The sequence below is a fragment of the Equus caballus genome, chromosome 6, assembly GCF_041296265.1.
Source record: "Equus caballus isolate H_3958 breed thoroughbred chromosome 6, TB-T2T, whole genome shotgun sequence".
Taxonomy (NCBI): Eukaryota; Metazoa; Chordata; class Mammalia; order Perissodactyla; family Equidae; genus Equus; species Equus caballus.
In genome coordinates this window covers 61,652,161-61,796,339 of record NC_091689.1, presented here as the reverse complement: position 1 = coordinate 61,796,339, position 144,179 = coordinate 61,652,161, and the positions used below count along the sequence as shown (strand labels likewise).

General features: G+C 36.7%; 1 protein-coding gene across 1 annotated transcript; it reads right to left on the bottom strand.

Moving 5' to 3' along the window:
• Positions 1 to 50,406: 50,406 nt before the first annotated feature.
• On the bottom strand, positions 50,407 to 124,601 carry ETNK1 (ethanolamine kinase 1). Its single transcript, XM_023643241.2, has 8 exons — positions 123,243 to 124,601; positions 98,454 to 98,713; positions 84,094 to 84,234; positions 75,834 to 75,976; positions 66,748 to 66,831; positions 64,839 to 64,999; positions 56,493 to 56,566; positions 50,407 to 56,169 (listed from the first exon to the last, which is right to left on the bottom strand). The coding sequence occupies exons 1-8, from the start codon at positions 123,396 to 123,398 to the stop codon at positions 56,097 to 56,099; spliced, it is 1,092 nt and encodes a 363-aa protein (XP_023499009.2). The 5' UTR covers positions 123,399 to 124,601; the 3' UTR covers positions 50,407 to 56,096.
• Positions 124,602 to 144,179: the final 19,578 nt, after the last annotated feature.

The window sequence follows — 144,179 nt, the reverse complement described above, 5'->3', positions numbered from 1 at the left end:
AATCATTTCCTCTCCTCTCTCCTCCCCACAAAAAATAAAACTGAAGCAAGTAAAGTTCCAGAATATACCATGTAATAATGATGGAAGCATTGCTAACTGAAGTTGAGATGCACACAGAGAAAATAATCTGAGAAAATGGAACAGCAAATACTCTCAAAATAGGATATTTTTCAAAATTTTTGTATATTTGCTTTTCTATTTGGGCCTGAGGTTACCATTTCCAGAAACTTCTACTGGTAATGCCATAACAGTTGTGAAGTGGAAAAAAAGCGGAAAGAGAGTAACATTTCAAGTTTGACTTTTTTTCTTACTGAGTCCATGGATTGTGGGAGAAAAGTAAAAGTCAGGAGGAGAAAAATATAACTTCAACTAGAGGACATAGCTTTGAACAAGCTCAGAAAAAAATTATGTGCTTTTTGTTGGGGTGTTTCGTTTTGTTTTGTTTCTATAAGCCCACTGTGCTGTGAGCTCTGTGGTGCAAGGACTGTTCTTGGGTCCCCATATCCTAGCAAGTGTAGTACTAAGAATATAGCAGGCACTCAATAAATATTGCTAAAGACATGATAAAATTAACTAATTAATGAGCTATTAAAAGTGCTGTGATTACCGTTATTTTTAAATCAGATTTCAGTAAAGGTTAGATACGAAAGAGTGTTCTGGGCCAAAGCTTTTCAAACATTAATGTTTGTACAAATTACATAACTTGTTACAGATTACATCACTTACATATCTTGTCAAGATGCAGGGTCAGTAGTCTAGGGTGGGGCTGCATTTCCAACAAGTTCCTAGGTGATGCTAATGCTGCTGGTTCATGGACCACATTTTGAGAATCAAGATTCTGGGCCGTCTAATGCTTGGCGCCAATAAGGAAGTTCCAGAGTAGGGTGTCGATGAGGAGAAGTATTGGGGCAGATGACTAGCAAGGAAAGAGAAAGGCTTAGGCTAATCAGGCATGACAATGGTGGGAAGGCAGATGGCCACCTAAGGAGTATGTTCACTGTCTCTTTTGTTGTTTGCTTTGCGAAATGGAAGTTTTTATCTGTTATTTAAAATATATATATATATTTCAAGAATCAGCAAGCAAGTGGGAGACAGGAACAGTGGCTGTCTCCTCATCCTTGAAATCATATTATGGCCATCCATACGGCTATATGAGGCTGGCTGAGAAGGGCTGTGAAAGCCCAGTGTCTCCCCTTACGGCACCTACTCAAGGGCCTCATTTCCTAAAGGAGATACTTTCACTACAACCACAGGAGGCCGCTTCACCAAGAGCTTTGAAGTGTGAAAGAGGGTGTTCCGGCATCACTGGGCTCTCCAGCAGGTTTCACCTACTAGCTGCCCCTCCCCCTCTCTCCCTCTATCTATCGCTCCTTAACTCGAATCCCTCCCCCGCTGCTCTAAGGCTTGCAAATGCTGAGGATGCCAAGATGATTCGCAACACAGCTGCCCCCTTCCCCTAGGCAGCCATCATTCTCTATCATGGCTGTCACACTAATGGAGGCTATGATGTACTCAAGGAGAGTGTCCCTTTGCTGAAAATACTATTTAAGAGCCAGAGTGACTCAATCTATTCACCCGGGTTACTGGCCACAAGGTTACGTGAATCTCTCGTTTTAACCCCTGAAGTTATCATTTGAGCTCAAGTTTGTACAAACACAGAAAACTTGAAGAGAACAGAACTCAAGGTATGGGGAAAAACCATGCTATTCCCCACTTCTGACTCTTCACCAGAGATGAGATGTGTGATAGTTTCCTGTCTCCCCTATTATTACAGAGACTGTCCTGGAGCTGGTGCCACAGGTGTTGTCCCTGTCCCCATCATGCAGAGGAGGAAACTCAGGCCCAGAAAGGCTGTGTCGTGTCCACGATCACCAGCTGGAGGCAGCCTAGTGTCTTCAGATCACAGCCTGTTGAGAAGCCAGGTAGGGCCCCAGGAAGCCCTGGGACAGGAGGTCAGAGCATGTCTCTCAGACCCCAAGACCAGGGACAGGAGTCACTCGCCAAGGGAGGGATGCACACATCTCACAATGGGGAAAGCGAGTCCCGGGCTTCTGCCTTGCTCCTCGCAGTGCCTAGGAAGCTGGACACCGCTGGGCTGCCACCCTCAGGACAACCATGTCACACACCCCTGGGGGAGGGGAGGGCGTAATTCACATAGAATACAATGTGAAAGGCTCCCCCTGGAGGTGTGTGCATCTGCAGCCCTGGAAGGGACTCAGAGCAGAGGACCCACAGGAGAGGACCAGTGGAGGTGGCGTGCATGAGGCCCAAGGAAGGTAAAGGAATTCCAGCTCTCAGGAAGTGCTCTCCCGAATGTTTCTCTTTAATTCTCTATAGATATATGTACAAAAAGAATGATAATTAAAATGGATATATTGCCTCAGGAAAATATGGCTGCCATTCATTCACTAATCACTAGAGAATTAATGAGATTATTTCCCTGCTTTGTAAAAGAAACTCAGATTATTGTCTCTTGTGTAAACTACTGAGTATTAATCTTTAATATCATGCTTTACCATAAAGACTATGCATAATAGTAATTGTATCAGTTTATATTGTTGGGTATCTTATTTTATTACAATAATAATCTATAGGTTTTGTAGTAGTATGCTCCCAAACCTGAATTCTACAAGTGAAAAGAAAAAAAAATAGTAAAATTATTAACAAGAAATGCATGGCAAGATAGATGAGCCACCTAGAATATAAAGAGAAAAAATTAAATGCATAGTTGAGTTTCAGGAGAAACAAAAAAACCCAATCATGACTGACACTGGTAATCTTAACAAAAAATAAGAAATGTTAAATGTATGCTTAGTGCCATTGTGCTTGATCTCACTTAATCCTGGCAACAAGCCTATAAAATTGGTGCAATTACTGTCCCCATTCTATCCCTAAACAAAGCAAAACACAAAGGGCATCAGTAACTCGCGAACACCAGACAACTGGTAAGGGGCGGAACCAGAATCGAGTCTGGGCAGGCTGGCTGCCAAGCCCAAGCTTTTGCCAATGAGATGTACATCCTCCCTATGACCACGAAGCAACATTTGTCCCTCTGCACCTGACACTGGGCTGAGTGTTTTACATACATTATCTAAGGTGTTAGCATCCATGGCCATATCAATTCTACTTCAGCCAGTCTGAAAAAAGAAACAACATCAAGAGGCCTAGAAAATGAGAGTCCAAAGAGGAAGAATTTCTTCAAGTTTATTCAGGAAAGTCCAGAGAAGGCAGCACTCCGGCCAAATGGTATGAGCAGCCCAAATAACTTGGCCGTATGGAGGGATGTCATCCAACCGATCCCTCTTTCTCTGAAGCTATAATTACCAAACCTTCTGGTTATAATTTCATTTCTTGGGGGTTTTTTTCCCCCTATAGGAAAAAAATGGAGGAACTATTGGCATCACTTCATAGCTTTCTCAGAGTAAATTAATGAATTGGCATTCTGGTTTATACATCAGTGTTTTGTGAGTTGGGATAAATCAAGTCCGTCTGTTTGATTAAACTGCCAAAGCTGAGCTGTTTGATCTGTAAACATAGTGATCACACCAAAATATTGCCATCCTGAGACCCTGTTGGTAATGCAGCTGACCTCCTGGCCTTTCAAGATGCCATACCTATTTTGGGTCTAACTAAATGTGTGTGCTCATTTTTTTCATGCATTGTTTCTTCAGGCTCACACAATTTTCTTTTTGGTGAGGAAGATTGGCCCTGAGGTAACATCTGTTGCCAATCTTCCTCTTTTTGCTTGAGGAAGATTGTCCCAGAGCTAACATCTGTGCCAATTTTCTTCTATTTTGTACAAGAGATGCTGCCTCAGCATGGCTTGACTAGTGGTGTGTAGGTCTGTGCCTGGGATCTGAACCTGCAAACCCCAGGATGCTGAAGCAGAGCTTGTGAACTTAACCACTATGCAACCTGGCCAGCCCCACCACACAATTTTTAAAACAAAAGAAACATATATCTTGACTGTGGAATAGTTTCCATAAATTCTAAAGTATACAACTCAACAAAAAGATGGAAGAAGTAGAAGAGGAAGAAAAATAACCATTGATCAACCACCAGTGGTAGTACTATCTGGGGAGAATGACATTAAGCAAAAATTATTCCTGTTCCCAATAGAAGAAGTTGAATAGAAATATAAACCAAAGTCACACAAAATCAAAGCTAAATAAAAGCCTTAGAGAAAGTCAGAGATCTTTGGTCTATTCCTAATTTCCAGAAAATGTTTTTACAAACGGTAGGCAACTGAGCATCTGAGATCTAATTGTATCACGTCTAACAAACTGGTTTGATGTTCTCCTTTTAGAAGAGCAGATGGAGTCGTCTAAAGACTATGAGAAACCCCCGAAGAAAGATGTGACAGTCTGGGGGACAGACTTAAACTAATGTTTAAAAAATAAACGCTTTCATGAATTAGCAAGGATTTTGCAATCCAGATCTAAATGAGATTTTCATCATTCTTTAAACAATGCCAAAGTAATTTTCTGGTTTTAAAGAAGTAAAAAGGACAAGAATTTAAGAAGTTAAATAAAAAGCAATTGATGAGAAAGAGTTCAGCGTGAATACAACATCAAGGAAAGTAGCTTTGGATAGACTTCTCTTAAAAAGTTTCTTTAAAATACAGGGCAATGCAAAGAATAACGTAATAAACACTTATGTCTCTACTTGTTGTTAGTGCCATCGAGTTGATTCTCACTCCTAGTGACACTGTGCCCAGCAGAGCAGAACCCCGCCCCGTCTTTTTGCGCCATCCTCTCACCTTCCAGCCCTCTCTCTATTAGACCATGCTTGGCTACTATTCATAGGGTTTTCATGGCCAATTTTTCGGAAGTGGGTGGCCAGGTCCTCTTCCTAGTCTGTCTAGTCTGGAAGCTGAAACCTGTCCACCATGGGTGACCCTGCTGGTATTTGAAATACTGGTGGCACAGCTTTCAGCATCACAGCAACATGCAGCCATCACAGTGTGACAACCGACAGACAGGTGGTCTGTGTCCCTGATCAGGAAACCAACTGGGGCCACAGTGATGAGAGTGCCAAATCTTAACCACTAGACCATCAGGGCTGACTATATATATACTACACAGTTTTAATAAATGCTTATATTTTGTCATGTTTGCCTCAAGTCACTTTTGAGAGAAATAAAACCTTGCATACATAGATGAAGGTCCCCATACTCCCTTTCCCAGTCCCATTCTCCTCCCTTTCTTCCCAAAAGCAAACATTATTATGAGTTTTGATGTGTACTACAACTGCTGTATATGTATGTAGTATAAAAACAGATAGTACTATATATACACAGTACAGTCTTGTACCGCATAACAACGTTTCAGTCAGTGACGGACCACATTAACCACAACGGTCCCATAAGATTAGTACCATATAGCCTACGTATGTAGCAGGCTCTACCATCTAGCTCTGTGTAAGTACACTCTATGATGTTCATACAATGACAAAATCACCTAACAATGCATTTCTCAGAATGGATCCCTGTCATCAAGAGACACATTACTGTATATATATGAAGTATGTGTAGTGTTAAAATACGGATCGGAAAAACATCAAACTTGTACATCTCATGTAACTCATATATCTCATGTATCTTTTAAAATATATCCTTAAAATTGCTTTTAATCTGAGAAACTTTATAAGATAAATTTCAGAGTTAGTTAACGTGGCTAAGAACCAGTGGCCATTTCTTCTCGGAAAATAATAAGAATAGAAAAAGAATTTAGAGCAAGGACTTTACTGTAGTGAATTCTGAAAGCTATTTCATAAATTATGAGAAGATATGGAGAATAGGAAAGGATTTCAAAGGTGGTGATGTGGTAAAAATGCTACCAAGAAGCTCACATTTTATAAATTTAAAATTAGAAATGAAACAAGTCCAAAATAAATTTCGAAGGCGAACCCCCGGTACTGCCAAAGATTGTGGTGGTTCCTGAAACTCTCTTCCACACATGCTGAACTACTCTCTGGGAGGAACTTAACACAGCTTCAGAAATTACACTAACTCTTCAAATCTCCAGGGTACTGTTTACAAAGTTATTATCTGATGTACTAAATTTTCTTAGCACATCAATTATTCTCCCAACATCATCTATTCCCTGGGATTAAGTTATGGTCTCTATAAACCACACAGTTTTTTGGTTACTTAAGAGTTCACGTGACTCCCAAAAGTGTTCAACTATTCACAGAAGTAATTTAGGCCACCTAGAAAATCTAACTAAACAAGTGAAATTCACTCTGATGCCACTGTGTCCATATACTTAAAGACAAGAATGGAAAAGGTCAATCTGATATATGCAAACCTATTAAAGATAGAATCTATTGACTGTACAGTCAATCCAAGTGGCCATTATGATTGGCAAGTAAAGCCAATTAAATAAAGAATGGTTCACTTATTGGTTTTATGTAGTCAGAGCTTTCGTACATTATAAATGCTCCATAAGGCTGGCTCTCGGCCAGAATTCCTGGGATCATTAACAGTCCCTTGGTAATTTTATCAAAGAGAAAGGTATTGATCCTGGTGTTCCAGCCAAATTCTAACAATATTATAGTCTACCCTCCCCAAACTCTCTCAGATTAAGTGATATGTTCTGAGAGTTCAACCATCGCCAGCTTTTAATGTGCTTCTCCCAAACCCAAGCCTCTCTCAAATAGCCAAAATAAACTCTCTCTGGCCCAACGGAGTAACACAGAAGCCTTGATGGGTTCACAGAAGCCTCTTCTCTCACCACACACTCCACAAAAAAGGTACCTATTCTAGTATTCTAATCCTTTTTAAGCAAGAGATGTGCTTTCAGTCATTCCATTGACAGGATCAACTGAACAGGACATGGACAGATATCTATTTACAGCTATCTAATTTCTCTACAGACCATCCTAGGAAAGACAGAAAGAAGATGAAGTGTGAGGAACAAAGTTATGAGCTTCAACTCCTGCTGGAAGAAGAGAACAAAAATAATTAGCCTTGTTGTCATTCCCCTTGGAAATAAACACTACCTTTACTGGTTCAGCAGTGGAGATTGGAAAACACCAAACAATTACATTATTTTAGCCAATTCAGAAATATGATCACTACTTTTTCCCTAAGAACTCTTAGAGGAGATCACCTTTAAAGCAGTGTAAACTACCATGGAGTGAAGTAGCCAGCCAGGTACGGTAAATGAGTGTGGTGGCCTCCCAGGCCACAGGATAACTTGGAATGAGAAATCACGGAGTAGGCGATTTTCTACATCATCATCAGGCTTACAATTTTGTCAATAGGAAACTGAATAATAGGATATTTATTTGGTTGATTTCATTTGAAAAATCAGTTGATTCAGTGAGAAAAAAAATGAATTACTATGCTTTGGCATCCCATAGGTTTTAATAGGCATTACATAGGCATTAACAGGTTGCCAGAGTTTTAGTTTTCACATGCTTGCTTTATATCATGTGTGTATAGCTCAAGCTACCTACGAACCCTAGGGAGAGATTTCTTTGGTAATAAGGGTTAGAGGAATTATTATAGTGGAAAATAATAAAAATGACCATAGCTTAGAAAGCATGAATGCCATTTCTATGCATTTAAACCACAGCATAGTTGGCTGTCAAACGTAAATACATCTAGTTAACACATCAGCATATACTGAGGGTCTAAAAAAATCATCTTTTCTCTTTTTAAGCAGTACTGACACTCATTAGCACCTTTGAATATAATTTCACGCAATTTAATTTTTTTATTTATAAAACTGTTTCCAGGTGTGATTATTATTCATCCATCACGAGATACATTTTTAAAAATAAAAACTGACAGCATTCATTTCCAAAACTCATGTGTGCTGGTAGAACACTCTAATTATACAATAAAGTAATTTTGTTAATGTAATTTCTTTTTTTGCTGGTATTAGGTTACACTCCCTAAAGATGTTTGCAAAGTTAAAAAAAAAAAATTAAACTACAAAGTCCAGGTATTTCCCATTAACACTATTCACTATTGCCTTATGGATTATATATGCAACTCAAGGTGATGTCTGGTAATTCTTTCTCAAGTTCCTTTTCTTAATCTGCATAACCAGAAACCCCAAGGACAGGGAGAAATAGCATCATTGCTATAATTGTGGGCTTATTGTTACCGAAGCAAACTGTGACAACAGCTTATGAAAGAATTACCTCAAGAGGAGGAGAAAATTCAGGAAAATTTCGCACTGACCTTATCTACTTGTGATTTCAGGCAACAAACCCCTGGTACTAAACAACTCCAGAAAGGTATTCCAGTTTAAGCAGAGATGCAGTGGCGATCATTCATTCATTTAATATTTATTGAGCACCTACTTGATGACAGGAATGTACTAAGTGCTGGGGATCCAAGGATGAAAAGGACGGGTCTCTGTTCTAGTCTGGTGGGAGGGACAGATACACGAGGGCTTTGCCCGTGGTGATCAAGATTGAGTGTGGCAGACGAATTTTTCCTGAGAACGATGGTTGTTCAGGAGAAACATCAATCAGGCCGGCTCTGTAGGAAGATCTCATGTTAAAGAACAACAGAGAACAAAAGATTCTGGCCTCGGGGCCCCTCCTCCGACTGAGCCTCAGAGTCCGCCAGCAGAGACCCTGTGGTCTCCAGCTTAGAAGGTCCCCCACGCTTATGAGTGCCCACAGGCAATGTGTCCTATAGGACACTCCCTGACAATGGGGCCCCGCGGGACTCTGTGCCTGCTGCATTGTTTATTTTTCCTTTCTCGTAATTAAACCTTCTCCTAATCCTACAAGGTAATAATATTTGCAAATGGAGAACACCTGGCTCTCCAACATGATGAATTTTCTAGGCTTCTGGGGAAAGAGTTGTTCAAGCCAAAAGAAATCTAACATGCCCCGAGAAAGTAACCTGAGCCCTTCCCAGTATGAATACACAGGCGCAGGGGTTAAATGTATTTCCAGCACAGAGAAACCATGAATAGGGTGCCTCTGCGTATGTGTGTGTGTGTGTGTGTGTGTGTGTGTGTGTGTGTGTGTAACCACAGAATTCTAAGCCTGTAGGGTGTGCTTTATATCTATATCATATGTTATCCAGATACCAGTTGTATATTATAAGCTGCATATGCAATACCATATGGACACGATAAAATATCACATGTGTTGTCAGGATAATTTTACATTTAGTGCATGATTAAAATGCCTTCTATTATATACCTATCTTTTCTGTGTGTACATGGATTTGCCTAACAAATTGCTTTCATTATCAAATTCAGATATAAATCAAAGCTAAAGTCTCTTTACTTAAATTTAATAAAAAGCAATATGGAAACGTGAATACAGTTTGTTTTTCCTCCTAGATTTTTCTGCCATGCAGCATTTAACACTGGTGCAGCTGTCAATACCCATTCATCTGCTATCGGACAGCTTTTTCCTTTCACTCACTGTGACATTTTTAAAGTGGCAAAAAAAAAAAAAGCTTAAAACAGCATATTTGTCACTTTTTTCTTTCTAGTGACCTTTTAAGCACTAGGGAAAATTACTCTATATGTACTAAACCCTTTAATCATTACACATACCTTCACAATAGTGCTTTATATAGGGGTATCACTTAAATTTAAGAAATTTACATGGTACGTGCTGCTGTTCATTTAATTATTCAAAAATTTAAACATGAAACCTTGTAGCTCTTAGCTATGGCAACCATGTGATGCAACTGTAATTTATATTAAGAATCATATTTTACAAGTAAAATTTCAGAAATAACTTGTATCCACCCTCAGTTTCCAGCTTTTAAGTTCTGATAAATAACAACATGAAATACTTTTTTTCAGTAAGTAAAAAATATATGTGGATGGTGAGATGTCACAGGGAAGGTTTTGAGGAGGAAAATGTAAGATTGAGTCTCAACCCTATTTTGGATCAGCTGTGTGACCTTGAGGGAGTCACTGTGTATCTCTGATTTGCTTCTGGTATTTCATCATGTGCAGAATAAGATGCTGATAACCACTTCTTTTCATCACAGTGGGACTGAGGACCAAACTAGCAAATATGTGTGAATATGCTCTGAAATCTATAAAAAATGAAGAGTAATATGACTTATAGTTCAAAAACAAATATTTTCTGTTTTCCAAAAGTGATGGAGAAATTTAGAATTCTTATAACACACCAGAAAGAACTCAAATGTTTAAAACCAGCTAAAATATCAACATCAGCAATACATTATTTAAAGTCAGTGTCTTTTGTAAAAATAGAAACAGAAATCCTGCTGCACCTGCTATAGAATGACATTAAAAATTACACAGGGTAAGAATTCTGGATTGCCCATTTATCTCATTTTTATTCCTATCACTTTCACTATAACTGATGTATCTTTGGAAGTGACCTGGTCTTTTTTCTCCTACCTTCTCTAGTTAGTTGCATTCTTAGAAAAATCTGTGTGTGTTTAAACGGTACAGATATAGATAAAATGGTGTTTCATTCTACGCTTGGAAAATTGTAAACAGCATTTTTCACCCATTTGAATGTCTATTGGGAACACTTGAGGTTGTACAGAACACAGGACAATTCTTTGTGTGAGCCTGTCCTATACAATATAAAGTCTTGAGCACTCCTGCCTCCCCATGTGCTATGGTGACACCTAAGTCATTGTGGGATCTAAATCATTGGGACAATTAAAAATCTTGTCAACAACATTCCCCAGGGGATGGTATCACTGACTCCATTGAGAACTAGTGTGCTTAAGGAATGTTCCAGAGAAAACACCACAGCCTCCTCTTTCTCAGCATCTTTGGTGATCATTTGAACCCAGAAACAACAAACTGACTTCCTGAAAAGGAATTTTGATCTTGCTCATTGAGAAATCTTCTTAGGTTGACTTAAACTGTAGAAGACACACTAATGGCCAATCAGAAAGTATGAAAAGCAAAAAGACAGTATCATATCCTTTCTTAAGTTTTTAGAAACAGTCTCATCTCTATCTGAGTGTTGGTGTGACCTTAGGCAACTCAAGAACGTTATCAGGCCCTGCTAGTCCAGGGGTAGAGTGAGGGGCAAGATATGGAGGACGGCCATATCTTTGCTTTATGGCTGCTCTTGCCCACTGGTTTGTTGAATCCAGTGGTGTGCTGGAGCCGGCTCTCATTGGCTTTTGAGAGCCAATATAAAGATTCTGGAATTTGTGGGCTGATTGACAATACATTGGATGCTTGAAATTTGCCATGGTGGTAGTGTTCAAACCACAGAAATTGGAAGACACTGCAGATCAAGCCTCTCCCCACTGCCCAAGGCAGTCGTTAATTTACCAGTGCCCCTCTAGTTGAAGTTCTCCTCTGTCTTGTAGGAAAGGGAAACGTTGTCATCAGGGAGGCACTCTGCAAAAGGCCATAATCCTCAATGTCCTGTCTGGCCTCACAAGCTGCTCATTATAACTTTAATGGTTGGTGATAATGCTAACATTGTCACTTGTGGACACCTCAACGCTGTTTCTCTCAAGCATCTATGCAAGTGTCTCATGGACGAGCAGCCTCTGTTCTGTGCACTGATATAGGAGCTAAAACAACTCACCCTAAACAGACACCTCTGAGAAATCCTAGCACTTCTTTCCATCAAGGAGTACATTCCAGGCCTCCCCAACCTTCTTACAGGACTTAAGATTTATTTAAAGCTTCACCTTGGGTATAAAAACAGACTCATTCATTCTTCACTCGATCTGCTGTTCCTGCAAGACCGAGCTTGGGGAAAAGCCACAATGGCTTCAAAAGGAACTTGAAACTGACAAATCCCTGAGCTTCAGTTTCTAGGCCAAAAAGAGTTAAGAGTTTTGTCAGCTTCGAGTCACTAGAGGCTTCACAAGTCAGTCAAATCTGCCGACTCAACACATTTTGCTTTAAATAGGAAAGATGCCAACCGAAGTTAAATGACAAAAGAGATTTCCAGGGAGTACTAAAACGAAGGAGAAGGGATATGTAGTAATAGCAATGATTCCTACTTCAAACAACCCGACAGCACTTTCTCTAGCTAGTCTGTCTCCTTTCTCCGTCGGCCGTGTCTTCTGAGTGAAGTATGGTTTCGGCCATTTTACAAGTGGTAAAATTAAAATGGTCCGATAAATAAGCCAGTTCTAGGACATCTGGAGAAATCTGAACTAAAATTCTGGTCTTCTGATATCTCCCTCTCAATCATTCTGACTCTAGATACATGTTTCCCACTTGGTAACGTGAAGATAACATAACTCAATTATCCCTTGAAGTAATATAAGCTCAGGCTTTTTTTTTTTTTTTTAAGTATGGGACACATTCTGTTTTGTTCCTTTTTTTTAAAGACTGGAACCTAAGCTAACGTCTGTTGTTAATCTTCTTCTTTTTTCTTCTACTTCTCCCCAAAGCCCCCCAGTACATAGTTGGATATTCTAGTTGTGAGTCCCTCTGGTTGTGCCATGTGGGACACCACCTCAGCATGGCTTGATGAGCAATGCCATGTCCACACCCAAGATCCGAACTGGCGAAACCCTGGGCCACCAAAATGGGGAGCGCGAACTTAACCACTAGGCCATGGGGCCAGCCCCTAAGCTTAGGCTTTTATGCACATGAATCTCTTTTTGAATAGTTGAGAATAGTCAAACATTCATTTAGTTCAACTGAATTCTAGCATCTTTTAAAAAAATCAATATAAGCTACAATAACACCATATGCTATTTGCTCCTTATATCTTTATTCTCTTCTTCCTTTTTTTAAAGCAACATTACTGAGAGATAATGAGCATACAATAAACATAGTAAGTGTATGATTTGATGTTTTGATATACGTATAAACCCATGAAACCACTACCACATTCAAGATGGTAATTATTCCATCTCCTTCAATATTCCTCAGGCCTTTTGTAATTCCTCACGCCTACCATCCCACCTGCACCCATCCCCTGGCAACACCTGATCTGCTCTATCAATATAGATAAGTTTCCATTTTCAAAGTTCCATAAAAATACACTCATACAATTACGTACTCAATGTCGGGCCTCTTCCACTCCACACGATAATTTTGAGCTATATCCGTGTTGTTGCATATATCAGTAGTTCCTTGCATTTTATTACTGATTGGCATTCCATTGTATCCATATGCCACAATTTGTTGACCCATTCACTTATTGAAGGACATTTGGCTATTTCCCACTTTGTGGCTATTTACAAATGAAGCTGCTATGAACATTCATGTAAATGTCTTTGTATGGACATACAATTTCTTTTCTCTTAGTAACCTACCTTACCTTAGTGTAGAGTGGAATGGCTGGATGATGTGTAGGTGTGTGTTTAACTTTTTAAGAAACCTACAAACTTTTCCAAAGTCACTGTTCCATTCTATTTTCCCAAAAGCATGCTTTGAGAGTTGCAATTCCTCCACATCCTGGCCAACACTTACTATGTCAACCTTTTTAATTTTAGCTATTCTACTAGGTGTGTAGTGGTATCTTATTGCAGCTTTAATTTGTATTTCCCTAATGAATAGTGATATTGAAGATCGGTTCATGTGTTTATTTGCCATCTATGTAGCTTCTTTTGTGAAGTCTGTTTAAATCTGTTGCCCATTTTTAACTACGTTGTTTTCGTATTATTGAGTTTTAAGAGTTCTTTATATGTTGTGGATACAGTCCTTTAGTAGATACATGATTTGCAAATATTTTCTCCCAGTCTATGGCTTGTCTTTTCATTTCCTTAACAGTGTCCTTCTGACAGGAGAAGTTTTTAATTTTGATGAGGTCTAATTTATCGATATTTTACTTTATAGATCATATTTTTGGTGTCATATCTAAGAAATAATTGCCTAACCTAAAGTCACAAAGATTTTTACTTATATTTTCTTCTAGGTGTTTTATAGTTTTATATTTTACATTTAGGTCTATGATCCATTTTGAGATTTTGAGTTAATTTTTGCATATGGTGGAAGGTTTGGATTGAAGTTTGTTTTGGTTTGCATATAGATATCCAATTATTCCAGCACTATTTATTGAAAAGGCTATCCTTTCTCCACTGAATTCTCTCCACACCTTTGTCAAAAATCAGTTGTACATATATATGTGGGTCTGTATCTGGACTTTTCTGTTTCATTGATCTATTTGTCTATCTTTATGTTATTACCATAGTTTATTGATTACTGTAGCTTCATAGTAAGTTTCAAAATCAGGTGGCATTAGCTTTCTAATTTTGTTCCTCTTTTGCAAAGTCATTTTGACTATTCTAGGTGCTTTGCATTTCCATGTGAATTTTAGAATCACCTTGTCAATATCACACACACACAAAGCCTGCTAGGATTTTGATTGGGTTTGTATTGAATATGTAGATAAATCTGGAGAGAATTGACAATTGTATTTCTATGTATGTGCAACAAACATTCAAAAATTAAAAATAACGTCAATTACAATAGAATCAAAAATATGAAATACTTAAAAATAAATCTGATAAAAGATGTGAAAGACATGTTCACTGAGAACTACAAAATACTGCTGAGAGAATTACAGAAAACCTAAATAACTGGAGCACTGTACCTTGTTCAGAGGTCAGAAGACTCAGTCCTGGAACGATTTCTTCTTCCATTTAATAATAGAAGCCACTGCGGTTTAGCTTCTTTCGGAGGTAGTTGTGGCATTTGACTATGTTCTTCCTAAAGGAATCTGAGCAGAGGAAATATGTGTGACCCCTGGGTCATATCTTTTTCACTTTCTCTTTTTCCCTTCCCATGGGCTGGTGAGGATGAGAATAGCTCTCTAGGGCAGTGTCAGGGACTGTATTTGTAAGGATTGAAGACTGAGGGATGCATAATAATTATAGGTAGTAAATTTTCCATGTACATTTTGACACTTTGAAAAGTTGGATAAATAATAAAGTTACATAATATGCTATATCAGAGATAAAATTTATAAATTGTCATATATGTCAGTCTTAAAAATTAAAGGATAAAAATTTTTTTTTACCATTTTCCCTTTGTGCATTTAATTTAATTTCTTTTCTTTTTCCTCTAACTTTGAAGAGGAACTATGGGGTTTTTCTTTTCCCTCCAAAGTATCTACTTTTTCCAATCCACTCCCATCATGTAGGTACTTTACTTGTCAACAGCAGCAAGAATTACCCAGAAGACTCTTTCAAAGGAATTAAAAGTTATGAATAGCCCTAGTTGCTGAAAGTAGTAGAAATAATGCTTTAAGTAATATTCACACTTGATTGTTCTAATCAAATCTTCAAGCAAGAAGAAAGGAAAAGAATTATGACCTGGAATACATTTCTTATTATTTTAATCAGATACATGGATAGATAGATAGAACCTTTTAATCTGATATATATATGAAGATGCTTCCCAAAATATAGTCAAAGTGCAGTCCAATAAGTCTTGGTGGAAATTTTTCAATGATTCATCATGAAGCACTTCTTATGATGCTTGAGCAAGCCTGTCAAGCGACCTGAATACTTCCTGGTGACAGGAGATTCAAGTGGTCACAGTTCATTCAATATTCTACTTATTTGTTAAGCACCTACTCTATATCAGGCAGCCTCTTCAATTTTTGAACAGCTATAATTGTTTAAAAGTTCTAACTCCTATTGAGATGAAATCCTCCTGTAATAGCTTCAACACAACTCTGTTGCAGAAACACGTTGTACGAGGGTAGGGGATATAGACACAACTGCCTTCAGGGAGCTCACAGTGCCATGAGGTTAGGGACAAGGGCTCTGGCAATGGAATTAACAAACACCAATACACAGATGTGCAAAGTGCTGTGAGAAACTAGAGGAAGAATCCACTAACCTTGCTGAGGGAGTGATCAGAGAAGGCTTCAGAGAGAACATAGTATTAGAGAGTGTTCCGAAAAATGAATAGGAATCAAAGAGAAAGAACCTTGAAGGTACAAGGAAGAGTATGGCTATAATCATGGAAACATAAAAGAGCATGACATATTTAGGAAACTTCCAGTAGCTAACTACGTCCCAAATAAAAGGTTATGGAGTAGAAGAGGCAAGTTAGGAAGAGACTTGCACATCATGCTAAGGAGTTCGGACTTTCTTCTCCAAGCAATGAAGGATCAGTAAAGAATGTTAAGAGAGAGAGGGCCATGTTTAGCTTGGAACAATGACTCTGACTGAAGTATAGAGAATGAATCAGGAACAATGACTCTGACTGAAGTATAGAGAATGAATCAGAGAAAGGAGAAAACATAAGAAAAAATAGAGAGGAGACCTGTAAACGGTTTACAAGTTTCTTTCCTATCTTTTTCCTACCCTCTCTCAGTTCCTTCCTCCTGAAGTAGGAAATATGTGTAAACCAAGGGAGTAGAAGCGAGGATACAGAGGAATCAACAGATTTGAGAGATAAGGAGATAGGATCATCAACTGTACTTAATGACCAATTCAATATGGGGATTGAGAGAGAGAGCTCTGCTTCGGCCCCCTGGAGCACCACAAAATTTTTCCCTATGTCAACTCTTCAGTCACTTGAGAATAATGATCACATTCTTTCCCTCACTGCCCAAACAAACCAATGCTCATCTCTTCAATCTAAGAACGATAAAATGCCATTCCCCAGTCCGACTGTCCTCCAGTGTTTAATTAGGTAAAGAGGGTGCCTGATCGAAAATTTCTCAACTCAACAATGTACTCAAAACTCAGCCAGCAGAGAAATGCCTTCCTCTTCAGCCTATAGGTGTTTATACCAGCCAAAACATCTCCCTCACTGTTCAGTTGTCAAGAAAATATATTAATGCTTTGCAATCAAGAACAAAAATAAAATCACTCAGAAATAAAAGTTTAACATTTCATATTTTTGGCACTTAAAATATTCGTCTATTTGTGCTATCCTAACATGAGCATATGACTTGCAAAGTGAGGTAGCCACAAATCAGGCGACTGTAACACCCCTCCTCACAGACATTTGTCAGGAAAAATCATTAGTATACTGGCTAACAGAACAGTAATAAAGCAGTGCGTCTCATCTCATCTGGTCCTTATTCAACAACAGCAAAGAGTTCCAAAGCAAAAAAGACAAAAACAATTAGAATTATCATTATCCTGTACTCAACCCTACTGATGAAGCACATTTCTTGATGCTGGCAAAACTCCTGGGCCTCATCTTTATTTTTTAACCTATTGATCCTTTTCCATCAGTGACAGACTTGTTCTGCCACAAGAGATGGGTTTCCAAATTGGCCTGAGGGAGGCACATGGGTTAGAAACAATATTGTCATTGGTCTAGTTTTGGCAGGATTGGTGGAAAATCAGACAACTGTTATGTTTTGGAGTTGTGGGCTAATAGTGCCCTCTGTTTTCCATTTTTGCTCGCATCAACAGAATCACCAGATGGCCAAGAAGCCACTGGAATAGAAGCAATGTTCCCATACAGTGGAAAAAGATGAACCCTGTAAACACTCTATCTATCTAGTGGCTTAAAATAGCAACCTACATGGTTAAAGGTGAAGAAAAAAAAAGAATACATAACAGAAACTCTCAAAGCCTTACTCCTTTCACCAGCATACCTGGTCTCTTTGGAGCAATAAATTCATTGCAGATTCCAGCACTCTCAGAATATCTCACCCATCCTCTCAAATGCCAAACCTTGTAGCCCAGTGGATCACAATCACCTGCAAGAAAACTCGCCAGAGATTCTGAGTCAGTGAGTCCACAAAGGAGCCTAGAAATCTGTAATTTTAAAAAATGTTTCCAGATAATTCTAATAGTCACAGTGGGGAACCATTTAGAGGAGTCTGAGGTCTCCCTGTGAGGGCGCTGGACAGGGAAGTAATCAGTTGGATAGTTTTTCAGCGTACATCCATCTTCTGCTCCCACCCCAAGGTTTCTTCTGTGCCTCCAAGTGGATAGAGGGTATAGTACCCAGGATGAGTACGATCCCCAAACACTCTTTGGAATGAAGAATCAGGGAACTCCCTGGAGGAAAAAAACCCAACAACTTCCTCTCTGAAACTGTGAACTTTTAGAACTAGTAGGATTCAATTATGAAACCACTATCTTCCTCACCATCACCCTCAATTTTGGTTTATTCTGATGAGACTAGGTCATCTTCTGCTGCTGGAAGAAATTCTGTGAAGATGGAACTGGTTTTTCCATGCATTCTCAGATAATAAAGTCATTTTGTCTGAAAAAGAGTCTCATTTGATAATTAAAAGTCAAGTGGAAACTACAGAGTTTAAAGTTAAAATTTCCCTCTTCTGCCATTTGAACTGCACTCCCAGTTTGGGCCTACACATTCAATCTTTTCTCCATTTCCTTTCTTGCTTCTCCCCCTCCTCCACCTCACTCAATCAGCTTCCTCTCCCCTACTCAAGATTGAAGATGGGACTGGTGTCAGGAGAAGGAAGGGAGAAGAGGTAAGGATACTGAGAGGAAGGTCTTGCCTGGCCAAAATTGATGCAATCTGAGAGAGTTCCCTCCGGCTAGCTGACGTATACATCTAACTCTGACTCATGAGATGCACTAAGGGTTCTTTGAAGCACTCCTGCCCCCACTGAGACCTTGCCCCTGCAGAACCAGGGGAATTTATTTCCTCTGGCTCATGGCTCACAATTCCTTCATCCAGGTCCTGACTTCCACCACACACCTGCACCCTTTCTCTCATGAGCCATCCTTGCACTCCTTACCCCAAGTACTTGGGCGGGACCTAAGGCAATTCAAGGCCAGCTTTCTATTGCACATGTGGCCCACATTTGATCCATGGAAGAGACTCGTGTGTCATTCCCTGTCTCACCATCAAAGCAGAAAGTTCTAGTAGAGTATCTTGCTTTTAGGGCTTTAAACGTGTGTCAGACACCAGTCAGCTGTGTCCTCCAAAGAGCAGGGAGCCATATTGGGATCTCCAATGTATCCCTTGGAGCCCATTTTGCTTCACTTGAGGCTAAGAAGAAGCTCCTCTACTCCATCCCTGTGAGGGAAGGGGATGGGCAGCACACTAAAAGCTCCCTCTAAAAAATCCTCTCTTATATCTCCAACCAACCAACTCCTCTCAATCTCTCCAACTTCCTTCATAGATCGGAGACGGATGGGCTGCAAAAGCAGTTGAGAGCTGCCATCTCCTCAAAATGTGTTTAAGTGATCTTGCACCCCCCTTGGCATGCACTGCTTCTATTGTCTTGAGGTCTTGGATGAAACAGAGATTTAGAGAGTCGCCTTTTACAGTTGGTGGCTCGAATCCTAGTCCTTTAGACTGCCAAACTGAGAAGGGCAATGGATTTCCATTAGAGGATCTGAACATGCCCTGCATTCAGTTGGCTCTTTGACATTTGAAGTCTGGGCAGACTGGCAGTTCCCATTTGCCAAGGAGCAATTACTTCTGTAGTAATTAGGTCTGAAATCATGTTGCCTCTTTGCATCAAAAGCAGTTATCTGCACAAGATAACATTCAACCAGGGCAGACACAGAAGAGTAAATAAACAACCAATGTTTCTTCAACCAGATGCAGCGCTGAATTTCATAGCAGATAAAGATTCTGAGAGTATTAAATATTGCAAGGTTATAATCATAAGAATACCAAAGAGATTTATTAATTAAAGCCAAAATCTGGAAACAAAAACTGAAGTGATTATTATTTATATTATAATAGGAAAGAAACAGGGGGACAAAGGGGGAAAAAAGAAAGAATCTTAAGTGGGAAACTAGAAAGCAAAATTTAGATATATCAAGGATTCTAAAGATCACCTAGTTTGAGCCCTTTGTTTTACATAAAATAATAATAGTAATAGGCAACTCTAGCGAGTATTTACTATGTTTTAAGCACTTTCTGTAAGTTATTTCATTTAATCACCACATATGAAAGGCTGTGGTAGACTTCTGTTCTTCGTTTCACTTATTCCTTCTCTCCACACACTAGGGTGGGCAGAGTATGTTTCTCCACCCCATTGATGTTGGGCTTGGCCATGTGACTTGCTTTGACTAAAGGGTTGATAGCACATGTAACACAAGGAGAGGAATTAAGTGTGTTTGTGCAATTTTACTTGTCATCTTGCATTCTTGAAATTGCTGCTAGTGCGAAGAGAATGGAGAAACATTTGGAGCAGACCTAGACTCAATCTGAAGCCTAGAGCCAAGGCCAATCGTCCTGAAGCAAATATGGCCCAACAAACTTGCAGATCGTTACCTAGGAAAATGAAGGCTTGGGTAAGCAGAGTTCTGGGCAGATTTGTATGTGGCATTATTTTGGCAACTGCTGACTGATATGGAGGCTAGACAAAGACGAAGACTTTCTGCTCATCACCAGGACTGAAAGAAAGTTCAAAATAGTCACATTCCCAGTTTTTCCCATATTGCCTATTTGTCTCAGTTTAGATACTTTGACTCTAACCTCTGGTATTGCTGGAAGTTAAGGATTTTATTTGGAAAAGAGTTCTACGAGGAACTCACAGAATTTATAAATTACTAAAAGAACTGAAAATATGCCCTCTTCCCCCCACCTTGGTTTTTTTGATGTTTGCTCTGTGTGAGATGTAAAGACAACCGAACAAACGTCTACAGCTTGACTCAAGCAACACATCAGCTTTAGGATGAGCAGGAATAAAGGAGACGGGCAAAAGTTTTTCATGCCAAAGGGACCATCAACTGCCAGGACCAGAAGTAAAAAATCTTCAGCATTAAGTGATGGGCATTTCTTGAGAGCTCATGCAATATTAGGCTGACAGCAAAGATGGCAGTAGGGAGCGAGTGCTGGGGCTGGGGCTACAAATAAAAGCATGAGAGAGATCTTCCCCTTTGGAAATGTTATCCTCATTAAAAAGAAGCTCTCAGAGGTTCAAATTCATTGCTTCAAACCACCAAACACTCACAACTGCATGGAAAGTAAATAATTTGCTTAAAAAGTAAATTTCAAATTTCTTAACAAACTAAAACATCTACCCCACCAAATACAACTTATAGCAAATATCAACAGAATGGGGAAAAATTTAAAGCATTAACTTTAAAATTAGAAACAAGATTAAAAAAGGCTGATATCACCACTTCTATTCACGTTATACAGGATGTCTGAATCAGTAAAGTAAGAAAGAAAAAAGAAGTCAAAAGCATGAGAAATGGAAAGGAAAAATCAATAACCATCATTATTTACAGAATGTAAGGTTGTATATATAGAAAACTCAAAAGATTATATAAACAAAGTATTAGAACAATTAAAAGATTTTAACAAGGCAGCTGGATATAAGATTATTAGTTTTAAAATCAATATTAAAAAGTCAATTGCACTTTTAGATACTAGGAACCAACATTTAGAATATACAACTTTTAGAAATATCACTTAAAAAACAAAAATTAAAAAAAGTGTGTGAATAAATTTAACAGAAGCTTTACCAGCTCTCTAGGAAGAAAAATATAATACTTTACTGGAAGGCATGAAAGATGATTTAAATAAACGAGAGATATACCATGGGTTATATGAACATATATGTATTATAACCATGTCAGTAATCCCTGTGTTCTACATATTCAATTTAATTCCGATCACAGTCCAATAAGATTTTATGGGACATTAAAAGCTAATTTTTACAAACCAAATGGAGATTAATGGATGGATAGAGAGATGGATAGTTATGTGACAAAGCAATATAGTAAGATGTTAATTGTAGAATCAAGTAGTGGGTTCACAGGCGTTTGTTTACTATAAAATTCTTTGAATTTTTTTTCATTTTTGAAACTTTTCATAATAAAATATTGAGATGAAATTATATGGAAAGGTCAAGGGCTAAGAAGAGGCCAGACACTCCTGAAAAGGAAGATTAGGTGATTTACCACAAAGCAAAAGTTTGAATAAAAGTTATGATAATTGAAAGAGTGTGGTATTGGTGTGAGACTAGAAAAATGAATCAACGGAATATAACAGAGAGCAGGCATTTATGGAAACACGATTTACGTCAGACCTGACATTATAGATCCTGGGGAAAGAATGGACCATTCAATAAATGGTACTAGGAAAACTGGTTATGCATGTCGAAAATAATAAAAATATTAAAGAAAAAACTTTAAAACTTTTATGGAAAAAAGTAAGAGAATGTCTTATAAATAACTTTACAAAGGGGAAAGTTTTTTTTTAAATGACAAAAAAGCATAACCCATGAAGAGAAAGACTAATAAATTTTGTCACATTAAAATTAAAAACTGCTGGGGCCAGCCTGGTGGTGCAGTGGTTAAGTTTGTGCACTCCGCTTCAGTGGCCCGGGGTTCTCAGGTTCCGATCCAGGAGTGGATCTACACACCACTCATCAAGCCATGCCGTGGCAGCATCCCACATACAAAATAGAGGAAGACTGGCACAGATACTAGCTCAGCGACAATCTTCCTCAGGCAAAAAGAGGACGATTGGCAAGGGATGTTAGCTCAGGGCTAGTCTTCCTCACCCAAAAAGCACAAAAAAACTGCCATTCAACAAAAGATAGCATTAAGAGAGTAAAAGATTACCCCATAATCAGAAGTGGTTATTTTCAACTCATATAACTGAGAAAAGATTACGACATTTTATAAAGAACTTTTATAAATCTTTAAGAAAAAGATAACTTTATAGGAAAAATGGACAAAATACACAAACAGGCATCTCACAGATGCAGCACAAATAAACCATCCACATATTGAAACATGTCCAAAGCACTATTATAGAAGAAATACGAATTAAAATGACAATGAATTTTTTTAATTGGGTAATATGTATATGAATGTTCATTTTACTAATATTTTTTAAACTGGATACGTATATACTATTTTATATGTGATATAATTTATCACATATGTCTATTAAACATATATTTCTTAATTAACAAAAATTTTAAGTGCAGAAGAACACTGAAAAGCCTAATAGGGAAGTAAAAATCTAAAAAGCTCATCTAGGTGGAAAAAGATAAGCAAACTCAGAAATCTGAACATTTAGTGCCCCTCAGCTTTAAAGGAAATAAACCAAACCAAAGGTGGTACTGGCTTATAATGTACTTTAGTAAATTTGCTAAACCTTCCATAAAGTATGATCTAGAAGCTTAAAAACCACATGAGACTTCATGAAGTCACATTTATTACCCTCCTCAAAATTTATGAGTTGTGTTTAACTATACCTTTCTGTCCTAAGAAAAAGAGCAAGGGAGTGGGAATTATAACCAAATATCTCTTTTCTTCCTTTCTTCCTTCCTCCCTCCCTTCCTTGCTTCCTTCCTTTCTCCCTCTCTTTGTCCCTCCCTCTCTGCCTCCCTCCCCTCTTTCCTTTCACTTCCTTCCCTCCTTTCTTCCATCCTTTCTCTCTCCTCCTATATTAGTTTTTTATTACTGCATAACAAGTTCAAAAAAATATATAGCAGCTTAAAACAAAACAAATTTATTATTTCACAGTTTCTGTGGGTCAGGAGTCCAGTCATAGATGAAGTGGGTCCTCGACTGAGTCTCTCCAGGCTGAAAGCAAGGTGTGGCCAAGGCTGTGAGCTTACCTGTGACTCAGGGTCCTCTTCCAAGATCGTTCAGGTGGTTGGCCAAATTCAACTCCTTGTGGGTGTAGGACTGAGGTCCCAGTATTCTTGCTGGGTCTGAGCTGGGGGTCACCCTCAGCTCCTAGAGGCTGCCCTCAGGTCCTTGCTACATGGTGCTCCTATGATGTGCAAGTTACTTCTTCAAAGCCAGCAAGAGACTCTCATGCTTTAAATCTCTCTAACTCCACTTAGGGGGTTACCTGATTAGGTCAGGCCCTCCTAGGATAATCTCTCTTTGATTAACACAAATTCAACTAACTAGGGACTTTAATTACAGCCCAAACCCACAAATTATTTAAGATGTCTGAAATATAGAGTGACAGGTGGCACTGAGTGGGAGAAAGCTAAAGAAATAAAGGCTAAGTCACATAGGACTTTGTAAGCCATATATGGAATGTGGCTGTTGTCCTAGCAACAGTTAGAAACCATTGAAGGAGTGAAGGATTTTAAGAACAAAAATGTTAGAATGGAATGGTCACATTTGCATTTTAGAAGGATGTCTCTAGGGGGCAATACGAAAGCTAAAGAGGGAAATTCACTTAAGGGAGTGTTTGTGGGATGAAAGGGGAAGACGTGGCAAAAATAAGCCTAGAAACTACACCCAAAATACTATGGGATGCTCTCAGAAACTCTTTAATTTGAAAAACAATTACTCAGCATCTATTCTATGCCCAAGAACAATGCTTATAACCAGAAAAAAAGTCATGCCTCTCCTCCCCTAGTCTAATACAAACACACACACTAGGCTTTTGATAAAATAGCTGAGAGAGAGGAAAAGTCAAAATGCAAATGAGAATCAAAACTGCATGGTACAGGCACAGGAACAGACACACAGATCATGGAACAGAATTGAGAGCCCAGAAATAAACCCACACATCTATGGACAGCTAATTTTTGACGAAGTAGCCAAGAACATATAACGGAGAAAGGAAAATTTCTTCAATAAATGATGTTGGGAAAACTGAACAGCCACATTCAAAAGAATGAAAACAGAACATTATCTCACACCATACACAAAAATTAACTAAAAATGCAATAAAGACTTGAATGTAAGACCTACAACCATAAAACTCCTAGAAGAAGACATAGGGAGTAGGCTCTTCAATATCAGTCTCAGCAATATCTTTTTGAATGTGTCTCCTCAGCCAATGGAAATAAAAGAAAAAATAAACAATTGAGACTACATCAGACTGAAAAGCTGCTACAAGGCAAAAGAAGGAGAAAATATTTGTGAATCATATATCTGATAAGGGGTTTAATTTCCAAAATGTGTGAAGAACTCATATAATTCAGCAACAGAAAAAACAATAAATCAAGCAAAAAATGGGCAGAGGGGCACTAGCCCAATGGCCCAGCAGTTAAGTTCACTTGCTCCACTTCGGGAGCCCAGGGTTCACCAGTTCAGATCCTGGGTGTGGACCTGCACACTGCTTGTCAAACCATGCTGTGGCTGGAGGCCCACACACAAAACGGAGGAAGATGGGGAGGGATGTTAGCTCAGGGCGGTCTTCCTCAGCAAAAAAGGAGGAGGATTGGCAGTGGATGTTAGCTCAGGGCTAATTGTCCTCAAAAAAAAAAAAAAAAGGGCAGAGGATCTGAACAGACTTTTTTTCAAAGAAAACGTACAGTGGCCAACAGGCACATGAAAAGATGTTCAACATCACTAATTATTAGGGAAATGCAAATCAGAACTACAATGAAGTATCACCTCACACACGTCAGAATAGATGTTGTGAAAAAGACAGGAAATAACAAGCGTTGGAGAGGACGTGGAGAAAAGGGAGCTCTCATACACTGCTGGTGGGAATGTAAATTGCTGCAGCCACTATAGAAAACAGTATGAAGATTCCTCAAAAACTTAAAAATAGAAATACTGTATGATCCAGCTATTCTACTTCTGGGTGTTTATCCAAAGAACATGAAAACTCTAATTGGAAAAGATACGTGCACCCCTATGCTCACTGCAGCATTATTCACAATAGCCAAGACTTGGAAACAACCTAAGTGCCCATCAACGGATGAATGGATAAAGAAGTTGTGGTGTATATATATACACAATGGAATACTACTCAGCCATAAAAAGATGAAATCTTGCCATTTGAGACAATATGGATGAACATATCTTGAAGGTATTATGCTAAGCAAAATAAGTCAGAGGGAGAAAGACAATTATTGGATGACTTCACTCATACATGGACGATAAACACATAGAACAGATGGTGGTTATCAGAGAGGGACAGGGTTGGGGGGAAGGAGAAAGGGGTAAAGGGACATATGTGTATGGTGACAGATGGCACCTAGACTTTTGGTGGTGAACACGGTGCAGTCTATACAGAAGCTGAAATATAATGATGTGTACCTAAAATTTATATAATGTTATAAACCAATGTCACCATAATTTTTTTAAAAAAATATGAAGGTGAAAGATTTCTTCTGGGACACAAAAGATAGAGTTTCAAAGGAAGAACTTCCTTTTCTGACAATAAGTGAGGACAAGGGGAATCCACATGCATGCTCTTCCATAGAGTATTTCTGTCTTCTTCTGTAAAGGGGATGCTTAGCCATGTGTGTATGAATAAGTGCACACGCTCTGTTTCAGTATTGCTCAGGATGAAGGACCAAGCTTGTTTTTAAAATTACCATTCACATACTTATGTTTTTGCAAAATATAATGAAAATAAACCACTAGAATAAAGAAATTTTTAAAAACAAAAAAATGCAAAAGAGAATAAAATTTAGGGGAGAAGTTTAGCACACTGCAATCCATACCACATTGTCCTCTGTTGTTGCCACGCCACATGGGTAAAATTCTATTCTTAAATGCCCTTAGGGGCTGGTCCAGTGGCGCAGCGGTTAAATTCGCACGTTCCGCTTCTCCAAGGCCCTGGGTTCGCCGGTTCGGATCCCAGGTGCGGACATGGCACCGCTTCGCAAAAGCCATGCTGTGGTAGACGTCCCACGTATAAAGTAGAAGAAGATGGACATGGATGTTAGCTCAGGGCAAGTCTTCCTCAGCAAAAAGAGGAAGATTGGCAGTAGTTAGCTCAGGGCTAATCTTCCTCAAAAAAAAAAAATCCTTAAAGTTAAAGGGATATAGGAAACTTGGTCAGTTACAAAAGTCTTTGTGTCCACAGGATAAATCATTCAGGATAAGAAAGAACATGCTTAGCGGTGAGATTGAGTGGAAGTTTTCCCATGGATCCTCTGTTATTTTACGTAATACACCAAGCCTCGAAGAGGTCAAAAGAGAAGAGTGACCAGCGCACCGCTGGGTTTGCCAGAAAAGTTCTCCTGACGAAGCAAAGCGAGAATATGGCTCTGCAGAGAGAAGGGGTGAATCCCAGTGATAAATTTATCTCCAATGCAACATCTGATTACTTCTCATTTGATTTGTCAAATGGTTTATTTTGTGATTGGAGCATCCTGTGCGTATAATAAATTGCTAACTTCATCTCCTGACCAACTTGTAAATCTTCGTCCTTTGCAGGGATTAACTACTTGCTAAATTCATTTAGCAAAATTAAAACTAAGTTTCAGAATGCTTCCCTCCAAATCCCAAGAAACTATGAAGATTAACTTTTGGCAGATCCTTCCCAGACTGAACACCAGGGGGCGACATCAATGGAAGTGACTAACAGGAGCTACCTAAGGTCTGGGGGAGGAGCGGACCGACATTTCCCCCATGTGATACACAAGCCGTCAACCTAAGAAAATACATGCCCTGAGGCTCTCCATCCTAATGGAACATTTCCAATTAATATTTAGAATATCTGTAGGAATTCTGTTTTGCACTAGTGCCAGAGGTCTCTACAAGTCTATCAGACCTCCTCAGCACTCTAAACCAGAATTTATTAACGCAGCCTTTTTTAATCATTCTAGAAGCATCCGTAGCAGCGGCAGAATGAAACGTCAAATCCAGACTGAATTAGTCATAGCTTGTCTGTAATGCTGTTCTGAAACAAGGTCATTAGCTAACGCTTTTATGGCCTGACCCCTGCTCCGTTGGAGTTGTATCATCTACATACTCATCGCAGAGAAGCACAGTCCTCTTCCGTCTTCCTTCTCCCTTGTCAGTTTACAGCCTGTGGTGCTGTCTTGGGGCCTTAGAGGCATTTGATCCAAATATCCACATTCGCACAAAGTGTTCCAGCACCTTCCCAGTACAATCCTTGACATTTTCTCTTCCCTCCCCAAGAGGCGCACACCGTGAACCTGCTCTGTCTTGCATGTGAAATGGCAGCTGGGCTCCCTAATGGTTCCCTCAGATCCTCTACCTCCTTTATTCCTCAAAACAAACTCTTTGCCTGAGTTCATAGCAGGTCTGATGACGCCCTAAATAAAGTGCCATCGAGACTTCACATCCCACCGAAGGGTACAGGTTCGACCCAGATGGAGGTATAAAACGGCGTGTGCCCTATCAAAGTATTCCCAGATTCCCTTAATTACACTTTCTGGAACTGTTCCCTTTGCACCCTCTAAACCAGTGGTGAGCGAGCTTTTCTTTTTCCTTTGGGGGCTGCTAGCTTATAATACAATCATTTAACTGGGGATCACTCAGGTTATGCTAATTCTGTTCATTTTATAAGCATCTGGTAAAGCTGGCACTACTGCCCCTGCATGGTTGCCGTGCGCTGTGGGAAGCAATTTATGTGCTTTATTTTCACCGATCTTTACAATTCTGTAAGATATGTTCAATTATCAATATCCACTTAAACATGAGGAGACCAAAGCACCAGGAGGGTATATAATGTGTCTGAAGTCACATAGCTAGTGAGTGGCCAGGCCAGGAGTCGGATCCTGGTCTGTCCGGCCCCAGAGCTGGGATGCATTCACTGATGACTTCCTTCTCCTTCACCACGGGCAAAACTCCTAAGTAGGTCCTAGAGTCATGTGGATGTGTGAGTCCCATGGATACAGAAGACAGTATTTCTGCCCCACTTCCACCAGGAGCTTAAATTCCAAGAAAAACATGTTAAAAGCTATTATACAGTTAAGAGCGGAGTGGTGGTCCAGCATGGAGGATGAAATAGCTAACTCAGTCTAGAGGCCTGAAGAAAGCTTCCCCAGGGGAGTGGCATTCAAGCTGTAAACGTGATGAAGAATATTCAAGCAGAAGAACAGGCAATGCACTAAGGCACAGTGTTAAAAGAGGGCACGTCCCAGGAAAGGCAAGAAGCTTGACGTGACAGCAAAAGAGCCTGGGACAGTGGAGGGAGGAAGAGGAGAGTGACAGGAGACTAAAGAGGTTAAGTTGGGCCTTAATTGCAATGCCATAAAGTCCGGATATTATTTTCCAGGTAAGGGAGCCAATTGCTTTTCGCAAGAGATTGCATTATTAATGTTGACTTTTGAGCTTTTTATTTATAAGGAATATTAGCCAAGAGGAAGTGTGGATAATAGAGAGCAGTAGAGAGAAAGGCCAGAAGCAAAGGCACCTGTTTGGAGGCCAGGTCAGTAGTGAAAGTGAGACGCGGAGAAGGCCTGAGCCAGCCCAGTGGCAGTACAGTGGGAAGGAAAGGCCAGAACAGGATGCATTTAAAACTTGTCCTCACTGCTTACCACCATCTTTTATACCACATATTTACTTAATGACCTGTTTAGTTTCTGTCTCCCACTAAATTGTAAGTTCCATGAGAACAGGGGATTGTGCTGAAACCCTAGTGCCTAGGATACTGCGCCACAGAACCTATGTGAGTACATTTAGAATAAATGAAGTAAACCAAAAGGAATTTAGGGACTGATCGGATTTAATAGATGAGAATGTTAGATGACGAAAATTTCCAGCTTGGGAAACTGGATGGTGACAGTGATCAAGAATTCATAAGACAGTTTTAAAGTGTCTACACAATTCCAGATTGATATATGTTGAAGGCTCTTAAACTTTGGGACAGGAGGACCAGAGAATAGCTGAAACTGGCTTGAGAGATATTCTAGAGTATAGAGTTGGAAATGGTGCTGAAGCTATGGAAATGGATAAACCCAGGAGAGCCTATGACAAGGAGAAAGGAGAGGAGTAGGGAAACCATAAGCAACCACAAAATTTAAGAGATAGGAGAAGCCAGCAAAAGAACAAAGAAGAAATAATGACAAAACTAAGAGGAGAACTGGGAGAGAAGGGTGTTCTTGGAAACACCAGAGGAGAGTCTGGAAAAGCAGAGTCTGGCACATTTGGGGATGACCAGTCGCACCATTCGCCATATCCGGGTAAAACAGAAAGAAGACAGAAGATAGGCCACGTGTACTTGGAAACTCGGTAATTGTTAGAATCGTTAGAGAGAACACTTTGGAGCATGGAGGCAAGGACTGAATGAAACTTACAGAGGAGGTGGGAATTGGGCTACGAGTAGCTCACCGACCCCTTTGTGCCAGTTAGCGAAAGGCACCTCTTCTGGGCAGAGGCAAACTTGCACCCGGGCCCACAGACTGGCAGGCAGAGTGCTACCCCGCCTCAAGCTGAGTATCTCTGTGCAGGGCAAAGCCTGCCCTACACCCAGAGGTAGCCCTTTGCTGGGAATTAGGCAAGGAATTATTTTAGGATAGTGAGACCAGAATGCAAGGACCAATGGAGAAGTCAGTCTAAGATAAAGAAGAAAAGATAGCCAATGGAGCACAGTGCAGGAGATTGAAAGAACACACTTTATAGAGTTTGAGGAGCGTGGTAAAGGTTTGAAACAGAGGAACATAAAACTTATCAGAGGCAAGAAAAATGATGATCTGATCTGCAGTGATGCTTCACCTGAGGTTGGATCCTGGTGCCGCCAGTTGTACAGGTGTGTGATTTTCCAGCAGTGTTCAGAAGCTCAGCAAGAGGAACAAAGAAAGGAAGTACTTAGCTGCTTCTTAAATTTTTCTGGAAAATTACAAAATGCCTTAATATCCTTTTTAAAAATTGACAGCTATCACAAAAAATCAAGACTCTAGGACACTACAGAAAAAATAACTTAGTTCCCTCAACGAATAAATTACAAGTTGAAAAAGAGAGAAAGAAAGCAGGAATCTGAAGAGTAAAAAACATGAAGAGAAAAATCGACCAATTACGCTGCGTGAACTTTATTTGGATACCGATTCCAACAGACAAATTTTAAGATAATTCTTTTAATTGACATTAAGGGGCAATTGGAAATTTGAACATTAAGTGGATTGTGTAATATTAAGGAACTGTTAAAATTTTTAGGCGTAGTATTGGCTTTGTGGTTATGTTTAAGAATCCTCATGCATGAAAGATATATACAGACATATTTACAGATGAACTTGCCACAGAACTGGAGCTTGCTTCAGAATAAGATGGGAAGCAGGGAAGTGGATGGGGGTGAAGGTAAAATAAGATTGGCCGGGAATTGATGACTCTGCAGCTGGATAATAGGTGCACAGGTATTCATTACACTATTCTGTGACTTTCATATAGCTTTCAATTTTTCTATAATAAATTTTATTCAGTTGAGGGACAAAACAAAATTCTACTCAGTGAATAATGGAAAGATTGCATTACTTCTAATGATGGCCAATTAAGGGGACACGATGAGAGATGAAAAAGAGGAAAGAATTTTAAAAGGAAGATACATAAGTCAGAAGAAGGCAGAAAAATTAAAATGACTGAAACGCAGAGAAATCAAAGCATAAATACAAACAGAAAGAGAGGAAGCAACCAGAGCAAAAGAGACTTGTGAAATAATGTTACCACCTTGTGGTCTTTTTGGATATTGCCCCTAAATACTCAAACCACGATGTTTTTTCACACCTGTAGGCATTTGCGGACACAGCGTGCTACAGTTGCACCACGTGTAGCTGAGTTAAAGGCCATACCTAAGCTTCTGTCTGAAGGTTTCTTATTTGTGACTTAAACTTTCGTGATTCTCCTAACATTTTCAGACTGTACCTCCACTCACTGTCACAAGGTCCCTACATTTCCTAAGCTTTATTTTCCTAAATTTTCCATTCAGGGTTAGCTCTTAATTTGGTATTTCAGGTCTTTATGAACAAATCCTTATTCGACTTATCTAACCCCTTAATGGTTTATTTTTAAAAAAAAAAAAAAAAAACCACAGTTTTATTGAGGTATAATTGATGTAAAGAGAACTGGACATATTTAATATACAAATCTGATGAGTTTGGAGATATGCATACACCCATGAAACCATCACTACAATCAAGGTAATAAACATATTCATTGCCTCGAGTTATCATATTGTCTCTTCACCGTTCTATCTCCAGCCTGACTAATCTTAATTTCTAACTCCTCCATCTCCTTGAGCGTTCTCACCTTTCTCTAACCTTTTCCAGCTCCATAGAAGTTATTCTTCTTGCAGTATGTGACAAAGTAGCATAAAGTATTCACACAGTGTGGGATTGGCACCATAAGACAAAGGAAAGGATTGAGAATGTGGAACCAAAGGGATTCTGTAGCTAAAATGGCCCGACTATTCAGCCAGATGACCCAGGCAAGAACATTCCATCTCTCTGATACTCAACAGCCCAAATAGCCCAAATGCTATTACTATCACCCAGCATTATCTTTCAAACTCACCCTCCTCTCTGTCCACATCCCTTGTGGGTGAGTTCTTGCTGCCCTCTCCGGCATGGACTAATGCACTAAACTTCTAGCTAGACTCCTTGCTTCTAGTCAGTAGCCCCTCTGCTTGACCCTCCACACTGCATCATTAATCCTCAAAAATGCAGATCTAAGCATGTGACACTCTGCTTCATACCTTCCACGACTTCTCACCACCCACAAGAATCCTAAATGCTGACAACCAACTTCTTCATCACGCAATTCCTGCTGCTTTCTAGTCTCATTCATTGCTGTCGCCCCAACTTTCACACTCTGCCACCAGCCATACCAGGCTACTCGCTGTTCCCAACAAGGCCGTGGTAGCTTCACACTTCCTTGCCTTGCCACAGATTTTTATCCTTGTCTGAAAACCCATTTTTATGCCTGGTTAACTTCTAATCTTGGTTTGTCTCAACTCAGACACTGAGTTAACACTCAGACCTAACACTCATGGCAGGCCTCAGTTCCCGACTGAGTGTTCCCATAGCACTTTCACATATTACACTTAACTCGCTGTATTGGAATGGCATGTTTACTGGTCCCTCTAAACCCCTGCCTCCACTCCCTTAAACTTAAATGGAAGGTAACTGGAACTGTGCTATATTTATTTAAGCATTCCCAAATTAGCATAGTGCCCAGCAAAGCATGGGTATGCAGTAAAGATTGGCTGCCTTCTACCCTACAGCTATTTGTGGGGATCTGATATCCACTCTATAGAGTGGGTGGCCAGAACTTTAATGAAGAAAAGGCGATATCATTTGGGGCTTATTGGATTGAGTGTTTTTAAATGAAAATTAGCCAGTGTTAGCAAGGATTCTCTTTTAAACTTTAGGTAGGAGTAAAAATTTGTTCAAGTCTTTTGGAAGTAAATACAACAAAATATATTTAAAAAAACACACATCACTCGTGGCCGTGTGGTTAAGTTCATGTGCTCCACTTCAGCGGCCCAGGGTTTTGCTGCTTGAGATCTAGCCCATGGTGAGGCAGCATCCCACATAGCACAACTAGAAGGACTCACAACTAAAAATATACAACTACATACCGGGGGGGGCTTCGGGGAGAAAAAGGAAAAAAAAATCTTTAAAAAATAAAAAAATAATTGTAGTCCATTTTATAGTGTGTGTGTGCGTTCATTTCTATCATGAATTAGCAATAGACTTACGTGTTTATGTACTCATACGCAAATATAAGATAATGCATAATGAAAGTTTGGAAAATATATATACTCAAATGAAAAATATGTTTATAAATAATTTAATTGTTGGCCTCTGTATATGTACTGATTTTTCTCTAGTAAACAGGTATTCCCCTTATAATAACACGGGGAAAAAATAAAGGTTATTTTTTTTAAGAGAAAAGGAAGAAGAAAGGAAAGGAGGCCGAGTCCCTGAGGCCATGAAGAAAGGAGACCATAGGAAGCTGTCCTGAATTTAAAAGAGCATCTTAATCTTAATAACAGAAAGAACTATGGGATTTTACCGAAGGTTAAGCCAATTGGTCACAGGTGCCATAGTGTCAAGTCTCAGATCAATACGTACTTGAGGTCAGTGTCAGGGAATGGAAATGATTTGCGGAGGAGGGAACTAGGAGGAAGAGCTGATATCCGTCAATATTATGGGTCAGACTATTCACATAACCCTTCTTCTTTTGGTTGTCCCAGCCCCGTCGCCTCCACTATGCCTCCATCCTTACCTCAGGGACTTGGAGAATACCAGAAACTTCCTTTATTCACAGAGATCAGGAAGGATATCTGTGGAAGTAGTGCAAGAAGAATATATAGGCCATATGCCTGCCCAGGATATCTGGATCTGCTTCGCTAGACTTGGGCTTCCCTCCCCTAAACAGAGCTCAGTGCACAGACTGATTCTTTCGAAGGACTTGGAAATTTATTTAAGTTTAGGTTTCATCAAAGGTTTCACACTAGTTGATTTACAAAGAAAACCAATAAAGAAAATCTCTGGTCAAATTAGAATGTATATCACGTATTCATTTTGAAAACTCTTTTGTTCTGACAAAAAATAAAGCGCTGAAACCATAACAAATGAAAGAGGAAGTTGAAAGTTATGCTGGTTAATTTTAGGTGTCAACTTGACCAGGCCAAGGGATACCCACAGAGCTGGTTAAACGTTATTTCTGGGTGCGTCTGTGAGCATGTTTCCAGAACAGATTAGCATTTGAATTGGTGGACGGAGTAAAGCAGATGGCCCTCCCCCATGTGGGTGAGCATCATCCAATCTGCTGAGGGCCTGAATAGAACAAAAAGGCAGAAGAGGGGAAAATTTGCTCTCGGCCTGTTTGAGCTGGGCCATCATTTTCCCACCCTCAGTGCTCCCGGTTCTCAGGCCTTCAGATCCAGACTGGAATCCACACCATTGGCTCTCCAGCTCTCAGGCCTTTGAACTACGCCTCCGGCTTTCCTGGGTCTCCAGCTTGCAGACAGCAGGTCGTGTGACTTCTCAGCCTCCATAATCAAGTGAGCCAATACTTTATTTTATATATATTATATATTTATATAGATCCTATTGTTCTGTTTCGCTGGAGAACTCTGACTAAAACAAAGGTGAAGAAGTGGCGATAGCAAGCGCACACTAATTTTTCAAGAACTTTGGCTATGAAGTTGAATAGAGAAGTGTGCAGGTAAAGGGGGGTATTTACTTATTTTCTTTGTTTTAATGGAAGAAAAGACTTTAGTATTCTCATGTCTTATGAGGAAAGCAATTAATGGGGAAATATTGAACATAAAGGAGAGGACGCAGAGGGAGGCGTTAGTATTGAATGGATAGAGGGCATCAGAGCATCTCTACTTCTGAGGTTGCAGAAAATGATGAGGATGCATACTATTTGCAGTTTTGTTTTTTTTTTAAAGATGGGCACCTGAGCTAACATCTGTTGCCAATCTTTTTTTTTTCTTCTTCTCCTCCCCAAGCCCCCCAGTACATAGTTGTATATTTTAGTTGTGGGTCCTTCTGGTTGTGGCATGTGGGACGCCACCTCAGTGCAGCTTGATGAGTGGTGCTATGTCCACACCCAGGATCCGAACCAGTGAAACCCTGGGCTGCCGAAGCAGAGCGCGAGAACTGAACCACTCGGCCACAGGGCCAGCACCTATTTGCAGTTTTGAGGCTGTAATGTGATGGGACTTTCTGATTCGCTGTGAAATTAGTGGCAAGATCAACTGCTGGAGGGGGGTCTCCAGGGGTGAAATAGCAGTTTTAGAAGCATGACGTATTTTTGGAAGAGCCACAGTAAATAATGTCTTCTTGGGAAAGATATATTGTCACAGGTGGTGTTCTCTGTGAAGCAGACACTGAGACAGAGTTGGGAGCACAAAGGATAATTGGAGGCTAACACCTGTGAAAGAAGACTTACGCCATAGCAGAAGCTCAGTGTTGTTCTCTGATTGGTTGGACATTCAGAGGCAGCAGATCCAACTTTGTAGGTAGGAATTCATGCTATTAAATCCACACGTAGCCTCCACCACTGCTAATGTGGCCACTTCATTCATGTGCCCATCATGCTAGCCCTGAGGTGGCTACTGATAAAGACTGACTAACGTCAGTGGCCAAGCCGTTTTGTCTATTTGTTTACAGCTCTTTGCTGGTGGATTCTTTCCGGGGCAGGTTAATGTATGATAGAAAGGTCTTTACACTTTTGCCCACTCCCATATTTCCATCCATATGTCTCCATCTCAGACCTTGTCACTGATCCTCCAATCTTTTTTCCTTTCGTCTCTGACCACCTTGTTACTTCTTATTTATCCTAAATAGTGTAACCTCCTTCTACCCAAAGTGGATAGCCTAGTGTACCACCTAAAACTCTGTCCACTAGGAATATTTTCCTTCTCCATTGTTTTTCAAGACCACCCTGAGTGAAGCAGTAATTCCACTGCCATCCACATCCAGTCTGCCTCTGTCTATAGACCAAGCTAAGGCTTTTTCTCCTTCCTTCAGCTGGTCATACAGGACTTCCCCTATGACCATAGTTGTGAGTTGGGTGATGGTGTAAATACGATGGATGACTTAGGGGGTGGGTTATCTGCTCATTCAGTCTGCTCATATATTTTGATCCAGCTCATGTTTGGTCCCACATGTACTATTTCCAACTTACAATTAAGTGGATTACTACTGGGCCCACCTGATTATAACCTGGTATGACCATAAGGATCCAGATCATGATGGTCAGTTTAATGTGGTTACTTGGGGTCCCATGTTCAAGGGTTCCAACTCTACTGGGACCTAGTAGCATACCAACAGCTATTTTTCAAAAGGCAATTCATTCTCTGCTGCAGATGGAAAGACTTTATTCCAAAAACTCAAGGGGCCAGTTTTTGATCCTTCCACTGGGAGAAACTCCACATTCCATCTTTTTCTACCAATACTATAAAGTCTACCAAACCACATAGCCTAAGTGGCAGAGCTACTTACACCAAATACTCCGTTGTGGCAATCTTATCAGCCCTAAGCCCCACTTAAAACTGGCAGTCTTCCATATCACCCACTACATGTGTTGAAGCAGTATTCCTAGGTGTGGAATGTGGAGCCTCTAGAATTCAAAGAGACCTACTAGGCATTGTGATTCCTTCTTTGTAGTTAGAGACACACAATAAAACATTTTGTCTTTTACTTTGGAGGGGATATCCTAGCATACTCCTGACCACTCGACCCCTAGAAACTTTACTTAAATGGCAGGTCCATGAATCTTCTTAGGGATTATCATATATGTGTTTTACCAAGGCCTCCAGCATGCTAGGTAGCTCAAGTTCATCTTGCCTCATCAATTGGGTGTCATTGATGTAGTAAATCAATATGATGTTCTGTGGGATGTCCAGATGGTCTAGATCTACTTGGGCTATATTATGGCAGAGGATGAGAAAATTAACAAAGTCCTGGAATAAAATTAAAAATGCATATTGTTGTTCTGTCCATGTGGATGAATACTGTCTCTGATCCTGCTTTGTGCCTCATGACTCGGATAGGAAAGAATATATTTGTCCAACCAATGGCTGCAAACCCTGTACCTAAGCAATGTTAATCTGCCCCAATGAGGATACCACGTTAGCATGGTAGCTGTAATCAGGGCCACTACTCAGTGAAGATTGTGGTAGTCTACAGTCATTCTGAAAATCCATCCTCTTTCTGCAACGGTGAAACTGGAAAATTAGAGATATGAGAGGGTTCACCATTTCTGCATCCTTTAGATCTTTAAGAGTGGAACTAACTTCCACCATCCTCCTCAGGATGCAATACTGGTTTTGATTATTTGTTGGCTGGGGTAGGGCAGTGTCACAGTTTTCCACATGGCCTTCCTCACTATGATCATTCTTACCTCATAGGCCAAGGACCCAATATGTAAGTTACTCCAATTTCCAAAACTATCAATTCCAACTTTTCACAGGGGACTGGGAAAATGACCATCAAGAAGGTTTATGCACGCAATGGGCCCAATATAGCCAGGTTTAGACAAGGACTCCATTTAAAGCCTGATCTCCCTATGCCAGAACTCTAACGCGGCCGGGCGGGGGGGGGGGGGGGGGGGGGTGGGGTGGGGGGGGGGGGGGTGGGGGGGGCACGATGATGCTTCTGTCTCCAGTTATTAATGCCAACTTGGACCCTATGTCCAATGGACCTCAAAATTTCCCAGTAGTCCTCTTTCTCCATTGTATAGTCTCAATGGCTGCAGGACCCTTCAGATAAAGACTAGAGAATCATTAGACTTTTACTTACTATGGTGTTGCAGTTACTGAGCCCCTGAGGATCTGGCCGACTCTTTTGTAAATGGATTTCAGATTCGAAAATTGCTCATGTCTAACAATTGGGCAGGAGATTTATTAGCAAGACTGCCTTCAGCCTTCTGCACATCTATTTTTGCTCTTATTTACATATAGTAAGCTCATTTCCTTTGCCCCATAGGATACTGATTTCTATTAACCATCTCCACCAAGGCCAATCTTTAGGTGTGTATGGCTCTGAGCAAATGTTTTATTGTAGATTCCTGTCTCTATTAATAATTGATTTAAAGTGTATCACAAAATTCATAGGCCAATGTGAAGTATAATGATTTATCAATGAAGATTTAGAATGATGGGTAGAGAAGAGGAAATTATATATTGTTTTTCTGTCCAATCAGTGCACAAGCACATGAAGATCCTTTGTAGAGTCCAGAAACCATCTCTTAGTGTTTAGGTCCAGGGACTATCTCTCAATGTTCTTTATTCTCAAATGCACCATTGCTGACTAATTTCATATTTCCCACTGTAAGGAAAGGGCAGCAACACTGCTATTAATCACAATGGCGTGGCTCTTCAGAGCGTTTGCTTTGAGACAGAGAAGATCTTCTTGCCGCTGCCTGCAGTTCCCTTATACCATTTATTTAATGCTGGTTACATCATTACTTACGATCCTGCATCGTCCCTTGTAGTTCCATGACTACTAGCTTCCAGTGACTCTCTCAAAGTTGTTCCTGTGCTTTATTGATGATAACCACAAATGCAAGTCTTACCCAGAGTATGTAGGAAAATGTGAACAATAATTTGTTAAAGTTAAAATTTATCATTTGGAGTTTTATAGCAAAAATGTAGAATATCTTCCAGCCATGTCTTCTCTTGAACTCTTTAGGCCATAATACTGCATTCCAAGAATGTGGTCCCTTTTTATGTCAACCACACCACACTCTTCCATACACTACCACCACCAGGAAGACCAGATAAGGAACCCGTGGATGGAGTAAGGAGAATAGTATTATTAAAGGAATGTCCATCTTTCACCTGGCATAGCTTAAGTGTGATCCATGTCAATCAAAGGTAAAAGAGTACATCAATCAGAAGGACCCACTGGCATCACAGAGCAATGCTCTTGAAAGCCCTCAAAGGAGATAGGTGCAGTCACTCAGGGAGATCTGCTTGAGCCTAAGGAGGGAGTGAAGTGACTACTCTGAGTACCAGCAGAAGGAGGGCATGCAAAGTAAAGGATGCCTAAACCTGTGCTGGGTGTTGTAGAACAGAACCAGTACCATGGTCAAAACACATATAGGTGAAAGTCAATGCATGGGCTTACATGTGGTTCAGTCCCAAGAGTCAGCAGTAGATCATTGGTAACCCAAAACCCTGAAGTCATTCTGGTCCTACATGAGCAAGAGTCATTCCAAAACCAGCACGTCAGCACTATTCAGTCGTCTTGAATGATCCATTAATGTACCAGAGACGGCTGACACCAGCTCATGAGAGCCAACTGTTAGCATCTCTTCCCAGTTCAGTGGTACCATGTCAGTAGCTTGAAATTGGCCATGATGAGAGCATTTACACCATGGATATTAGCAAACACCTCAGGGCTTTTTTGTGAGAGCTGGCTGTTACACATTTATCAGTACACCACTGACATGACCCCATGAAAGAAATACCGTGTCAGCAGGAACGATTCACTCTCCTGACTGGCCTCCTATAACTGAGGCCTGACCACAGGGCTCCAGGACAACCCCATAAGCACGAGTTCCTGAGCTCATTGGGGCATCCGGTTGATGCCACATGCAGGCTAGAGGACTAAAGAGCTCCCAAAGGGGAAAAATAGGAATTGGAGCCCCGAGGGTCCTGGTCTAGTCTTGGGGTATCCTGGCTGGATGGCAGTCCCAGCCCCAGCTGGTCCTAGGCACTAGAGGAAGCCAAAAAAAATTACCAGGAAGGTACTCCAAAGCATGGGCCCCATGGTAGTAGCTCTACTTGCTCACATCTAATGGTGATAATGATCTCCGTAATTCTCAACTGGTCGGGCTCCCTTGGCTGCTATCCCATGCTTGTTGGTTGCTTTGGTAATCATGACTACCTGGTTCAGCAGCATCATCTGGCCTCTACATGTCATAGCACTATCATCATCCTTGCTATCACTGAGACAAGTTCTGTGATAGCTTCTCCTACTATCAACCTTGCCTTCCAGAGGAAAGCCATCACTAAACTTCCTGGTGATACTGGTGCCCCCTTCACCTGCTCATTCCTGATGGCTTTGGTGAATGGCGTGTCCTGCAAGCATTCTGTGAAACACGATCCTCTGATGAGTCTTCTGACCTCATATATCCAATTTCAGCATGTCCACTTTCCTGACCTTTAGTGCCTTTCTCTGTCTCCCATGGCAATTCAGGCATTTCAACCTCACGCATGTGGGCCAACTTCTAGGAACAACCCTAGTAGGAAGTTTGCATCGCCCCCTGGGGCCCTTACTAGGATGTGAAATTGCACATCCTAAGAGGGTGCCCCAAAGTCAATAAACTCATTGTAAGCTACCAAAGAGACTAGCTCTGTTTATTACTTAGTTTTTAATCATCTGTTCATTGACCTCAAACTTTCATTATCCAACTGCAGGGCTCAATGCAATTTACTAACAACAATCCAATTCTGCTATCTTCATATTTATCATTTCTCCTGTTATTTCAAACTCCTGATTGATCACACTGGCCAATGCATTTCTACCTACCAGCACACCATCGTAGTTCACCATCAGTGAAAGTATTATCAATTAGTTTGCATTTAGTGCCAGGGGGCTGTCTATGCACCACCTACTAGGTGGGGTGAGTGAACCAGCTGCAAACTCCTACCTTACTGCTGATGTTTTGGATTACTCCTGTCACCAATTGTTGCAGGTTGGGTTTTCTGGGAAACGGGTGCCAAGATAAGAGTTTGAAATGTAAAAGGCTTATTGTGGAATAGCACCTGTGAAAGAAAAGGGCAAGAAGAGGATTTGTCAGGGGGAAATTTCAGACCATGAGGCAGACCTGATAAAATCTCTGCCTAGATCAATGGGGAGCTCCAAGATAAAGACTCCCCACTAGGGAAGACTCCCCACATAGGGAAGAAATGGCCGGTCTTTGTACCATTGGCTGGGGACTGCCCTGAAGAGTGTGATCTCAGTTTGAATGATGAGGCAGAGCCGGAAGGAGCTAATAGCTGGAGGCTGTCAGCTAATCATACTCCATACAAAGTCCTTTTTTGAGGGGAGATCTGAGTAGTACATTTCCAAATCTGCCATAGCTATACAAATATTGGTAATTTCAAATACTTACCTTGTTAGGATAAAATAAATATGAGCATGGTTTGTACATTAAGGTCAACCACCATAAAAATAAAAATAGAATGCAAAACTTTTAACCCAGTCATAGTAAATTTTATATATACAATAGAAACTAGGGAGTAAAAAGAAACAGGACAATAAGTACATAATATGAAATATTAAGATAGAAGTAAATTTTAATATAACTGTACTAAAAGAAAATGTTTTAACTCACCAACTGAAAGACAGTCTCAGACTGAATTTGAAAATGTACAATATGTTATCTTCAAGAGCCACTCAGAGTAAAAAGACACAGAAAGGTTGAACATAAACAATGGAAAAAGATATGCCAGGCAAATATGAACCAAAATAAAACTAGGTAACCAGTAGTAGCAGGTTTCATGTCTGACAAAATATATATATATTCCTTTGAGATAGATGATAGATAGAGAGAGATATAATAGAAACATTATTCACTGATAAAAGGGACATTAAAACAATCCAGAGGGCAACCTGGCATTACTTGGTCAAAATAAACACATGCATACTTCATGACCCAGCAATTCTTCTCCTTGGATATATCCAGTGAAACTAACATTCACAGGGGCCAGCCCGGTGGCATAGTGGTTAAGTTTGTGTACTCCACTTTGGTGGCCCAGGGTTCACGGGTTCAGATCCCAGGCACAGACCTACACACTGCTTGTCAAGCCACCCTGCGGCGCCATCCCACATGTAAAACAGAGGAAGATTGGCACAGATGTTAGCTCAGGGACAATCTTCCTCAAGCAAAAAGAGGAAGATTGGCAAGGGATGTGAGCTCAGGGACAATCTTTCTCACATACACACACAAAATTATTACTCATGTCCGTTTGTAGATACATAATGAGCAAATTCATCATTCTATCATTGTTAGTGGTGGCAGAGTTGGAAGCAACCTGGGTGCTCATCACCGGGAGGAAGGAGAGGTGAAATGTGTTGGACATGCACTATGAAGAATTATGCAGCTCAGAGCAACAGTATCTTAGATGTACATATTCACATAGCTACACAAATTAATCTTAAAAATATAGTACTGGCGAGACAAGTGAGCATAAGAATGAAATCAATAAAATATCAGTTATGTGAACTGAAAATAAATGGCCACAAACCTTACACATATTGTAAAACTATATTCAAATAAAAAGGTATACAATAAAACGGTTGCTTATGAGCAGGGGAGTATGAGTAAGGATGTGGATAAAAAAGGGAATGAATTAACAAATGAATGAGCAAACTAACTAGAGGTGCTTTGCTACGACAACACTTCTTTAATAGATGAGTGTGATTAACTCCACCCTCTGCTCCGGAAATCAACTGCTGCTGAAGGCCCAGGCTACAGTGGAAACTCTGGAAGCGTAGGAGCATCAACTAGCAAAATCGTGTCACTCAGCAGTGCCAGTCTCAAGAGCAGGAGTGCATGAGGCACCCAGCTGGATATACCCAAGCCTAAGTGTTGGCTGGACAGTGGTGGGAGAAAAACAGAAGTGGTCAGTAATGGGGGATGCTCGGCAGGAAGGCCTGACATAACAAACCAGAGTGCAGGCCAGATAACAACGATAGGCCAGAAGAGGGATGTTTGGACAGAAAAGGAAGAGTTCCAAGTTCTGAAGGTTTTACTGAGGTAAAAGAAAAGGTATGGTGGAAGGAAGAAAATGAAAAAAACTGGATGAACTGGAAAGTGGAGCCAAAAACCGGTGTAATAAAGTTCTACATTTCTGTGGTGATTTTTCAGATGATAAATTAGACACAGACTATGACCATACAGACAGGATGTTGACATGAAATGGCAATGAGGAACACTCAAATTTGAAGAGGCCAAAGAACTTCTGGCCTGAGTTGCTGGAAGGGATATTCACAGATACAGCTAAGTTTTCTGTGGTGATGGCAGCAGTGGGCATGAGAGAGAGGACTGTGACTCAGATACTGAAGCCTTTCATGAGTAAGGAGGTGTTTCCAGAATAAAAAATGACAGTAAGAAGGACAACTTGGGTGTGACATAGCCATGTTTCATGAACTTCACATAGGGCAAGCGTTTGTTGGAAAGAAATAGCAGTGGGAGGCTAAGAAAATATCCACAGCGCTCTGAGCCCTAGACACGTGGATTTGGGGACTGTGACTAAGTGGCATCCTCAGGAGAAAGGCTGCTCTCAGTTAAGGTAAGGAAGAAAGTAAAGTACCTTGTAAACGGTTAATATTTATATATTCTCTTCCCTTAAAATCCACTCCCAACACACACACACACACAGCCTATGTACTTACAACAGAAAAATTCTAAGACAGTCTACATTCCTACCATCTGTATTAGTTAGCTTAGGCTGCCATAACAAAATACCACAGACTGGGTGGCTTCAACAATAGAAATTTACTTTCTCACAGTTCCAGAGGTTAGAAGTCCATGATCAAGATGCCAGTTGATAGGTCTCTGAAGAGAGCTCTCTTCCTGGATTGTAAATGCTGTGTGCTCACATGCCCTTGCCTCAGTGCACGTGTGCTTCAAGAAAGGACACTAATCCTATCGGATCAGGGCACCACCTTGATTCATTCATTTAACCTTAATTATTTCCTTAAGGCTCCATCTCCAAATATAGCCACACTGGGGGTTAGGACTATAAAATAAGAATGAGGGGGGAAGACATTCAGTCTGTAACATCATGCAAAAGCTAAGCGAAAATGGCCCCTATTCAGGAAGAACCTACATAATATTTCAGAGATAAAAGACTGGAAGAAGTCAAACTCAAAAGTCTGAGACCTCCAAAGACACATGAACAGGGTCTTTTCAGTAAGCAACACTTTACTTCTAGTTTCTGGCTGTCTCCAAAGAGCTATTCTGAGTTGACAAGGAAAAAGAACAGAAACTAAACTCCATTCAACCTTTACAAAGACTGGTACTATTAGCAACCCCACCTTAGCTTTCATTTCTTACTGCAAAAAATAAATGAGATGACGTTGTCAACACAGCATCAGGTAACACAAGACAAAGAAAAGCAACTCCGCTCCTCTAACCAAGTAAGGAAACTCACTTGCAAACGTGGTCAAGGGGTTACATTTTCTTTCTTGTTGATTTTTCCTTTTAGAATATTTCAAAGCTGGAACTCAGAAATCTTTTTTAGTAAATGGCTTTAGGTTCTTGCTAGGGATGTCACCAAGACAGCCTTTTACAAGGCACCTACACAGCCTTCTGCTTCCATGTGAAAAAAAAAAACTGCAAGAAGCACAATAAAATTTTAAATTCTTACCAAGTGTTACAAAACTGAGAAAAAAGAGAACAGTTTGAGTTAGAGTCTTAAAATGTAGTGAGAAGATTAAAATGGCAATCCTTTATCAATTACCAAATATATAGTTTTTAAAAGAGACTAAATAATTTTCAACTATTAAGATTCACAATATAGTTGAGAAAATCAACTAGGAAATTGCAGTACAAAGTAGGACATCTGACTCACAATGTTGTGAGTTAAAATAATACAGTGAAAATACCCACTATGTCAAAGGGTAGTATTAAGCTGATTCTTTTGTGATATTCTGGTTGAGTTAAGGGAGCAGCGGAAATAACCCAACGCAACTGCCAAATCTTTACAAAAAAACAGATTGTTTCCTGCATAATGAATGACAGCCACTTTCAAAAGTAAAGTTCTCGTATAAATCAATGCTTGGCTTGGGTTTTATTGACATCTAGACAATATTATGAGAAACACAACTACAGATTTTGACTGGAACTCATCTAGAGAGAAAAGATCTTTTACTGCTTGTGTCAATGTTATGGACCTAGATTTTTAAAAACATACACTGGGTGGGGCTTGAAAAGCTGCTGGGATGCTAGATTCTAAGAACACTGAATTCTGGTCCTCTAGAAAATGAATGGCAGTTAACAAACTACCTACACACTTCTCTACATTTCGGCTCAACTAAATAAATTAAAATCAAGCCAGGCAGAAGTACATGGTAAAAAATAAAAAGAATTTCTAACTTCCAAAGTATTGAAGTTCAGCTTCCTCAGTGAAGCAGCTTTTCAGATATCCTATCAACTCACAAATTCTGGATAGCCATATCCAGAGTTTCTCTCTCTCCACGATCAAATACTATCTTTTTATTTTACTTATTTTTTGCTTGATTGGAAATATTTCCTAACTATTCAATACTTTGATTCATTCATTTAATAAAGTGAAGCCCCATTTTGTACCTAGCACTATGTAAGGCTATGACACCATAAAGATAAATAAGGCTCCTTGGGGCTGGCCCCGTGGCCGAGTGGTTAAGTTCGCGCGCTCCGCTGCAGGCGGCCCAGTGTTTCGTTAGTTCGAATCCTGGGCGCGGACATGGACTGCTCATCAGACCACGCTGAGGCAGCGTCCCACATGCCACAGCTAGAAGAACCCACAACGAAGAATACACAACTATGTACCGGGGGGGCTTTGGGGAGAAAAAGGAAAAAATAAAAAAAAAAAATCTTTAAAAAAAAAAAAAAAAGATAAATAAGGCTCCTAACATTAAGGAACATAAGGTCTACTCAGGGAGGCAAACTCATAAACAGACAATTATAACTTCATTGGTGAGAGGTGTTCCTGGGGCACTGCAGTAAGGTAGGGAAAAGAGCCAGAAAGGACAACTGGCCAAGCAGGGTGATGGCCTTCTGGAGGTGATACTTCCAAATCAGACTGACAGAGTTTTAAAAAGTTGTAACAAAGTAAGAATTAACCTGGCAAGATGATGAGAAGCATGAAAAAAAACAAACAGAGTTTTGAGCAAGATTATATGATATGTGCCAGAACTATAAGCAGATGGGTGTCACTCTGTTTCAAAGTATAAGGCAAGGGGTGAGAAGATTTGAAGCCGAAGAGAATAGCTGAGACCAAACCAAGGAAGTCTTTAGCACTATGCTTACAGAGCCATTTCAAACAGTGAAACTGCCAACAAAAAGAACAAAAATGTGGAAAATGTGGCACTAAATATATGGTGAAAAGGACATTTACACTATGAGAGCTGAAACAAGAAGGGAGAGTGTCAGCTTATTCAGCCTCAGTTGGGAATTTGCATGTCAGGTGACAGAAATTTTTCACCACTCTGCACTCGCACTTGTCCACAAGTGACTGCAAAAGTGCCCCCAAAATTGACTTTGGGGTTACAAATAAATTTGAGTAAGGTGGCAAATTCACAAATATAGAATCCATGAATAATGACAGACTGAATGTATGTATGTATGTGTATATACACACACTTAAATGTATATATGCATGAGCATGTCTATGTATAACACCATGTTCTGACAACAGAGGATATACTTTCTTCTCAAAAACACATGGAACATTCCCAAAAGTAGATCATGTATTAGGTCAAAACATCAATAATTACCATAAAGTAGAAATATTACGAATAACACTCTGATTACAATGGAATAAATCAGATATGAAGAACACCACCAAAAGCCAAAAAGGTCCTTACACCTAGAAATTAAACAGCTTTCTGGTAACTCAGGTAAAAAGGGAAATATATACAAATTACACAACTTCTGGAAAATAATAACTAAAACACTGCAAGTTATAATATATGGTATTCATTGAAGGTTATAATTAGAGAAAATTTCAGAACCTTTGACATCGATACCAATTTACAGTATCAATTAAATTCTCAACTAAAAAAGCTACAAAAAGGTTCTACTGTACATTGAATGATGGAGGAACAGCTATTAAACCAGTGTTCCCACAGATAACTATGAAATTGTGATAGAAAACTACCTAAAAGCACAGAGCAGAATTTACACTTAGAAAAAGGGAATGGCACTGAGTTTCCCATTTTATTAACATTATGGCTGAAAGCAAGCCACAAGTCAGAGGTCTATGAGGTATTTAAAACTCAAAAAACCTGCAGTCTTACTTACTTGAAGAACCAGAGGACAGAGTTCAAAGCAACTCTGAAGTATGGAACAGTTGGAAAGTACGGAAAGAAAGTCCAAGAAATACCCAAAAAGAGATGGCACTAAACTCTGCATATATACTCTGCTCAAATCTCTGGCTGACCTCTGAACTACATGTCTGTGGGGCATACTCCAATCAGCACAACTGAGGTTAAAAAAAAAACTGATCAAAAGTTCTGGCTGCTGTCCATCAAAGGGGAGACAGAGTTTGAGGTCTGAGTACAGCCAAGTTATATGCCTGCTAAAACAAACAAAATCAATACTTTTCAGAGGATCAAGAATCGAGTTTCTAAAACATATCAATCACAATGTCCAAGATACAAATCAAAACTACTAGAAATACAAAGAAACAGGAAAATACGAACCATACTCAAAAGAAACCAATAGATGGTCCTTAAGGTGACCCAGTTGTTGAAATTAGTGGATAAGGATTCTTAAGCAACTACCGTAACTATGTTCAAGGATATAAAGAAGACCACGCTCATAATGAATAAATAATAAGTTTCAAAAAAGAAATAGAAATCCTAAAAATAATCAGATGGAAATTCTGGAACTGAAAATAGTAATATCCAAAATGAAAAAACAGTCATTGGATGGGCATAACAGCATTTTGGAAATGAGAGGGGAAGAAAAGAAGTCAGTGAAATATGAAGACAGACTGATAAAAATAATCCAATATAAAAAACACAGATAAAATAGATACTGGGAAAATGAAGAGAGCATTTAGTGAGCTGTCGAACAATATCAGTCTACCACTAATTGGAGACTCATAAAAAGAAGAGAGAACGGGCCAGAATACGTACTTGAAGAAACAATGGCTGAAACATCCCCCAAATTTGGTGAAAGAAAATAAATTTACAGATTAAGGTCAAAATCCAAGCAGAATAATAAATACAAAGGAAATCATACCTAAATAGATCATAATCGAATTGCTAAAAACCAATTAAAAAGAGAAAATCTTGAAAGCAGCCAGAAAAAAGTAACACACTACATAAAGAGAAACATTTCATTCAAACGATCACCAACTCTTCATTAGAAACAGTGGAGGTCAAAAGACAGTATCTTAGGAAATAGAAGTATTAAGGGGTAAAGGAGATCTATGCATGCAAACTGTTCTCAAATAATTCACAGAAAGAAATAATATAGAGAGGAAATAGCAAAACAAAAAAAAAGGGAGGTAAAACACTAAATGGAGGTGTTTGGAAAAGGATATATGGGAGTGCACTGAACTATTCTTATGACTTTTCTAGTATTTCCTAATTCTGTGAACTGGCGGAATTGAGAAGCAGTAACACCCTAGCAACAATGAACACACTTGGCACTCAGATCTTAGTTTCTAAATATGCCCTAAAAATAATAAAAATGTCAGGGCTCTTTGAAGAAAGAGTTGAATTGAGGGTTGGGGAGAAAAAAGTACAAGCCTAGCCTGGAACACCTTATGCTGCCGGCAAAGAAAGCACTCAAAAAATGATGTGGGCATGTTGCAAGGAGATAGCAGGCAACCTGAAGCTCTCAAGCACCGAAGTGGAACAAACTGAGCGAGGAAATGACTGTACTAGATTATAGCCCTAAGAATTAAATATGCTTGTGTCCTTACTGATACGGTTGGATAAATAAATAAATGTAAGGAAAATACAGCTCTTCCTTACAGGAAAATTCCAATTTAAGAATGTAGAAGAAAAGAGGGAAATACAAAATCAACATCACAAATACAACTGTTCCAGGCAAAAACTGCCAATGGATGTAAAATTAACAGCAAAACAAATGCATACTTTCGAAATGTCCCCTCCCACATGATACTTATCAATTAAAAGGAGAAAACAGGGAGAAACCTGGCAGACACCACTTTCATCGAGTGACTAAGGTTAATATCACTAATAATAAACAAACTAACATCTTATACCTCATACGATCCACTGAAAAGGACATATCAATTCTACAGTATTCTTAACAAAAATACCTATCTATATCATCAGAGTAAGGAGAAAGAAACAAGTATGAAATGGGAGAGGCAAGGAAGAACTCTGTGAAGTTGGATTAGAAATTGGAGGTATCAATGTGGACTCAATTTCCAAAACATACATTTATATATAAATATAAGTGTTTCCTTGCTCTGTCAGCTAAAAAGCCTAGGTTCAGTGATATCCCAGAAGCAATGAGCATACCTAGTTCTCAGATCCAAGTTTCTGAATACTATTCACCCTAAAAGGAACCAGGCTCCTTGGAGATACGGCTGATTCCAGGGCTCAGGAAGGGAATGTACAAATTTAGTCTGGAATGTCTTGTTTTACTAGAAAGTAAGGAAGCGCTCAAAAAATGTTGGGGCACATCAAAAAGACACAGGAACCAGATTTGATGGAGTTCTCCCAAGCCAAATCTCAGAATTTTAACATCAATATAAATAAATACAGGAACAGATTATAATCCACTGATAGAAACCTATGAGTCTATACTTAAAATACAGTCACATGGATGGTATATGACAGACAGACAGACAAATGAAAAGACACGAGAGGACGATTCCTTACCGTAAAACAGTGATAACACTGATATACATGGAGCATGTAGCAAAACTAAAAATGACTATTTTGCAGCCATCATAATAAACATTGGTTTAGACAATTATCAAGTGTTGCTAAATTGGGGGAGGGAGACAGGGGATGTTTGAAAAAGAACAAAAAGCTTATATAATCTTAAGGTATCGCCCCACAGATTGCTATTATTAGTTACAAGGGGGTAAAATAACTAAACAGTGAAGACACAGAACAATACTTTGACCAGGTGAACACCACTGAGTGAACATTTAACATCAACAATCAGTTCTTTAGATGCGATACCCTAACAAGGACACATCACTTTTGTAGTATTTTGGCTGGGCATATATTACCTCAAGCTAATCATTAGAAAACGCCAAACAACTCAAATTAGAAAACATTCTATAAAACCCATACACACAGATTGCTGACTATTTTTGTTATGGAGAATTGATCTTCAAGATAAACATCTGAAGGTAGAGATCATATCCCCTATCTTTTTACATCTACCATCTATCACATTACCTGATAATTAGAAAGGGCTTAATAAACATTAGTGGAATAAATACTTCCTGCCTAGATTGTTAAGATGCTAAGTCTTAGTGTCTTTATTCATCCAGCCCCAAACACAGTGAAGACACAAAGTATAGTGGTTAGAAGAATAATGAATCTTTGAACTAGGTAAACAGAATTGTTCATAAGTTACATAATATTCCACACTCTCATCTCAACCAAATTTTCTAAAGTAAACTTTTTTCAAAACTTTTGAATACTATATTATAAAACCAGAGAATTAGACATTTAAAGAATCACTTTAAATATTCAAATAGTTACACACTAACTTTGAAAAGATTTGTTTTTCTACAAAAGCAAAACCTCAAAAATAAGTTGAAGTAATAAGATTTATGGATACACTGCGGTTAGAATTCAACTTTATTGTTACAACCAATTTTTATTTACAGAATATAAATCTCTTCAAAAGATACATTCCTCATTTAATCAATGGTAAAAGGCCTTATTAAACAGAAATAAAGCCTAAACATCACTTACATTTAAACAGAAATACAAGCAGTTTCAGTAAAAGTTTATGAACATATAGCAAAAATGTATTTTTACTTAAGCAGTTACACGAATGAGGCTGTTTTTAATTTTCTTCACTGGCAACCCCATTTTATCCACAGAACAAATTTTACTTAAATTAACAGTAGTAAAAATGTAAAAATTAAATTTTAAACATGAAAATATGCAACAAAAGACAGGAAGTATCTTCATTACCAAACAGATTGACGAGTTCTCAGACACTCAGATATTTTCTGAGGCATATCAAAACACCTACATCAAAAGTTGCATTCATTTGAGAGGTATCAATACATTTTCAGTGCTGAGACTATCTGTAGCACTTACAGTATATACAAAGCAGCATTGAACTACTATGGTTCACATTTGATAAACACAAATTTAAGCTTTATGCCACAATTTCCCAATTCAACATACAGCCAATGCAATGACAATTACTCATTTTGGTTTTCTTCTTCTGAAACCGATAAGGAAATTATTACTTAAGAACATGTAATATTGCCAGGTCTTCTTCCTTATAATAACAGTATATTTTAAAATTCAAATACTTCATATCATGGAAACTTCACCCAGCTGTACAAAGGCTCCTAAATACAGTACAGTTAAAAAGTTTCCTCTTTTCAGATTCCACGAATTTACAGTTACTTTAGTATGGATAAATAACAGGAAAGTTCTTCAGATTACTGGACAATAAAAATTTCAGTGTGTCACTACATAATTTAAGTAGCAGCACACCTCAACCAAGGCAAGGAAATACTCTCATCTCCTCCACTGCTCTTGTGGGGTCTTTTCCAGGTCACAGGAGCTAGTTTACACAGATACCATCAGGTCTCAACCTATCTCTGAAACTTCCTTTATTAAGAGTTTTGCAATTTAACTATGCGAACAATTCAAATCAGCCAGCTTTTTCCTACCCTTCACTAACTAGTTCAAATACAATATGTAATGTTTTCAATTTTTATAAACATAAGTGTTTTGTTAAAATGATTAATGATATTTATGCCATTAATGGATAAGACGTAAACAAAAATATGCCTACATGTAGGGATTAAGAGTATTTTACAGAGCAACTTTTTCATAACTAGAAAAGGTATAGGATTCATAATGAACACAGATTTTATTTTAACCTATTTGATAGTATCAGTAGCATAGTAAGTGCATTAAGTGTAGGAAAGAAGAGAAAGAAGATTTCAGGACAGAAACCTACTAAAAAGTTGAATTTTGTATGCCTCAAACACGAGAGTATTTTCTATAAGCACTATCATTATTTTTTCCATTCAAATAGTTGAAATCTTCTGCCCATTTCAAATTATAATCTAAAAATGAAAATTTTAGTGTAAAAACTGTGTTGAGAAAAATCTAATTCATTATTTAATATATCTTCTTAATTTCAGTTTTCAAGTATTCAAGTAATGCAAACCCAAGCCTTTTCTTTTATAGCAATTCATTTACAGACTAAGCTTCAAAGATGGGGGAGAAAATTCATTTAAAATAATTGTGACACTTTTGTGTCCAAAGACATCAAATCCAAGACATAAGAATAATACTGTAATCACACAAGTGGTATGTACTAGGGGGAAAAAAAGCAGTTAAACATAACCAATGTCTTTCTTTAAGAAGAGAAACAAAAACAAAACAGACTGCCTTAAATGTAACTAAGTTTCCAGTCAAAGGACAATCTAAAATCTAATGAACTACAGAAAAAAAATCAGAGCGAATCAATTTTGAAATAAAGATAAAGCTGCTTTACCACATACTCACAATTCATTTTCCTCTGTGCATAATAATTACTAGAGCGTTTGCCTTTTGTGTAAAGTAGTGCAAGCTGCTGCCAATAACTCTCCTCCCAGCATAGAGCACTGTTAACTTTGTCTATCAATTGAATAACTGATAAATATTAAAAGCTTAAGTCTCTATCACTTTGGAATGCAGTATAAAATGCTTATTAAAAGCAATTTAAAGCAGAAAATCAAACTGATAGTATTCTCATTTATATTATGAAAGAATTAAAAAATGGTACAGAAGGCTTTGTGCAGTATAAAAAAGAAATCTATATAATTTTAAAAGTGGAAGTTTTTAACTTTAATTGAGAGTGCTTGTGGGGATTTTTTTCCTTTAAATCTGGAAGCTTTCATAACATATTTATGAAGTTAAAATAAATATTTTTAGTTCAGAAAAAATGGAAATAGCAGTCATTAAAAGATTACTTATGTCTTTTCTTTTACAATCCCATAATGAATAACTTTATATTCAGAGACACCAACTGAGACATGCTTAAGTTGAATTAAGGACTATTAATTATCATATCTCTTTATACAGGATTTAGATTCACATTGAGATATATAAAAGTTCAAGGGTTTTTTTGGTAGAAAAAGGTTACCTTAAAAATAGGAAAGGATAATACTTGAGTTTGCAATCATTAAATTATATTTTTAATTTGCTTTAGCTTAGAATCATGACTCAAAGAATGGAGCTCTAACAGTGTATTAATTTACTGTTTGCAGGAATCTAACCTCACAAAAACTAATGGCCAACTAAATAATGAAGAAAAGTCCTATTAGGCACTGAGAGGCTAAATAAATAAGTACTGACATTAACAAAAACTGATAAACCCTATTTCCAGTTCCTCTTGTTACCCCACTGTGCAGCCAAAACTGTTGGCTATTTCCAGTCTAAAACCAAAGAGCTGGATCATTTCCTCACAAAAAATTTCTACAAAAGGGAAGAAAAGGCAAAACAATACACAATCTCATATGCAAGATACAATTCACACTAATTTACAAACTTCTATTTACACTGTTTTATATACATTCCAGGCAGACCTAGTTGATGAAGTTTTGTGCTCATATTGATCTCAAATGATCATGTGAACAGTATGATTTACTACCACATCTCTTTGATTTCCAGAAAGTGGTGGCAGCATGGAGTCAGGAGGGGGAAAAAAAAAATCAAATATTACTTGGTCAGGTAAGATCATACACGTAAGGAACAAAGAGAAAAGAAGTGTGGAATTTTTCTTGTTAAAAGCACCCAGGCCATTATGGTCTACTGACTAACAATGAGTATACATGAATGCCACTTCTCTAACAACCATTTTCAGACTTACACAATGAGCTTACTACCAGTTGAGTCATTAGGTAAGGCATTCAAGTTCCTTAACTTAACATAAAAAGGCAACAGACATCTCAGCAAGCCACAGGACAAATTTTAGAGGGATGGTTTTCCTTTACAATCCCTTAAATGGTCAATAAAAAAAGCGAGTAATTTTGAACCCTATTATTAGCCTGCAGCATAATCCCAAAGTCCTGTACAGGAAGTGGGAGCATCACAACATCCAAAATCTAGCCTGAATGGAGGAAATATCCTAAATATCTTCTTTTGTTCCCAAGACCCACTACATACTTCTAGGGATAAAGTGAGAGCTTTTATTTCCCTTTACAGTCACTTCTATATGAATCTCTTGAAATGCTAACAACAGTGTCACAGCTAGCAGCTATGAACAGTCTACCAGCTATGGCTCAGTGAATCTCTATTCAAAATAGTTTGAAGAATATGGAATAAGGTAGAAAAATGATCTTCTCTGCCCTAATAGTTCTCCAAGATATATACTGTTGCACTTTAAGAAGTCAGAAAGCAAAAAGGTCAAGAGTATTACATATTCCTCATCATTCTAAGAAAACATTCCAACCACAGATGAAAATTCCACCAAAAACAATTTCTCAGGTTCACTCTAACATTATACAAAAAGCTATTAATTAATTGGTTCTGTTCATTTAGTCAATTAGCTAAAATTCTATTGATCTTACAGTAATATGATTTATAAAAGCAGAAGTGAAATCTGTAACACTGGGGAGGTAGAAAACAAATCTTGGTCTAACACTGTTATAGTTACAAACAGATTTTAAGATTCTATTTATGCAACTAGAATTTACCATTTAAAATGGCCTTTAAGTGTTTCTACTTATTTTATTAGCTTTAAACATCTTGAGATAATCCAAGTATTTTAAAGCACTTATCTGAGAATATAAGTCATTTGGAATAATACATCAGACTCCCCAGAAGATTTCTCAGAGGACAAATTTGTAGTTGCATATTCTGAATATGCAGATCCATTAAGCCAACTTTGTACATGGGCACTTATGTGACCAAAGTGCAAAGCTTGTCAGACTAATTTTCTAAGTAAAGTTAACCATGATTGCTCAACTCCACACAGCAGTCTTCAAAACTTGAAGCCTACTTATCCATCACAAAGATCTAACTTCCTTCCATATAACTGTCATCCCCACACACTAAAAAAAAAATACAAAACACACTTAAAATCAAGAGAAATCAAAACAGAAGCCCTCCTACCATGAGTATTTCTGCTTAATTCACATTGTTATATCTGATTTTAAGTGCACAAGATCAATGTTCTAAATGTTCCTTATTTAATTCTTTAACCACCTCAACTTATTTCTCTGAAACTACATGTATCAAGTAATCATTTGCTATCATTTTAAAGATATGAAGCCAACCTAAAACAGGAAACCAAAATGTAAGGAATGAATCTAGAGAGGTAAGAAAGAATTAATCTAAATGACATTTTCTTGTTTCCAAGTATGATAAACATTCTTTGTTTCAAAAATTAGCAACTGTTCTACTGGTTACTATTTAATAACAAACAAAAACAAAGAACATGTCAATAAGTAAAACAAAATTTTTGGTTAGAAACAATTTGAGATAGTTAAATTTTAAAAACAAACTAGTAACTTAAATGACCATACTTAGTATATATGAAAACGTTATTTAATGCAGATTTTGCTAACATAAAATCATCATATATCTATTCCAGGATTATATGGTAAATATTAATATTCATACTGCCAGACTACACAGGGAAAGAGGAATTTTACTTCTAAAATATATTCCCAAAAAAGAAACACTTGTCAATATTCAATGCAAAAAGATGTACCATTAGCATAGATAGTGAAAGTATTTCACCCTCCTAAACAGATATTTTTCTATGAACATCCTAAGTTACCTATATCAATGTCTGGCATTTCAAGAGTAAATGATTCATTTTACTTGCAAGACATCAAGATAAAACGGTTACACTGAACATCTAGAATGTTTACTAAAATTAATCTTATTAACGTAAGACTTAAAAAAATTTTCTCTGGAACATTTTCATTGCTTACACTCAACGAACAGATGAAAGATGAAAGCAGTCACAGAATCATGTTAAATTTATAATAAATAATTCACATACAACATAGATTAAATTATCAAAGAAAGAATTAAACTGACATCTTTATACCTTTTTGTAGATTTAACAAATTTCTAATCCAACACATATTGATAGCAGTAGGTGTATTTCTTGACATCATTCAGTCTATTTAAAAAATAGATTGGTTGTTTAGAGGCATAATTTGTAAAGCAAGATAACCAAATTAAATAACAGAATTTTATCAAATATTGGCTTTTCAGAATTTCTTAAGAAAAGATTCACAAGCATTGTTCAGCCACTTGAGAATAATTAAATGTCTTCTTTACTCAGGCACTTTTAACGCAGTAACCTCAGGCTTCATTTTAAAGTACTGGTTAAAACGAACGATTGCATACCTAGTGAGAAAAGAGTAACAACAGAATTAGTCAAAGCTGAAAAACTTAATCCTTCCTTTATTTCCACTCACACCTTCTAAGTTGATTTTTTTAAGTTTTAAGATTTTCAAAGGACATATTTTTAGTTTATTGCACCACCTACTGGAGACTTTTCCAGTACTGAGAGCATTTAACAAATTATACCAGATTTCCTCGCAGACGAATTATTAAATGTATGCAAACTTTATAAGATTTGACTGAATAACTGCAATGTCCCCGAGTTCTAAATGTTAATCAAACAAAGTAGAGACAAACATAACTGCATACAGTAAAAGTAAACTTACCCAAGGAAATCAAAGTCAATAGTGGAGTATTTGGCTTGAATCAAAGCCCATAAGCCCCAAAAGAAATGAGAAGCCTAAAAAGGAGGGAAGAAAAATCAAGAATTAGATGATGCATTTCTTTGAAAACAAGTAACAAATTGTCAATTTTTTCCTTTTTCATCAACTCCATGCACAATACTTTCTCCATGCTTTTTTAATATAAAATATCTAAAATACAGGTAATACTGAAGTGTACAGTTATCTGGATGGCTAGAGATCACTTCTGTCCACACCAAAGAGGTTATAATAAATTATAATCACTTAAAATATAGAGCCCAATTCCTGTAACTTGTTCTGTGTAGGCAGAGTGCATTATCAGCACTGACCGATGCTGGTTAAGTGTTTTTAATGGTTTAAGTGCTAACAGGCTTTCCTATAACTGTATTACCAAAGGACTTTGTTTCTTGACATAAAAATACAAACAAAAAGGAAAATATAAATCTCAAAAATATATATTTAAATGTAAAGAATGTTCTAGGGGTGACAAACATCTGAAAACAACTTTTATTGACATTTCTGCATAACCAACCATGACATAAAGTAACACAACTTTACTTATGTCAGACAAAGACAGGTCTTAGGACTCAGAGTAAAAAAGAGATGACTGTGTGATTAGGAGCTGTAAAATAATTGTGCGTGTGCGCTTTACAATCTATTTTTGGTTAAACATGATGATATTTTAAATATAATTAACACTAGGTAAGCCTTCATTTCCCAAGAAAGATTCTACTCTAACTAGAAATACTTGAGGAAAAAAACAGTCTTAAAGACAAGGTTTTTGTTCCAGCTAAATTCACTACAGTAACAACAAAAAGTCTCTAAAAAAATTTACTCAACAGCTGTGATCTCGGTATTAAAAAAAAGAAAAAGTAATTTGGTAGGTAAAGCAGCACAGTATACAAAAAAGAATTTTTAATTTGAATTATGAGTTGTAGGTGTTCAAGTTCAGGCTCTGTCAATAACTCCCTTTGTAAACTTTAATAAGTCACTAATTTTTAGTGTCAGAATTATCACTTAAAAGATGAGAATATTAACCATTTTGTATTCCACACAGGATTAGTTTAAAGATTAATGGAAACTATATATGTAAAAAAACCTTTTACCCTCTAAAGATCTCTATTTAAAAAGTATGTTGCTGGAGCCGGCCCCATGGCCGAGCGGTTAAGTTCACACACTCTGCTTTGGCAGCCCAGGGTTTCCCCGGTTCGAATCCTGGGCGCACACATGGCACCACTCATCAGACCATGTTGAGGCGGCATCCCATACGCCACAACTAGAAGGACCCACAACTAAAAATATACAACTATGTACTGGGGGGCTTTGGGGAGAAAAAGGAAAAATAAAATCTTTAAAAAGTACGTTGCTGCAAAAATCTCTATTTAAAAAATACTATTGCACTTTGTTTTTATGTTCCTCAAAAAATATCACTAGCAGGATATAAAACTTTCATCAAATGCAGGTACAGAAAACAAACAATGTAGTAAAGAGTAAACAGCTCAAGTCACATGCACATGAAGCCTAATGGTTAAAAAAAAAAAAGGCTGGGCTCTAGAGTCAAACTGGAAACATTACTCGCTGTGTGGCTTTGAGCAACTCAATTAACCCCTCTGTACATTTGTTTCCTCATCTGTAAAATGCAGGTATCTTACTATGATTTATAATAAGAAATAATATTTGGTCTTCATGCACTGTTCCTGGCTTACAGCTCCCAAAATCCTTGGAATTTCCTAAGCATAAGAGCAACGGGAGAACCTTTTGTTAAAATATTGGTCTTTTGTTATGGGTTCTTGAAATAGCTGCAGAGCCATAAAAGTGAAAGGAGTGTCTTGTTATTCATAACAACCTGCATTTATGTTAATGAGGTGACTTTTGGAAAGCACCTAAGGATGAGGGCTGGTTGCCAGGGGAACCAATCTAGTGATTAGAGGGTTGAACTTTCAGTCCCACCACTTGCTGACTTCCGGGGAGCGGGGAGTGGCTGGAGATCTAGTTAAAGCATCAACGGGCAACGATTTAATCAATCTTGCCTATGTAATGAGACCTCTGTAAAAAATCAAAAGGAGGGCATTTGGAGAGCTTTCAGGTTGGTGAACCAGAACACACTCACATGGTGGGAGGGTGACACACCCTAAACTCCATGCGAACAGAAGTTGCTGCACTCAGGACCCTTCAGGGCCCTTAGGAACCTATTATTATATGAAATTAGAATGATAAAGATTTTCAAAAATGGTCTTCTTTCTAAGGAAGTATCTCAGGTATTGTGAACCGAATTATGAGATGAGATGCGTTCCTTACTTTGAAAGTCTAAATCAGTGGTTCTCAAAGTGGTCCATGAACCCATGGGAGGTTCCTGAGGCCCAAAACTATTTCTATAATATTACTAGTATGTTTCTTGCCTTTTTGACTATTTTAAAATTTGCAGTGATGGTTCAAAAGCAATGGTGGGTGAAGCCACTGATACCTTAAGATTAAGTCAAGGGAGAGCACCAAACGGTATTAGTATAGTAGCCTTATTCTTCATCACGACACACTCACAATAAAAAGCCAGTCAGACTGAAGAATGTCCTTTATGAAGCCATTAAAACTTATTAATTTTATTAAATTTCTACCTTTGAGTACATGTTATTCTAATATTCTCTGGGATGACATAGAAAGTACACATAAAGTCATGCGCGCTTGGCGAGCTGAGGAGTAGAAAGAAAGATTTCTTGGACTCGAAAGGTCTGATAGTAATACTTTTTTATTCAGAGACTAGGATGGGGACAGGACCCACGGGCAGTGAAGAGTTTCAGCATGGGGACAGGACCCACGGGCAGTGAAGAGCTGCAATGAGTTGAGGGCAGGGCTAAATTTATTAAGGCAGAGGTATGTGAGTTATTTCCTTACAAGACAGAGGAAAGATGAAAAAAACTTAAAATGTTATCAGTGTAGGTGGGATCTGGTTATTGGGTGGTCCTATAACTTTGCATAGGAATCAGGTCAGATCACCTCAGGACGTCCTATGCCTCCAGAGGATGATATAGATGGGAATGTAGGGCAGGATGCCTTGGGCTTCTCTCCCTGGGGCAGCCTTGACCCTCATCATAAAGCATGTCTGCTGCATACCCAAAGCACAAAGGCTGTCTCAAGGACACACAACTGAGTTCTGAGTGAACTTGCACATTTTTAACGGAACACCATTTTTACTTGAAAGAACAAGTGATAGCTCTAGAGTTCTTAGACTTGGGTATTTGGCAGACATTTCTCAAACATGAAAAAGAAACCTGTCATTTCAACGAAAATAACTGACAGAATTTGTTGCCAGTGATAGACCTTGACTATTCAACCTAAAATTAGAACTTTGGAAAATTTTTATTTGACTCTGTGAGCTTACCAGCTTCTCAACACAATACTTAAAATTTTTCTGATGACACTTCTGGTGATAGTATTGAATTTTTTTGATATATAATGAAATGTACAACATTTAGAATATCCATACAACTCAATGAATCAATATTTTCCAAATAACTAATGAATGATGTTAAAATTTAAAAATCACACCCTGGTACAAGAGCCAAAGTACAAGACAAACCAATAGACTTTAATGTAATAAAGTACAAAAAGTTAATTAATGTGGTCAGATTGCACACTGCAACTAGCCTTTAAGAAACTATCACTTGTTGAGTTTTGATGAAGTATCAAAAAATATCCACAACTATCTGAAAAGACAAAATACTCCTCGCTTTTCCAACAACATATGCGTGTGAAACAGGACTTTCTCCATATACTTCAATGAAAACAATATGTATTTCAACAGATGAAATGCAGAAGAAGATATGAGAATCCAGCTTTTATTAAGCCAGCCATTACAGAGATTTGCAAAAGTATAAAATAATGCCATTCTTCTCACTAAATTGTTTTTTGTTTTTGAAAACTACTATTTCTCATTAAAAAAATGCTGTTAATGTTAACATGAGTTTACTATTTTTTAAAATAGGTATTTAATAAGTATTTTGAATTTGTTTTAATTTCCAATATGGTAAATACTGATAACCTACATAAACAAAAGCTCGCAGAGGTCTTCAAAAAAATTTTTAAGTATAAAGGGGAGTCCTGAGACCAAAAAGTTTGAGAACCAGTAGTCTAAATCACATCGGCATATTTTAAGTGATATAAAAAATCATCTGTGGATGGTATCTTAATCTCTTCCTATTCGGTTGGTTCTGTAGCGGAAAACACTGAAATCAGAAGACATTCTATACCTAAAAGTAATCATCAAACCAGCTCTTCCCACTGTTTCTAGCAGTGCTGGTAACTGTATTTCTCAATCAATTTTTATTCATATAGTAATATAAAATAACTAGATGATTCTATACTAGAGAAGCATTATACATACAACTTCAGAAAAATCTCATTTTGGTACGTATCACCTTTTACAGGGTGAAAAATAAACAATTTATATATAACATTAGACTCTTAAATGGATGAAAAGGCAATGTAGGAAATAGCTCATTCATCATTTGCAGTCCCAAAATTGGCAAAGAGAGAATGCTTTAGTCCAAATAAAATAATATTCTGTGATTTACTTATACTATTTCTCTCAGATTTGTAAGATTAATAGAGAGACTTCTAAAGGGTATTTTAATTTCTAGGCTGCCCACCTCTGTTGCAAAGAAAAATTCAAAGCTAAATAACTAAGATGAATCCTCAAACTGTTTTTTGAAAAACCCCTATATAACCCCAATATTTACTTAGAAAGAATCTGAAGTCCATAAACAATGTGTCTAAAAATTCCTCAAAGCTTAAAAAACCCATATGTATACTCTATTTGGTTTTATAATGCAAATACCTACTTTTGTTTGCCATGTCCTCAACATTAATTATAGTAAACAATCAATAACAAGTGAAGTCTTTTAACATTTAGACATCTGAACATGCCCTGAGAAATTAACACTTACCAACAATTTATTTAAAAATATCTATACTCTAATCTTATTCAAACCTCTTTTTTCCTCCCTTGAAACATCACAGAGTGTGCAGAAAACAAGATGACTCTGCCAGAGCAGAAGTCAGAAGTGAGAAATAAGACAGAATTTGTAGATATTATCATTTGGATATCATTCTGCAGGTCACGGGGGAGCCATAAAGTAGGAAAGTGACACAATCAGATTCATGAATTAGATTCTAGTTATTAGAAAGATCATTTTTAAATGTACAGGATGAATCACAGACAGAAAAAACCCAGAGGTAAAGAGACCAGTAAAGGCTAATGCAGGTGAGAGATTAAGGCCTTAATCAAAGGTTATACAATTAAAGGAGAAAGGGTTGAAACTAAAAGAACTTTAGAAAACAAGAATAATAGAAGTTGGAAATTAAAAAACAAGTAAGAATAGAGAAGAGGAACACATGAAAGAAAATTCCTTCTTTCCTGGTTTTCAGAATACAGCAACTGAATGCATGGTATTTTAATTAAATCAAGATAGTAGAATAAAGAATAAATAATGAGATAGAGTACCGGATGCTGGAAATAAAACTCAAGTTTGGATGTATTGTGGTCAAATACCAAGGGGACCCCCGACAGAGAGAGTCAGTACTGATCTGGAGCTCAACAATGGGAGGAAACTCAACTTGGGATCATTAACAGAAAAGGCAATGAAAGCTATAGGACTACATCACCCAATTGAAGTATATAAAGTGAATGGATTGGGGGAGAGCCCATCATCAGAACACTAGGGAACACTAACATGTAAGAGGGTTAGGGGAAGAGGAGGAAAAAAGTAGCCAGAGAAGGAGACTGAGCAGGAAGGCACAAAAGAGGAGAACCAAGGATGACTGGTGTAACAAGTTAATGAAAGAGAAAATTCTAAGAACCAGTGGTAAATACTGTCAAATGCTACAGACAGATCAAGTAACATAAAGACTGAAAACTTTAAACTGGACTTAGCAATTATGTCATTACTGGTAACCATGATCTGAATCATTTTTTTTAGACTAGTGAGGGAGAAGAAAGACTGCAGTAGTCTGAGGCGTGCAGGAAAGATGATAAAGGAGTAAGACTGGGTTTGCTTTTATTTTGCCCTGCCTTCCCAAATATTTACTCATTCAAACACTTGAGACTATGACAGTCATTTACTTAATGATTGGCGGAATGAAATTAAGAGTTGATAAGAAAATTAGGTAAACTTGCTAGCTTAAAAAGAAGCTACAAAAACAGCCTTTAAAAAGAAAGGAAGATACATCAAAAGGAGAGTTAGTAATCTTCTTAGTGAGAGGGACTGGTGAAGCCAAGTGTGAGGCAGCTAAGTTCTGCTATATTCTTTCTGTTCTGAAGACAGCAATAGAGGCCCTGATGCAAGAAAATAACCCACCCCAGAAGAGAAAGATCAAGAATAGAAAGGGCAAGAAAAGCACATCACAGAGAATCAGCAGAATTTAGATAAAAGAAGAGGAATTCAAACCAAAACTGACTTAATAAATGGTTTTCAAAGGTTTCTTACTGAGGCAGAACTGAGAATTGGTATTAGAATCTCAGAATATAATAAACTATGTAATGCTTCTGTGAAAACTAAGAATATGTAAATTCTGAGTACATACTAAATGAGGAATAAATATTATTAAAAAGGTATTGAAGTTTTATGTCTCTATCAATCCCTTTATCCTTTTCTATAAGACTTTCTACTGAACATGTGACATCTCATAAATATGTTTGGTGTACATTTCATGGATAAATTCTTCTTTTAAAAAATTAGGTTAAATATCTTTTTTTAAAAAATCAGGTTAAGTAAGTTTCCTTCCAATTCTAATTTGCTAAGAGTTTTAAATAGGGATGGGTGTTAAATTTCATCTAAATAAGGTTATTTTGTACATTTCATTTGCCCTTCTAAATTATAAGCACTTCGAAAGAATGCACCGTTTCATTCCTTTTTTAAGGTTCCAATCTACCTGACCCAGAGTAATAATAAGTACTTGAATATCTGATTAATGACTGTTTATAATCAACTTGGCTGTCAAACCAGAAGTAACTGTACTTTTCAATACCACACATATATACAATCACAGTATCCAACAAAGGTGCTCAACATCATCAAGTTTACAAGGGAACCCAAGTTAACTCTCTAACAGTAAACAATGGAATTGTTGACTAAGAATTTATAAGCAATGTGGACTTTATGTGGAACTTAATAAAACTCAATGCCTTAGGAATAATTTAATTTCTTTAAATGGGTACATGAAAAATATACAAATTATATCAACAATATTTCTCATGCTAATACAGAAATTGCCTAAATAGAAGTATTAAGATGATTCTGAAGTTTATTAAATGACCTTGTGAGAAAGCAAGCCCTACTTTCTCTACTTTAAGATCATGCTTAAATAGAATAAAGAGAAACAGCAAGTATCCTAGGACCAGCTGGAAAGTACACTATTAATTTAATCAAGAGTTCTGCTGAAAATAGGTATCAGAATAGCAGGTAAAGTCACATTTCAGCACACCCTCTTACTTGAGATGTAGTCTGAATGACTCTGGGGGAAATGCTGCTCTTAAGACTATGGAAACAGTACACCCGTGAGCCACCAATAGAGTCTATTTGTAAAGACTACATTACAAATATTCCCCATGTCAACTACACAGAATTATATTAAAACTAAAAAGAAGCAGCTAAAGTAACTGCAACCTAGTATTCAACTGTCTAACAACTTACCTGAAAGCTCATTCTAACACATCATGTCATTCTCAAAAAATCACTTAAATGACATAATCTTTTAAAAATAAACACATTTAGAGTAAAGAAAAGTAAGTCTTGAAAATAATAAGATTAAAGCATTAAAACATCAAAGAAACTGGAAATAACTGCTCATCAAAGGTCAATAAGACAAACATAATTCTACTGGTTCTTCAAATCTACTTTTATCATGTTAACACTATCATGTGATGATTCAATGCTATTGTGGAAAACCTCATTTCCCATAATCTGTCCTTGACTGTACATTTTTCATAATGTAAAGAAAGAGAATAGATATAAAAAACTGCTTCACACATTAATCTTAACTCTAACTAGAACCACTCATTAAACAAATAATTACTGAGCATTTACCATGTGGCCAGGCACTGTTGTTCAAGGGGTTGGGGATATAGTCAGGAATGAAACAGAATCTTTGTCCTCAAAAGCATTACAATGGGGGAATTGTAAACAATCATGTTTTGTCATTATTTTGAACAAAAATTCACAAAACTCAAAATGAGTTGTTTTATAAGATGAGGAAAATTTTAAAAGCTTTATGAATTATAGTAAGAATTTTTCATTCACTGTTTACATTTAAACTTACCAATGCAAACTGATTGACCTGAATGAAGAGTATTTCTACCTCTTTTTCAGTAACTTCGGTCCCAAAGCCCTTATATTCTTTGTAGGCTTCAAGGTAAGAGCGCAGCCACTGGCCCTGTAGTTCTCTATCTGGATAAAGACTATAGTCTACATCACTCACACCTATAGTGGAAAAAAAGTAACATTGAAGATTTCAAAAGCACATTTTCTTCTGCATACTTTAATAATCCTTACGATGTACACATTTCTTTCAGAAAAAAATTACAAAATGTATCCATTTTTGGCTGAAATACCAGATATTAAGTAAATAAAATTCATTAAAATAATAAACCAAATAATCATAATGTATTCCAATTTGAATTCTAATGCACAAGATAGTTGGATCATCATAATCAACTTTTCCACAAAGTGTGAAGCTTGAATCACATGCATCAGAAGCCACAAATCTTCATTTTAATACGTACCGTCAGGAAAGCTTATGCACACTAATATTGAGAGCATTTCCTAAAACTGTAGCTCCAAAGCTTTTCTGACCATTATTCATGGGATAAGGAATACATTTTATATTGAAACCTAAACACACACCTGATATTAAGTTTCACAAAACACTATTTACCCTGCACATTCCAACTATGATATTTTCTGTCTTTTCTTTTCCATTCCTTACTTTAAAATAACTACCCTAAAAATTTGATTTCATGATCTGCAGTTTGAAAAATACTAACCTAGAAGATAAAGTTCATACTATTTTGCCTAGCATTCAAGGTTCTTCATAAGTCAGTCCCAACTTATTTCTCTAATCTTACAACCCTCTATTCTCCTTCATGAATTTTATATCCTACAAAAATAAGCATACTCACCTTGAAGTTTTCTTCCTCCTTTCTGCAGTGCTCACCTTTCTCTTCTATCTGCACATCCAAATTCTACCTTTCAAGTTTTAACTCAATTTTTCTACACAAAATCATATGAAGATCAATGGAGTTTCCTCTTTCACATCCGCAGCAGTGACTACCCCTATTACTAACACAGCGATATCTCATTATACATACTGCTGCTTTCCCCTCCTATAGATATATGAAAATAGGTACACATATATGTGGGGATATGGCATGTATATAATAAGCTGGGTGGAGGGAAATCACTGATAACATGTAAACTAAAACTTTTCCTCAGCTTTTTCCCCAGTCTGGAAACCTAAAGTATATGGAAAACACATGAATGCATGAATTTATACAAATACAAATTCAGCAATGAAAAATTCCTACTAGGTGTGAACCATCCAGAAGAATTTCCCACTCTTTAGTTTTAAAGCATTTCATGTTTCCAAATATAGTAACAAAATGTATTTTAAATTAATTCCACTTACATAAAAAAAAACAAAACTTTTATACTTAGTGATAACAGATTTTCAGGGGTAAAAATGACCTGCTTTTTAATTATTCATAGCCAAAGACAAAAAAAAAATTCTTGAGCTTTTTTAGTTAACTGACATTCCAAAAGCCCAAGTACACAATGGAAATAGCAAAGGCTTTTAAATGATAAAAAACTGGTTTCAAATCTTAATTCTCTGTATTTTACTGTGATCTTGGTGAGTTACTTTCCTCATCCGTAAACTGAGAATATTAACTAACTTACAGGATTGTTGTGAGAAAAAAAATGAGATGAGATGAGATTTATGAAGCACCTTACACTATGTCAGGTCTTAATAAAAGTCACAATCACCATTCTTCTCTTATTTTCCTTAAGAGGTCATCTCCTCTTTCCTCCAAAAATAAAGAAAAAAAGGTCAAGAAGTAGTTAAAAAATGTTGCTCCTGCCCCTTAGCTGATCTTCAAGTAAGAAAAAAAGATTCTGAAAGTATCATTTCAAAGTTACATATGCTACTCCATAAGTTAAACCCTGGATTTTACCTGCAAATTCATTGAAATGATTTCCAATATCATATGCCAGGTAGTTGTATCCAGAATATTCATAATCAATGAACTGTACATCACCTATGTGAGACACAAAAACAAAGACATAAGAAATCACATGTAAGATTAGAAAACCCCTATGCTATTTGTAATTAAATAGCTGCCAATACTTTGTCTCATTGTACGTGCTTGATTACATGCACTTCTGAGACAGTACAGGGTAAGGCTGTGAATTTTATGGCAATGAGCTTTACAAAATTCAAATTACGTATCTTGGTCAACAGCTTCTTTGTGAACATTAATGTCCACTATATTAAAGAAAGTCAAAACACAGTCATTCTCCAAGTTCAAATAAAAGCAAAATATATCTTTCACCACACGGGGGCATCAGTTACTTAAAAATTCAAGTTTAATTAGAAATGAAAATTCATCTTTGGAAACTGTTAATAACCTATGCAACTTCAACAAAAATTAATCCATGATACTCCAACAGTGAATTGACAAAATAATCTATATGTGGAAGTCAAATATAAACTTCGAAAGACTTGAATTCTGTAAACCCTACAGTTATGCTGTAACAACACTTGCTGATCAACTTAACACTATCTCTAATTTTAGAAATAAGTTGCTATCAAACTCTTACATTTTCCTGGATTGCTACATACCTAAGGTTTCCAAGAGCATACCTGAGCAGTCTTAAGGTGGTTGTTTTATCATTTAAAAAGAGCAAAAGTATAGTTGTTTTTAAATGTTCTCTAATTTGAGAAATTTTTACATAAGCTAAATAGGTTCCTATTCTAAATTAATGCCAAATATTTTTATGCACATTTCATTACAATTTTCCAAAGACACTCCTGTTCCGCCTGCTCAACATACTACTGCTAAGGAACTCCTTCTGTTTGAGTACTGAGATCACAGAGTTTGGCTCAACAAAGATTTAGGTCCTATTTTTTAAAAGAGAGACAAGAGAAAAAATTAAAAAGAGATAGAGACGTTAAAAAAAAATCAAAATGGGTCACTGTCTACACCAGGGATCACAAACTCAAAGGCTTAAACAGGGACAAACAGTTAAAATGGACAGATGAACAGAGATGGCTGTGCAAATAGTTTCTAAGCTGCTTATATTGAGAAAATGCATAGCATATGCCTAGTTGCATTGTCTTTTAAACCATCAAGCTGAGGTATCAAAACAAACTCCTGGTCTACACACTTTGGCATTTCCCAAATAAAGGAGCTTCTGTACTATAAGGTGTTGACACAGATCTATATGTTTAACTTGGGGATGTATGTTGATCACATTCAAACTCAGAAAAACAGAATTATATGACAAAAAAATGTCATGGCAAATGGAATATTTTACATAAAAGCAAAAAATTTTTTAATGTAATTGTTAATAATTCTAAACTTGTATAAATAATAGCCAAGTCTAGAGTAAAATAAGCAAGAATCATCAAAGTAACAAAATCTATATGCATACTAACAAAATAAATATTAAGGTTTTAAAATGTTGCTGACTATAATAAAGCATTGCAATTCAACCACAAGTATTATATTCTTGAATTCACAAAAAAACTATCCCACACAAAGTCTTAAAGTTAACCAAATCACTTTACTAAACTGTAAAATGGGAAGACGGAATATGTTTTAACCAAATCAACTTTATAAAACTGCAGAAGGAAAGTCAGAACATCCTTTAAAATTTTTTTCTAGTTACCATTGGGAATGAAAGGGTAAAGACCATGATCACAACAAAATACTTTGTAGCCATGAAAAAAATTTCAGTTTCAAAAATTATTTAATGACCAAAAGAATTACAAATGTTATATGAAAAAAAGATACAAAATAGTAAACATGGTGATCCAAATTATTAAAATAGTGTGCCTGAAAACAGGAAAAAAACATAAAATGCATAGGGAAAAAAATAATGAATAAAACAAAACAAAACGTCTCCAGTAGTTTCATTACAGGTGATAGACAAGTGACCTTTTTTCCCTTATATTTTAATTTCTTTACAATAAACATTACTTTTAGGAGGAAAAAAATGATAGTTTAAAAAGATTAAGATGAATTCTCTAAACAAAACTGTCAATAGGTAAGACACTAAACACAACGATTTGAGAGAGACCTATCCACCAGGCCTTCAAGAAATCAGGATTCAAGAGGAATTACCAAGTTGCACAACTGAGCTAACCAAACAGTTTTAATATATCATTTTTTAAATTGCAGCTGTTGATTGTTTTACATCTTGAAGCACAAATTCTTGTAGAGCTCATATTAACTGTTACTTGCCAATAAAAATACACAGCCCAGTCCTGAAGCTTACTTTTGCCACATAAACAAAAGCTTCAATTCCAATTTTCAAAATTATATTTAGAATTTGGCAAATATAGTTAAAATGGCAGGTAAAACATGCCTGCTTGTAAAGTAAATACAATTTAAATAAAGCATAGATCAGTTTAACAAAAGTTAAAATCTGTTTCAGTATGAAAATTTTAGCAACAACTTTTTGTAGTAGCATTAATTCATTAAAACTAGCCTTTATTTTTAAATGCTATGTTGAGTTTATAAATAATGAAATTTAAAAAATAAGAAAATGAAGCTAACAAGATACAGATGAGGCTGTTACCAGGCTCCGTGCATGTGAACAAGTGATGCGATAAACCTCCAGTCAGTGCGTTTAAGAAGCACGGGGTGCGCCGCCACATGGCAGCAACAATGGCATACCTAATCTGTAGCAGATGAAGAAAATTTGGCAAACTCACATTTTACAAGACACAAAGCTTAAAAGGAAAAAAATTGTTTTTAAAAATCTCCATTAACTATTCTTTTTCAAACTACTGCAAACAAAGTGGAACTCAACCTTAAATTTAATCTTCTGCAACAAAGTAAAATTAAAGAGGCCTGCTTCCTTTATTTTGGGTGCCAGAAAAATCAAATTACTGGAAAATGCATTCCTACCAATAGGAAGCACACTGAAATTTTTTTCTTCTACAAATTTAGCTTTTGATTTCTAAAACCACTAATTATTTAGAGAAACATCCACATCACTATTAGTAACTAATAGTTCATATGACATGACTATCTTGTTAATGCTTTAAGATGTGAATTTTTAACTGGGGTTTCATAGATGAAAAGAAAATGAAAATATTCTCCAAAATTTTACACAAAATTCTATGTGTATGTGTATTTTCTGAGGGGTTTTTCAATTTTCCAGATTCTCAAGGGACCCCTGACCTCTGAAAAGTAAAGCAGCACTGCTTTAATGGCTAAGACTATATTTTATTTATCTTTATGTAATTAGCACACCGACTAGTACTTAATGGGTACAGCATAAGATTCACTAAAAAATAAAACTATAATCTGTATTTTCAAAAGCTACTTTTTAATGTCATATTTATTGCAATTATATTTATCTTCATGGTAATGAAATCCAAATGCTATTGAGTTAAATTATTCAAATCCCAGTATAGCTGAAAATAGTTGAATTATTAAAGTACTTTAAAACTAAAAAAATTAGTTTATTAACTAAGGCTACATAATTCATATGATACTTTCATTTGGATTCCCTTATTTTGCTGTTGTTAAGAAGAAAAAGACAAAAATAAAAAGCAAACTAACCAATATGAGAACCTGACAATCTTTCTGACTCGCTCTACTTGCTCTGCAGCGTTAGATAAGGCAGAAAGAAAACAGAGCAAAAAAACTGATTACACTAATGTTAACAAAATGCTTTCTCTCTCATGCAGAAAAAGGGAGTCTTCTGCTCTGGGAAACTGTCCCTTCATCCCTCAGTCTGGCATCCAGTAGTACCCTGTGTACACTTTCACCTTAGCACTCATCACTCTGAATATAAATATCTGTTTGATGATCTGACTCCTCCACTATACAGCATATGGCTTCCTAGAGGGGCAGTAGGTCCCTTTCATAACACAACCCACAGAGCAATCACTAGCACACAGGAAGTATTCAAATGCTAGTGGAATAAACGGGAGACTTTTCGGAGAATGCTGAGACACATAATAACACACATGTTTAAATGTGGGGAGGGAGGATAAGCATGAAATCCTAAAGAACAAAGTGTGGCATTTCTGACATTCTTATTCAAGTATATGATTAAACATACAGCGGGACTGAATTAAGTAAAGAAAAAACACTAAACTAGTAACTATTTTAGACAGCTCTTCCTTAAGAGTTTGGGTTTTCACAGTCCATTTAAATTTTTTATTACCTGATTTAGGGATATTTTATTTCATGCTAAATAGTGATCTGGAATACAAGTTAAAACAAGGTTAAGATTATCCTTCATAAAAAACAACTCCACCCTGGAAAACACAGATTTCCAAAATATAAAAATAAATTTATATTTACTTAAATTTTAAAGTAAAACCAATAAAAAAACCTCCCCTAAGCCATTAAAACATCAATGGAACAATCTCAACCACAACAATGCCTTTTCATGAATAATTATAGAGTGGATAAGATTTAGAGTCAATCAAGTAACTAAGAATGGTGACACGCATTTTCTATATATATTGCGTAGAACTCTAAAGAAAACCTGGTTTGTTCTATAATCCCCAGAAAAGGCTTTCCTTTTCTTCCACTCATTTATATTTCCTTAAATAGCTGTAAATCAGCTTCTTGTATTTTGCTGACAGAGAAAACAATCAATGATTGCCACTAATGAAATTTTAAGTTATATAGTAGATCTTTACACGAGCTTTTACGAAGAAATGGGGGAGAGGGAGAGAAACAAAATAGTCACCAATAAACACTCTGACAGAGCATCAGGACGTGAGACAAACTCAAAAGCTTTAGCAATTACTTCTAAAATGTCAGCAAAGGATTAATTAAAATATTAGAACTGAAATCAGTTAGTCAATAAGCAATATTACAATTTGTTCTACTTAGCAAAAAATTTTTAAAATTAATTATTAATTAATTTCAAAGATGACTGATAAGACTTACAGTTCTGGAGCAAGAACCACTGCTTTTGGTTTTCTCATTACATAATAAATTCTATCATCATATCATTAAGTATTCTTTTCTTACCTTTTTAAGATGTCATCTCACTGAAGGCAAGGAATGGGTCGAAGTTTACCAACCACCTAATTCCTGGCACTGACTAACTTTTCAAAAATCTTGACAGCTACCATCAACTTCAGAAAGGAAGCTCACTCTTCTCCCATATTCCTGAGTCCTGTCAACTGACATGGTGAGAACAAGTAGAGGTAGTATTTCTTCCTGCGATGCCTACCAATTCCTGTAACATTCGCATGTGAAAGTGCCTATAAACTGCACGGAGCTCACAGTCTTCATGTTTGTGTGTTTGTGTGTGTGTGTATAAATATGCACTTATATATACAGACATTTTTAAACTTTAATCACTCAAGTTATAGTTAAGACAGAATCTGTAAGTTGCACTTAAAAACAAACTGAATTGTCATCTCATACCCATGAGGCGTAAATCTTCTAGTTATACGACATAGTTAAACTTCTGGCTTACAGTAACCATTTTCACTTTTTCAGAATCAAATACACTTTGTAAAATGCATCCTATAATCATAAAACAGGTGTTAGCAAAATACATATGCTCAGGCCAATGGCAGCCCACTGCCTGTTTTTGTAAATAAAGTTTTATTGGAACACACCCACACATATTTATTTATGTATTATCTAGCTGTTTCTGTGCTACAACTAGAGTTGAATAGTTGCAAAAGAGACTATAATATGGTACTCAAACTATCTAGCCCTTTAGAAAAAAAGTTTGTCAACCTCTATCACAGTAGAATAGCTGCCACTGAGAGCTGCTAATAGAATAAGTACGTACTCCAGTGCTATATACTCTATATGCATGATCTAAAATCTTGTCAGGAACCATCTGAACTACATATCATCTCTAAGTTACAAATAAAGCAAACTAAAGTTTTAGACTATCAACAGTATGAGCACCTCCTGAAAATCTGTTAATCATACATATTCCTAAATTCATCTATAGAAATTCTTTTTCAGTTTGTCTTGGATGGGGCCCAGAAACCTGCATTTTCCTCCAAGTACCCTAGGTGATTCTGGTGCCGATAGTCAAGGATCAAATACATTCAACAGAGAGAGAAAATGATTTGTCTAATTACCACTTAATTCCATATATGATTTAGCAGGGATTTGAACACAAGTATGCTTGATTCCAAAATCTATACTCTTTCTGACTTCTCTTGGTTCTAATTAAGCTTTAATACATCTGCTTTTAACAGTTATATGAAATTTTTAATCTAGTTACAATATTCAAAATCTAAGTTATTATAGTTGAAAAATACACGCAGAGACTGCAAGATGATCCACTATAAATTCATGAAGTTTAAAATTTGCACTTCTGAGAAACTAAGAGTCTACAACAGACTAGAGAGAGATACTGAGCTTCACGATGCAAAGGCCAGTCTTTTGGCTTTCATCTTATTATTTTTATATATCTCATAGGTGGGTTCAAAAGGGTAAAGCCCTGAGTTTAAACCACATGAAGGATTTAAAAAGTGATAACAAATCAAACACATTTGTGAATATAATATGCAGTTTATTTATTCTATGTAGGAACTATTTTAATCTCAAAAAACTTAACACTTGGCTTTTTAGATGCTACAACAAAGGAACCAGTTAAGAAGGTAAAGAACTTTGCAGTCTATATTCTCATTTTAATTACCCTCCTTGAGATGGCAGCTCTAAGTACGAACACTATGCTAGTCTCGAATATACATGTTTTGCTTATTAAATGTACTAAATTTCCAGAATTTACATTTTTTTAAGTATGAGGCATGGTATCTTCTCCTTATAACTAAAGACAAATATGTCATACAGTTGTATTACTTCAAAACCATTAGCTCCTAAGTTGAAACAAAGTAAGATAATAATAAACAGAACAAGCTTCTTGCCACACTTTTATGAGTTTTAGATTTTACCTGAACAACATTCAACCATATTTTCTTAATGCTTATGTATCAAGTAATCACATAGAAGTTGTTTTTTTTTCTTTAATGGATGCCACACAGTCCAAACTAGCCTTCCTAACGGACACTACAAAACCATTGGTAAGAAAAAATAACAGAACATCTCCATAACTAACACACAAACATAACCACAAAGACGAGAATAAATGGTACATGAGATTTCTACAAAGAAGGGCCAACTTTAAAAAATCTATCAACATAAGTTACATTTGTTGAACTGTGAAATTTATTCTTCTATGTAAGAAAGAAAAATCAGATGCAAAAAGATGATTTCGGTAACTCTTAGTAAAATAAACAAATGACAACCTTGAACTCTTAAAGCCAAACTAAAGCATAAAGATTTTATATGAAAATATGAGAACTTTTCATATCACTGATCAATAGGTTAGATAGGCAACTAGCTAAATAAAAAAGTAAATGCATTTTTAAATACATAAGACAAAGTAATCTGATTTTTTTGGTCCCTTATGTTTTAGTTTTATGTATAAGTTTGTTCTGTGAAATGAATATGCAAAAGATATAAAATAAAAATATGAAAAGTTAAAATTATATTATAAAGGAAATTTTTTAAAATTAATTTGCAGTTAAAAATAAAGCTGAGTGTCCACTTCAAAAACGTAAGATGAAGTCCCTCACTTGAAATTCTATTATATAAAATAATGTGTTATTAGGTCTTGCACTGAACTTAAAAGCTAACACATCACTTTAACGCATAATTAATACTCTTGTCTCACAAATGGCTTTGAGATTTGGTTACTAGTATATAATGGAGTACATAAATACTATGACATATATACTAGTACATATAGTAAAGGACACTGTCAACTACGTAAGGGTACACCTAAAGTTTTAAAAAAAGTTACTCCACAGAAAGATTTCAAGACATTCAAAATAAAGATGTTAGCTCAATATATTTTAGAAAATAGAATCTCTAATCCACATTAAACTATCAAATATAATAGGTACTCAAACATGGTTTTGAAAATCTGTGCTTCAGTTTACCACCCATGACAGTGTTCTTTGGTTGATTTTCTTCAACTTGAAGTCAGTAACAAATATTAACAATCTTTGCATTAGTATAGTCTCAATTTAGAATCTAATAAGGATGGCCATAAATAGTTATTTAATATAATTATGACCATTAATGAGAATTCTCTGGCTTTGGTATCTTCACAACAGCACACTTTTGATTCAAAATAATCTTCCAGCTATAATGACTATCTTCGAAATTGGTTTCCTTTATAAAACGCAATAGCTTCATAAAGTTTCAAAAGACATTTTGAATTAATACTAATCCTTCAACCCAAATTATATCTTTAAATTTCAATTTAGTATTGAAGAGCATCTATCATTTAGCAACCAAACCTCAAACCACTTTATCAAATAATATAATGCAACCAAGTGTTTCTTAAAGATGAAAACATAGAGAATTTGAATACAGCAAGATACAAACAATCCCAAAAGGCATTTCACCAAAAAGTATTACTGTCTACCTCAAAAAATGTTAAAACTATTTACCACAGCTTCTTGATTACTACTTTAGTAGAGAGAAATTTCGGCAACTACAAATAACATTTCCTCCATCTGTAACTCTCTCCTTAGCATCAAAATATCTAACAAATCATCATAATAAACAGATAATAGGAAACCAGGAGACATATTTGTTTCTAATACTGTTGTCCTTCCCAACACTGAGAAAACTTCTGTATCTATAAAGCAGTGCAATGTCAGTTGGTCTTTCATAAACCCCATTACAAGCAGGTGCATTTTCAAACCATGAATTACCAAATAGGTTTTACACATAAATTTATAAACAGTCACTTTATCATTTAAAACTCTAACAGGAATCACAAACTGTTTCTAATAAACCAATTTTAAGAAACATATTTTATACAAATAGACACAGAACATATATTCCTAGTTTAGCACAGTTATCAAGACTTTAAAATGTGAAAGAAAACTTTTAAGACATCATACATGTTTTTAATTCTTGCATTTGAATTAAACTTATTTACTGATAGAAAGATCAAAGGATCATTAAGAACATAAAGAAATCAACTTGACTTACTGCTAAGGTCAAATACCTACCTTGTTTCTCATTGTAGATTATATTCTTACACAATAGGTCATTATGGCAAAGCACAACAGGTGAGCCCAGGTTGGAAAGAATCTCCTTCATCCAAGTCATCTCCTCCTGAAGAATCTGAGGGCTTGGGACATCACTTAGGAACCTTTCAGTTTTAAAAGAAGAGTTATATCTTGTTTATATTAACGGCAACATTTTGTTTCAAGTTTGATTAAGGATTAAAATCTATTTTTAAGAAGTTCTTTCCACTTAATTACAAAGAATCCTAAATTAAAACAAGCCAATTATTCCAGGGGCTGGCCCCGTGGCCGAGTGGTTAAGTTCGGGCGCTCCGCTGCAGGCGGCCCAGTGTTTCGTTGGTTCGAATCCTGGGCGCGGACATGGCACTGCTCATCAAACCACGCTGAGGCAGCGTCCCACATGCCACAACTAGAAGGACCCACAACGAAGAATATACAACTATGTACCGGGGGGCTTTGGGGAGAAAAAGGAAAAAATAAAATCTTTAAAAAAAAAAAAAAAACAAGCCAATTATTCCAAAATTGGAATAAAGAAAAATCTTTATAATGAACTTAATGATGAATAAAAAGAAACTGAGCAACAGTTAAAATGCAGGGGAAAAACTAAAAAATCTATCACTACAAAATTGGGAGGAAAAACTATATACATAATAGCTAACATTTACTAAGCACTATACTAAATGTTTTACATTTATCTCTGTTTTATAGATGGGGACACCAAGACACAAAGAGTTTAATAAAAAGAGGTTTAAGGATATTATTTAAAGTTACAAAGACAGTCCATTAAAGAGGTAAAACATTTATTTGAAGATTACTAGTGAATGCAGTATAAATCAGCTAAATTCACCTTTTCAAAGTCATAGATATTATCTACTACTGATAAATCAACTCATTATTATATGATAATAATATAATCATTGATTGTTACACCATCATATGATAATGATATCACAGAATACTCATATTATCTATTATAGAAATTACCTCAGAGTAGTGAGACCGGGAAGGATGGGAGAAAATGCGACAAGCAGGACTAGAGATCACAGCTTTTTGTCCTACACTCTTCCACACTATTTATGACACTACATTTGTATTCATTTGATAAAAATAAAATGAAACAAAAATAGGGTGCTACCATTAATTCCTCAATAGCACCATCAGGCTTACAAAATTGCTGTTACTTTCTCTCTTCTTCCCTTAATACTTAAGCCAAGTTCTCTTCATTTTTCTCTACAGTCTCTCAAATTATGTCTTACCTTTCCATTTTACAAAACAATAAAGATTCTGTATCAGTGAATTTACTTTAATGAATTTGCCTATTCAGGTGGTTGTTACCTGTATTTTCCCCACTAGTGCATTCTTTTCTACATACATTCTTTTCTGCAAAAGCTTCAAAAAGTAACCCCTATATGCTATTTTCAAAATGGCCTAACTGTTCAAGAATCTATTTAAAAAGTACAGAGTTGAATGGAAATAGTAGGATTCAAACAATTATGAACATAATAATTACAATCATGTAGCCTTACCCATTGAAATGCTCCCCACTCAGTGGTGGAGCTCAGCCCGCAAAGAGCGGCCCCCACCTAGCACACAGTTCAGCCGAGCCGCCCACAAGCCCAGAGCCAGCCTGCACGTGAAAGAAAGCACCCCTCCCCTCACATCTAGCACACCAGCTCAGCTGGTTTGCTGCTGAGCTCAGTGGTCCTGATCCGGAGCAACGCACCAGCAGAACAGAGAGGCCCCACCTGCATGTGCATGCACAACCTCCCAAGCAGCTGCAGCCAGTACGCAAATGCAGATCAGACCTACTAGCGCAACTTCCAGAAGATGGGGTGGGATCAGAAAACACAGCTCCTGCCCCTCCTCCCCACCAGCGGTGGAAGGTGGATTCTGTAACCTGCTACTACCACAAATGCACCAGCAAAGGATCATTTCATCAAACAGCACAAAGAACTACATTAATACTTCAGAGCAGAAGGAAAATAACCAGTCTCCAGAAACCAATCCTGAACTCACAAAATTTACAATATAAATGATAGAGAAATCAAAATAGTTATCATAAAGAAACTCAGTGAGTTACAAGAAAACCCAGAAAGACAGTTCAACAAGCTCAGGAATAAAATTAATGAGTAGAAGGAACACTTCAAATTGACTGAAATACTAAAAGAAAACCAAATAGAAATTATTGATATGAAGAACACAATGAGAAAAAAAAAATCCAGAATCCATAAAACATAGAGTCGATGTTACGAAGGACAAAATTAATGATTTACAGGATAGAAATATAGAAATGCTTCAGGTGGAGGAGGAGAAAGAACTAAGATTTCTTAAAAATGAAGAAATTCTTTGGGAAATATCTGACTCAATCAGGAAAAGCAAGATAAGGATTACAGGCATTCCAGAGAGAGAAGGGAAGGAGAAAGAAGCAGAGAGCTTGGTCAAAGAAGTAACTGAGAACCTCCCAAACCTTGGGAAGAAACAGATTTACAGGTTCATGAAGACAATACAGCTCCTAAACACATCAAAGCAAACAGGCCTTCTCCAAGGCATGTAATAGTAAAGCTGGCAAAAGTCAATGACAAAGAAAAAATATTAAGGACAGCAAGGCAGAAGAAAGTAACCTACAAAGGAATGCCTATCAGGATTTCAGCAGATTTCTCAGCAGAAACCTTACAGACTAGGAGAGAGTGGAATGATATATTCAAAATACTGAGGGGCAACAATTTTCAGCCAAGAATACTCTATCCAGCAAAATTATCCTTCAGACATGATGGAGAAATAAAAGCTTTCCAAGATAAACAAAAGCTGAGGGAGTTCATCATCACTAGCCCTGCCTTACAAGAAACGTTGAAACTCCCATCTGAAACTAAAAAGCAAAGGTTTACAAAACCTTGAGCAAGGAAATAAATACACAAATAGAACCAGAAAATTGCAGCTCTATATCAGAATAGGTTAGTAAACACTTAACTATAACATAAAAGACAAAGGGAAAGAAAGCATCAAAAATAACTAGAAACACTTCAGTTCAGTCACAAACTCACAACACAGAAAAGAACAATTTGTGACAACAATAACTCAGAAGAGGAAGAGGTAACGAACGGAAACCACTTAGGCTAAAGGAGATAAGAGGCTATCAGAAAATGGACTATCTCATCTATGAGATCTTTTATACAAACCTCATAGTAACCACTAAACAAAAAATCAGAACAGAGCCACAAGCCATAAATAAAGAGAAAACTGAGAAAACCACCAAACTGAAATGGCAGTAAGAAACAGAAGGGAAAAGGAAAAATGGAAATATAAAACACCCAGAAAACAAGAGATAAAATGGCAGTGTTAACCCTTCATATATCAGTAATCACTCTGAATGTAAACGGATTGAATTCTCCAATCAACAGACATAGACTGGCTGGACAGATTAAAAAACAAGACCCAAGAGTATGCTGCCTCCAGGAAACATGTCAACTCTAAAGACAAACATAGGCTGAGAGTGAAGGGATGGAAGACGATACTCCAAGCTAATGGCAAGTAAAAGAAAGCAGGTGTTGCCATACTTATACCAGACAAAGTAGACTTCAAGATAAAAAAGACAATGAGAGAAAAAGAGGGGCAGTATACAATGATAAAAGGGACAGTCCACCAAGAGGATATAACACTTATAAATATATATGCACCTGACACAGGAGCACCAAAGTATATAAAACAACTATTAACAGACCTAAAGGGAGAAATTCATAGCAACATAATAATAGTAGAGGACCCCAGCATCCCACTTACATCAATGGATAGATCATCCAGACACAAAGTCAACGAGGAAATAGTGGCCTTAAATGAAATATTAGACTAGATGGACTTAATAGATATATATAGAACATTCCATCAAAAAACAGCAGAACCCCATGGCCGAGTGGTTAAGTTCATGCTCTCCGCTTCGGCAGCCCAGGGTTTCGCCAGCTCAAATCCTGGGCGCAGACATGGCGCTGCTCATCTAAGCCATGCTGAGGCGGCATCCCACATGCCACAACTAGAAAGACCCATAACTAAAACTACACAACTATGTACAGGGGGGCTTTGGGAGTAAAAGGAAAAATAAAATCTTTAAAAAAAAAAAACAGCAGAATGCAAATTCTTCTCAAGTGCACATGGAACATTTTCAAAGATAGACCATATGCTGGGAAACAACACAAATCTCAAAAAATTTAAGAAGACTGAAATCATATCAAGCATCTTTCCTGACCATAACGCTATGAAACTAGCAATCAATTACAAGAAAAAAGCTGGGAAAGTCACAAATATGTGGAGACTAAATAACATGCTACTGAACAATCACTGAATCAATGAAAAAAATCAAAGGGAAAATCAAAAAGTACCTGGAGACAAATGAAAATGAAAACACAACATACCAACTCTCATGGGATGCAGCAAAAGTGGTGCTATCAGGGAAATTTACAGCAATACATGCCTACCTCAACAAACAAGAAAAATCTCAAATAAGTAATCTTAAACTACACCTAACAGAACCAGAAAAAGAACAAAGCCCAAAGTCAGCAGAAGGAGGGAAATAATAAAAATTAGAGCAGAAATAAATGAAATACAGACTCAAAAAGCAATAGAAAGGAGCAATGAAACTAAGAGGTGTTCTTTGAAAAGATAAACAAAATTGACAAACCCTTAGCCAGACTAAGAAAAAAGAGAGAAGGCACATATAAATAAAATTAAAAATGAAAGAGAAGTAATTACAACAGATACAACAGAAATACAGAGGATAATAAGAGAATACTGAAAAAATATATTGGACAACCTAGAATAAACTGAATTAAATTCTTAGATTTATACAACCTCCCAAAACTGAACAAATAAGAAATAGAGAATTTGAATAGACCAATCACAAGTAAAAGACATTGAAACAGTAATCAAAAACCTTCCAAAAAGCAAAATTCCAGGACCAGATGGCTTCTCTGGAGAATTCTAACAAACATCAAAAGAAGATTTAATACCTATCCTTCTTAAACTATTTCAAAAAATTGAAGACGATCAACTCTTCCTAATTCATTCTCCCAGACAAGGATAACACAAAGAGGTAAAACTACAGGCCAATATCGCTGAGGAACATAGATGCAAAAATCCTCAACAAAATATTGGCAAATCAAATACAGCAACACATTAAAAGGATCATACACCATGATCAAGTAGGATTTATACCCAGGATGCAGGGATGGTTCAATATGCACAAGTCAATCAGTCTGATATACCACATTAACAAAATGAGGAATAAAAGTCACATGATCATCTCAATAGATGCAGAGAAAGCATTTGACAAGATCCAATATCCATTTATGATAAAAACTCTCAATAAAATGGGTATGGAAGGAAAGTACCTCAACATATAAAGCCTATATATGACAAACCCATAGCCAACATCATACTTAAAGCTGAAAAAATGAAAGCCACTCCTTTGAGAAAAGGAACAAGAAAAAGATGCCCATTCTCACCACTCTTATTCAACATAGTACTAGAGGTTTTGGCCAGAGCAATTAGGAAAGAAAAAGAAACAAAAGGTATGCAAATTGGAAAGGAAGAAGTAAAACTCTTGCTGTTTGCAGACTAAAGAATCCACCAGAAAGCTATCAGAAATAATCAACGACAGAAAAGTGGCAGGGTACAAAATCAACTTAACAAAAATCAGTTGCATTTCTATACACTAATAATGAACTAGTAGAAAGAGAAGTCAAGAATACAATCCCATTTACAATTGCAACAAAAAGAATATAATATCCAGGAACTAATTTAACCAAGGAGGTGAAACACCTATACACTGAAAACTATAAGACATTATTGAAAGAAATCAAAGAATACATACAAAAATAAAAAGATATTCTCTGCTTATGGATTGGAAGAATAAACACAGTTAAAATATCCATGTTGGGGCTGGCCCAGTGGCTTAGTGGTTAAGTTCATGCACTCTATTTTGGTGGCCCAGCATTCAGAGGTTCAGGTCCCGGGCACTGGCCCAGCACTGTTCATCAGGCCATGCTGTAGAGGCAGCCCACATAAAATAGAGGAAGATCGGCACAGATGTTAGCTCAGGGACAATCTTCCTCAAGCAAAAAGAGGAAGATCGGCAACAGATGTTAGCTGAGGGCCAATCTTCCTCACCAAAAAAATAATACTTAAAAACAGAATTACCATACGATCTAGTTATCCCACCTGAGTATTTATCCAAAACATGAAATCAACAATCCAAAGAGATCTACACACCCCTATGTTCACGGCAGCATTATTCACAATAGCCAAGATGTGGAGGCAATCCAAGTGCCCATCAACTGATGAATGGATAAAGAAAATGTGAGAGAGATATATATATGGAATACTACTGTATGTATGGAATGGAATATTATTCAGCCATAAAAAAAGACAAAATTGTCCCATTTGCAAGAATATGGATGGACCCTGAGGGTATGAATGTCAAGTAAAATAAGTCAGAAACAGACAAACACCGTATGATTTCACTCAGATGTGGAAGATAAACACATGGACAAAGAGAAGAGATTAGTGTTACTGAAAAATAACAATGTATACCTGAAATTACACAATATGACCTCAAAAAAATTATAATCATGTACAAACAAAAACAAATGGAAGAAAATATGAAAAATATTTTTAATATATAAATTGCTTTTAATGTTCTAGTGTTGTATATTCTATTGGAGCAGGGTGCTTACGCTCTGTTATTTATCACAGTGCATCTCCAGCTTCTCCAGAGTATTACTAACCTCAAGGATTTAAGGTATATCTTGGAGAGTCTAGGAAATGTAACCCAAAACCTACATAAATAAACTCCTGTGAATAATAATAATAATTTTTCAAACAGCAGCTAAAATTTAACACTTATATGGCCAGGCACTGTTCTAAGCACTTTATATATACTAACTCAATTAATCCTCAAAAAAACCCTGAAAGTTAAATATACCACTCCTGTTATTTCCATTATACAAATGAGGAAATAGGTAACTTGCCCAAGGTTACCCAGCAGAACTGTTAATTGGCAGAAGTGAGATTTGATCCCAGGCAGTTTGGCTCCAGAGTCCTGTGCTCTTAACGCATGCAATACTAGACTGCCTCTCACCTCTGCACTATCCTAAAAAGTCAGAAGACCTCGCATTCACTATTGCCATCTACTTCATCATTTTAAGTGGTTTTCCCCAAAACCTTTCAATAAGATAGCTATTTCAAAAGAGAATTTTCCATTTTTATGCTGTCATTTCCTGAACATCCAGCATACTGGAGACTTCCAGATGTTTGCTTACCTCAGTCCAAGGGGTATAATATCCCTATCAAATTCAAAGTCTGACAAACTACCTACAAATACAAACACATACACAGAGTGAATCAAACTAATCTTTGAAATAATCAAACTCAACAGAACAATATATATATTTTACCTAATGAATTATAAAAAATAAAAAATAATTTCTAAGTCCTGCTTGCCTCTGTTGTCTTAAAAAAAAAAGACTTTCTGAATACAAAAGGTGAAGTCTTCATGTATGTTTTGGTATAAAGGACAAAACAAGATCTCCAATTTCTGTAAGAGTACTAATCACACCCTGTAAAAATATGTTCATATAATTTAGATTCTAAATACTGATTTATAAAAATTTTTATATAGAAAACAATGAAATACCCGACTGAGTGTGAACCTGGGGAGTCAGTCTTACAAAAGCTGAATAAGGCTCCAGTAAACAAATTTTCAAGCTTATTATCTGGGACTTCGTCACAGTAAACTAAACCCAAACTTTTTCACACTCCAGTATTACTACACTGCCCCAATGTTGATTTCTAGTGCCAATCAAAACAGCTTTGAACGAAAGGAAATTATTTTTAAAAAGCCTCTATGGCCAACTCATACTATGGAAAAATGTACTCATTCATAGTGATCTTTACATTACCTTTATTTCCAAATAAATGTTCTCTATTTGTTTCTTGGTCCCTCACCTCTACTCAGCTCCCTGCTCCTCGTTTTTGTACAGTCTTGGGGGTTTTTTTTCCCCGAGTCAGCCGGGGAAGAGAGAGGGGCAGTTTTTTCTGCAGTGCCATCTGAGAGTCAAATGGACCAATGCTTATTTTATTAAAAGAGATAAACCAAACCAGATTTTATACACAGAAACCCTGCAGTTATCTTTGAAACCCTAAATATATAGCAAAGCAATGTAAAACATATTTTTGAATGTAAAAGTGATTTTACCTTTTATTAATGTCTTCATCTGCAAATCCTGTGGGAATTAGAGAGAAATATTTTCCCATCTTTAGCCACAGATTAGATTTGGGAATCCAGCCATTGTGTGCATGAATAGCATGGATTTTAGCAAGCTGACGTGCTATTAGCCTGTTTAAAAGAAACAACATAAAAAGAAAATGTTCAGCATCATACAGTTCATGTCTATCAACAGGCAAACTAAAATAACTAGCATGTATCCATTCATAATATGATTTATTTTTATCATATATAAGATTCAAAATAATTTGGCAAGTGAATTCTCACAAGGATAGACAAACGTACGTTTAAAGCATCAGTAGGAAGAAACATCTACAATTAATATGACAATTAAACACTGTGTCCAAAAGGGGATGATAGTCTGGAAGTAGGTGGACTATGTTGATTATATAAACAATGTTTCGGACCAGCAGAACAATACACAATTATAAATGGTTCTAAGGCACACATCACACATTAATCAGAGATACATTTAAATTGCACCAAAACATTTTAATTTTAAGCCTTTGAAGTCACTGAGGTTAAAGGGCAAAAAGGAACAGAAGTAAAAAGGTAATGGGCAAATGAGTTCTGTGAGTTAATTTCTATAATGGCATTAAAGAAAATTCTCTGAACGAACGTTAGGATTTTATGATGTCAGAATCAATCTTCTTGATGCAACAACAAAATGATCTGAAGCTGTGTACACCTGTGTCCACACTAGCTTTGTATCTATAGAACCTAGTACAGCAAATGCTAATGAAGGAATAAGCATACCAAACAGAAATAAGAAATGTTATCAAAGTCTGTAGACTAGCAGGTGGAAAAATGACTTAATAATCTACAAATTAAAGAACTTAAAACCGGCAAATTTTCAAGATTCTATCTATCTAATACAATACTCCCCAAAGTATAGTCCTAGGACCTACAACACAGCACCACCTAGAAATGTCTGAAGTCCCACCTCAAATCTACTGAGTCACAATCTCTGGGGTGGGCCCCAGCACTCCTCATTTTAAACAAGATCTCCAGGTGATCCTAAACCACTGGAAAGTTTGAGGGGCACTGATACAATGCTCCAGTTCTGTAGCTTGGCTATGTACTGAAATCAAACTTTGGAAACTTCAGAAAAAAAAAAAATGCAGAGCCTTGGGTGCTACTCCCAGAAATTCTCATTTAATTGGCCTGATTTAATTGGAATAATTTAATTGGATTTAATATTTAAATATTAAGATATTTAAAAGCTTCCCAGATGACTTTAAAATGCAAAAACATTTGCGAACCACTCAACTAAGGCGTGCAGGGAATCTAGCACCGTAGCAATCCCTCACCAACCTGTGATTAAATAACACAGTTTTATTATATTTTTACACTATAGCAACCATTCTTATCCACCTTTTTCGAGTAACAAAAGACTCCTGATTTTCGTTCAGACAAACTTCTGTGCCCCTCACTTTTAGTTCATATGGACTGATCTGAATCTTAACTCCCTATCCCGTCTATACCACTAACTTTAGGAGGGATATATATGACAGACCTGCCCAGAGCATTCCATCCTTCAGGCCACAGTGATGGTTTGGGCTTATTACCCCACAGATCCTAAGACATTCATTGAAGCTACTGACTTTGCTGGAAGCTATTAGTAAAAGAGGAACTCCTTCCACCACAGCTAGACTGATTAGATAAGCCTGCAACTGCTGATAATTACAACTGCCTCTCCGAAGGAAAGTTTGCAGGAAAATAAAGCTAACACAGAATAAAACAGAAGTAAGAAAGTGATATTTCTAATGACATTGTTAGAGCTCCTGGATCCACCCATGCTTGAACTCAATATTCTCAGATATACGCAGGAATAAATTCCTTCTTCTTTAAGTCAGTTCGAATTTTCAAATTATTATCCTCGACCAAGAGTCCTAATGCATTAGCAAAAAATTAAAATCTGTAATCTTTTTGGGTTTGTGTCTTTGGCTCATCTCTCTCAAACAAGCTGGCAAACAAACATTTCTTTATATAAATTAACTATTGTTTGACTGACTTTCCTCAAGACCACATACTCATGTCTACAAGAATACAGAAAAAGGGGGCCAGCCCCGTGGCTGAGTAGTTAAGTTCGCGTGCTCTGCTTCAGCGGCCCAGGGTTTCACAGATTCGAATCCTGGGTTCGAACATGGCACTGCTCGTCAAGCCATGCTGAGGTGGCATCCCACATGCCACAACTGGAAGGACCCACAACTAAAAATGCACAACTATGTACCAGGGGGCTTTGGGGAGAAAAAGGAAAAATAAAATCTTTAAAAAAAGAATACAGAAAAAAAGAAATCTATTTTATGCCAATCTCTCATATATGCATACAAGGCTAGGCCTCAAACGAAGAGATGATACTTTAAGCACCAGGAAACAACGTGAAAAAGCCAGGTGACAAAATCAAAACAAAGGAGAGTGCAAATACATATATAAACACACACCCACATGTAAATATATATAGGTGCATGACAAGAGATTTTCACATATTGAGGTATATGTGGTAGCTACTCTGGTTCAAAACTGATTCGGTTTGAACTAAAAAGCCTGACTTACACCCTATCAAACATACACTGTACATCTGCTTTAACCTCTAAAGAATGAACTCTTAAGAATGCATACTTCCCCTCCTACGCCCTGTTGGTAATACCCAGGTGAGGCCCTCTAGCAAAATCAGGGTCACGCTGACCTGTCAATTCGCAGCTGAGTACCTCTTTGAAACTTTGATGAGTATGTACCCTGCCATGTTTAATGTATGATTCTTTGTTCTAAAAAGGTGTAAATCTATTGTGAAAACCATGATTCTCTGGAAAGCTTTCTTCCTTTCTGGAAAAGGCCTTCCCAGGTTATAATCCTCAGTTTGGCTCAAGTCAAACTCACCTATCCCTCTTTATCTATAGAATGGTATTGGTTATTTTTTGTACGTATGTTTGTGTGACACATACATAAGCCAGTAAGAACTGGTCTTAAAACTTTAAGGAGGCTAGCTGGGACAAGAGATTTGAAAAAAGATACAACCCACGTTACACAACTCAAGAGACAATCTATGTCAACAAAACATTATATCCTAGAAATGTTTACTGAACAAATGAGACCAAATGTTTACTGAATAAGTGATTCAGGAGAAGGGTTAAATGTTAGGTTAAATATTTAATTAAATAGAAGGTTAAATAAATGCACGATTATAATATATTATTCAGCTAGGAGCTACCGGAATGACAATTCTCTGGTAAATACTTGAAAAATGGATAAAATATGGTCACAACTCCAGGGGTTCTTACAGGTTAATGGAACCTGTTGACATGAACAGCTGCTGAAAGAGAAAGCACCTACTAATTTTGAGTGCCTTAACTTATCTGGCAGAAAGGTGGCTAACCAGGGCTGAGCCAGGATTTGAACTGATCAAGTGATGCAAAAACCAAGCCCTTTCCACAATAGAATACCCCCAACACTGCAAAGCATTAGTTGAGTTTTCATTCTGACTTTGCAGTTGTATTTTCAATTTGAACTTAAGGAAATCTTTTAACTTCTCTGAGTCTCAGGTTCCTTATAAGGAAAACAAAATTATTGCCGTATTACATAACCAAAACTTCTCCTTCAACTCTAACACGATATGCCCCTAAATACCAAAAATAAATTTATATAAAAATTTAATCAATTTAAAGATTTAAGTTCAATGACAACATGAACTTCACATTCATATTCATATACAAAGAGTCTGTAGACTAACTTCACATTTCACACCAATTTCCTACTAGTTATAATACAAATATTAAATGAATATAAACTATATGGAGTGACAGAGGTAAAATTCTCCAAATGACAGTGATTTGTATCAGAAATTTATCAAATATAATTTTCTCCTTTGAACAAACTTCTGAAATTACGCACATTACTTTTATATGAAATTTTAAAAACATTTCTGCATAAGGTGATATACACCTACTCAAATGAAAAACAAACTAAAATATTAATGATACTACAGCAAAATTAGTATTTGCAAAAAATGTCAAAGCTCAAGAGTTAATAATTAACGTCTTCTAAAGTAAATTACAGATATATTTGCCCTATCTAAAGGCACATTATTAAAATAAGATTATATGAGACAAAATTAATACTGAATGATAGTATCATGTTTACACAGGCAAAAATATATTCAGTGTGTTTTTTAAAATGTTTTGTAGCATTTTCCTATATAATTCAAAACAGAATAGCAGCAAATAATAATGAGATTGCTTTATCAATACTATTGATAAATACTACCATTAAGTTATCCTACAAGGGGCAAAGACTATGCCTTATTCTTCAATCTATTCTAGCACTCAGCACTTAGAGAGGAGGTACACAATAGATAATTGATGAATGAGTCATTATCCCGGCAACAGACTGAGGGTACATTTAGAAATTGAGCAAGGGATTCCCCTACTACTAGGTTCATTGTCAGGTGGATTGAACTCTTGGATTTTTCAAAATCTCATATAATAAGAACTATAAGAAAATTAATCCCTTGCCATACAAAAACAGACTATCAATTTGAAATACTGCCTCTTCTTTGACAGGAAAGATACATCTTGTATAAGCTTCTCCAAGTCTATAATTCAAGGCAATTTCTACATGTCCCAGAACTACTAGTGTATCTTTTCTGTAGCGAAATAATAAGAAAGGGAAGAAAATCTATTTACTATACAAATAACGAGTATAGTTCAACTACAAGGATAGCACTACGTACTTAAAAAACTAGGCTTTGCTAAGAGATTTAAAAATTGAGTCCTAATTACAAGTTCCATACTTATCTAAAATTTCTGATACACTGGGCTTGAACAAAACAAGCAATTTGTGAAGAATGGCTTTTTTAAGAATATTAATTGTTTTTACTAGTAAATGAATTCAACAAAGTTGAAGAACATAAAATCAACATAAAAATCAGTTGCAGTTCTACATTAACAATGAACAATCCAAAAAAGAAACTGAGAACAATTCCACTTACAATAGCACAAAAAAGAATAAAATACTTAGGAATAAACTTAACCAGGGAAGTGAAACACTTGTATGCTTAAAACTTCAAAATGCTACTGAAACAAATTAAATACACAAGTAAATGGAAAGACATCCCATGGTCATGGATTCGAAGACATAATATTAAGATGTCAATACTACCCAAAGTGATGGGTAGAGTCAAAGCAATCCCTATCAAAATCTCAGTAGTGCTTTTGCATAAATAGAAAAATCCATCATAAAATTCAAATCTAATTTTAAGGAATCCTGGATAGCTAAAACAATCTTGGAAAAAAAAGAATAAAATTGGAGGTCTCACATTTCCTGACTTCAAAACTTATTACAAAGCCACAGTTACCAAAAGAGTGTGGTAGTGGCATAACAACAGAGATGTAGACCAATGGAACAGAGTCCAGAAATGAACCCCTGAGTTTATGGTCAAATGATTTTCAGTAAGGATGCTAAGACCATTCAATGAGCAAAAAATAGTTTTTTCAATAGCTGGTGCTGGGAAAACTGGATATTCACATGTAAAACAACTTGAACCCATTCCTTACATCATATACAAAAATTAACTCAAAAGGAACAAAAATCTAAAAGTAAGAGCTAAAACTTTAAAATTCTTAGAGGAAAAGCTTCATGACACTGGATTTGGCAATGATTTCTTGGATATGACACCAACAAGACAGGCAACAAAAGTAAAAATAGATAAATTGGACTACATCAAAATTTAAAACTGGACATCAAAGGACAAAATCAACAGAGTGAAAAGGCAACCCACAGAATTAGATAAAATATTTGTAAATCATATATGTGATAAGAGACTAATATCCAGTATATATAAAGTACTTCTACAACTTAACAACAAAAAGCAATTAGAAAACTGGGTAAAGGACTTGAATTGACATTTTCCCCAAGAAGATATACAAATGACCAACAAACATAAAAAAAGATGTGAAACATGACTAATCATGGGGAAAATCAAAACCACAATGAGATAGCACCTCATAGCCATGAGGATGGCTACTATCAAAAAACAAAATAATGAGGGTTGGCAAGGATATGGAAAAATTCAAACACAGTGCATTATTGGTGGGAATGTAAAATGGTGCAGCTGCTATGGAAAACAGTACAGTAGTTCCTCATAAAACTAAAAATAGAATTACCATATGATTCAGCAATTCCATTTCTGGTTATATACCCAAAAGAATTGAAAACAGGGTCCCAAGAAGATATTTGCACACCTTTGTTCATAACAGCATTATTTGCAATAGCCAAAAAGTGGAAGCAACTCAAATATATCCACCCATGGATGAATAGATAAACAAAATGTGGTATATACATACAATGGAATATTATTCAGCCTTAAAAAGGAAGGAAATTCTGACACATGCTACAATATACATAGATAAACCTTGAAGACATTATGCTAAGTGAAATAAGCCAGTCACAAAACAATCAAAAGTATCGTTCCACCTACCTAAGATACCTGAAGCAGTAAAATTCATAGACAGAAGGGCGAATGATAGTTGTCAAGGCTGAGGGTAGGGGGGGAATGTGAAGTTGTTTAAGGCATATAAAATTTTAGTTTTGCAAGATGAAAAGGATTTTGGAGACTGGTTGCACAACTATGTGAATGTACTTAAGGTTACTGAACTGTATACTTAAAAAAATGATTAAAATGGTAAGTTTTGTTACATGTATTTTACCATAATTAAAAAGAAAAGATTTTTTTTAAAGATTTTTTTTTTTTTTTCCTTTTTCTCCCCAAAGCCCCCAGGTACGTAGTTGTTTATTTCAGTTGTGGGTCCTTCTAGTTCTGGCATGTGGGATGCCACCTCAGCGTGGCCTGACAAGTGGCACCATGTCCACGCCCAGGATCCGAACCCACGAAATCCCGGGCCGCCGAAGCAGAGCAGGCAAACTTAACCACTCAGCCATGGGGCTGGCCCCAAAAAGAAAATTTTTAATTAAATAAATAAATGGTCATAAAAAAGAATATAGTTCTTAAAAAGACTTGATTAGAGCACCTCAACTGTTTTCATTAGTAAATTTTATATACAACAGAAAAAAATCATAAAAATCTCATTACATTAACAGCATTATTTAGTCATTAATTTTTATTTTCATATATAAGAAGGTAATAAAAAATTACTTTAAGATTTCTGGTTTTCACTGTCATAGATTGATCTTTCCTCTACCTAGTTCTCAATAAGTAAGGTTTTACTGCATTAACATGAAGGCAAATGCTACTCTAAAATACCATACCCAACAAAGCCAAATGTCTGAAAATCTCAAGGCTTCAAAGAATTTCCTCCAATACCCACGAATTTAATTGCTCCCTCTCTTGGAAGTTTTTAAAATTTTAAGAGCATTATAACAATAATAGGAATATTTTGAAAGTGAAAAATAATCCCTAATCCTACCATTCCAAAAGAGTTTATTTCATTTTTACAAACTCCCTTTGAGATTTCACATAAGCAAATTACTGCCTGGTCAGCTAATAAGCTGATTTTTTCCTCTTAGCCTTGCATCAGCCATTCTGCATGTTTTAGACACAATATTCAAAATTATCATTTCATTGGTAGCATAATACTTACTTGTGCTGAGGTATCTTAGTCATATCACAACATAAAGACTTGTCATGACAGAAACATAGCATATAACTTCCTTTTATGAGTTACTATATATACTACCCTACTGATTTCCGAACGAGAACATCACCAATTTTACTTGCAACCCACAATGTACCATATCCACTACAATACCCTCAACACTATGTCAGTGTTTTTTAATTATGCTTTTTGATAAATGTACAATAATTCATTTTAAACTGAATTTCTCCTATCGTGTCTCTTGCTGGGTGGTTTTAATTAAACTTCAACCAGGGATTCCCAGCAAGAGGTAAGTTTTGGAGAAATACCTGATGAGAAAATTCCTAAGTACCTTTGAATTTTAAAAATGTTCTGCAGGTCTCCGCAATATTTGATTGCTAGAAAAAAGTTTAAATAAAACTGATCTTGATAAATTTCCATAAGTCCAGTCACTAGTTAAGTATTAACTGGTGCAACTCATCTTTACCTATCATCCCAATCCCTCAGCCTCCTCCAGGCTCTGCCTCATCCTTTGAAGTCCAGTTCGAATGTGATCTCAGCAAAACACCTGCCTAACTTCCCAAGTGTACCACAGTAAACTATCCAAACTTCTTTTGAAAATCTTTTCTGTTCTTCTGTGTAAACTATTTAGCTTATTTTTTGTCCAAGGTTATTGTCCTGTCACATACTGTAAACTATCAGGAAAGCAGGAACTGTTTGCATTCTTTTCCTCCCCTAGGCTAGATTAGACATAAATATCTTCCAAAGACTCCTATATTCAAAGTAGATATTCTGTATTATAATCATAACATGGGCAAGTATCTATGTCTGAATGAGCCAAAGCAAGAGAATACTGTGGACTTTGATCTAAGGCTCAACCAACGTTCACTGAAGCTATGATTAATCAGTCTAGATTGTTGGCTACATATTAGGCTGTTCTAACAACATGGCTCAAAATGTGACACCTAACTAACTCTAACCTCAAATTAGTAACAAGTCCTTATTAATGAATAAATCAAAGATTTTTTACCATAAATACACAAAATTCATTTTTAAAGGAGAAAAGCTAAATAAGCATATCATTCCAAATTTATATCCCTAACCTCTTCTGCAGCTCCAGAATAATCATTTATTCAACTGCTTGAAATTTTTTTGAAGTATTTCTCTACACATATTGAAAACAATAAAAGCATATTCCTTTTGAAATCATCTATAATTCAGCTATTTTAATAATTTAAATAAGCCTTTCCCTCAATTAACTTTTCTTTTTGTATTTTCTGTTGTATAGTAATTAACAAAACCTGCTAAACACTTAAATATGCTATAAGAGAATTACAACACAATCTGAAATAAACTTAATAGCAAAATAAGTTAAATAGCAGTGTTACTACTCATAATGTTAACTAACTATAACCTATTATAGAGTTTCTTACTGTCGTCTTCTTTTGCTTCCTGTCTCAGCTTCCACTCTGCTTCTATTTTTCAAAATTGTGGGTCAATTCAATGTATCACTTATTGCAAGCCAAATGTCACAGGTTTAATTGAGAGTACTGATATCTGGTTTCTAACACTATGTACTCTTTTTTTTTAATGAAATGTGTGCATGTCTGCATTAGTTATCATTTTTATACATATTCTAAATAAGTGGATCTAACTGAAAGTACAGCAAAAACCTTCTTTATTAATAGACTTTTTTTGTAGAGCAGTTTTAGGTTCACAGCAGAACTGAGGGGAAGGTTCAGAGATTTCTCATAAACCCCCTGGCCCCACACATGCATCACCTCCTCTCATAAACATCCCCCACCAGAGGAGTATATTTCTTACAACCGATGAATCAATATTGACATATCATTATCACCCAAAGTCCATAGTTCACTCTTAGTATTGCACATTCTGTGGGTCTGAGCAAATTTATGACAGGTATCCACCATTAGAGTATCATACAGACATTTTCACTGCCCTAAAAATCCTGTTCCATCTATTCATCTCCTCCCTCCCCACCAACCCTTGGCAATCACTGATCTTTTTACTGTCTCCATAGTCTTGCCTTTTCCAGAATGTCATATAGTTGATTTAATGCAAACATGTTTGTGACATCATATCAAATACCAAAGTGAGCTTTGACAAAACTTCAATGTTCTTGATCAAAAACTGCATTCCAACTTTCTACTTGAGGTTCTTAAAAAGATCAATTATGAAAAGCTTTCCTGTTAGAAGAGAAATTCTACAGTAAGCTTAATGATGATTATTTAATTATAGAAAATGATCAGAAATTAATATATAGGAAAGTCTACATTCATTTTCTTCTTGAGTCTATTCAATTCTAAAAATTTTTCACAGTAAGTTATTTTTTATAAGTGGTGTAACAAAGGCCTTACTATTTTCCTTTACATTTTATGCTCTTTTTCTCAATGAGTAAGTAGAAAGGTTAAGTTACTTATCGTTAGTATTCTTTTCAGATGTACTTTTACTAGTCATGCGATCTTAGGCAAATTACTTAAAATCTTTGCACCTTACTTTTCTCATCTATTAAAATGGGATTATATTACCTATCCCCTAGAATTGCTGTGAGCCATGTTGAGAACAGTATCCAGGCTCATTAAGTGCTATATGAGAATTAGGCACCATCGTCATTATTTCAGTATATCATTTCTCCAATTAACAGAACTGTAATATACCCGTTACTATTATTATTTTAGTAGTTAAAAAAATAAAATCTTAATTTTTAATATAAAATGGTTGCTTCAAGGAAGTCAAAATAAAAACCAAAACAAGGGAGGACAAATGGGTAGTAATTACCTAAAATTGCTTAGTTGACAGATTCTGAGGTCTCATCTAGGTTCAGGAAGAAAGAGTTCCAAGACTGGTTAGTGTTGTCTGTCACAAACAAGGGAGGGGGATAAGTGGCAATAAATATTTGCTATGCCACATCCATATGCTGATTTCATACACCTCAAGGAATACTATATAGTCACATGTCGCAAACTGATGTTCAGTCAATGACAGCATATACGATGGTGGTCCCATAAGATAAATACCATAGAGACTATGTGTGTAGTAGGCTATACCTTCTAGCTTTGTGTAAGTACACTCTATCATGTTTGCACATGACAAAGTAGCCTAAAGATGCATTTCTCAGAATCTATCCCGTCATTGACAAATGACTGTATGCCATAATAAACAGCTCTTAAAAGCAAAAACGTCTGTTTGAATTTTAAAATTCAAAAAATATGTTTCTAAAAGCCAACAGATTGGTAATATCCACTATATTTTGCCCAAGCAGTATTTTAATAACTTCCTTTAGTTAACATCCAAGTTGTCAGAAGCTCTGTAGAAGTCAAGTAAAGCATGCAAAGTCTTAAGCGAAAAAAAAAGTTAAAAGCTAATGCTTACATAGTGTGTAACATATGCCAGGGATTGTTCTAAGCTTTTTACATATAGTAACAACTTTAATCCTTACAACAACCGTACACACAGGTACTATTACTCTTATCTTTTAGATGAGGAACTTGAGGCACATTTAAGCGTTCAAGTACTACATCCAAATTCACACAGCTCATAAAACGAAAGCAATCTGGCTCCACAGTATACCTAGTCACAGAACTATACTGCCTAATATAGAATTTCACATGACTTCTGATTTCATAACTTTGCACTATCACTGAAAGAGAAAAAAAACCCAGGCCTCTAGTTTCTATCATGTGACTATAGAGTAAAAGGAGTTGAGAATCTCCCGAACATAAACTTCTGATCAGCAGATTAAGTTCAACTGAAAGTTTAAATTTGGTGTATTAAAGGCAGTTTAGGAATATCAGTATGAACCGTACGAAAGTGTGGGTTTTACAAAGGCAGTTAAGACTGCTACACCAGTTATAGTGCTGAAAGTGGGGGTCAACTTGCTTTAACTATACTCAGTCATTTGTTTGCAAAAGTGGTTAGATAATGCATTACTAAAAGCCACAATATAGATACATCTCTGAGGCTGGGGTCACCATCGTAATAGGTTCAGGAACTGAGAGTCAACTCCTTGTCCAGTTCAGGACAGTCGAGACCATTTTGTGAACATGCATCCTATGAAGAGGCATCAAGCTTGACTACACTGGCACAGATCATCAATTAATTGCCTTACTTTTCCTTACCTCCAATCATCTATTCCCACACTTCAGACTGCCCCCCCAGCGCCCACCCCCATATCCCATAACTATCCCTGAGTCTCCATTTTTGAGGAGGTGGATCTGAGATTGATTCTCCCACCTCCTCGCTTAGCCACCTTGTGATTAAATCCTTTCTCTTTGCAAACTCATCATCACGGGGATTGGCATAATCCTGCGGCAGGGAAAATGAACCTGGTTTGGTAACAATGGTATTAGCCTTAAGCAACTTTTTTCTTAAATCTTTTAGACATTGACTCTTAAAACTAATATTTTCCTCTCTGCTTTAGCTACTAGGAAGCTCATATAGCCCTTCTCTAAAAGCTTTATGGAATAGGGCTGGCCCCGTGGCCAAGTGGTTGGGTTCGCGCTCTCCGCTGCAGGCGGCCCAGTGTTTCGTTGGTTGGAGTCCTGGGCGTGGACATGGCACTGCTCATCAAGCCACGCTGGGGCGGCGTCCCACATGCCACAACTAGAAGGACCCACAACAAAAAAAGAATGTACAGCTGTGTACCGGGGGGCTTTGGGGAGAAAACAGAAAAAAATAAAATCTTTAAAAAAAATAAAAAATAAAAAAAAATAAAAGCTTTATGGAATAGATTTTTTTGTATCTGAATCTAATTCGAGCTTTTCCTTTGGCCTAATTTATGCATCAATTCATTTTTTATCCTGTTAAACAGTAGTCCTCCCTTATCCATGGGGAATCCAATAACCCCCTGTGGATGCCTGAAATCCAAGGATAGTACCACACCCTATAAATACTGTTTTTTCCTTTACATATATACCTATGATAAAAAGTTTAATTCATAAATTACGCACAATAAGAGATTCACAACAATAACTAATAAGAAAGTTGGCTTAGATGGCTACTAAGTGACTAACAGGTGGGTAGCATATACATGTGGATATGCTGGACAAAGGGATGATTCATGTCCCAGGCAGGACAGAGCAGGATGGTGTGCGATTTCATCACACTACTCAATACAGCATGCAATTTTAAACTTACGAGTTGTTTATTTCTAGAATTTTCCATTTAATATTTTTGGACTGCAGGTAACTAAAACCGTGGAAAAGTGAAACAGTAGGTAAGCGGGGACTACTATATAATTATTTCTCAACCTCTGTGAATGAGACTGAGAATTTGTAAGTAAATAAATAAATTTACATATATATATATATATGTCTATATATATGCAAGCCTGAAGACCACAAAAACATCTGCACAAAAGAACAAACATAAATCTATTAATCAGGATCTTTCAACATATTCTAAACAGTATACTCCATTATGAGAAGAGACTATATTTGGCAGTTAAAACTAAGGTTTGAGCAGATTTCTATGCCAAAATATTTTAAAATACTATTTGAAACAAGTTTAAAATAGGTAACTGATACTGGTCCATTCCATTTTTATCCGTGTGTTAACTTAGCAAATCTTAAAATATGATCCTGGATCCCTGGAGACCCAAAACCCTTTCAGGAAGTTTGTGAGGTTAAAAGTATTTTCTGAAGATATTGTTTACCTTTTTCACTCATTCTCTTATGAGTGTACAGTGTAGTTTTCAAGAAGCCACATGAAGTGGTATGATGATGTCATCACACTGACAGCTAACAGAATGTGCGCTTGATATCTTCATATTCTAAAAAACTTAATTTCCAATGTGGTAAATATTGATGAATACAACTCACATAAACAAAAGCTCTTTGGTCCTAAATAACCTTTAAGAGTTGTGAAGAGGTCTTGAGATCTAAACGTTTGAAAACGTCTGGTTTAAACTATGAATGAACTTGCTGTTTTCAAATCAAGCCCATTTGCTAGAGTTTTCCAGAACAGAAAGAGCTTCTTTTTGGGGGTGGTGGGGGTGAGGAAGATTGGGCCTGAGCTAACATCTGTTGCAACCTTCCTCTTTTTGCTTGAGGAAGACTGTCACTGAGCTAAGATCTATACCAATCTTCCTCTGTTTTATGTGGGATGCTGCCACAGTGTGGCTTGTGGAACAGTGCTAGGTCCACACCCAGGATGGGAACCAGTGAACCCCAGGCCGCCAAAGCAGAGCACACAAACTTAACCACTACACTACTTGGCCAGCCCCGGAAAGAGAATTTTAAAAGACAGCATTTTCCATATGCAACACATTAATTCTTACAGAAAACATAATTCATTGAATTAAATAATGAAAAGTTTAAAAAGTAACAAAGAAGTGTTAACAGAATTAAAAGAATCTTGATAAGCAAGAACTCTGACATGTGAGCAACTAAGTAATGAAACTTAGTAATAAGAAATATGTAATACTTTGATTCAAGCCCTATTTTAAAAAAATTAAAGGGAAGCCATGACCCTCTGCAGCAGGCTAATCCAAAACTTCTAGCAGTTGCTTCTTTGTAAAGAGTCAACAATGAGAATGGCAGATAGAAAGGAATTTTTCTCCTTAGCAAAAAGAAAACAAACCAAAACCCTAACTAAAGAAAGTTTCTAAGTTAACCAAATAGTTGCTCAAAGAAAGAAAAGGCAATTTTAAAAAATACTTCCTTAGTGTACTTAATACTCTTATTTTTCAAAAGGAAAAATTATTTAGAAAAAGAAAGGTACCTGAAAATGGCAGGGTTGCAGACATGCTTCGGATCCAATGCTTCTCCCTGTATAAATTCATAGCACAGTCCATTATTGAAGGTACAGTAGAGTTGTGGTGCACAGCCATGAGCCTGCAACACTCGGAAACTCTTCACTTCCTCATCTCGATCGACTAACAACTCAGTCTTATTGCCATAAATTCGCACCAGGACTACATCCTCCATTGTATTACCCACGTAACAGCCAATAAGTTTATTGGTGATTCCATCTGTGAAAAGCTGCCAAAAAAAGAAAAAAATGGGGGAGGAAAGCAATTATATACTTTTAAGGAATGGAATAGGAGATAACATGAAAATAATTAAATACTAATTAAAACAAAATGTCTACTTTTTAACATAAAAGAACTTTTGAATACAACTTCGCATAACATTTCTACAATTTTAATTCTAGATTTAAACAAAAAGGAATGTTATTGTTTAATATGTTGCCCTTAATTCCTATAACATTGTCTTTCTTGATCTAAAAGTGTTAATTACTCAATCTCCAGTATTTCTAAACAAGTTTTTGAAACCTAGTGTATCCCAGTTTGCCTTATATTGCAATCATTGCAAGCACACACAATCCTTCCAATGTCTAATAGATTGGAAAGTCTCTGGAGACAGGGATACTGCCCTCTTCCTAGCATGGTATACGACGTTAAAAAAAAAAAAAAAGTCTTTTTTTTCCTCTTCTTAAAGATTGGCACCTGCGCTAACAACTGTTGCCAATCTTCTTTTTTTCCTTCTTCTTTCCAAAGCCCCCCAGTACACAGTTGTATATTCTAGTTGTGAATGCCTCTGGCTGTGCTATGTGTATTCTAGTTGTGGGTCCTTCTGCTTGTGGCATGTGGGATGCCACCTCAGTATAGCCTGATGAGAGGTGCCATGTCCACGCCCCGGATCCAAACCGGCGAAATCCTGGGCCGCCGAAGTGGAGCAAGCGAACTTAACCACTCAGCGATGGGGCTGGCCCCCAAAAAAGTCTTTATTAACGTTCACAAGTTTAAATATACAAATATAATCTACCATAATTTAGATTACAGTAAATCTTCAACTTATAAAAAACTGAATTTTAAATGCCAATTTTAAGGTTAACATAACATGTTACTGTTGAAATTATTTTCAGTATTCACATTATAACCTAAACTTGAATGCTACAGCTAAAAAAAGAAGCACAACCTTAATTAGAGGAAGACAGAGAGGTAAGTAGAGATTTCCATAAGATTTCCTAAAAGGGACTTTTGGAACATTTCAAGAGCTTTAAGTCACGTACTTCAAATCCTTTTTTAGATCTGAGCATGAATGGTATAGAGAAAAAGCAAATAGGTGATTAGAAATATTAGTTCTCTACTCAAAAATTGTAACTTTCATTTTCCTGTACTAATCTGGCACTAAAACCAACTCTTCTATTTACCCAATTATAATAGAGTTTTTGGAGGCTCTCAAGTGGAATAAAGGGACAAGAGGTAAAAGTAAAAGCAAGAGTTAGGACATTTTTTCCAAGACAACTGAACTAGAACAGGAAAAAAGGATAGAGGATACATTTTAAATGCATACACATTTAACTAATGCCTGAGAAAGAGGGTAAATGTTTCCATTTCAATAAGACTGCTGTTATGATAAAATGACATCTGAAAAGGCTTTAGATCTTCAGATGAAAATTAGAAAGTTATTTACTAAAATTAATACACAGCTAACAAGCTTTTATACAATAGTTTTCTATCATATACAAGGCTTGACTGTTATCCTTATTCACCTAATGCAAATAAATTGAATAAGCTAATGTAAAGAGACTTACTTTGAATATCTAGGTGTTTTAGGTATGCAGAGACATACAAACACTGCTTTCCACCTAGATTTCAAAAAGATTGTATGTAGGAGGACATTGACAAGAAGTATATGCACTTAAACTAAACGCTGATCATTTTATTAAAATCTATGTTGAAAAGCATTCTTATTACAATGCCATATCAATTCACGTGTGCTCTGTAACTTCTTCAGATGTCATGTAGAGATAAACTATTTCAATTACTGTAATAAATATTGAGAAATTAACATTCTGAAATGCTTCTAATGAATGACACTGCACACTCCTCAAACGCCAGGACTCATAATCTGTTTTCTGTATCCTCACACCAAATAGGTACTTACATACTAGAACCCATATAGTTACCAAAATTAATGTCTTCTTGATCTAGGTTATAACAAACACATTCTCTCACTCTTGCCTATAACAATAAATTTCTTTAGCTGAGTATGCTATATTGTAAATTTATGTGTAAATACAGAAACATACATATAAAGGTGTATGCACTTAAAAAGGCTATAGACAGATATTAAGATTACTGCATATGGATTACTGAACACTATATAGACATTTATAAAGATGGCATAGGATCACAAATCCAGTGACACTAACCATCACATTCTCTATTGCACAACAGCCACCTACTTGTAACGAAATGATAGTCCCAATAAATCCCTAGGATAAAAAAATAAATATATGAATAATGTAATTCCACATTTATAAAAATATTTTATGTATAAATAAGGACAAAAAGGCCTGCAAAGATATTCAACAAAATATTAGGTAGTTGTAATCTTGTTTCTTGTTTCTCTCTAAGTAGTTTAAACTTTTTCCTTTTGGCTTATACATGTTTTGTCACTTTCTTTCCCTGCAATGAATCAAGTTTACATGTGAAAAAATTAAATTAGTGAGAAAAACAAAAGGAGTCCAACAGCTAGGAACTGACCTGGCACACACAGCAAGGCCTTGAGATTCTGTTGAACATAATTTCACAGAATACCAATATCAGACAAGGCCACTCCATGACCATAATGGATCAAGACAAAAAGAAAACCATTCTGTAATCATGTCTGAATGTAGACAAAATTATGAAATTTTCCAAACCACAAAAATTACCAAACATTCCCCTATTCTGGCTAATGAGTGACTGCTGTTCCTTTTCCAGTCACAGCTTTTGCCCTGCTTCATTCTACCTTCAGTCCCCTAGGTAAAATTAAGATACCCACACAGACATGCCCCACTTCCTTCCTGAGAGCACCCAATCCAGAGGAAAGCCTTGCTTCCATGAACTCTCTCCCAAATCACCAGACAAACCCAAATCATACATTAAATCCTTTCTAACACTCACTGAGATCCCCAGCATTCTCCATGGTATAAGTTCTTCCTTACCACAATGAATAATAAACCAAACTTGTTCAGCTATAGGTGTGTTCCCGATGGTCTCTCAATAGAGATCACTGACTTTCAAGATGTAAAGTATATTTTTTGCCCTTGGATGGTTCCCACATCATTTATAAACCTATCAGTAATTCAATCGGTGAACCTTCTGAAATATACTAGACATATACTACAAGATATGTATACCATACTAGATATACGCTAGAAATATAAAATTCCACCTCAATGGAGGAGAGACAAAGGTAGTACAAAACTCACGGAGCTCCTTTTCAAAGGGTTTATCCAGCACTGTTTGTCAAGTATTTAAGATGGTACTAGTTCAGGGGATGAACTACACAGCAAGACTGACTGAGTCTAAATGCTAGCTGTGTTATTTACAAGCTGAGTAACCTTATGCAAGTCACTTAACCTTTATGTGCTTCATTCTCCTCGTGTATAATGTCAACATATTAGAATCTACTTTATAGCATTATTATGAGAATTACTAAGTTAATATACATAAAAACACTTAGAATAGTGCCTGGCACACACTAAGTTTTTCACAAGTATGCAGACAACCACATATTTAAATTTTAAAATGAGACAGAAAAATAACTTGATAAAATCATAAAATAAAACAGCAAATGATTAAGACAAAATCTGTTATAGTTTTACAGATTAGCCCTAGACTCTAAGCTGCACTGGTCTCATCTAACAAATCTTAAAAGCAAGACTCAAAAGATTCAAACTATTCCCAAATAACTATAAAAACTATCCACTGCCGAACAAGGTAAAATTCACAATATCTGATATCCAAGTAAATATTATCAGGCACAGAGAAAAATACAACCCACAATGAAGAGGAAAAACAAAAATCAATCTACTGAAACCAACCCAAAACTGACACAGGTGTTAGAATTAGCAGACGTTAAAACTATATTCCATAAAAATGTTTTTTATTCTCTAACAGAAAGTTAAGCAGACACTGAAGATATAAAAAGGTTCCAAACCAAACTTCTCAAGATGTCTGAGGTGGAAAATATGTGATTTAACAGTAGGTTAGATACTGCCAAAAAAAAAATAGCAAAGTTGAAGACACAGCAATAGAAACTATACAAAACAAAACAGAGACATAAAAGAAGTAGTAAAAAAAAAAAAAGAGAGAGAGAGAAAGAAGAGCATGTTAGTTGAGAGACTCCACACAAAATTTGAGTTCCAAAAGAGAGGAAAAAAGAAAACAGAAAAAAATTTTAAAGAAATACTCAAAAGTTTTCCAAGTTTTATGAAAAATTATAAATTCAAAGATCCAAGAAGTTCAACAAGCCAAAGCTCAAGAAACATGAAGAAAACTACCCCAAGGCACATAATAAAACTGCTTAAAACCAGAGATAAATCATCAGTGCCAATTCATTTTATCTTCCATCTATGCAGGCAAATGCCAGCAAGTCATCCTTGACCCCTCCCTCTCCATCCCCTACATAAAGTTTTCTTGTTGGGTAATTCTTAAATCCACTCCTGTTTCTTCACCCCCACTTACATCACCCAAGTCCAAGACCTTGTCAATCTCTTATTTGCAGTATTTTCATAGCTTCATTGGTCTCTCTCATGCCAGTTTAGCCACTTTCCTTTCTTCCAAAAAAATTCACAATCTACACTGCCACCAGAATAATCTATCTAAAATACAAATATGAACATGATGATTGGCAATCTTCAAATGGCTCCACACTGTTTAGAGCTTGAACTATAAAGTTCAAGCTCCTTAGGGCATACGAGTTCCTTGATACCTCCAAAGTTATCTAGCAACCTACCTGACAAATTCACCCTTCTTTTTCCCCACCTCACTGACTTCTAACTTCCTTTAAAATTCCAACACAGGAGTGTTGCAGACTCTCTCTAGGAGACAGCCCCTAAACTCAGAAAGGGCATAAATACTTCTCAATGCTTGCTCATACCTTATACTTAGCATTTACTAAAATGCACTGTAAACTGCTTAATTATATTTGCCACTTAATATAATTTGCCACTGCAAATAATATGGTGACTTCCTCAGAGATTTGGAACATATCCAAAAATGGGGGAAAAAAAGGTGAAAAACAGGAATACAAAACAGATGGCTTGAACAGAAAAAAAGAGTAAGATGGTAGAGAAAAAAACTCAACTATATAAGTAGTTACATTAAATGTAAAAGAACTAAATAATCCAATTAAAAGACTAATTACGAAAAAAAAAAAGTATATGCTGCTTTTATAAGAGACATGTAAAAGAAAAGCTGATGTAGCTACACCACATCAGACAAAACAGATTCTAATAATATATTCCAGGAGACAGAGGGACACTTTATAACGATAAAAGGATTGATGCACCAAGAAGATATAACAACTCTAAATTTGTATGCATCCAATAACATAGCTTCAAAATACATACAGCAAAAACTGACAGACTAAAGAAATTCCACAATAATTGTTCAAAACTTGAGCACATCTCTCAAGAGCTGATTTTTTAAAAACTGAAAAAAATCACTAGATATATGAAAGATCTGAACAACAGAATTAAAAACCCAACTTAATTACATACACAGAACACTGTACCCAAAAACAGAATATGTATCTTTTTCAAATTTACATGAAATATTATCAAAATTGACTATACGGGAGATTATAAAGCAAGCCTCAATAAATATCAAAGGATTAAAATCATTCAGAGTATTTTCTCAAAGTACAATTGATATGAGCTATAACACAAACCACACATACACATATACACACCCCAAATAAAAATGGTTAAGATGGCAAATTTTATGCTATTTGTTTCTTACCACAATCAAGAAAAAAACTTAAAAATTCTCCCACTCATTTGAAATGATGCAGTGCACACCTAAATAATACTTGGGATGAAGGGAAAAACCATAATGATAACTAGAAAGCATTCTGAACTGAATGATAATGAAGACACATTAAAACTTGTGGGTGCTTACAGGGACACATAAATAAAAATATTAAAAATAAAAAAGGCAGAAAATTAGTGATCTACACTTCCAGCTAAAGAAGCGAGAAAAATAACAACCAAGTAATCTTCAAAAAGTGAAAAAAAAAAAGGATTAGGAAGAAAATAAAAGAGCAAAATTATCAATAAAACAGAAAACTCAACAGTTAAAATGTTCTTTGAAAAGATGAAGTTGGTAACTTTCGAGCAAAATTGTCAAGGAAAAAAGACACAAATTATCAATAAAGTGGACTTCACTACACACATATATTATTATACACAACCCTTCCAAAAATAGAGAAAGAAATACGCCAACTTGATACCAAAACTTGCCAAGGACATTGAAGAAAGGAAAATTATAGACCACTCTCTCTCATGAACATAGTTGCAAAAATCCTAATCAAAATATTAGCAACTGATACAATGATATATTTTTAAAAAAAGAACACACAACCAAATTAGGGTTTACTCCAGGAATACAAAAGTTTTTAATATTCAAATTTAAAAAATCAAGGTAAGACGGAGGAAAATCACGTAATCATCATGAGATGCAGAAAAAGCACTTGATAAAATTCAACAGTTGTTCATAATGAAAATACTTAGCAAGCTGAGAATAAAATGAAACCTCCTTAATCTGACAGAATATCCAAAGAAAACCTACAGTGAACGTCACACCTAATAATTACTGGAAATGTTTTCCCTGAGATTGAGAACAAGACAAGGATGCCCACTATCACCTTCTATTTCAATATTGTGCTGGATGCCCTAGCCAATGCAGTAAGACCAAAAAAGAATAGAATAGGAAAGGAAAGAAAAAAACAAAACTGTCATTATTTGCAGATATAGAGAAAAAGCAAAAGGAACCTAAATGAAAAAAAATTTATGTGTAAATTCAATATACAACAATCAATTGAATTTCTGTATAACAGCAAACCATTTTTTTAAATGATATCCTTTAAAGTTTCAAAAAGCATATCAAAAAGCATCAAATTCCTAGGAAAAAATCAAACGAAATGTGCAAGATCTCTACAGTGAAAACTTCAAAAGTTTGAGAGAAATTAAACACCTAAATAAATATTTATTGACTGTAGGACTCAATATTGTTAATGAATTAACTTCTACTCAAATAATAGAGTCCACAAAATATCAGTCAAAATCCTATCCAGTTTCTTTTGTGGAAATTGAAAAGGTGAGTATACAATGTATGTGGCAATTTAAAAAGACAAGAATAGGGGCCGGCCCAGTGGCACAGCAGTTAAGTTTGCACGTTCTGCTTCTCGGCAGCCCAGGGTTCGCCAGTTCAGATCCCGGGTGCAGACATGGCACTGCTTGGCTAAGCCATGCTGTGGTAGGCATCCCACCTACAAAGCAGAGGAAGATGGGCACGGATGTTAGCTCAGGGCCAGTTGTCCTCAGCAAAAAGAGGAGGATTGGCAGCAGATGTTAGCTCAGGGCTGATCTTCCTCAAAAAAGAAAAAAAAAAAGCATTAAACACCCCTTTAAAATGAAAAAAACTTTAAAAAATAAATAAATAAATAAATAACCAAGAACAGTCAAGGCAATCTTAAAGAAGAACAAAACTAGAGTCCTAAACCAAGGACGACAGCAACTACATCAGATATGAAGATCCACAGCAAAGCTTGAGAGTAATCAAGACAGTGTGATACTGGTGCAATAACAGATAAAACAGACCAAAGGAACAGAAGAGAATTCATAAACCAACATATAGTGCCACCTGATTTATGACAAATTTGACACTATAATGGGGAAAAGAAGGTGTTGTCAATAAATGATACTGGACCAACTGATAGCCATATGGAAAAAATGAATCATGATTCCCTCCACCTCACACCAAAAATAACTCCAGATCAACATGTAAAACATCAAAACAATAAAACCTCTAGAAAACAAAGAGGAATACCGTTATGACTGTGGCATAGGAAGAGATCAAGACAAAACATGCTACTCATCATAAGACTATCAAAAGACTCTATTAAGAGTGAAAATGCAAGCCACAAACTGGCAGAAAATATTTGCCAAACATTATTTCTTAAAAAAGGACTAAAATCTAGAATACATAAAAAACATTTACAAATCAAGACAAAATAATACAATAGAAAAATTAGCAGAAGACTTGAACAGACACCCCAAAATAGAAGACATCAAAATATCCAACATGCACACAAAAAAAGACGCACTAGTTAGCAGGAGAATGCAAATTAGACCCATAATAAGATATTCTTAAGGCCCATCAGAATGATAAAAATGAAAACAGACAAGACCAATTGTTGGTAAAGATAGCACAAATGAAACTCTCATATACTGCTATTAGGGGTATAAATCGGCACAACCACTTTGGAAAACTGAAAAGTATCCAGTAAAGCTGAAAATACACACACCAGATGACTCAGCAGGTCAACTTCCGAGTACTCACGTAACAGAAGTGGATATTTATGTTCTCAAAAGATGTATACAAGTATGTTCACAGCAGTATAATTTGTAATAGCCAAAAACGAAAAACAACCCAAGTGTCTATCAACAGTAAGAGATAAACTGAGGTATATCCTTACAATGGAATAAGTCAGCCAAAGAGGATGAACTATATATACATGAATAAATCTCTCAAAATCTCAGGAAAAGTCAGACCCCCAAAAAAGCATATTCCGTATGAGTCCATTAAAGAAAAAAAAACAATAGGGGCCAGCCCCGTGGCCGAGTGTTTAAGTTCTCACGCTCCACTTCAGTGGCCCAGGATTTCACCGGTTCGGATCCTGGGTGTGGACATGACACCGCTCATCAGGCCATGCTGAGGTGGCATCCCACATGCCACAAGTAGAAGGACCCACAACTAGAATACACAACTATGTACTGGGGGACTTTGGGGAGAAGAAAGAAAAATTTTTTAAAAAGGGGCCGGCCTGGTGGCATAGTGGTTAAGTTCACACATTCCACTTCTCAGCAGCCTGGGGTTCACTGGTTCAGATCCCAGGTGCGGACATGGCAAAAGCCATGCTGTGGTAGGCATCCATGTATAAAGTAGAGGAAGATGGGCATGGGTGTTAGCTCAGGGCCAGTATTCCTCAGCAAAAAGAGGAGGATTGGCAGTAGTTAGCTCAAGGCTAACCTTCCTCAAAAAAAAAAAGAAAGAAAACTAATAGTTTGGTTAAGTTCACGCACTCCACTTCAGTGGCCTGCCGTTTGCCAGTTCAGATCCTGGGCATAGACCTACACACCACTCGTCAGGCCAGGCTGTGGCAGGATCCCACATACAAGAACTCTGACTTACAACTAGGATATACAACTATGTACTGAGGCTTTGGGGAGAGGAAAAATAAAACAGGAAGACTGGCACTGAGCTAACATTTGTTGCCAATCTTCCTCACACACACGCACAAAAAATTCATAAAGAGGTAAAACGACAAGACAAAAAACCAGGATAGGAGTAACCCTTGGTTGAGGAGATAGATGGATAATGATTGCAAGGGAGCACAAGAGAGGATTCTGGGGTACCGTTTCCCCAAAGCTGCTTCCTGACTTGGATACTTACTACATGGGTGTGGTAATTTTGTAGGAAAATTCACCAGGTTCTACACTTACGATCTGTGCACTTTTTATTAGATATATCACACATCAACAACAAATTTACTTGTATTAGGAAGAGTTAATGTAATACTCAGATCAGCAAGAATGTACTTTCATTTAAATCTTTTCATTACCTTCAACTCATAGTAACCCTAGAGAAAATTCCATAAAGCTATAAGGTTTTTAAAACTGAAAAGAAATACACAGCTCTGGCACTTTGGCTTTAATTTCTATCTTACTATTTTAAAGAGACGATATAGATAAAAACATATATATACACAGAGATATACAGATATGCTCTCATATATATAAAAAGATAAAATAAAATTTCTTAGTCTATTACATGCATCTCTATCACCACCAAAGGGGGAAAAAAAATCTTAGATTTTACAATGGCTTGTGGCTCTTCAAAGCTCAACCCTACCGGCAAAATCCTATTCTTTAGTATTTAATTTCTCCTGCTAGGAAGACACTAACAATTTGATTTTAACTAATTTCATTCTCTTTAGAGAGTAATTGTAAAAAGGGTTGGGTTGAGAAACAGTCACCTAGAACATACAGATATTAAAAAAATATTTGCTTATGTACAGACTGATTGTAAAGTACCTTGGAGATGATCAATTTGTAAGATGAGAAAACTACAGCGTAGGTAAGTTCTCATATTTATCCAAAGTCACAGCCAGCCCTAGTGGCCTAGTGGTTAAGTTCAGCATGCTCCACTTCAGAAGCCTGGTTTCGGTTCCCAGGTGTGCAGACCTAAACCACTCATCCGGCCATGCTGTGGTGGTGGCTCACGTACAAAAAGAGGAAGATTGGCAACAGATGTTCAATGAAGATGTCAATCTTCCTCAGCAAAAAAAACAAACTCACAGTGGCAGAACAGGTTAAAAAACTGGTGCCTGAGAACAAAGCTGAAGGAATCACAATCCCTGACTTCAAAGCATACTACAAAGCTACAGTAATCAAAACAGCATGGTACTGGTACAAAAACAGGTGCACAGATCAACAGAATAGAATTGAAAGCCCAGAAATAAAACCACACATCTATGGACAACTAATCCTCAACAAAGGAGCTGAGGGCCTACAATAGAGAAAAGAAAGTCTATTCAACAAATGGTGCTGGGAAAACTGGACGGCCACATGTAAAAGAATGAAAATTGACCATTCTTTTTCACCATTCACAAAAATAAACTCAAAATGGATCAAAGACCTAAAGATTAGGCCTGAAACAATAAGTCTTCTAAAAGAGAATATAGGCAATACACCCTTCGACATCAGTTTCAAAAGAATCTTTTCGGACAGCATAACTCCTCAGACGAGGGAAACAATAGAAAGAATAAACAAATGGGACTTCATCAAACCAAAGAGCTTCTTCAAGGCAAGGGAAAACAGGATTGAAACAAAAAAAACAACCCACTAACTGGGAAAAAATATTTACAAGTTATTTATCTGACAAAGGGTTAATCTCCACAATATATAAAGAACTCACACAGCTCAACAACAAAAAATCAAACAACCCGATCAAAAAATAGGCAGGCGACATGAACAGATATTTCTCCAAAGATTTAAGGATGGCCAATAGACACATGAAAAGACGCCCACCATCACTAATCATCAGGGAAATGCAAATCAAAACTACACTAAGATACTACCTTACACCTGTTAGAATGGCAAAAATAACCTAAACAAAAAGTGACAAATGTTGGAGAGGTTGTGGAGAAAAAGGAACCCTCATACACTGTTGGTGGGAATGCAAACTGGTGCAGCCACTATGGAAAACAGTATGGAGATTTCTCAAAAAATTAAAAATAGAAATACCTTATGACCCAGCCATCTCACTACTGGGTATCTATCCAAAGAACTTGAAGTCAGCAATTCCAAAAGTGCCATGCACCCCTATGTTCATTGCAGCATTATTTACAATAGCCAAGACGTGGAAGCAACCTAAATGCCCATCAACTGATGACTGGATAAAGAAGATATGGTGTATATATACAATGGAATACTACTCAGCCATAGAAAAAGACAAAGTCATCCCATTCACAACAACTTGGATGGACCTTGAAGGTATTATGTTAAGTGAAATAAGACAAACAGAGAAAGACAAACCCTGTATAACTCCACTCATAGGTGGAAGTCAAACATAGAGACAAAGAGAATTGATTGGTGATTACCAGGGGGAAGGGGGGGTGGGGGGAGGGCACAAAGGGTGAAGTTGTGCACCTACAACATGACTAACAATAATGTACAACTGAAATTTCACAAGGTTGTAAACTATCATAACCTTAATAAAAAGTTCAAAAAAAAAAAAAGCTGGTGTCTGAATTGAGAGCCCAGAAATAAACCCACACATCTATGGACAACTAATTTTCAACAAGGAAGCCAAGAATATACAATGGAGAAAGGAAAGTCTCTTAAATAAATGGTGTTGGGAAAACTGGGCCACCACGTGCAAAAGAATCAAAGTAGACCATTATCTTACACCATACAAAAAAATTAACTCAAAATAGATTAAAGACTTTGAATATAAAACCTGAAACCATAAAACTTCTAGAAGAAAACACAGGCAGTATGCTCCTCAACATTGGTCTCAGCAGCATATTTTCAAGTACCATGTCTGACCTGGCAAGGGGAATAATAGAAAAAATAAACAAATGGGACTACATCAAACTAAAACGCTTCTGCACAGCAAAGGAAACCATCAACAAAATGCAAAGACAACCTAACAACTGGGAGAAGATATTTGCAAACCATACATCTGATAAGGGGTTAATATCCAAAATATATAAAGAACTCATACACCTCAACAACAAAAAAACTAAAAACCCAATTAAAAAGTGGGTAAAAGATCTGAACAGACATTTCTCCCAAGAAGATACAAAGACCGCCAACAGCACATGAAAGGATGTTCAACATCCTTAACTATCAGGGAAATGCAAATCAAAATTACAATGGCCCCATGGCTGGGTGGTTAAGCTCTTGCGCTCTGCTCCAGCAGCCCAGGGTTTTACAGGTTCAGATCCTGAGTGAAGACCTAGCACCACTCATCAAGCCATGCGGAGGTGGTGCCCCACATGCCACAACTAGAAGGACCCACAACTAAAATACACAACTATGTACTGGGGGACTTTGGGAAGAAGGAGGAAAAATAAAATCTAAAAAAAAAAAAAACCCACAAGAAAACTACAATGAGATACCACCTCACTCCCATCAGAATGGCTGTGACTGACAAGTCAAGAAACAACAAGTATTGGAGAGAATGTGGAGAAAAGGGAACTCTCATATACTGCTGGTGGGAATGCAAATTGTGCAGCCACTATGGAAAAGTTTGGAGACTCCACAAAAAATTAAGAATAGAACTACCATACAATCCAGCTATTCCACCACTGGGTATTTATCCAAAGAACATGAAAACATGAATTCGTAAAGATACATGCACCCCTATGTTCACTGCAGCATTATTCACAATAGCCAAGAATTGGAAGCAACTTAGGTGCCCATCGAGGGACGAATGGATAAAGATGTGGTATATATACCAATGGAATACTACTCAGCCATAAGAAACGATGAAATCCGGCCAACTGGGACAACATGGATGGACCTGAAGAGTATTATGCTAAGCGAAATAAGTCAGAGAGAGAAAGTCAAATACCATATGATCTCACTCATAAGTAGAAGATAAAAACAACGATCAATCACATAAGGATACAGACTGGATTGGTGGCTACCACAGGGGAAGGCGGGAAGGAAGAGGGAGAAAGGGGTGAATAGGCACATGTGTGGTGATGGGTTGTAATTAGTCTTTGGGTGGTGAACAGCAAGTAACCTACACAGAAATCGAAATATAATGATGTGCACTTGAAATTTATATAACGTTATAAACCAATGTTACCATAACGGGAAGGGAAAAAAAAACCACAATGATTACAGGGTGGTAAATGTGTTATCTAGGAGGAAAAGCTTAAGAAGCTGGCTATATTTTTCTGCAGAAAAGATGAAGAAGAATTTAATAAGTGTTTCTAAATACATACAAGAAAAAAATAAAATACCTGGTATCATGACTCAATCTATTTCAGGGATATCAAGACCACTCTCAAGTTTATGGGTTCCCTAGCATGATCCCAAACTCACTGTAATATTGCTAAAGCATTACTTGAGGAAAAGAATAAGGAAGGGGCAATAAATCCTTGATGCCTGGTTATTTATCAAAATCACCCATAGTATGGGCCAGCCCCGTGGCCAAGTGGTTAAGTTCTCACCCTCTGCTTTGGCAGCCGGGGGTTTCGCCAGTTCAAATCCTGGGCGCAGACACAGCACTGCTCATCAAGCCATGCTGACGTGGCATTTCATATGCCACAACTAAAAGGACCACAACTAAAAATACACAACTGTGTACCAGGGGGCTTTGGGAGAAAAAGGAAAAATAGAAAAAAAAATCTTAAAAAAAAATAAATCACCCATAGTATGAAATAGCAGGCCCGTTGCCATCTGCTACAGGAGGTAAAAGTAAACGAAACCTAGAAATGATACATCCGACCCCAGAGGAGCTGAGTCACTGAATCCGCAATAAAGTGCAAAAAAAGGAGAAACTGGCTAAATGCACGATTCCTCGTCTGCTGTTAGTCACTACCTAAAACAGAAAGGTAAAGATAGTTTTAGGGTGGATCTTGATGTTGCACCAGCCCAGCTTCCAGCTCGTCCAATCCAACATCAGGCTGCTAACCAGAGACCCATCACGAGAGAGAGAAATCATGCTGAACAACAGATCACTCCTCTATGACCTCTGTTTATCAAGACTATTTAGGCGGTAGAGGCACAAAATGAGAAAATTAACAAAACCAGAGGATAGAGTATAAAGTTTTTGTCTCATTTTGTGGATCAATACAGCTAGCTCCTTAAAAAATCTTTATCAACATGACTCATAAGAATGGTTAAGTTACAAGCACTCTACGGTTTGAAGACCAAGGCACATTTGGGCTAATGCAGGACCCACAGCTCACTATTGAACATTCCTGAATGGCTGTGACAACCTGAACACAGAGCAACCTAATTCCAAGAGGACTGCTAGCCTAGTAGAAGAAAGAAAAGTAGCCAGAAAGTTTGTTTATCCTGAGAAGAGAAATTTTCCTGTCCCTCCTTTGCATGCAAAGTGAAATATTCCAGATGAAGTGGCTGATATGCTGCATATGCAGGTCATATCAGACTGGCTTTATACTGACCAGGATATTCAACCAGATAATATGCCCTGCCCCCAGATCATGATGAATACTGTGATAAAGGGGCGGGCCCCCTGGCCAAGTGATTAAGCTCGCGCCCTCCACTTCGGCAGCCCAGGGTTTCACTGGTTTGAACCCTGGGCCCAGACCTGGCACGGCTCATCAAGCCATGCTGAGGCGGCGTCCCACAAAGCAGAGCTAGGACCTACGACTAGAATATACAACTATGTAGTGGGGGGCTTTGGGGAGAAGGAGGAAAAAAAAAAAAACGATTGGCAACAGATATTGGCTCAGGGCCAATCTTTAAAAAGAAAAAAGAAAAGCCAGAATGCAGACATGATATTGAGAGTCTGCCACCAATTTGGGGCTAGGTAACAGATTAATCAAGATGAAAACTGAATTTGAGGCCAGGATTTTGGCTGGACCCTCAGCAGCTGGGGACTCAAGGCCAAATGCACATATGTGGGTTAAATGGCCTGGTGTTGGAGAAGAAACCTTGAGACTCCTTGACATGGAAGTGCAATGCATTAAATCCAAAACCTGTGTGAGAGACTCTAAAAGGATCAACAGTTAAACTGGAAGGATATAGGGATGCTACTGTTGATGGGAAAAGTTTGGATGCAAACTGGAGTGGTGGAACAGGTATTTTGGGAGGGGTTTTGGATCCTTTGCCAGAATGTATTACTGACATACGTTTTATAGGAACACTTCCCCTATTTAGGACTGTAAAACAAAACACACATAAATTCACCCTTTAGCCAGGACTAACTGACCATACCAATTAGGAACTTACACAAGTGCCCAAAACTGCACAGGTTGCTACTTGTAGCAATATAGACTACCCGGTAGGCAAAAAGAGATTACAGCTTTAATGACACCTTAAAAGCTAAAGTAATATCAATGAACTTGAAGGTCATTGAGATCCCCCCCCCCCAAAACATAATCCAGTATCCTCTTTCAGTATGTGACACTGTCCTGCAACTATAAACCCTGAGATGATAAACATATTTAACTCGACTTAGCTACTATGAAATTTCTTCAGTCCTTACAGATGACTAAGCCATCAAGCAGGGAAACAGAGTTTTGATATGTATTTAGGCTCTAGAATGACCAAATAACTAATGAATTCAAAGGAATGAGCTTCAAGCCAATACAGAGTAAAGACAAGTTTCAATTATTCTTTAAGATAAAAGCTACTAGACAAGCCTGGGAAGCCTAGAAAGGTAGAAATTAATATACATCAGTTAACTATTTTCTGGAATAAACTGTATTCCAAAATAAAATTAAAAGTAATGTAATAACAAACAAAATACCATTTTCATGCATCCAACTGGCAAAAATCTTTAAATGTGATAAAAAGGGATTAGACAACGTATAAGGAAAACGATACCCTCAAACACTGTTTTGAGAATAAATTAATACAAATTTCATCATAATTTGGCAATATCAAAGTGAGAAAAAGCATGACAGTTTTATGTGTCAAGTTGGACTGGCTACAGTACCCAGTTACAAATCAAACATTAATCTAGATGCAGCTGGGAAAGTAGTTTGTAGATCTACAATCAGTTGACTTTTTAAGTAAAGATTATTCTCCATAATGTGAATGCGCCTCATCCGATCAGGTAAAGAGTTATGAAAGCAAAACTTAGGTTTTCCTAGAGAAATTCTGCCTCAAGACTACAGCATCGGGGCCAGCCCGGTGGTACAAAGGTTAAGTGTGCATGTTCCGCTTCGGCGGCCCAGGGTTTGCCAGGTCGGATCCTGGGTGCAGACAAGACACCGCTTGTCAAGCCATGCTGTGGTAGGCATCCCACATATAAAGCAGAGGAAGATGGGCACGGATGTTAGCTCAGAGCCAGCCTTCCTCAGCAAAAACAGGATTGGTGGCTGTTAGCTCAGGGCTAATCTTCCAAAAAACAAAACTACAGGATTGATTCTTGCCTGAGAGGTTCCAGCTTACCATCATGCCCTACAAATTTCAGACTTACCAGCCTCCACAACTGTGCGAACCAATTCCTTGAAATAAATCCTGTATGTATGTATGTACATGTGTGTGAACATATATGTATATATGGGAGATTCTGTTTCTCTGGACTGACACACAGATATTAACTTTTTAATTCCACTAATAAGAATTTACTCTACAGATACACTTAGAAAAGTTATCCAAAGTATATGTATAAAAGCAGTTCATTGTAATACTGTTTTTAATATCCAAAAAATAGAAACAATTCAATGTTGTTTAAAACATATGGGGCATGGGGCAAGCCCAGTGGCACAGTGGTTAAGTTCATGTACTCCACTTTGGTGGGCCAGGGTTTGTGGGTTTGGATCCCGGGCGTGCACCTACACATTGCTCGTCAAGTCATGCTGTGGTGGCATCCCACATACAAAAAAAAGAGAGGAAGACTAGCAAAGATGTTACCTCAGGGACAATCTTCCTCAAGAAAAAGAGAAAACTGGCAACAGATGTTAGCTCAGGGCCAATACTCCTGAAAAAAATATATATATATGGGGCAGATTATACATAATGATATGGGAGGATGTCTAAGATATATTATTTTAAAAAGCGAAATATAGAATAACTTAGTTATACAAAAGGAATATAGTTATATTTACTGATATTCATAAACATAGGGAGATACGTGCCCTGGTAAATCTATAATTTGATACTTCTTTAGAAGTTCAAAAGAACTTGTTCACAATATTACCTTTGGGGAGAATGACTTGGAGTTGAGGGAGTTTAGACTTTTTACTTTTCATTCTACAGCTGTGCACATGCATTAAATATTTTATTAATATATTTATTATTTTATTATGTGTATTTCTTAAACAAAATAAACAGGCTTAGATAGAATATGAGCCTTTCTAATTTTCTTCTTTATACTCCAGAATTTTTTAAAAATAATAAAGTCCGGGGCTGGCCTGGTGGCATAGTGGTTAAGTTTGCACACTCCGCTACAGTGGTGCAGGGTTCACCACTTCAGATCCTGGGCACAGACCTACACACCACTCATCAAGCCATGCTGTGGTGGCATCCCACATAGAAGAATTAGAAGAACTTAAAACTAGGATATACAACTATGTACTAGGGCTTTGGGGAGAAAAAAAAATAAAGGTCACGTGATGTTTAACATGACCAAATATTATGTTTGTAGCTATCAAAAATTATAGTCAATACCATACAAACATGGGAAAATGTTTATGAAATGTGAAAAAAAGAAATACAAAGTTGTACACATAGTATGATTATAACTATATATAATACATGGAAGTAGTAGAAGGTAATAAACCCAAAAATAGTTGATTTTTAAATAAAATATGGATAGGAAATGAGGTTTCCTTTTTCTATTCAAAGTTTTCACATTGTGATAGATCTTTTTAGTAAAACTAAATTATTTCATGTTTATGTAGTCACTTGTAAAAGGAAATTCATGTACTTAGTATATTATTTTCTCAGAGTACTGACTTGAAAAAAATCACTAACTCAAAACATTCTATTTCGTTAACTTAATTGAAAAAAAAAGGGGCTGGCCCCGTGGCCGAGTAGTTAAGTTGGCATGCTCCGCTGCAGACGGTCCAGTGTTTCATTGGTTCGAATCCTGGGCCCGGACATGGCACTGCTCATCAAACGCTGAGGCAGCGTCCCACATGCCACAACTAGAAGGACCCACAACAAAGAATATACAACTATGTACCGAGGGGCTTTGGGGAGAAAAAGGAAAAAAATAGAATCTTTAAAAAAAAAAAACAAACCTGCTGTTTTGATTACCTCTAGAGAGAGGGAGAGCAAGGGACCAGGAAGGGAAATGAGGATATTCTGGGCTGCTGGTAACATTTTCCTTCTTCCCCTGGGTTTGGGTTACACAGGTATTGTTCTACAACAATTTATGTTTCATGCATTTTTCTGTATGTTGTTGTACTGCACAATTTTTAAAAGGGTAATCAAAATTTATTTATTTATAGCCCATCTCTTATATCAAAGAGTAAAATAACTCCTTTTAAGATAAAAATCACAAGAAATATAACCTGATTCCTTAAATATAGGTCTTCAATTACTTCCCTATCTTTGTCACCCACAAAAAAAACCTTAAGCTTCCCTCTTCCTCCCTCACCTGCAAACAATTAACAAGTCCTGCACATTTATTTTCTAAAATGTTAAATCTGTCCCTTGTTTCCATCTCCAAGGCCACTGCCCTAATTTGGGTCCTTGTCAGAACTAACAAAACAGTCTCTCCTATGGTAAGTCTTTCACAAACATTTTTTAATGCAACACGCTTCACAAAACAATATCTACCTTATTATTATTTGCAAGGCTCTCTGATCTATGCTACCACAGCCTACATTAACTCATCTTTTTAAACTGTAGTGGTTTCAGCCCACTATATTGATTTAGCATCCTATTAGAGTGTGGTAACCCCCAGTTTCAAACCCAACGTCCTAAGTGATCACTTATTCCCCAATTCAAAACATTTCCTTCAACAGATGCTGGCTACATTGTAGCATGCCACTTCTCTAAAAAATACATGATATAACTCACCTGCTTAAAAACATTCAATGGCTTCCCATTATGTTCTAGATAACAAAATACCACCTCTTTAATGAGGCATAAAACCTTCATATTTAACCACTCCCTTTCTCAAAAATCACTCCCACTTCTTTTCTTGTTCACACTCCACTCTGCCCAAGATACTCGTAGTCTAGCTTTCTGAAAGCAGTTTTCTTTGCCCAGAAATGCTTCACCATTCCATCTGATCCTATCTTCCCTTCAAAGCTGAGCTCAGGTACGCCCTCCTCTATGAAGCCTTCCCTCCTACATTCTCCCATGCCTACCTTCTACTACAATTAAATGTACAAAGGAACGCTGCTAAAACAAGCTTTATGCCTAGGACAAAAACTACACATCAGAATTATTGAATTTCAGGAGCATAGAATTCTTTCACATCAATTTTTCCACTTACGAATGGCGGGGGGGAGTTGGGGGAGTTTTGGAGATGAGAGATGAAAGTATGTAGTACTAAAACATGCTATGCATAATTTTATGTATTTTATTTAATTCTCACAATATTCTACTATTCTATTAGTAGTAAAATCAGTACTAGGAGCATAACTACTATTGGTAGTACAGTAGCTAAGTAGTAGTACAGTAGTAAAATTCTACTATTTTCTACTATCCTACTATTTCCCAAGGTAGATAGTTTAACCCCATTTTATAGAGATTTTAAAACTTGCTGAAGGTTACAAATGGCTAAAATTGGATTCAAAAACCATCCTCTTTCCACTACACTATGCTGAGGCTCCAAAGAGATGAAGTAGTTGGCATAGTCCAAGTCACACAGCTGTTAATACTTGGAAATGAACTAGCACATCAGGCTCCTGACTTTTAGTCATCTTAAAAAAATACACGGGGAGCCTATCAAACATTACAGATCTTTGATAGGAGCCTATCAAACATTATATATCTCTCTTAGCCACAGTCAATATAGTTTTAGGTCCCACTACCCACTTGAACACTTTATTATTATAAAACACTGAAAACAGACAGGGAATAGGGAATAGAAAACTGGACCTAACCATTGATATTAAAAGTTATGTTGAATTAAAATTATCACCCCTTACATGTATCTACAGGACTCAAGGTTCCTACAGATATCATATCCTTCTGACACTTAATATATTACTTAAATTTACCTAAGACTTTTCAGAAACTTCTATCACTTAAAGAACAAACTCATCTTTTTAAAAATGGGAAAGAAAATTAATTACTAAATTAGAACACTAAAGAAAACAAGATTTAATAGAGCAACTGTATATATCTGGTTTTTGATTGTTCATTTAAAATAAAATATCAAATATTAAATATCAAATCAGCATTAAAATAAAGTAATAGATTTTTAATAGAATACTTCACTATCTCCAACATGGTTAAGTAAAGAGGAAAGGGATATGAAAACTGCTAGGTAGCTAGTACAGAACCTTCAACAAAGTTTCCAAGATACTGTCTGTATGATTAAAAAGTAAAATTAAAAGATTTAAAAATTATGCACAGAAAAACTTGTAGTACAGCAGAAAGAATAGTATGCTTTTGGAATGTTCTTGTGTAATCTTTGCATGTGAACAAAATTTGAATGTTCATTCCAAAAACACCATACTGTATTTTTGTCTTCCTGATCAAACTAGGAATTTCAAAGAATGGATGTATTGTTTGTTTTTGATTCGGGCATCCAATATATAGCAGGTACTCAGTAGCAGCAATAATTATCATGAGATGATCACGAGAGAAAGCATTTATTTCATTCTTAAAACAACCCTTTGAGACAGCAGCAATTGGACCCATTTTACAACTAAGGATACCGAGGCTTAGGAAAGTTAAGTAACTTGACAAGGGTAACAAAGTAAAGTATAGAGCCTGGACTCAAAACCAGCACTATGTTCAAACCCTTGACCACTGGAATATGCTGTTTATTGAAAATCTAAGTTAATATAAGGTACCGTACAGCAAGTGATCTCATTGAGACCCTATAGCAAGAAGAGATATGTTAGCTTTATAATGTCACATAATAATTACGTTCTATCGGAACTATGAAGGCTTTGCCATCATCTACTAAACGTCCCAAGTTATAGAAAAATTCACATAGTGACAAGTTAATGAAAAAACATTGTCCAACACTGCAGACAGAACGATCCAGAGACAACATACTGGAATATCGCAAACGCTGATTCATCAACTGTTCTGGAAGAAAAACAATTTTAAGAGTCTCCTGAGAATTACTCTGGTGGGCCTAGGAGATCTCACTTGATTTTTTATTTCTTTATACAAGGACTATCCAAAGAAATGGAAGTAAATCAAAACTCCGCATCTTCAAATAAGATAGGAAGGGAGTTGTTACCTCACAAAAGGAGTACTATCTTAAAGGAAATTTAGGCTCAAGGGAACTTAAAGAAAAATCTTTTTATGAGCCAAAGCTTTAATTTTTAAGAAATTAATTTTACACAAGAATGGTTTCCCTGCCTTAATTATAATAAAACATGAACTTTCCTTGGTCAAGAGCAATAATTCATGAGTTCTCATTCCAGACCTGCCATTTACCAAACTGCAAGTTCAGTGTCATTAACTATAAAATACATATTAACAGCCTACACCTACCCCACAGGACTGCTGTTGGGTAAAGGAATGTGAAAGTGCTTTATAAACGGTAAAATATTACTAAATCAAAAACATTGTGACTGGTATTGTTTTAGACCTACTCTGCCTATTCTAAGATGCTGCACTCCAAAAAGCTCACCAGCTCTTTTAATGACCTGGATAGGAAAACAAAACAAACTTGGTAAAATCCTATCTAAAATAAGATACTATTTCCTGTGTCCATAAGTTTTGAGCAAAGAGTGGGCCCTCTATCATTTTGACTGCATCAAAGTCTTTTTTGCTAGCTTCTGGATTTTCTGATATGTTTTGAATAGTTCATTGGCAGGAGTTAATTGCCAGATAAAGTAAGTATTACTAGAGTAAGTTTCTAGGTATGTTTAAAGCATTATTTTGAATCATATACAATTTTTTAAAAATCTTTGGGAAAAAATGGGCTATATTACTGCTACCTCACTCTTTTAACCTACTGACTATATGATACATACTTCCCCTTCTGAAATGAGGTATGACTTTTTATACTTCAAAAGAAATAAAAACAAATCTCAAAAATATATATTCCCATTGAGATTTACTAAAGAAATCCTGACGCATCATAAAAGCAGTTTGTAATGACCTAAAATGTGAGAGTTAGATCTACTAAACTGAGAAATGAATAACCATCAATTCAGCTTCGTAGTTGTCCCAGCTTCTGGATGAAAAGCTTTGCCTGCACATGGAAGGATTGCATTTCTAACTAACAATCATCCTCAGGGCAAAATAAGTAGTAGTATTTACCTTCACTTACAAATAAGTACATGAATTTAGATGATGAGTCCAAAACTCTCACAAGTCAAAAGTCGCTACATAGATATAAGACAAGATTCAATCCCAACTACTTTCCAACAATCAAAAACAGTTTGATGTTACCACATTTTGTCCCTTTTTTGCCTATATCCTGGCTTTACTTCTCTGAGCTTCACCTAAAAAAAACAGTACCTACCAAACATGGTTGTTTAGAGGATAAAAAAATCTGGCACATCGTACCTTACAGTGAGTATTATTACTGTTCTACAGAGAAACACTTCAACGGAAACTCTAGTCTTCAAAGCTTCAAACTTTAAAGTTTCTGCTTAAAAAGTAACACAGTTTGCCAATACCAAAGTTACCAGGAAGTAGCACTGCCTTTAGTTAATATCTAATTTATGATTGACTGTCAGAATGTAAATCATTTTAATAAATACAAAAATCTTCTATAATAAACTACAAATAAGTTACTGAATAATAAAGAAGTCAAGAGTTTCAATTTGGAAGGGTGAACTGTGGAAGTTTCAATTAATTTAATTTTCCTTAATTAAAGAAAATATATTAATTTTTTTAAATTACATATGAAAATAATTTTGGATTCACTATGTCCTATATACTTGGCTAACAAACACTCCCTTAAAATTTCAAAATTTTTGTCTAACAATTTTTTTCCCAAAAGACAGGATCCTCTTGATCTGCTCAAAACTCTTCTGGGCAATAAGAAATGAAACTAACACTCATGACACCCCGAGTGTCAGGAACGTTCTGGGCCCTAGGACACTGTTCATGTTTTATTCATCTTTGTATAGTTGACTACTTTTAACAAAGAATCTGAGACACCGTTAAGTCAGTAACATTGCTAAAATAAATTAGTCAACAAAACAAGACACATGATTTTGCTACTTCAAGTGAATGTTCTTACATTATTGCTTAGATCTGAATTAGATCCTCAATTATCCTAACCTTTAAAATTACTTTGTTTTGTGTTTGCAAGGGAACAGAAGGTTCATTTTCATATATAGTTCCTGAAACTGCAAAAGTTAAAAACAATTAGTATTCAAAATAAATTTCACGTATACTAATAATAACTTATTAGAAATGTTATTAGAAAACGCCTAGATTCTTAACTTTTTCCTCCCAATTTTTATCTTCTATGAACACACTAGCTCAAGAAAAAGAAATATTCACAAGCCACTGATCATTCTAACATCAGATACTGTTAATTTAACTAACACGACTGAAAAAAAAACTCAGAAATATCGATGCAAACCAAATAATGTGTATAGTGTTCCCTAAGAACCCAATCTAGTAATACATGATGATCATGGTCTTTACTTTAGAATCAAGTACTCTCGCCAATCCGAGGATTTGAGAAGACAAAACGCAGGGTGAGGCAGCAATGGGTGTAAACCGACGGGGGAGGGAAGGGAAAAGAAAAGATCAGAGAGGATTAGTTATTGCATCATTTATGGAAGGAGAGGAGAAGGTTGCTTGGGCCGACTGGCGAGGATCCCTTGCAAGAGGGAGTGCAAAGGGTTCATTCTGCAGTTAGAAAGGACAGAGGAGGGGGAGGAGGGGCAACTATCAACAGGAATCTTCCCGGGGTTGAAGGGGTGCGTCACTTACGTAGCCGCTTCTAGAAAGAAAAAACGTGCCCTCGGGACAACCTCAATATTAGCGTTGGTGAAAGCAGGGGGGAGTGACCTTCCTAGGTGTAACGGAGGAAAAACGGGATCGCTTCCCAAAGGACTGAGGGAGAAGACGTTCCGTAGGTCCCGCCCGCTCATCCGGGAATAGAAGGATTGTGAGGACCCCCAGGGCCGCGTCGGAGTTGGCAGCGACCCAGGGCCGCGGGGGTGGGGGGGGGGGCGTTACCTGCAGAGTCACCTCCTGAGGGTCCCAGTGCGGCCGCAGGTGTTGCAGGAGGCTCAGGGCCCCCTCCCGGCAGCGCTGCTCCTCCTGATCCTGAACCGTGACGTCCAGCTTGGGCACCTCCGGGGAGCCGGGCGGGACGTGGATGTAATTGGCCATGGCCCAGGCGACGGCAGAGACTATTACAACGACGACGGCGACGGCGACCACGAGAACGGCGGGCGCCGACAGGCTGGTGGATCCTTCCGTCCCGGGGCGCCCTCGCGGGAGGGCAGGGGGCGTTCAGACTGACAGGCGAGCGGTAGGAGAACGACTGTAGGGGACACTCTCGCCGACCTGGGTCTGGACAGCGGCTGAAGCGAGCTGGAGCTGCTCACGGGGAAAATTCCTCCCGTCTGCACTCGACCGCCTGCGGCCGCGGAGCACGCCGGGACTGGCCTGACGCTGGCGTCACACGCGGGGCGGGGCCTCCGCCTACGTCAGGGGCCGAGGCCGACTTTCTAGCCCCCGACACAATGGGCTGGCGGACCCAAGCTCGGTTCCTCCGCTGTCAGCGGATGCTCCTGCAGTGTGTGCTGCTAGGCTGAAAAACGCGGGGCTCCTCCTCCGGACTGAGCCTGATCCCTGCCAAGACCTGGAAAGCGTTGAAGCTTTAGCTCACCTGATCAGGAGGGTCTTGGGGTGCGAGTTAGAGTTAGATCTTGGAGCTGCTGTATACTGGGGACTACGTAGTTGGGTTGACAACTAAATTCTCATTAGCTGTACACTCAGATCATGGTCTTTGAACCAGTAAAGGTATTTGGGTAATACAACGACAGACATCACTTCAAGATTTCTTTTGAAGTGAGATGTTTGACCATACTGAGAATGATTCAGAGCCAGGGAAAATAGGTTGTAGGCTGGGATGAAGATGAAAGGGAAGGAAAGCAAATAGTTTGGAGGCTCAGCGCTGGAATAGCTCAATGCCTGTTGCAGGGTATCGCTGAGTGGGCCTTGAAACGGCTAACTTCAAACTTTTACTCTTAAGGTTTTATAGCAGCTATTTCCCCTCTTGAGGGAATATCGGAAACTGGGTAATCTACAAATAATTTATTGGGACCACCTGATTTTCCTTATGACTGAGGAAAATGATTTGAGATTTGACCTCTCAATCTGTCTTCTTTGCAGCATTTAGTACATGATGAATACAGTTTGTTAGTGGTAAATTAAGTCACTAAGTGGATTCAGCTTAATTAACATTCAGAATGTTTGTAATTACCTCATTAACGTCAATTTACGTTCTGATTGTTCGGAAAGAACCTACTTACCTTTGAAAATTACAAAATACATAGCTCACTATCAATAAACATAAACTAAAAAGAGGGAAAAGAAGATATAATTTTCTAATATAGAAAGTTAACTCAACATTTTCCAGACAGGCGTGTTTTTTTTTAAATCACGTACTACAGGAAACACTAAATTATAAGTTCCTTCCAATTTGGGGAGCAATAATATACTAATACCTTCTCATTTCAAGATAGTATCTCTTAAATTTTTGTATAATTTGCATTTTTTAATAAACAGTAAAAGTGGGATTAAAAATTAGGAAAGGATGGGCTAGTCAAATGGTGCTGGAACAATTGCCATTTGTATGAGAAAAATGTTTTGATCCCACCTCATTATATACAAAAATCAGTTCTAGAAGATTAAAAGCCTAAATGTTACAAGCAAAACTTTCAGAATATATAGGAAATATCAGTTCTTATCAACTTGATCTATAGATTCAATGCAATTCCAATCCACATCCCAGCAAGTGATTTTGTGGATATCCACAAACTGATTCTAAAGTTTATGCAGAGAGGCAAAAGACTCCAAATAGCCTACACAATACTGAAGAAGAACAAAGTCAGAAGATGGACACTATGCAACTTCAAGACTCAGTGTAAAATTACAGTAATCAAAACAATGTGGTATTGGCAAGAGATTAACCAAATAAACCAATGGAGCGGAATACAGTCCAGAAATAGATTCACACAAATGTAAACTGATCTTTGAAAAAGGAACAATAGCCATTTGTATCAGATTTCAATGGAAAAAAGATAATCGCTTCAATAAATGACACTGGAACAACTGGACATCCACGTACAAAAAAAAGGTGAATCTAGGGACCAGCTCCTGGGACTGAGTGTTTAAGTTTGCGTGCTCTGCTTTGGTGACCAGGGTTTTGCCAGTTTGGATCCTGGGCGCAGACCTAGCCCAGCTCATCAGGCCATGCTGAGGCAACATCCCACATGGCACAACCACAAGGACTTAAAACTAGAATCTACAACTATGTAATGGAGGGGTTTGGGGAGAAGAAGAAGAAGAAGAAGAAAGAAGATTGGCAACAAGTGTTAGCTCAGGTGCCAATCTTTAGGCAAAAAAATGTGAATCTAGACACAGACCTTATACCTTTCACAAAAATTAATTCAAAATGGATCATAGAACTAACTATAAAATGAAACTATAAAATTCTTAAGAGAAAATTTGGGTTTGGCAATGACTGGGAGAAAATATTTGCAAAACACATACCTGATAAAAGACTTGCATCCAAAATATACAAAGAACTCAAAACTTAACAATAGGAAAACAAACAACCCAATTAAAAATGAGCAAAGGGTCAGAACAGCCACCTTACCACGAAGATATACAGATAGCAAACAAGCATATGAAAACATGTTCAACATCATATGTCATTAAGGAATTACAACTTAAAACAACAGTGAGATACCACTACACACCTGTTAGAATGGCTAAAATCCAAAAGACAACAACAAATGCTGGTGAAGATGCAGAAAAACAGGAACCCTCATTCTTCATTGGTGGGATGCAAAAAGGTACAGCCACTTTGGAAGACAGTCTGGCAGATTCTTACAAAGCTAAACATAGTCTTACCATATGATCCAGTAATCATGCTCCTTGATATTTAGCCAAATGAGTTGAAAACTTACAAAACACACAAAAACCTGCACATGAATGTTTACAGCACCTTTATTCATAATTCCAAACTTGGAACTATGATATATGTATTATATCTATATTAATAATATGTAATATGCATATTATTACATAATATATAAATTCATAATTTATTCATAATGCCAAAACTTGGAAGCAACCAATATGTCCTTCAATAGGCGAATACATTTATAAAAAATGGTACATCCATAGAAGGGAATATGATTCAGCATTAAAAAGAAATGAGGGCCTAATCCACACAAAAAAACTTGGAGGAAACTTAAATACGTATTTTTAAGTGAATGCAGCCAATCTGAAAAGGCTATATACTGTATGATTCCATCTATATGACGTTCTGGAAAAGAAAAAGCAATAGAGACAGTAAAAAGATCAGTGGTTACCAGGGTTGAGCAGAGAGAAGAAGGGATGAACAGATGGGACGCAGGAGATTTTAGAGCAGTGAAACTATTCTGTATGATACTGTAATGGTGAACACACGACATTATGGATTTTTCAAAACCTATAGAACTTTGCAAGATGAAGCGTGAACCCTAATGTAAACTATGGACTTTAGTTCATATTTATATCTTCGGCAAGGCAGTAGTTACTCAATAAATATAAATGAATGAATAAAAAAATGTATAATAAAATATAGGATCAGCTCTCTGTGAGTGTAAGGTAGGAAGGATTTCCTAAACAAGACTCATAGAGCAAACACCATGAAGGTATAGGACAGGTAAATTTGAAAACGTGAAAATTGAAAACTTCGTAAAGTTAAATGACAAGCCATAAAAGAAGAAAAGATAATCATGATGTATATGATCAGAAAAAGAGTAGTATTCAGAATACCACTAATCACTAAGAAAGCCAAACCACCCAATAGCAAAAGGGGCAAACATCAATTTTCAGAAAAGGAAATCCAAACAGCCAATAAGCTTATGAAAATATAACTTTCTAACTAATAATTAAGGCATTGCAAATTAAAACAACAATGAAATAACATTTTATATCCATATTGATTGGAAACATTTTGAATTCTGATAATGCCAAGTGAATATTATTGGTGGGAAAGTAAATTTATTTTTTTAAAAAACTGGGAGCCGGGCTGGTGGTGTAGTGGTTAAGTTCGTGCTCTCCACTTTGGCAGCCTGGGGTTCATGGGCCCACAATCCCTGGGCGCAGACATACATACTGCTCATCAGGCCATGCTGAGGAAGCATCCCACATACGACATAGAGGAAGACTGGCAACAGATGTTAGCTCAGGGCCAATCTTCCTCATCAAAAAAAAAAAAAACCCAAAAAACTTTGGAAAACAATTTTGCAATATTCAATAAGTTGAAGACAGTCATTTTTTACCATCCACCAATTTCAATTCCAGGTATATACAAAGATCCCACACATATACATGAGAAAGTGTGTACAAGAATGTACAGTGCAGTATTGTTCATAATAAATAAAAACTGGCTGCAACCTAGCTGTCTCTTACTAGGGAAAGGATTGGATGGATGCATCTCCTTATGCACACATTCAGGAGACAAGAGTGGCCCTAGAAGTCAGAAATCAAGCAGTGGCTCTGAGGACCCAACAGCAACTGAACCTCTGCTTAGTTTGTGAACAGTTGACTTCTCTGCCTGTTCTCTCTCCACCCGTTTTTATCTCTATTCTGCTTCTAATTGTCTGTTTCTGCTTCCTTGTGATTTCTACCTACTGGTTTCTCTCTGTGTGTCTCCCTGTCATTCAGATTTTACCCAATAGTTGTTCCCAGTTGCTTTCTATTGCTTCCTTTATCACAACCTGTTTTATGTTTTGTGTATCACTGTTACTCTGTAATCTTGAAATCAATGTACTTACTTTTCTAGAATCTATCTTTTGTACTACAATGTTAGCCCCAAGCGAGCAAAGACAATCTTGTCTAGTGCCCCATTTCCACTGACTGGAATAGTGCCTGGAAAATAAAAGATACTCAATAAATAAATGCTTTAAGCCCACCTAGTTTGCTTCCGAAACTGCCAATTTCACATAAGAATAGCCCTCAGTCAGGGCTTGTATTGGTTTATCACCATAGAGTATTGTGATTATGCTAAACTCTCCTGCGTGACCACTTCCTAGCCCACAAGCCAACCCGTAAATTATCTAGGGCTTTGGAACAAATCCTTAGCTACAGGCATCATTAAAACCATCCAGCATCTTGCAAGATGTCTAGAGGATACAAAATAGTTATGGAGATATAACATCGGTATAAAGTGTCCGGCACATTTTAGTCCTCTTCCTGTATTTAGCATGACATTGGGGCCCTCCAATACCTGGAATGACCTGCCTCCTATCTCTGCTTCTTGAAATTGCACTCATTCTTCACTCTCCAGCAATCATCTTCATGGAGCCCCCTAGATTTCTGAGTCCAAATTTACTTCTGTTTTTATACATCTGTTAGAACACCTAACAAACTTTGCCTGATGCCACCCACGTTGTCGATGTAAGTCATAAAGATTGTAGCACACGTAAAAGACTAGTAAAACATTTATAACTTACTACATAATAAGCATCTTGTAATGAGGGAATGAAAGGATCACTGAATGTAAGTCCAGAGGCTCTAGTCATAACTATTTTAATTACAATGGACTCAACTTTAGTTACCAGAGTAATAACATAAAGAATTTGCAGAAGAAAAGATTCTGTGAAATAAGATTATGTGGGCATGACTAATAAGCTAGATCATCCACCAAATTAAAAACATGTTTAAAATGAAATCATTCTTGTATGCCTAACAGAGTTAATGTCGTTGTAGAGGGAACTGAAAATTCAGAAATCTAAAACATCTGTGATACCTGACGTTCCAGGACATGAGTGTTCTGCTCCTCGACTCTCCCTCCAAAACAAAGGAAAAGGAAGAGCCTCTAAGAGCTTCAATTTTCAGAGCTGCTCCATAAAAATGAGGCTGCACCTGTTCTGCACTTCACATCTTTAAGATAGCCTAAAGGAGCTGGCTGTCTATAAACTACTGCGACGACCACATGAAATATCTAAGAAAGTCTGTGCTAGTTATAGGTATGCTCAGTTATAAGAGCTAATAAATATTTAACTCTATAAAACATGTCATGGGTGCTTGTTCTAACTTGCCTCTTTTTCATTTTCCTAGAATCAAATTATAACTCTACTTCATATAATAGATTAATTTCCTGAGAGCAAGAATTCTCTCAATTTCCTTTTTATATCCTTTATGGTCTCAAGAGAGCATCTTGCATATTGTAAATCACAATTATTGATTTAATTGATCTGAGAAATATATCAAGCGATTCCTAATTTTATCCATCTAAGGGAATAAGGCTTTTTAAAGATCCTTATATGAGTAATGAAAGAGGGTGCATCTTACCAAGTGTCGAATCATATCATAAAGCCATAAATTATGAGGCTGGCACAAGAATAAACAGATCAAAAAAAGAAAAAGAGAGAAAAATCCAAGTGTATATGCGTATTTAGTATGTGATATTTTAAATCAGTGGGGAAAAGCAGATTAATTTTAAAAATAATGTTGAGATTATATGCTTTATAGAATTTGATAAAGTTGGTTTAGCAGTCCTTATTATTGTTATTTAAGTGGTATTAATTAAAAATCCACAAGTGCTGGTCAATACTTCATCGTAGTTCTATATATCACAGTGGCAAAAACATCACTTTAAAGATGAAAAAGCAGATATTTAGCTTTCTTAAATCCTGTGTTTTTGTTTTTTTTTAAAGATTTTATTTTTTCCTTTTTCTCCCCAAAGACCCCTAGTACATAGTTGTGTATTCTTTGTTGTGGGTCCTTCTAGTTGTAGCATGTGGGACGCTGCCTCAGCGTGGTTTGATGAGCAGTGCCATGTCCGTGCCCAGGATTCGAACCAACGAAACACTGGGCCGCCTGCAGCGGAGTGCACGGACTTAACCACTCGGCCACGGGGCCAGCCCCCTGTGTTTTTTTTTAATCTGTTTTTCCCAGGACTTCGCTGATGGTTGTCATTAATAGGCACCTAATAATTATCTTTTGAATGATAAAATGAGTGACCGGCTAAACACGTTCTGCATTATCATTTAAAACCATTTTTTCAGACTCCTAAGGTATACTGAATTGAATAATCACTCTATATTCTTTTCCTACCATTCTAACTTTCCCCCAAATGCACCTAATTACTTTAACACCAATTCCTAAGTTAAACATTTAATATCTCTATTCTTATGCCTATTCAGTCCTCCATACGGAGTGTTTGAAACAATATTTTGATATTTGGAAGTAAGGATTTCAGAGCAATTGTGTGTGCACACAAACTATAATGGTTAATCCCTACTCCATAGCATTTGACAAACACACAAGTCCAGCTTCAGATTCTACCCTATCTTGCTCCAAAGCATGCAGTTTTGCTTTCTGGCTCTTTAAGGCATATTATACAGAGACTAGAGAGGTAATGAAGGGTATTAAAAGGATTTGAGCTTTGTAGTTAGACATTCCTGCTGTAGAATTTGAGCAATTTTTAAAATCTCTTTTAACCTTTGTTTCCTTATCTGCAAAACAGTGATAATAACAGAGATGCCGACATTGTAATAGATGATTGTCAAATCTTCAGAATAATACTGGTCCTAGTAAGGGCTCAAAATATATTATTGTTAAATTTTTACCTGAATTAAATGAAATGGTACATAATAATTAGCTATTATTAAATGAGATGGTGCCATTATTATTAGATAGTAGAAGATAAAAGGCTTTCTTAATTTAAGCCAGGGGAATTGTTCAAATGTTAAAAGCTTGGTTCAGTAAAGGGATTTCAAAATCCAGAACTGTGTTATGGCTTTGGGTCTGCCTAACTGAAGAATGCTTCTCCCTCCTTTCCTTGGGATAGGTTTATCAGAGGCTGGCAGAGAATATTCTAGAGGAAAGGTAAGGAGAATATCAGGACCTACTTTCTCTGGCCCTTTGTAATCCACTAGGTCTGCTCATGTTACTGTCCTTTTCTCCTCGTTGTATATTTTAAAGCTGCCCTGAGTAACATGACCTGGAAAGAGAGCACAATAGCAAAGAAAGAGGAGTGACAAAGTGACTGGTGCCTCAGTGACAATGTCTGCAAGTCACCTAAAACCAGAGCAGATGCGAGGAGATTGGCCATTATTGTGGAGGATGTATTGATATGAAAACTCTGAAGATTGCTAAAGAAATCATTGAAATACAAGTTTTCCTTTTTTTGTTTTTTTTGGTGTGGAAGATTGGCCCTGAGCTAGCTTCTGTTGCCAATCCTCCTCTTTTTCCTTGAGGAAGATTGTCCCTGAGCTAACATCTGTGCCAATCTTCCTCTATTTTGTATGTAGGACATCACCATGGCATGGCTTGATGAGCAGTGTGTAGGTCCGCACCTGTAATCTGAAACCATGAACCCCAGGCTGCCGAAGCGAAGTGCGCAAACTGAACCACTGTGACACCGTACCGGCCCCGAAATACTAGTTTGTTTAATGAAGATGGGCATAATGCAGCCCTATTAAACTGGTGAGAGAAACCAGGATGCCTAGATAACCACTACATGACAGATTTCAAGCAATCCAGTAATAACCACCAAGTACAGTAAGGTGAATTCCTGAAGGCTTAAAAAGGACAAAGCCTACTGTACTAATAAATTAACTTTTGTGATAGTTATCAGGCCATTAGCGATAATGAGGGAACATTGGATTTCATGTATTTTGACTTTGGGTAAGGTGATTCTTTCCCCTTTTCAACACGTTAAGACCATATGGTCTAGACTCTGGCATTGTAAATTAGAGAGAAAGTTGACTGAATATCTTATCCAAATGGTTAACACTGCTGCCAAAATGTGCCAAATGGGGCTACTCAGGATCAGTCCAAGGAATTTTTAATATACTTATATGTGACAAGTATGAGACATTTTACAAAAACCTGTAGGAGTTTCTACCCATGCCCACACCTCTGAGTCACTGCTCAGAAAGAGTAATAGCCAAACCAAGGTATACCGTCTGAACCCAAAACCAGATGTCTGAAACAAACATATGAGAGGTGACCAATACACAGACCTTAAGATGGAAAAAACAAAAAGTTGGGTGGGGAAGAAAAGGAGAAGAGGCAGAGTGGTAAAAAAATCCAAATAATGAAATATCCTAATTAGCCATAAAAGAAATACAAAACTTATGTGTTTATATAGATACAAATTGATTGTTTTAACGTTAATTATATCTCAAGTTATCACAAAATAATAAACATGAAAACAGGACACATGCCAAATCATACAAAATCAAAGTATTAACCTGAGGTTGAAAACAAAGGGCCCAACATTAAGAAGCCACTGAATATTCTTCTAAATAGAAACTGGATCAAAAAAGAAATTAAAAATATAGTAACAATTTTTGGGAAATAATTGATATGAAAACAATATACACGAGATGGGCTGCTGCTAAATCAGAGCTACACTTGTAGGTGAATTTATGATTTTTAAGCGTTTTATCATCAAAACAGGAAAAGAAAAAATAAGCACTACGTTTATCATTTAAAAAATATCCCAGGGACCGGCCCCATGGCCAAGTGGTTAAGTTGGCGCCCTGCGCTGCAGGCGGCCCAGTGTTTCGGAAGTTCGAATCCTGGGCGTGGACATAGCACCACTCATCAAGCCACGCTGGGGCAGCATCCCACATGCCACAACTAGAAGGACCCACAACTAAGAATATACAACTATGCACTGGGGAGCTTTGGGGAGAAAAAGGAAAAGAAAAATACCCCAGGGAGGAGAAGGTGAGGGGTCTACAAGCCCCATAAAATCAATCTCTCTTTCAGCTCAGCCAAGGCTACTTTCGCTATAATAGAATATGCAAATTAAGTGGGGTTCTTATGCACCACCAGTAACTAGTTTGTAAGTAAAACAAAAAAAAATTTTTTAATTGTATTGGCAATTGCAGCAAAACGGATAAATTACCTAGGAATAAAGATGTGCAAGGCTTTTTTTCCTATAGTACACACTCATTTTTTAAAACCATAAAATATTAACATGCAGAAAGAAAAATTTCTGTATTTTTTCCTACAGAGCAATAATTATCAATAACATCAGCTCCACGTGATTTGGTTAAAAATAATAAAAATGACAATTGGTCAAAATGACAAAGTGGTCAAACACATTCTCAGAAACTTTAATTTTCACACATGGGCCCCATTTAGCCAATTTCTTAATCTTTATACATATTTAAAAATTTTTGTTTCAGAATTTTTCAGATTTTTTTTGCTTTTCGTCCTAAGTATTTTCAGCTAATTGTACTGCCCTGAGCTATTTGAAATAATGAAATTTGAAAGTAACCTACATACTCAAAAATAGGGAAAATATAAGTAACTTGTGATATACCCATGTAGCATAAATTTATGCAATCAATAAACTAAAATGTAATTGCAAAAATGTATCTATTGAAATGAAAGACAAAATGAAAAGGTGACCAATGTATATGTTTTCAAGTTAAAAAATATCTGTGTGTGTGTATGCACAGAAAAAAGAATTAGGAAGATAGACATCATTGCCTTAACAGAAATGATGACTTGTTTTTTTTCTTGTGTATTTTTTCCAATTGCTCGGTAATAAGCATAGGAGATAAAAATAAACATTAAAAGACAATGAAGTTTAAAAGAAAAGATCTTGAATTTAGGAGGAATGAAATTTTTTCAACTCTTTTTTTTTTTTAACTTTCTGATTTAGCTATTATATCTCTTCTCCCTCCTTGATAAAGTTTTGGGTTTTGGGGTGTTTTCCTTTAAAGATTTTATTTATCCTTTTTCTCCCCAAAGCCCCCTGGGACATAGTTGTGTATTTTTAGTTGTGGGTCCTTCCAGGTATGGCATGTGGGACGCCACTTCAGCATGGCTTGATGAGCAGAGCCCTGTCCGTGCCCAGGATCTGAACCGGCAAAACCCTGGGCCACCGAAGCAGAGTGCGTGAACTTAACCACTCAGCCAATTGGCCACAGGGCCAGCCCCTGTTTTAGTTTTATTTCTTTTTCTCTTTTCTCTCTTGGTCTTGCTTTCCTCCCACCTGGTCAAAAATAGTTGATTCTAATCAGCAGTTCACATTTTTCTCTCTTTTCGAGACCAAAAATAATCAACATAAGCCTAACATCTTTGGCTGAAAGTATATATAAAAGTGGAGGGCGGGGGCTGGCCCAGTGGCACACCTGTTAAGTGGGCACACTCGGCTTTGGTGGCCCGGTGTTCACCAGTTCGGATCCTGGGTGTGGACGTGGCACTGCTTGTCAAGCCATGCTGTGGTAGGTGTAACCCTCAGGTACCTGGCCTTACCCACACTTATACACTGAAATGATCTTTGGCAGGGAGGTTCCCAGACTCAGCTGGAAATAATATATAAATTTTGTTATATGCTCTCCTTTTCTAAAATCCTGAATTTCAAAATAAATCAAACCTCATGGGTTTCTGATAAGGGGTTATGGACTTGTAATAGTTTAGATGTTTTATAATGTGTATTCTGTACCAGACTATTCTAAGTGCTTTATTTTAACTGAATTCATCTCATAAAACTTGTGAGAAAGGGTTACTATAAATATTCAATAAGAACATGGTTAGCATTGCTCCCAATACAGACACAGATGAAAAGAAGTTAATCTGGTTAATTTGTTGTTTTCTTGTTTAACCTGAGGGTTGACTCAAGGGTCACAGGGATTTATGAGCTTGTTTTGCAGAAGAAAAAGAATGTCTTCAAGGAAGTAAACAATCACCAGATAACCAGCGCCCTGCTGCTACTGACACCCAGAAGTCTGATTTCCCATGGGCTTATCTGGAGTGAAAGAAACACAGATTTCCCCTTCATTTCTCTAAAACTCTTTCTTCCAAGCCCCTTAGCTCTATGAAAACCCCTGCTTTCTTGTTTCCTTAAGGAAGATTTCAGAGAACCTATCCTCCCGCCTTCACATTTTGGCCAATTAGAATAAAACTTTATCCATCTCCAAGCACCAATGTCTCAGTGATTGGTTTATTGACCGTCAGGCACACAAATTTGAGATTAAGAGGTTTCGCATCATGGGTTTAACTTTGGATCCTCTTTTCTGTTCAGTTGGTCCATGTGTCTGTCTTTATGCCAGTATCATATACTGCTTTGATTACTTTAGTTTTTTGAAATCAGGAAGTGTGAGGCCTCTAGCTTTATTATTATTTCTCAAGATTGTTTTGGCTATTCAGAGTCCTTTATGGTTCTGTATGAATTAAGAGTATTCATTCTATTTCTGCAAAAGATGCCACTGGCATTTTTTTTTTTACTAAATAACTTGAATTTATTGAATCTGAAAGGAAGGACTATTTAGATCTCCCTAAATGACACACACAAAATATAATGACAGCCCATGCTGTTTTCTGTAAAGTTTTCTCACCTCAATAAATCTGTGGCAAAGATTTTTTAAAAATTATTTTATTGAATAATAATTGACAAGTAAAATTGCAAGACATTTAAAATGTGCAACGTGATGATATCATATAGCCATTGGTATTTTGATAGAGACTGCACTGAATCTGCAGCTTGCTTTGGGGAGTATGAACATTTGAGCAGTATTCATTTTTCCAATCCATAGATACAGGTTGTCTTTTGATTTATTTGTGCCTAATTTCTTTCAGCAGTGTGCCATCATTTTTTTATTTGTTCTATTTTCAGTAGATTTTTAGTTTTTCCCAGTTGTCCTCTATTATAATTAACATTTTGAGTAACATCTTTGTGCATGTATCTCTATTTTCATTTCTGATTTCTTCCTTATGGTAGATTCCAAGAATAGAATTACTGTGTCAAAGGCTATAACTATATTTAAGATTTGATTCATGATGCTATATTGCTTCCCCAAAAGTCTGTTTCAACCACATTTCTATAAGCTAATGTGCATGCCCATCTGCACTGAACTCTCAGCACTTAAGAAGAAGCCTTTATTGTTTAAGCCGTGGAGATTCAGGGGACTGTATGTTAGCTGCAGTAAAATCCAGCTTATCCAGAATGATAGTTATAACTTAAAAAGTTTTCAGCTTATAGCACCAAAATGATTAAGGTTGGGAAGCTTTTATATGACTTTTGAAACCTGATGGCGTAAGATTTAAAATCTAAATGTGAATCAAAAGCTTTGTATTGGGCAGCTAGCAGAAATTTTATAATGATTTAAAATGTCTTTTGGAACCTCTAAAATGGAAACTCAATTCAGAGAACTTTTGTGGAACAGAAGAAATGAAACTGGTTATGTCAAATAATGTCACTGAGTGTTAAATTCTGCCAAGTAACTGCTAGGGAGAATTTACATGGGAAATGTTCCTTTGAATCCTATTTGAAATTCTAGAGCCTGAAGTAAAGATGATTCTGACCCTTATGGGATAGGTAATATAACTTAGTTGTTAATAATAGGCCCTTTACCAAAATTCTCAAATCCGAAAGGGCCTAAAAGCCAAAAGTTCTTTTTGACTTTTGCCACAGACTAATTGGGTAACAAATTCAGACCAGCTGAAATCAAACTACTTATAGTCCTCATTTGTTCCACTTTGTGTGAATTCACAAGTTTAAATCAGATATATTCATATCTTTGCTTATGGGGAGGTTTCCAGACTCAGCCGGAAATAGTAAATAAATTTTATTATATGCTCTCCTTCTCTAAAATCTGTAAAATCCTGAATTCCAAAATAAATCAAACCTCATAGGTTTCTGATAAGGGGTTATGAACTTGTAATAGTTAAGATTTTTTTATAATGTATATTCTGTACCAGACTATTCTAAGTGCTTTATTTTAACTGAATTCATCTCATAAAACTTGTGAGAAAGGTACAGTGCTTATTTACATTTTACAGATGAGGAAACTGCCACACAGAAAGGTGCAATAACTTGCAAAACTATCAGGGGTGAAGCCTAGATTCATGTCATGGCTCCAATCAGACAGCTGGACTAGCTCAGCCAGCTTTGGAATCAGACAGAGCTCAAGGCTTACTTAGCAGGTAGTCAAACCAGGCTAGCTTAATGACTACTCACATTCTATTTTCTCTTTGCAAAATGAGAATAATATTACTAACGAGGTCATCAGATTATTATATAGGTTAAATAAAACATGTATGTCACTTAACACAGTGTCATATAGTACCTACTTAATATTTGTTTGCTATTGTTTATACTGTTGGTCAGTTTAAGTCAACCTGAACTATCAATCACAATGGGGACCTTGAAATTTTCAGAAGTAACTTAGATTTTGCATCAATAAAGAAGAAAATATTTGTTTGGACCACCTAGGACCTTGTTTATGCCTTTAAAAATATATCCAAATGAAACCCATTTGTTTTGCTGTGCTATGGTTTGACCTATAAAACGAAGTCTGCCAGAGAGTAGGTAATCATAAATATTTCTTGAATGAACAGTGTCGTAAAGTTATAAACAGGCAGCCACATGCTTCAAATTGTGAAAGCTTGATTCTGAGTCCACACAAGATACATGCCACTGAAAGCCTTGGTTGATAATGGCAGATAATAAAAATGTTGCTGGGTTCATTGACTTCATGAAAACAAACAGGAAAGTCCACAGTCTATACTTTATTAGAGTTGTGCTGAAGAAGAGCTTACTATATTTATCTAGGAAGACATCCAACAAAGCGTAGAAGAACAGAGCTCCTCTTTCCATTTCAATTCCCTCAGGCCACGAACTGGCTAACATGGGGGAAGCAGGGCACTTGGGTGAGCAGAAGTAGGTCAAACTAGGCTGAATTTTAAATAACTGAATATGATTGGAAAGTTCTGAGATCTGACTGGGATGTCATTAAGAGATGAGTCAGGGGGATTCGATAGAAGAGTTGAAGTCATTTAGAAAAATATAATCTTTATGTTTATACTGTACTGAGAGGACACTGCTTATTAAACTAGTTACATATATTTTTCTGGCAAAAGGACTTTGAAAAACTCTTAAAGCCCTTAAAGATTTTAAGAACCCATCAAATACTTCAGAAGAAAATGATTTAAAATATATGTGAATCACTTGACATTAACATTATTAATAAATAAAGTGTACCAAAATGTTACATTATTTGTTTCACTTAATTTTATCATGCTAGAAATATCACTTGTGAGTTGTAATTAATGATTTATAATAAAACAGTAGAACACTTGAAGTATGCCCCTTCTTCAGTTTGTGCCTAAAAAAACTCCTACTCATATTTCAAGACCATTACAGATCAACAAAATGAAAAGGCAGCTTATGGAATGGGAAAATATATTTGCCAACCATATATCTGATAAAGGATTAATATCCAAAATATGTAAGGAACTCATAAAACTTAATAGCAAAAAAAGATTAATAGTCTGGTTAAAAAATAGACAAAAGACTTGAATAGACATTTTCCTAAAGACAACATACAAATGGCCAACTGATCCAAGGACAGGTGCTTGACATCACTAATCATCAGGGAAATGCAAATCAAACCACAATGAGATATCACCTCTCACCTGTTAGAATGGATATTACGAAAAAAATGAGATATGTAATGGCCAGAATGTGGAGAAAAGGGAACTCTCTGCTTTGTTGGTGGGAATGTAAATGGTACAGCCACTGTGGAAGCAGTATGGAGCTTCCCCAGAAAATTAAAAATAGAACTACCATATGATCCAGCAATCCCATTCTGGGTCTATATCTGAAAAAAATGAAATCACCATCTTGAAGAGTTGGAAGAGATAACTGCACCGCCATCTTCACTGCAGCACTATTGACAATAGCCAAGACGTGGAAACAACCTAAGTGTATACTGACAGAGGCATAAAGAAAACAGTGTATATATATATACACACACACACACATATATATACATATATATGCAGTGGAATATTTTTCAGTCATTAAAAGAGAAGGAAATCTTGGGGCTGGCCCAGTGGCACAGCAGTTAAGTTCACAAGTTCCACTTCGGCATCCTGGGGTTCACTGGTTGGGATCCCAGGTGCAGACATGCCACCACTTGGCAAACCATGCTGTGGTAGGCAACCCACATATAAAGTAGAGGAAGATGGGAACACCTGTTAGCTCAGGGCCAGTCTTCCTCAGCAAAAAGAGGAGGATTGGTGGCAGAAGTTAGCTCAGGGCTAATCTTCCTCAAAAAAAAAAAAAAAAAGGAAGGAAATCTTGACATTTATGACAACATGGATGAACCTGGAGGGCACTATGCCAAGTGAAATATCAAACAGAGAAAGACAAATACTGTATGATCTCATTTATGTATGGAATCTAAAAAAACTGGATTAATAGAAACAGAAGCAGATTGTAGGGGGAAGTGGAGGGAGAAATAAGGTGAAGGTGGTCAAAGGGTACAAACTTCTAGTTATAAGATGAATAAATTCTGGGGATCTAATGTACAGCATGGCATATATAGTTTATTATACTGTATTGTATACTTGAAAGTTGCTGAGAATACTTAAAAGTTCTCATCACAAAAAAAAATGTAGCTGTGAGGTGATAGGTGTGCTAACTAACCTCATATGTGTTAACTAATCTCATTTCATGATATATAGACATATATCAAATTATCATGTTGTACACCTTAACTTACAGAATGTTATATGTCAATTATATGTCAATAAAGCTGGGGAAAAAAGAAAATATTTTGGAACTAGATAGAGGTGATGTTTGCATAATATTGTGAATGTACTAAATGCTGCTGATTTGTTCCATTTTAAATGGTTAACTTTATGTTATGTCAATTTCATGTCATTAAAAAAAAAAGAAAAAGGCCAGTACAAATGTCCCCTTCAGTAACATTGTAAATAATATGGCTCCATATCATATTGTATTATAATTATTTATGTTTCTTTTTCCATAACAAGATGTTCTTTAAGGATAGGAATTATATTTTATTTGTTTTTGTATCCTCTACCTAGCACAATGGCTGACACGTAGTAGGCATTTAAGAAATAACAGAGTTAATTAATGAATTAAACAAGTCACACATATTTCTCATCATTGAAAAGTTGAAGTTAAGTTTTGGATAACTAGCACACTTTGAAAAAGTCACTGATGTTTATGAGCATGAAGTGCTGAATGTGCTAGGTTGTTAAGACCTTTTTTTCCTAAGGTTACAGGAGACTGACCTAACAGAGCTGATAATTGACTTTGTTACTCACCAAATCGCTGAGCTCAACATAGCTGTTAAAATTATGAAAAACATCTAAATTGCATTGGGTTTTTAAAGATCGATCTGTTTACTTCAGGCTGTGACGAATTCATTATTGTGAAGTCAATGAACAGTTCTAAGAGATCTTAAATTCCCAGTAATGCGATAGAGAGCTGGACGGTGGAATACGACCTAAGGCTTGCAATTCTACACCAGTGTTTAACTTCTTCAAGTAACTCATTAACTATTTGTATTGCAAATATAAAGAGACAGATGACACTGAAATAACCAAACAGGCGAATGGCTTTTATGCTGTTAAGCTACTCTGCTGCTTGTGAGTTGTTTTTCATTCACTGACACATTCCCTCAAATCTTTCCTTCGTGTGTAACTATTCCAACTTCAAATGTGGCAGTTAGGGTCGGAAAGCCTTCATTTGAACATTGTTTGGTGGTTCATTTCTCATAACAATGAAACTTTCAACCTGGCACATACTCAAATATGTGCATGGAAACAGGCTACAAAGAAATAAACATAGTGATGCAGTGATGAACTAAAAAATATTCTATTGAAAAAGCAAATTTAATATTGCTTTGTTCAGATTCTTAGATGGTGGTATACCTTTTAGATTCTAACTAAAGTGACATTGGTATTAATATGGCTATTATCTCAGTTGTACAAGTCTGGCTACAGATATCTTCACATCTGTTGACTTGGGTAAAGTGTCTAATGTAAACATAAAATTTCTTCAAATAAAGATGGAATATTTTCGGAAGTAGTACTAGGTGAAAACCCAGCTTGACAACAATTTAGATACTTATTTCTGTCTTGGTCACCTTTTGTTTCCTGGCAAAAAACAAAAAACAAAACCCTGGACTAATTATTTTGTAATTTATGAGTACTTCAACTGAGCTGCAATTAAAACATTTCCTTTCTTTTTGATACATAGCTATGTTTCCCACACAGATGAGTATCGAGATCAAGGAAAGTAGTAGATCCACTGAACTGAGTTCAAATCAGACCTTTACAGGATTGTTACTAATTTATGATGTCATTAAGATAAAGAAAAGCATAATACTTTTTTAATGAGCGTGTGGATAAATATAACCAGGAAATCTAGGCTGATTATATTTGTGCCTCCTGGGAGCTAAAGTAATATGTTAGTTACTAATATACAAAGGATATTTCCAACATAATGGACAATTATTTTCAGTTGCAGTTTTACAAAATGCTGTATAATGCCACATCTGAAATTCTGCTGTCAATTCCAGGAAAGAGTAAAGAAGAGCATGTCCAGAGAAGTTTGAGCAGGTTAGTGAAGCATTTTCAAATGCTGTTGCTTATGGCAAGGTTAAAGTCACTGCAGTTCTTTAGCACAGGGAATAGAATAGTTAGACAGCTATCTTCAGTCAGTCGAAGGGCATTATGTACAGAACAAATTAGACCTTATTTTTGTATGGCTTCAAGGCACAAACAAATAAGATAAATGAAATGGGACAGAGAGACTTTGCAAGTGAATAAGTTCCCTTCACATTATTAAAAGTACTCAACATTAACATTACCAAGATAGAGAACTTGTTTCTGTTTTTCTTATTAAATATATTCCAAAATAAATATAAAAGAGCTTTACCAAAAAATGAGAGGAAAGGAAGGAAGGGAGGGGTGGAAAGGAGAGAATGGAAAAAAATCTAGGGATGATCTATCAAATACCACTTTAAGAAATAAATGTAAAGTAATTTAAGATGACACATTTATTATTATTAAGATGATAGTGATTAAATCTCTTTTCTTAAGAGAATAGGAAAGTTTGTCCAATTTATGATTTGGCAAGCATATCAAAAGTCGGAAAAACAATCACATTAAAAAAAGACACTAAGAAATAAAATACCCAGTGCTGAAGAAGTTATATACGATGGGTATTCTCATATATTTCTGGTGGTGTCACCCAGAGAAGTCGCCAAAACATTTTCCACGTCTAAAGCTTTGTTTTTAAGTTATAGTTGCTTACAAGAAGCAAGGCAGAGCATTGCCAGAGGACCAAACCCCAGAACAAGTCCAAACCTGAAAGGTCCAGGATGGCAATGGGCCACCATAGCAAGAGGAAACATGCCCAAAAGGTGCCTGTGCCAAAGGAAACGTGTGCAAAAGGTTCCATGTTCAAGAAGGGAAGATCTGCGCATGCCCAAATGGCCCCACCCCCAGCGGTGATGGGAAGACCCTTTCCCCTCCACATGCCATCAGAGTCCTGCTCACCTTCCCTTCGGGCAGGAGTGTTAGAGCTTGAGCTCTGCCTCCTCCGTTGGTGGATCAATGAGGAAAGTTTCTGCTCTGCTACTCTGAACCTGGTCTCCTTCTATTGGCGCCAGGGGCTCCTGGCAAAAAGACCCACTTGCAGGTCACCTGTCCCTTAGGGCTCGGTAACAGTGGTAGTGTGTTGGAGATTTACAACTTTCATCCTATAATTCTACTTCTGTGTGTCCGAGTGAAATATTCTTAAGTAAGAAAGAAGCTGTGAGTCCAAATATATTCATCACAGTGGTTTTTAAATAGCAGAAAAATGGAAATAATATAAATCCAATTATAGAGGAATGATATATTAACTACAATATATTCACTAGATAGAACCTTATGCTGTCATCAAAAAGATGCTTTCAAATAATGTGTACCAGTAGAGAAAAACATTTGTTGATAAACAGAGACACTGACAGAAGTACAGTGCAAACTGCCAAAATATTTTTAAAGGAATTCTAATAATTTACTTGGCTCTCCAAGTAAATTGTTAATAAATTCCCATTCATATACCCCAGTACCACTTCTCACATCTCTTTTTCTCTCCTTTTCAATTTTCCATAAGCCCACATTATTCTGGAGCCTCTTATTTACAAACCACACTCCAATATTCTCTTCCTTTTCTCAACCGCTTTCCCTTTCTCCCCACCTTCTGCTTGTTATTTAACTTTTTAAATTACCCTAGATTGATTAGCTTTTTTCTACCCCCCACCCCTTCTTAATCTTGAATTTTGCATCTCAAAAGTCCATGAATCCAGTCTGGCAGAGGGAACTTTTCTCTAGAGGAAAAGGGTGGAAACCTGGAAAGGAAAAAACAGCCTTCTTTCTTTTAGCAAAGGGAGGATCATTACCACATTAAAATTTTTTTATTCTGTTCAATTATGGAAAGGCTAACAGAATTTAAGATACCAAAGATTGAAACTTGGTATCAAGTTCCAAATATTGAAACTTGATATTCAAGTATTATTATCAAACTGGTTTCTTGTTTAAATATATCAAATTATATCTACTCCCACCAGAAATCCATCATCAAAATACCTTCATCAAAACTGGATATTTTATTTCATCTCTTTTTTCATATGAAAATAAGAATTTTTTTAAAATACTGATAAATACAGTTAAAATAACAGTAACATAAATGGAAGTGGTAAAATATAAAGGACTAGAAAGGTCTCCTGGACAGAAGGGCCAGGGTTTTCCTGTAAAAAATGAAAATTTTTGTTGGAACTGTCTCAGGATCCTGCCAATCCCTTGCTGAGTTACACAAATATGATTTACAGAATCCTAGTTACGTTGAGGAGCCAGAGTGCTGAGACACAGCTAGTTGTTAATAGGGAATATGTCAAGAGGAAGGAAAACCAAAGTAAGGGCTTAAAAATACTTTAAATTGCTTCCTTGTTTTTGATTTTTTAAAAATTTCCACTTCTAAACATAATTGATATTACTAGAGCCCCGCTGCTCTCTTTGATTAATGAGAAAAGATTAATTGCCATACTTTGCACCTCACTGCATACTTCCTGCAATATCCTGTTTTTCTGTTAACTACTTAATCAATAATTT

What these genes read in the sequence shown, in the direction of transcription:
- ETNK1 (XM_023643241.2), bottom strand. Translation starts at nt 123,398, where the DNA reads ATGGCCAATTACATCCACGTCCCGCCCGGCTCCCCGGAGGTGCCCAAG. An exon ending in CTCAGGAGGTGACTCTGCAG is followed by an intron (nt 98,714 to 123,242) that starts GTAACGCCCCCC and finishes TTTTTTTGGCAG; the next exon opens with CTTTTCACAGATGGAATCAC. An exon ending in TCATTTCAATGAATTTGCAG is followed by an intron (nt 65,000 to 66,747) that starts GTAAAATCCAGG and finishes TTTCCACTATAG; the next exon opens with GTGTGAGTGATGTAGACTAT.